The 111,012-nt window shown below is 38.0% G+C and overlaps 1 protein-coding gene, 1 non-coding gene and 1 pseudogene across 11 annotated transcripts; 2 read left to right on the forward strand and 1 right to left on the reverse strand.

Annotated features, from left to right (window-relative positions):
- Positions 1-9,316: 9,316 nt before the first annotated feature.
- On the reverse strand, positions 9,317-105,995 carry CCDC150 (coiled-coil domain containing 150). Of its 10 annotated transcripts, none has more exons than XM_019428325.2 (27): positions 105,804-105,995; positions 98,158-98,321; positions 96,720-96,940; positions 95,653-95,831; positions 93,513-93,581; positions 84,568-84,684; positions 83,804-83,933; positions 81,153-81,196; positions 79,552-79,644; positions 75,891-75,998; positions 71,184-71,308; positions 70,764-70,941; positions 70,143-70,211; positions 56,294-56,407; positions 49,689-49,772; positions 35,919-36,026; positions 29,262-29,390; positions 27,661-27,830; positions 25,236-25,329; positions 24,031-24,200; positions 22,741-22,867; positions 13,828-14,022; positions 13,358-13,426; positions 13,102-13,263; positions 12,342-12,428; positions 10,091-10,210; positions 9,317-9,703 (listed from the first exon to the last, which is right to left on the reverse strand). In XM_019428325.2, the coding sequence occupies exons 1-27, from the start codon at positions 105,993-105,995 to the stop codon at positions 9,572-9,574; spliced, it is 3,450 nt and encodes a 1,149-aa protein (XP_019283870.2). In that variant the 3' UTR covers positions 9,317-9,571. The 10 variants fall into 10 exon arrangements, 9 of the variants coding, with proteins under 9 accessions (XP_019283870.2, XP_019283873.2, XP_019283872.2 ...); XM_019428328.2 differs by having other exon boundaries at positions 105,721-105,909; XM_019428327.2 differs by having other exon boundaries at positions 9,317-9,677; positions 105,804-105,897.
- Positions 16,025-16,078, forward strand: LOC128772757 (small nucleolar RNA SNORD56). The gene has a single exon (XR_008416907.1). It is a non-coding gene; the product is annotated as a small nucleolar RNA SNORD56 (small nucleolar RNA).
- On the forward strand, positions 72,813-73,222 carry LOC109254425 (uncharacterized; annotated as a pseudogene).
- Positions 105,996-111,012: the final 5,017 nt, after the last annotated feature.

Genomic DNA, 111,012 nt, shown 5'->3' on the forward strand with positions numbered 1-111,012 from the left:
GAGAACAGAAAGAGAGGGAGACACAGAATTCGAAGCAGGCTCCAAGCTCCAAGCTGTCAGCACAGAGCCCGATGTGGGGCTCGAACCCACGAACTGTGAGATCATGACTTGAGCCGAAGTCAGACGCTTAACTGACTGAGCCACCTAGGCGCCCCTCACCTGTACTTTTTTTTTTTAAAGCGCTTAGTCCTGTTTACTTATTTAACCATTGACCATCTGGTTTATCAAGATTCCATTATCCTTTAATGCCCTCCTGTGGCCCATACAGCAACTGTAGTCTACTTTTGTATTTCCCTTTCCTTTCTGTCGCTAAAAAATTTTTTTTTTAATTTTTTAAAGGTTTATTTATTTATTTATTTAGAGAGAGAGAGAGAGAGAGAGAGAGAGAGAATCCCAAGCAGACTCTGCACTGTCAGCACAGAGCCCGATGTGGAGCTCTAACTCACGAACCGTGAGATCAGGAACTGAGCTGAAACCAAGAGTTGGGTGCTTAACCCACTGAGCCACCCAGGTGCCCCCCACTCTCTGTCATTTTTGTATCTACTTTATCGTAATATGTGACATTTGTACATCAGTTTTCCACTCTTATCTTGACCTTTGCCTTATACATTGCTATACATAATTATATATTTTTAAAACTTCACCCCATCAATCCTTTGCCTGAAATTTTCTAATTTTTTTTTTTTAACGTTTATTTATTTTTGAGACAGAGAGAGACAGAGCATGAACGGGGGAGGGTCAGAGAGAGGGAGACACAGAATCTGAAACAGGCTCCAGGCTCTGAGCTGTCAGCACAGAGCCCGACATGGGGCTCGAACTCACGGACCTCGAGATCGTGACCTGAGCCGAAGTCGGCCGCTTAACTGAGCCACCCAGGCGCTCCCTTTGCCTGAAATTTTCAATTACTACTTAGTTGGATGAAGCTTCTTCTCTAACACAGGGGTTATGAAGATAAGGCCTGAAGGTCAAATCTGGCTCCTAATCTGGTTTGGTGTGGCTTATGAGCAAAGAATCCCCACCCCCACCTCCATACCACTTTAAAGAATTGTTAAAAACAACAACAACAACAACACGGGGCACCTGTGGCTCAGTTGGTTAAGCTTCTGACTTTGGCTTGGGTTATAATCTTGAGAGTTTTGAAAATTCAAGCCCCACATTGGGCTGTCTGCTGTCAACGCAGATCCCGCTTCAAATCCCCTGTCCCCTTCTATGCCCCTCCCCTGCTTGGTCTCTCTCTCAAAAGTGAATAAACACTCGGGCACCTGAGTGGCTCATTCAGTTAAGCGTTGGACTTCGGCTAGGGTCATGATCTCAGTTTGTGAGTTTGAGCCCCACGTCTGGCTCTGTGCCGACAGATCAGGGCTGGAGACTGCTTCAGATTCTGTATCTTTCTGCCCCTCCTCTGCTTGCACTCTCTCAAAAATGAATAAATGTTAAAAAAAAAAAAAAAGTAAATAAACATTAAAAAAAACCCAGTAATATGGTACATAAACTCTATCTGACCCTCACAGCCTCTAACCTTTACTGTCTCATCCTTACACAAAAAGTTGGCTGATCTCTGCTCTTGTAAATTCGTCAAGAAGGCCTAATGGATGCAGAATTCTCTAAGTTCTTATATGTTTATAACCATTTTTCTGTAGTTTTATTTATTCTATTTACCTTTTTGGGTGAACCTCCCCATTCCCAGGTGGGGGGCCTTGGAGAGGGGGGGCTGGGGATGGTTACACAACCAGGTGGGAGGGGCCCTGGAACAGGGAGGGGCTGGCCCACCCTCTGGCAATGGTAGCCTGGCTTCAAATCCAAGTTTCTGTAGTTTTGATAGTTGAAAACTGAATATAGAATCCTTGGTTCACACACATTCTTTGAGTTTTTAAAAAATGCCAATTGTGCTAATTTTTTGTTATTGCTGCTAGCACACACTTAGGGGCTTAAAATAATGCAAACTTGGGCTCAGTTGGTGGAGAGTGCAACTCTTGATCTTGGGGTTGTGAGTTCAAGCCCCACATTGGTGTAGAGCTTACTTTAAAAAATGAAAAATTAGAAAGTTAAAAAAAAAATACAAACTTACCTAACAGTTTCTGTGGGTTAGGAATCCAGGGCGGGGCTAGAATCTCAGGATTTCGAAGGCTGACACCAAGCTGTTGGCAGCACTGTGCTCCTTTATGGAGGTCTGGGGAAAGAACTACTTTGAAGCTTATTCTGGTTGTTAGCAGAAATCAGTTCTTGGCAGTCTTGGGACTGAAGTCTCCATTTTTCTGCTGGCTTCCAGCCAGGGCTGGGGCTCAGCTTGTAGAATGCACCTGCATTTCTTGCTACGCAGCCTTATTCTTCTAGCCAGCAGGGGCACAAAAAGTCTTCTTGTGCTTCAAATCGCAGACTTCCCCTTTTGCAACCAGTTGGGAGAAAATGGCTCTTAAAGGATTTATCTGATTAGGTCAGCTCTACAGGATAATTTCCTTCAAGTCAACTGTGACCTATAATCTAATCACGAGTGAGCTCCATCATTTTTAAAGTCCAAGAGATGATGCAGTTATGTCTACCTGAAGGTGGGACATCTTGGGCCCTATTTTAGAATTCTGCCAACCACACTGCTCCATTGTTGCCTTGCTTAGTGTGTTGGTTTATAAATGTGAGGCCAGTTTCTTTTGCCTTTGTAAGTTATTTGATCTTTTTGCCTGTACACTTTGAGAATACTTTCTTTGAAATCTATAGTTTTATTAGAATGTGTCTTGAAGTTGTTTTTTTTTTTTTTTTCCAGCTTCCTGGTGAATTATTTCAATATGTAGATTCAGATACACTTTTTTCTATTTTTGGAAAGTGTTTATGGGTTGTAGTTCTAAATATTGCTTCTGATCTACCCTTTTTTCTTCCATAAGGGCTCCAATTAACACAAATACTATTCCTTCTTTGTCCGTATTCCATTCTGTTACCTTTTCTCTGAACTTTTTTACTTTTATTATTTTGTTCAAGTTTATTTTGAGACAGAACAGGAGAGGGACAGGGAGAGAATCCTAAGCAGGTTCCATGCTATCAGTGTGGAGCCCAATGCAGGGCTTGATCCCACAAACCGTGACATCATGACTTGAGCCAAAATCAAGAGTCAGACACTCTAATGACTGAGCCACCATGGTGCCCCAGACTTTTTTAGTCCTTAATGCCATTTTCATTTCCTTGTTTTCCTGCCTTTCTTCAGTGTCTCTTACTTTGATCTGAATTGGTTCTCCCTTGGGCATCTTGTAACTTATTCTTCGTTTCTGAGATAATTTTGTCTTTTTCTTCCACTGTTCTAAGTGCAAACAACACTCTTCATTTCTCTGATTTTTGTCCATTTATGTCCTTAGTTTTTAAATTTGTTTCACAGTGGTTCTCATATCCTGAAAAGTTTGTCTTCAAAGTTGAAACATATTGAAGTTTCTTTTCCTTCATAAGGGTTTATTGGGAGAAATTTTCCTCAGTTGAGATGTAATTTTATTCCCGACTTTCTGCAGTACTCTGTATAGACTTAACTTTCCTCTTATTCACATTTGTGCTATTGGGTTGTTTTGCAATATTTCTAGTTTACTGAGCCCTCACTGGTCAGTATAGCAAAGTCCAGGTGCTTTTTCCAGGGTGTTGTGATTTGGTGGGGAGGTTTTTGTGTTGTGGGGAGGGTTATGAGTCCTTCAATTTTGTGCTTCTCTCTTTTTCTTATTGGTCCTAAAACTTCAATTTCTTTTCCCCTTAACAATCCAATTTCCAATAAGGTCTTTTCCTCTTTACCTTTTTTGTTCCCCTAGCAGATCCACATTTTGAAGAGTGCCCCTTTAAATCATGCCTGCACCTTTAAACCATGTATATTTAGATGGTTTAAATATACCTGTAGTTCATACTCTGATCTGCCTGGACACTTTTTTTTTTTTTTTTTTAGTATTTCCAGGTTTAGGATACATGTAGTCCTTGTGGTAACAGTGTCCAGTGAAACTGAGACCCTTTCACTAGCTTCCTTTTTCCATCTCCGTTTGCCTTTGTCTGTTACAAACCTTGTAGTGAGGTGGGGCAGAAGTGTGAGACAACACACACTGGGATCTGGTGATTTTTCTCATTTTACTTAGTTATTTTTAAAGATTTGACATTGTCTGCCTTCAAGTTACGCTGAGTGTGGTTTTATGTAGAATTCACCTTTCCTTTCTTGTTTCATATTGCTTGTGAAGGAAACATTAGGAGGTAGGTGACTAAGCAGCTGCCTCAAAGTCTCTATATAGGTTATTAAAGAATCCGTTTTAAAAGCTCGGGAAGAACCTGATAGCTTGTGTCTCCTATAAATGCTTTGAAGGAAAAGCAGTGTCAATATGAAAGGAATCTAGCAGCTACTCAGAGCTCTGTGTTAATGAAGTTCAGTAGTGACCGTGTTGGTGTATTTTCTCTGCTTACAATCTTAAGATTGTTGTGATAGACATTTACAGTTTTGACTTGACTTACCTCCGTTTCCCCGTTCTTCTAGGAACATCACTGAGATTTCCTTTGGGGAACTATTCTCAGTTTCAGAGATGGGCACATCTAGGCCTAGCCAATTAGTATATAATCTCTCTCTTAAGTGATAGTGATTAATTGAGGGTGGGCATGTGATCAGCCCATCCAAGGAGACTCAATCCTGGATTTATTAGAGCTCTAAGAAATCTCTGCTGGGTTGGTAAGCAGAAAATATTTCAGTCTGTTCTAGTCTTCTATATATTGTACATTGTTTCTGACCATTTATAAAAAGGCTTGCATTAACAAATGGTGTAGGATCCCTATTGCCCAAAGAAGTCCAAGGTGGAGAACATATGATGATGTAGACCAGTGTGAACATAAAGCCATCTTGCCCAATGAAATGAGATTGATCACGAGATAAGAGCCCAGAATAAATGCTCTTGAGAAGAGAGATGCCAAATACCATCAAAAAGTCAAATTTCTTAAATATTTTGCTCTTCTTTCAAATGGTATCCTGGGGCAGACCCAACAGCTGAAGTAAGGGCCTTGTCTTCTTTTTGTTCATGGGCTCATTATCTAAACTAAGGACTTTAATAAGAAAAACAATTGGAATAATTGAAAAACTAGGGACTTTAATAAGAAAAACAAGCTATTTTGGAAAACCAGTAATCTGTAGCTAGATGTCTCTAGAGAGCCTTAGAAAGTAAACAGGCTCTGGCTGTCTATCTAAAACAACTGGTCCTGAGATAAAAACAAGGCCCAATATCTTCTGTTAAGAACTGGAAGTCTTTGGTAAAGAAACTAGAGAAATTGCAAGCAAAAAGATCACTGAGCTAATAATTGCCCAGTGCTGGCTAAGAAGCTGAAGGACAACCATCTGAAGTCCAATGATGCCACCCTGGGGGAGACATTACTCCACAAGTCCGTGTCTTCCCTCTAAACTCCCAAGTGGAACAGAACAGTACTTGATATTACCGTTACCTACAATTAATCCTACTACTCTGAACATCAGATCCTTCAGACCCAAATTTTACAGTTGTCTAAGAAGCAAACAGATAAGCAAAATGACTTCTAGTGTGAGAGAGTATTATCTTATTAATGACTTTATGACAAAAGATGGTAATAAAAGGTAAAACTGAAAATGTATAGTAATTACAGAAGTTTGAGAGGCAATGAACTTTGCTTTCCTTTACTAAAACCACTCTGAAAAATGAGAACTTGGAACAATTGTGAGTCCTTTCCTAAGTCTCAACCTGTATCTGATTCTTTGGGATCACTGTCAGAGAAACAGTCCTTTTTTCTTTAGGACACAGAGATTTAACAGGTAGGATCTACTTCCAGATAAAATATGCTGTAGCCCATACACGTGATCAGATTAAAGCTGCTATGACATTAGGATATTTATGGTAGTCTCCAGAAATACCTCAAAGAATTGGAGCACCTGGCTGGCTCAGTTGGTACAGCGTGTGACTCTTGGGGTTGTATTGTATATTCGAACCCCATGTTGGGTGCAGAGATTAAAAATAAACTCTTAAAAAAAATTCAAAAAATCACCAAAGACATTTATATGTGGAATCTTAAACAATCAAACTCTTAGAAGCAGGGAGCAGAAAAGTGGTTGGCAATGACTGAAGGGTTGGGGAAATAGAAGTTGTTAAAGGATACTTTCAATTACAGGATGAGTAAGGTTTGAGGATCAAATGTATAATATGATGATTAGAGTTAACACTGTATTATATAATTGATATTTGCTGAGAATAAAAATGAAATGTCCTCATCAAAAATTATGTGAGGTGACAGATGGAATAATTTCACAATGTGTATCGAATCATTATGATGCTCACCCTCAATAACTTACAGTTTTGTCAATTATACCTTAATAAAGCTGCCCAAAACAAACAGCTATAGTGTCAGAATCCCCAAGGGCAAATGACTCCATAGACAGTTTACCTGGACCAAAGTCACAGTCCAGATGGGTTCTTCCTAGATTTTCACAAATCACTTTTTGTACTCACAAGAAAAGGTTAGGTCATGCTCTATGGGTGTTAACAACACAGCACAATTAATAGAACCATTGCTTATCCCTTAATTCAGGAGCCACAGCTCAGTCTCCTTGCTTTAGAACAACTGCAGTCATCAAAAAATTAAAACATCTTCAGATCTTGTATTGGAATCCCCTTTAAATCCAATGTTCCTACATGTAGTCAGTCTCTACTGCTAAAGGAAACCATCAGTTTTCTACTAGTTAATAATTATGAATTCTTTTCAATTTTTCTATTACCACCCATTGTTTTAATACTCTTTGAAAATATAGTTATGGTAACTATTTTCATGTCCTTGTTTGTCGCTTTTTTTTTTTTTTAATGTTTATGAGAGAGAGAGAACGAGAACAGAGAAGGGAGGGGCAGAGACAGAGGGAGACACAGAATCCGAAGCAGGCTCCAGGCTCTGAGATGTCAGCAGACCCCGACGGAGGGCTGGAACTGATGAACGGTGAGATCATGACCTGAGATGAAGTTGAACGCTCGACAGACTGAGCCACCCAGGCGGCCCACTGTCACATTTAACATCTGTTAATCTGGGTTAAATTTTCCTGCTGCTTTGGATTGGTACCACAAATTGTGATTTTTACCTTGATGGGTGCCACATATTTTTGTATTCCTCTAAATATCCTTAAGCTGTTTTGGAATGCAGTTACTTGGAATAGATCATTTGGGGTCTTGCATTTCAGATTCGCTGGGTAGGACTAGAGCAGTGTTCGCTGTAGGGCTACCTATTCTCTACTTCTGAGACAAGTATTCTTTAGTGTTCTCCACCCAATGCCCTGCAAATCATGATGTTTCTCATGCTGGCTGATGGAAGCTGGTATTTTGTGTGTGTGTGTGTGTGTGTGTGTGTGTGTGTGTGTGTGTTGGCCACTGTTAACTTAAACCCTTTTGGATGATTCTTACTCCAGCTTGAGGTGGTTTCCTCACATGCATGTGCTCAGCTAATACTCAAGAGGGCTTTCGGGACATCTCTGAAATTCTCCCTCTGTAGCACTCTCCTCTCCGGTATTCGGTCCTGGAACTCTAGCAGTCCTGGTCTCCCTGGACTCTGGCTCCTTAACTCAGGACCAGGTGCATGAACTGTCTGAAGGCTAGAAGGCGGGGTGATAGTAGGGTTCACCTCATTTGTTCCCTTTCTCTCAGGGAGTACTGTTCTTTGTTGCACAATGTCTGGTGTCTTACAAACCATTGGTTGATATTTTGTCTGTGTTTTGGTAGCTTCAGATGAAAGTACAGACCCACAATAGAACCTAGTATACAGCAGACCATTATAAAAGTACTATAGAAACACTTCAGCAAATTCATCACTCTAAACAGGCTGTTCTAAATATAGGTTTTACTAGAAATGATCACCAACCTAATGCTATAATTCACTTCTCCCAAGCTAAGGTTTAGTATAGCCAACCTAAAAAAATGACATAAGGTTACACTGACTTTATCAATAATGATACTCTTTGAGAACAAAACACAAGTGGAGAAAAATGTCCTTGCTCTGGATGAAGAAGATAAACATATTCTTGGTCAGTAACGGTCAATGTCATGACAACACTCAAGAACGGTGTATTTACAACCCAATAAGGTTGATCATCTCTCCTGCACAGTAATTGGGATCTTTTGTCCTATGAGGAATTCAGGACAAAGGAACTGTTCTGTGGGGTTCTTGCTTAGACTATTTCAAGATTGACTCTCTGGTACCTTAAAATAACTTTATCTTCTTATGAAGAGTCTAAAGGGATAAATTCTGTAGGAGTTAGATAACTTGGGGAGGCTTTTCCCAGCCTGCCAATCAGTGAACCCTCACCTCTGGAAGTCAGACACACAGAAATAGATGCATTCCAACAGGTGCCCCCTGAATGCCAGTTACCAACCTCACCCACATAACTACACTTCTACAGATAGTACCAACCCTCAAGGTCTCTGAAAGTCTTGCGATTCTTGAACTTCGTGTTTCCCCCAAACGTTATATAAGATCAGCAGTCTGCTCCGATCAGGGAGGACTCTGCCTGACCAACAGAGCTCTCCTTCAATTATTATGGCTTAGTTTAGGCTATAAATTCAGCTTTGTCTTTTTTATATCAGAAGAAGAATGGTAGGCTCTTCAACCTCTGAGAGTCTTATTAATGATATTCCCTCCAATTCACAATGCTCACTCAATTTAGGTCCTGATAGCATCATCAGTAGCTACCATTACTTGAACATGAATAAAGCCAGGTGCTATGGTAGCTGTTTATGTTAAGTCTGGATTACCTACTCTACCGCTCCCTATCTAAAATAAAAAATATACATATATATAAAGCTGAATTTATTGCTTACTATAGTAAGGAAGAGCTACATGGGCCAGGCATAGTCCTGGAGCAGAGCAGTCTGCTGTATACAATAATTTGATTTGTAAACATTTGAGGAAGTTATAAATACAATCTCTGAGATATCTAATATAAGAATAGAGCTGTAGGGGCGCCTGGATGGCTCAGTTGGTAGAACACATGACTCTTGATCTCTGGTTTGTGAGTTCAAACCCCACAATGGGTACAGAGCTTACTTAAAACAATTAAAAAAAATAAAGAAGAGAGATCTAATCCTACTAAAGATGTGCTGGTAATTACCCAGCATAAAAGGGTATTTTTTTTTTTTTTATGTGGAAAAGTTTTTACCATTTTCCAGGTGATCCCATTTTCAAGGATTATCTACTGGGTGTTAGACTAGGGGATTTTATCGAAACAAAATATCCTATCATTTAGTGGCTGTACATCTAGTACCTCACTAAATGCTTTTTGATAAAATGTACTTAGAAAAATAGACAAGTATCATACAACAGTAACTTCTATCTTACAACAAATTCATATAAATTTATTGGGTGGAAAATGGGGAAAGAGACAAAAAAGATGGGGTGGTTCTGTACTGATATCAGCAAGTTCCTGAAAGAATAAACTCAAGTCCAAAAATCTTCAGCCCACATCAAAGACTTGATGTTCTGATGACTGTGGAAAAGGCCAGCCCTGATTGCTGGGCTCTGGAAATCATGGTGGTGTAGCTATCGATGAAGAAGTGCCTCTGTCAAGGGCATCAATCTCTCTCTAGTTCAGAATGACATTTCTTGGGTGTAAGTCTAAGACGCTGTTTATTCTCCCACCGATGTAGAACAGACTGGCTGGATGCCACGTCATGCTTGTTACTTTGGTCCTGCTGGAAAGAAAACAGACCCGACACTGCAAAACTAACTGCATAGCTGAGGCCCTGTTTTGTCTTTACGAATATAATTTATTCATCAAGGTGAGTGGTTCTAATCTAGACAGGTTGGGAAATGTAGAACTTTTAAGAAAGAAATTTAATGCATTTGTTTTCTTTGCAGTTTAAAGAAATCTACAGATTAGTGGGGAGAGTAGCTGGATGAAGAGAGAACTTCTGTAATTAGAAATTTGAAGAGGGGCACCTGGGTGGCTCAGTCGGTTAAGTGTCCGACTTGATTTCGGCTCAGGTCATGATCTCACGGTTTGTGAGTATGAGCCCTGAAGTGGGCTCCATGCTGAAGAAAAAGAAATCTGAGAAGGAACAAATCCAAAATTGCTTACGACAGCCATGTCCAAATACCCTACCTCTTCCATCCACCCGTCTTCTCGGGGAAGCCTCTGCAACCGGTTTCTCGTCAGCTCAAGCTGCAGGCCATCGAACCTGCACTTAAACCAGCGATGAGCTTCTTCCAGGTTAGCTGTTATCTGGACATACAAGCGTTATCATTAAACATTACAACAAAGAAATAGTTTTTTGTGTATTGGTTCAAGAGACTTTTTACCTAGATGTTAAAAGACCCAAATTCTGAGTGCAAGGTCCTTGTAACCTATTTGCATAATATCCATTCTACAGATGACAGAGATTTCTGAATGCAGAGCTGAGGGATGCCTGCAAGCCTGTTGCTTTTTCATGCATTTGTTTCTATTTCTTGGGCGTGACCTAAGGTAAGAGAACCCCGGGGAAAAATCAGAATGACGGGATAAGATAGCGCTGCAAGTGAACGTGGTAGTGCAAACCATGGTTGGGACTTGTGAGTTCTGTTCTCCAAGACTAAATACTTCTCCAAAGTCCCTACACTAGATTTTTCTGTTGTGCTTTATGAAAGTAAACTGAATTAGTAAAAGACGGAACCAGCTTAGCGTAAGTTGCATCCTCTTTATTTCCTTTATCATCAAAATATTTTAGACTTCAGCTCCTAAGCACAAACTTCCAAATCACCTTTGTTAGATTGACTTAAATGGTCCCTCTAGTCGTCTGCCTTTGAAGATGATCTGGACTCCGTATTCATTTAATTGACAAATATCTACTGTGTGCCTGGCACTTTTATGTGTGTTTGGGATACTATGGTATTTTAAGGTAGGCCAACAGGCTTTTCTGTGGTATAATGGTTGCTTCAAAACAGCTCCAGAACATATCCTCTAGAATAAAAAGCAAAATGACTGTTTTCTTCCCTTTGATTATTTGTTTCACGGACAGCATTTTCGTTTTTTGATTCTCAAGTCTTGAGAGGTATTTCTGTCTTGCCTGGGAGAAGGCAAGATCTAGGAGAGCAGGGACTTTGTCGGGCTTGTTTCACCCCGTGTCTCCATCACCTAGGACAGCGCCCAACATATGACAGGTCCACAGTAAATACGTGCGACTATGTATTTGTCCTAGCCCAGCCAGTTCACAGTGTGGGCACAAAATAGTGAGGTAAAAAAATAGAGCTCCCCTGGCATTTAACTTTTAGAAAGTTACAAAGTTCAAATATTTTCCAGGTCTGTTTGTATACCCTAATGCCGGTGATACTCACACCCTGCCCCCCACCAAAGGCAGTGTCCAGCACTCTTTACCAGGAGTGGAGGGAAAGATGCTTGAAATGGCCCTGTACATCCATCCTATCTCCTCTTGTTTGGTAAATGAGAAGGGAGGCACTGTTTACTGAAACTTACTCTGAGCCATCTAACAGAACAACGGAAAGGTAAGTCTCAATACCCTGACTTTTCTAGATGTGGTAACTGATGAGTTAAAGGAAGTAAATGTAAATTCCTTAAGGGCACTGTGTCACAGTGTGACAAACTCATGTGACAGTGTTCAAACTCATGTGTGTCTGAGTCCATATTCCCTTTAATATCCCACTATGACAGTCATGTTGTCTTGTAATTTAGTGGCTGTAAAAGGCACACACATCATGACCAACTGACAAAAACATCACTGTGATACCTTAGAAGCTGTTTTCCTTATTTGGAAAATGAGGAATGGTTGTGGCAGACCATGATTTCAAAGACCCTTTCCAGCTCTAAAAAAAGTATAATTTTAAATACCTTCAAATAGGCCAATTTAAGATTAGAGAAAGGAAAATCACAAAGTAAGAGGGCCTACTCAGGGGACCTGACGGGCTCAGTCTGAAGAGTATATGATTCTCAATCTCAGGGACATGAGTTTGAGCCCCACGTTGCATGTAGAAATTACCTAAATTAAAAAAAAAAAAAACCAACTTAAAAAAATAAGGCCTACTTAACATTTTTTATTGACTGAACAAAGAGCTTCCACTTTTATTAGTGATGTTGAGTAATAGTGCATTAAAATCTACACACATGCTGGTCTTCCCTTCTTATATTAAGTGGTAAAGACTTGGACTTAATCAGTATTTTGGCATTCTGTTATCTTTTATCAGGACACAGAGTCTCAACCTAAAAATCATTCTTCATAATGGAGATTATACTTCATAAGTCATAATGGTTCTTGCCTGTTACGCTCCCATGTTAACGAGGCATTTTACTCTGACTTGAGTGTTTCAAAATTGTTGTGTGTGAGGAAACTTGTTAAGTCTTTATGTCCCTAGGTCTGGCTTACCTGTTCTGATTCCACACTGGCTTCTTTGAGTTTATGCTCTGTTGCCTCTTTGCATTTCTTTAGGTGTCTGATGGTTTCTTCCAATTCCTGAAAACGTGATACAAAGATTTTTACAAATTCCCACAGTCCCATATGGAACAAAGAGCTTCCATATTGTTATAAATGGGCAATCAAATTATGAAAGCATGATAGAGTACACTAACTTCAGGTGCTACCAAAATATAAGATGAAAAGTGTTAGTAGTATCCACAGATGTATATGATCACAGATTTTGATTTATGGATTCTCCTGAAGAAAAAGTGATTAATATCTCTTTCCAGAACTGAAGGAATATTTTTTCATTGGAGACAATTTCTGCTAGAAAGCAAGGGCTTAATGATCTCTTGAAGTCCTTTTGCAGTGATAAAATGTTATGCTTTTCCAGAGGCTGGGAAGAGCTAAAAATCCTGTCATAGCAACAGGTGTATCTAAGCTTCAGGGAAGAAGCAAGGGGTGTAAAGTGCCTGAAAGACTATGAAATTCAGTTCAGAAGTCTTATTTAATAACCAGTATTTTGCATATGTGAGCTGTAGCTGTTAAGAATGGATATCTTATTAAGTTGAAAAATGAGAACATGGGCCACATTCAAAGCTATAGGCTTCTTCCTACTTGTAGACTTTTGTTTCTTCTACAGAATCTAGAAAACGTAGATGCTCTGATGTTGGGTTTCGGTACATGTCACTTGCTGATAATCTGAGATGAACCTGAGGGAACTTTTTACCTGGCACCGGTTCTCCAGTTCCTGCCTTACTTTCCGCTCTGCCTCCAGGCGCAGCTCTTGCTGTTTATTCCGTGCTGAGGTCTCGTACTGGCTCTTGGCCAACAGCTGCATCTCTTTCTGTAGGTTAGTCATTTCAGATACAAATTTCTGGATACTCAGTGACTGGGAGGGCACAAAGAGGGAAGCAGTTGGTGAACCTGTCCAAGTGTGAGATTTTAGGTGAATAGTAAACATAGAGTTTGTGGAAATCATCTACCTGTTCATAATTTTTTTTCTGATACTGATCCTTAATTAGCTCCATTTGCCTCAATTCTGTTTCTATTTGCTGAAAGTAAATGTGGAAATAACATAGAAAGATGATCAGTGGAGAATCCCATATGAGACCCACAGTTACCAGCCCCTGCTGGGCTCTCCTTCCCGTCTGGCCCACTGACCCTGACAGAGCAAAATCCTGTACGATCACTGTGGGAGAGGCAGATGGGGGGCCAGAAGGTGACATGGCAGCTGAAGAGAAATCAAACATTTACACAGCAGTGTCTCTCTCTGCTGGAGAAAGACAGTCTGTCCATCCCCCTGCAATCTGCCCACTTCCCAGGTGTAGCTGTAATTCCCGGAGCACACGTGCTGCTGTTAGTACTCTGGAACTATCTTCGCCAGACCCCACAGCCTGCATGGATCCTCATCAGATAACAGGGAGTAAGGGAGACTTAGCATTTTTCATACAACCTTCATCCTCTCTACATTCTGAGTATTATTCGCCTTAGTCGACAAGTGGAGCTTAATTTGGGCCTTTTGATTCTTTATTTTCTCCTTGCTAGTGTTCAGGATCTTCTCCAGCTCCGTGAGTTTCTGCCGCAGCTCTCGGTTGGTCCGCGTTACTTCCACTGATCTGAAGTTGGCTTCGTCAAGGGCTTTCTTCAGCTGTGGAACACAAAGGGAAAATTCAATCATTTTTACCTTTCATTAAGAGAAGCTTATAAGTAGGTCTGTCCCCATACTTAGTTCCTTCTCTTTGGAACTTTCTTTTAACAAGAAGGGAAAGTGAGGCAATAATAATGACGTTTGATTAAGAAGACCTGTGGAGCAACACTCTAAGTGGTTTTCATCTTTTGTTTTCATAGCTATTAACAGTAAAGAACACAACGTATATAACATTCCTCATTCTCTTTTCAAGAGCACGACCTTGGAGCCCAACCCCAGTTCAAATCCCAGCTTTAGCACTTACTAGCCAAGTAATTTTGGATAACCGACTTCCCTAAGCCTCAGGTTCATCATTGGCAAAGTATGCACATAACCTATTTCATAGGGTTCCTAGTTAAATAAGACAAAGTAGAGAAAGAAAGCAGAGCCTGGCATATGGTAATTTCTCAGTGATCATTCAACTTTTCTTTCCTGGCACTGTGACCTCATGTCTGGACAACTGAAAATTATATGGTAATTTCTATAAATACTTGCCAGTTACTACCACTGCATATATTTTTAGAATACTGCTTTTAGTTTTTAAAGATTTTAATAAAATTGTCTAGTGGAAAAACAGCATAGTGCTTACTGTTAACAACCAGACAACAATTTCAAATGGAGTCCCTTATGCTCAGTCCCAAACTGAGACTGAATTACGGTTTTGGCTTTCCCAGAGATGAACTCTTAAACAAGTCCATCAGGAATTACCTGATCAGCAGTAGTTTGGTAATCTGCCTGATCCTGTCATCCCCTAAAAGGGAAGAAACTGCAATAACCAACTCAAGTTTTTGCCTAGTAGAACTTGTTCTTGCTCCCTTTTGCTATAAAAAGGCTTTCATTTTGTACACCTCCTTAGAGCTCTTGATCTGCTAGACTGGATGATGCCCAATTCGAACAAATTTGCGTTCTAATAAACTCTTAAAAGATAAACTGAGGCATATTAAAACTTTTCTGATTCCAGAACTGTTAAACTGAAGGACAGCACTGGTCCCCAGGAGCAGTGAGCTGCCTGGTGTAAGTGCCCACTGAGCTCCCCGCTCCATCACTGCCTCTGGAGGCCACAGGTTACATCTCTCTTGGATCCTGGCTCTGCAGCTTTCGTGTTGGCAGCTTTCAGACTTTAAGCCTTCCATTTTCTGGACTGGGTCGCTCCAGTGTGAGGTCTCAAGTGAATAAAACTTTTAAGGCTGAACAGATATTTTTGAATTACAATGGCTATAGTGGAGAACTTTTAACCTAAATATGCTTATCCATGTATGAGGTGCTCTAGAGAAGGTGCTCTAGAGAAGCAAAGCCAAGCACTCATAAAGGGAAAAGAAAAATTATTTTCCTTTCTCTGTGGTTTCTGGGGACTAGAATGAGATCTGCTGGAACACGAGCCTGCAGATGGGATCTGGGACAACTAGCAGAAGCTAACAAAGAGTGAGAATTCTCAGCAAAGTCAGCTTTCTCAGATGTCTGTGATGTCTGGCTGAGAGAAGAAAGTAAAAAAATTCACACTGTCCTTTCCTTTCCAAATTCAGATTGATAGGCAAAAAACAGCTGTAAGAATTAATCTTTGAATTGTATCTTGTGAATCTGCTTTTGGGTACCCACTGGTTGTTGATCCTTTCTCACCCAGGGACAGCTACTGCCTTCTTGTTTATCTTGCTTTATGTCCTGAGAACCTGGCGAGGCAACCATCGGGTCAGAGGCTGGATAGAAATAGGGATGCCATCCCATTCATGGCTAGGGACCTACTGACCCCCAATACAATTCTCTTTCTTTTGGTTACTTTGGGAGTGGCTCTGATCTTGGGAGGGTAGTATCTTTTGTGCTCTTTGGGGATCTCTCTTGTATTCAGGGGTTTAATACTGCTAGGAATATTTACTGTTTGTCCTGGCTGAAACTTGGCAAGATATCTGAAAGAACTTAAAGGAGTTCTACGGTCAGAAGATGGCCATATTCAGAGCCTGACAGACTTTTAAAAATTCCTTTCAGTTCACCTCCTGCTTGTTGATCCTTTGGGTCTGAGTGAAGATGAGGGGAAAAAAAGTCTTCTCCCCTGAGCTAAGATGAAACTATGTACCCAGAGAGAAAGAGAAACATTCTAAAGCCTCTGTGGAAGGATTTACTAGACATTCCAGACACACAGCTCTGAATCTAGAACCTAAGAATCTTTTGACTTCCACCTTAGTTGAAGATCCTCTCCCTGGTGTAAAGAAGCAAAAACTGTACTTGTCTTATAAATCAAGTGTACAAGAACAGAAATTCAGCTCTAAAAACAATTCAAAGCCCTCTTGTTCTTTTTACTGATCCCCAAACATTCATCTAATGTTTGCAGACAGTGTAAAAGATCTGGACTTAGAATACAAGTTCCACCAAGGGGACTTTTGTTCCCTTTTTCTGTGCCTTTTGAGATAAAAGTGTTCTACTTGGTCTTCTCCATGAATGAAGACCATTCGTACGAGTAGGGGGTAGGGAGAAAAGATATTTGGAAAACTAGGCCCATGAAAATCTTAAGTCACCTTTAAAAATATTAGTTAAAAGCTTTAGCCATCTGAACAAATAACCTTAATTTTATTCCATTTGCCAAGAACACAATTTGGATCTAACTGTTCTTTTATAAACTAGTGAGTTTTGCAGTATTGTACCTGTCTCAAGACTAAAATTATAAAATGAAACCTGTAAGACCTGTTTGTATGTTTATGTCTTTTATACATATTAGAGACTTTTTTCCTACCTTTGAATGGTATTGCCAAAATGACTTTGTAAAGAGCTCTATTTAATTGGTTTAAAGACAAACAAGTATTTATACGTATTCAGTGTTCTCTAAGAAATAGAAAATCTAACCCATATGATTTTCAAGTTCACATGATCTAGGATAATCATCAACAAACCAAACAATGAACTTAAGCTACCTTTTTCCTTCTTTTTTTTTTTTTTTTTTTTTTTGTGAGAGAGAGTGCATGAGCAGGGGAGGGGCAGAGAGAGAATGGGACAAAGGATCTGAAGCAGACTCTGTGCTGACAGCAGACAGCACAATGAGGGGCTTGAACTCACCAACTGTGAGATTAAGACCTGAGCTGAAGTTGGATGCTTAATCGACTAAACCACCCAGGTGCCCCTGAAGCTACCTTTTAATTAAAACATCCATGTCTTAAGAATTATCAACATTAGCTGTAATACTTCCATTCTACCCAGGTTTACTAAAAGTCAAAGAAGCTTATCTATGTCTGTCACAGAATTTGTCGGCAAGAAAGATAATTTAAGATCATGGTTAGCTGATTTCATGTCTCATAAAATTTTCATGAGTAATCTAAATGTAATTGTTAAATGGAGGATAAGTTTCCAAAATCTTTTTGAAAACTTTTAAATCACACTAAAATAAATGAAATGATGGGTACTCACTGAATATCTAGATCAATTCCAAGTAAGATAAAATACCAAAACATAACTAAACACAGGTTTATCCACTTTTGGCTTCCTTTCACAGAGGAACTAAAGGTATTTGGGTCTGTTAGTAAAGCTGTTTTGTGCTACATTAGAAGTTTACTATGAGGAAGAATAGACTTCTAGAAATTAATGGATTTACAGACTGGCCAACCCATAGAATGTTAGTGTAACACACTCCACAACTGCTTACTTCCTGGGTTTTACTAGATATGAGGATTGTAAGGGTTAAGAATTCTAATCAATATATGTAATTATAATTACTTTGAAATAACAAGGGTGAAAGGAACAACTGTGTATTAAAAGTAGTAAGTAAATGATGGACTGTTCTAGAATAAGAAAGAGGAAAAGATACAAAACAAAATCTGAATGGATAAAAGAAAAAATTGAAGATTTGTGGAAAAGGAATCTTAAGAAAGGAATTTTCTGTGTGGTCAAGGTGGCTAAGTTAGAATTGGTTTATTCAAGTTTCTAAGGAATGAATTTGGTGCAAAATTAGAATTTGGTTTTTTTCTTCATTATAAGGACAAAGTTTCCTTGGACTATTGGTCTGTTCTTGATAAGATTTTATGAAAGTGTTTTTTTAACCTTTTGGGTAATCTACCTGAAAGATAAAGATTTTGCAACTGAGCACAATAATTTACCGTGCTTCACGTGGTCTTTTATTAATTCTGTGATTACTTAAGAAAACCTAGTCTTGTCAATATTAAGAGCTAAGTTTTGTTCACAACTATGTAACCTTCTGTATTTGCCTTTAAAATTTTCCATTATCAGTTTAACTAATACTTCGTAATAATTTGTGATCTTATTTAGTCACATGTTCAAATGTTTTGACAACTTCCCCAAATCAAATTCTAAATGGGGTCTTTCTGATCTCAAAGCAACTTGCAGATTTCCCAGATAGTCCTTGGAAAATCTCAAAGGATTTGTGTCTCACCTTGTAAGAGAGAAATGTTAAACTAATCAGGCTTATTTGGTATGCTAAATTACATGGGAAGCATTGTCAAGTGATGATAAACCTTACATAATATTCGTACAATGTGTGTTATTAATATGTGTTCTAGAAAACATAGGAAATTCCTAAAAATCTGATATGTCCTTTTATGAGTCATAATTTCAGTTTTTATCTTCAAATGTTGTATATCATGGATATAACCAAACTTCCTTGTCAATCCTATTATAATGAACTCTCATCAGATCTTTAAACATGAGCATATTAAGGTTTTTTTTATCATTTATAGACAGCTATTGTTATACTCTGATACTTTTGCAAAAGAGACATTTCTGGGAAGGAGCCTACTAGGTACTCTTGACCACTGACATCCCTGCCGTAGTAGGTATCAGTAGATACCGTACAAGGTATCAAACCTTGGGTGCATATTTCACAACTGAAGAAGGCCCCAGCTGACATGTGGTCCTATGTAAAGACGTTGCAGAGGCTTCAAAATCAAACTGACAAGTAGCCGACATTGAGGTAGACTGCTTCCTCCCAAGACGTCAGATCAAAAATTATTTGTTTCTTTCTATTCTTGCTGCTCTGACAATCCTTATCCTAATTCTTATATCCTGAAGGTCTTTATGATTGTTTTGCCCATGTTTTGCCTTGCTCTGGCCTGCAAAGATGATGCCATTGCAAAGGGGGTAATGTAACCTCCAAACAACTGGTGGATTTGCCACGATGCTGGTAATTCTATAGGTCTGCCCATCACACATTTCTCCCTGACTTCCAATGCTTGTTTCTCTGTACCAAACTGCCCCCTCTCCATTGTATCATACTCCCTACTCCTAGGGGTCAATTTCTCTGCCTCTGGCTAAAAACTCCAAACCAGGGGAATCTTGTATCCAAGCTCTGTATAAAGAAACGGACATAGGCAAGGGCAACCAGTCTGTGGTCTACAGACTCGTAAATTTTACTGGCTTTCATGGCTGTCGCCTTTCTAATCCTGAGCCACAGACTGAAATCAGGACTTACAGGAGGCACTCATGATCCAAAATTCGCTTCCTTTGGCAGATCCCTACTGTCTTGGCTAGGAGTAAGTACAGATGGGAATACCATCAGAAACCTCTCCTTAACTCTTGAAGGTACTGCGGAATCTACTGATTAAGTAACAGCTGCCCAACAAAAACCACTAGACTGTCTGAAGTTGTTCTGGATAACAGGACAGCCCTATCATCTTTTAGTTGAACACAGAGGTGTTTGTTCTGTGTACAACACCACATGCTGTACTCAGACAGACACTTCTGGGGAGGCTGAGACTCGGCTATGTAAGATCACTGAACAAGCTAAGCTAGTTGGCTTGAGAAAGGGACTCCTTCAACAGAATCCTTCACTTATTTGACTTTTTGATTGATTTGGGTCTTGGGGACCAAGGCTCCAAAGGACACTCTAGATGTTGGGAATTATCATGCTTATAATAAACTTAGTAGTCTCCCTAAGTGTGCTGTATTCTCTCAAAACCTTGAAACACATGTTCACAGTTGCTAACCACCAAGCAAATGATCTAAGACTAGAACGTCAGAACAGAAATGAAGAGAATGACTGACTTAAAAAATGTGAATCTAAAATGTCATGGCCTGTGAATGCCACGAAGAATATCAACAAAAAGCATGACCTATGAATACCACACAGAAATTCAGCAAAAAAACTTCAAGAACTCCCGAGTAGTAGCTGGGAGTAGATAATGCCTTAAACTTTAATGACCTCTCTCAGGCTGAGAGTCTGATCAAAAGGGGGAATTGGCGGGGTGCCTGGGTGACTCAGTCGGTTAAGTGTCTCTTTGTTTTGGGTCAGGTCATGATCTCACGGTTCGTGAGATTGAGCCTCACATTGGGCTCTATGCTGACAGTACAGAGCCTGCTTGCGATTCTCTCTCTCCCTTTCTCTCAAAATAAAAAAATAAACTTTAAAAAGGGGAGGGGAAATTGTTAAAAAAAAAAAAAAAAAAAAAAAAAAACAGGCCCAAAATGGAGTCAGCTCTCTGTCACCAAACTGAGACTTAATGCTTCAGCGATTCCAGAAATGGACTCTTAAACCAGTCCATCAGGAATTGTTTGATCAGTACCAGTTAGGTCATCTGCCTGGTAAGACCTGCCATCCCCTAGAGGAAAGTAGTTTGCAGTAACCAACCTGCTTTTATACCTAATGTAAGTTGTTCCTGTTCCCTTCCACAAATGAAAGGCTTTCATTTTGTACAGCTCCTTGAAGCTTTTTATCTGCTAGATTGGACACTCCTGATTCGAATTGAGTTTTGCTCAAACTCTTAAAATGTTTAATATGCCTCAGTTTATCTTTTAACATTACTTAAATCATTTTACAGAGCTCCCTTCCTCCTCCAGTGCCCTTAAATTAGTGCTGCTTGATTTTTAGGAAAAGGTGGCAGCAGAGAAGGGAGAAGATAAGAACACAGTATTCTGAATGGGTGATAGTGTTTAACGTGCAAAGTTGTTTGTATCTTTTCTTTCTACACCAACTCATTGTTTCTGATACTAACTTCATGACACAGTGCTGGTCTTTTATTACTACTCAACTAACTTCTTGTTAGCTATTCTCCCATTATTTTAATCATATCTTTGTCAAAATTGGGTAAGCCCTAACAACTATCACTTACTTTGTATTTAATATGTTTGGGCACTGTGACAATGACTTTACATATATTTTCCAACTTAAAAACAAAAAGTAGTTATGATGATTTCCATTTTATGACTGAGGAAATAGACTCAGGAATTATTGTAGACAGTAAATGTACACATTGTTAGTAAGAGGCAGAACTGGGACTCTTAAGTGGTGTGCCTTGAGCCTACCCCTGATATCACACACTCACTCTGCCCTTGGTCTCCTCACAAGGTCACAATCTCCAGTGATCCTTGTTAAAAGGATCTACATTTTATAGGTACTCTGACAACTATCTCTGATTAAAGGTGCCTTTAATTTCAGGGCACGTTTTTGTTTCCCACAGAATTTTGTTTCTAACCTTTAAAAAATTAAAAAAAAAAATACTCATTTTTTGAGAGAGAGATGGAGACAGAATGTGAGCAGGGGAGGGGCAGAAAGAGGAGACACAGAATCTGAAGCAGGCTCCAGGCTCTGAGCTCTCAGCACAGAGCCTGACGTAGAGTTTGAACCCACAAACTGCGAGATTATGACCTGAGCTAAAGTTGGACGCCTAACCAACTGAGCCACCCAGGCGCCCCTCTTTCTAACTTTTTAATATTTACATAGTGTTTTGTAATTTGCAATTCTTCCCTCCCCTTTGTTGATGATACAACATTTAGTGTCTGTTTAATGATTTTTCTATTAAAGTTGCCTTTCGATTTGTTTTCTATTTTCACCTGAGCCATGTTGCTTGGCCCTAGTCTTCTAAAGCCCAAAGTAACTGTTCTAGTTTCGAGTCTTCATATCTCCTGTTTCTCCTTCATTCTTGCCTATTCTCCACTACCACCAGACTAACCTTCCTAAAATTGTGCTTACAGTGCACTATCCCTTTCTCAGAAACCCACAGGGCTCCACTTTGACTGGAAAGTTCACCTCTACCATTCTGTCAAGGTCAGCTGGTACCATCTCAGCTAACCACTCTTTCTCAGACACTTCCCAAAGTCTGCTCTGATCAAGAGAGAAATCCTATCCATTTGGTCACACATCCTGTTCATTTCTCTAAGCTTTGGTCATCCCCTTATACTGGGTGTCCCAGCCCTGCTGGTTCTGTCTCAATTGTGTACTTTCATTTCTCTTCTTCTATCACCCAACTTTCCCTTGCTTTGAATTCCTTCAAGATCGTACCTAGCCTCTAGTTACTCAACAGAAGTCCTCAGCTGTTTACCTTATTTGTCTCCTTTTGTAAAGAGGAGATCATAATGAAATAAAGGTCATGTAGCACGCACCAGAGCATGGACCATACATGCCTCTCAGGAGAAGGTAGATGAGTGATGGGTGCTGGTGAAGTGAACTGAGGGGACAGATGATTGGATGTCTCCCAATGGCCACTTCCTTCCTCTAGCCCTCAGTTATCACTGTCCAATGCAAAAGCTGTCATTGAGACATTCCTTCGCTGGGCAGAGAACTGTCTATCAGAAACTTTTTGTGTTTCGATTTACAAAGAGCACAGAGATGGTTTGATCACTTTGGGCTTATTGGTCAAAGAGGAATGAAAAGGGCCAAAGAACAGCTGCAGTCATTCTTGGAAATCCTGCGACTGGTTCTCCTCTTAAAAGATTCACATCTAGAAACCTTTTTGTCACTCGACTGCATACCTCAGTCATTTCCCGTTGCGCTGCCTTCTTTGCCGTTTCTCTCTCAGTTTGAAACTGCTTTCTTAGGGCTTCTATGCGTTCAGCATGCATTTCTGCTTCCACTTTGGATTCCTCAGTCATCCGTTCTCTGTTTAAAAAAAAGATAAGTCACTCTTAGAAATCATCTTAGCAGGTAAGGAAGGCCTGGACGATCATGGGCAGCTGTCCAGAAGGTATGATTTACACATGAGAAGCACATCAGGCACCAGGTGAAACTCACTGGTCTGGAGCCCATTAACACGAAGGGAAGAAAAGCATTTACCTGTAGCATTAAAAGCCAAAAAGTCTTTCAACATCAAGAGAACCAACCAAGAGTGAAACACACACTCTTGTTTTAACCAGCAACCAGTCTTGAGCCAGCAACATTTCACTAGATAAAATTTGCACAGCTCATGGACAGGAAAAAATGCCTTCTCTGCTTTAGCTTATACCTTCCTCATATCCGTATGTTCATGACCTGAAAGGCATAAAGGTCTATGTGCACACTGAATTTCCCTTGGGTAAAAGTTTTCATGGAACGTTATTTATATCTAAATCCTATTTACCAAGGTGCAGTTTACAAAAAACTCTGGTGGCCTGACTTGAACTTGATGCGTTTGACCTAATCTTAGGCCCAAAAGGAAAACAATGGTTAAAGATCTGCCTGGGTGGAGTCATCCCACTCCTCCATGGGTTCTTCCCATCTAGGCTGAGGCTATTCCTTTTCCAAATCATGCTTCTAAAGGACACATTAGCTTTTGATAGAAAAGGCTTGGCAGAAACATGCAACATTCTTTAAATGTTGGCTTTACCTTCATGTGGAGCAGCAGCTTGACACCAGATGAAGGGAGAGCTGAAAAGGAGATTCACATGAGCATTCCCCAGCCTGCTGGCGGCTGCCGCTGCTCAAGATGCCTGGTTCCTAACACAGTTCTGCTGGAGTATTAGTTCCACGCAGAAGATGAGCATTTTTAAAAAAAAATTTTTTTTAATGTTTTTATTTATTTTTAAGACAGAGAGACAGAGCATGAGTGGGGAGGGGCAGAGAGAGAGGGAGACACAGAATCTGAAGCAGGCTCCAGGCTCTGAGCTGTCAGCACAGAGCCCAACACGGGGCTCCAACTCACGAACTTTGAGATCACGACCTGAGCTGAAGTTGGACGCCCAACCAGCTGAGCCACCCAGGCGCCCCTAAACAGTTTAGGTAAGTGAGCCGGACGTAACTCTCCCAGAGGCTCTTCCCTAATTTCACTGTGACTCTACTGCCCTTACTTGAAGGTTTCCAAATTTTGTCGCTCAAGTTCTTTGTTTTCCAATTTCTCCTGCACATGATCAAGCTTTGTTTGTAGATGATTATTTGTCTGGAGAGCTTGCTCCAGGCTCATAGCCAGTTTCCTGTTGTCTTCTCTAGCTACATCTAGAGCTTTCTGTAGAGGCTCCATCTGAAAGAGAGAAGACTCTCTTTAATTCTACTGTCACAGATAGATTCAAGAAGTCGGTAACACTATATACTCACTCCTTACACTTTATCATCAAATGCCAGTGAGACAATAACTGGATGGAACCAGAACTAAAGATTCCAGATGCCTGGGATATAGATGTGAGAATTTACTGCAGACACTGCTTAGGAGACTCTTACACAGCAATGGGAAAAGCAAGCTCTGCTGATTACTATGAGCTTTGAAAAATGGAACCAACTTATTTATTTTAAAAATTTTAAAGTAAATTCCCCTTTCCAATCTTATAACTTCTGGTGTCACTACCTAAAGAGAGAAGAACTGGAAATTGTTCCTTTATGTCCTTCCAGAAAAAGCTTATTTATATGAAATATCAAAGACTTTTTAATATATGTGCATATATACTTATAAATTCATGTGTGCATATATCCATGAGCACACACATGTAAGTGTGTCTCCTTATTTATTTTTTTTTAATTTTTTTTTAGCTTTTATTTATTTTTGAGACAGAGACAGAGCATGAACAGGGGAGGGTCAGAGAGAGAGGGAGACACAGAATCTGAAACAGGCTCCAGGCTCTGAGCTGTCAGCACAGAGCCCGATGCGGGGCTCAAACTCACGGACCGCGAGATCATGACCTGAGCTGAAGTCAGACGCTTAGCCGACTGAGCCACCCAGGTGCCCCATAAGTGTGTCTCCTTATTAATAGTGGGGTCACTCCAGCTACTTCTGACTTAAATTACAAATTATTCCGTAAGCCCTTTAACTTCTGCAATCATTTATGCATTAATAAGTAAAAAGAAGTAAACTATATCAGAGAGAGAATTAGGCATAACTGTGGTCCTGGTTTGCCAATAAATGACTCACTGTAAGGTTGCAGGCCCACTTCCCATTTGTAAACATAACTCAGACTTGAATGAAAAAGAGATTTACCTGATTACTTACCCCATTTTCCTAAAAGAGCAATGTCCCAATAAAACCAAAAATATCAATATTCTCATCTATAATAATGGCCTTTACCTCACTGTTGTGCTGGGCATCCACAACAAGCATTCTCGCCTGCCACTGGTCCACTTCTGCCTCCAGCTTTTGCACCCTCTGTTGATTTAGAGCCCTGAAAATGGGAGACACAGAAAGAGTGACTATAGAAAAGAACCATCTAGGAAGGATACCACTGGGAGCTACAGGGCACTCTTCTTCCAAGAAGCTCAAATAGCATATGTGATAAACTACAGATGCTCAGAATACCTTAGAGTTGGCAGGTGACAATTAGTAGCCTCAGCTTCAGGTTAAGAAACTAAGACTCCCAAGGATTAAAAAGTTGTCCCATCTACACCTGGGTGGCTCAGTCAGTTGAACGTCTGACTTCCTCTCAGGTCATGATCTCGTGGTTTGTGATTTTGAGCTCCACGTCGGGCTCTGTGCTGACAGCTCAGAGCCTGGAGCCTGCTTGGGATTTTGTGTCTCCCTCTCTCTCTGCCCCACCCCCACTCATGCTGTCTCTCTCTCTCTCTCTCTTAAAAATAAACATCAAAAAAAAATTTTTTTTGTCCCATCTATGATTCAATTTGTATTGATACATTAGCTATCGATACTTGTCAATGACTAACTTATGAGCTGGTAATTTTATACTATATACATATATCACCAGTACAAAAATATATTGCTTCTAGATGGATGGGCCTGCTGTTGAGATTTTGCTTCTAAATACAATAGCTACCCAGAATCTTATTGTGAATGGTGAACAATTTTCAGTACCATCCCCTTGACTTTTTTATGTTCAGAGGCAATACACGTTTATAATATGCAAAAAACAAAGATAAGCACAATGGAGAATATAAAACTGGCACTTGTTCTCCCATAGCAGAGAGACAATAATAAGCACTAATACACCCATCACAATATATTTCAGAGGACCCGTTAAACTGAAACCATTTGCTCATTAACCTCAAGGGGAAACTTTTATGCAACTTGAAACTTTCAAAGAAGGAGTTTACTTCTTTTTTAAAAAAAATTTTTTTTAACGTTTATTTATTTTTGAGACAGAGAGAGAGCATGAACGGGGGAGGGTCAGAGAGAGGGAGACACAGAATCTGAAACAGGCTCCAGGCTCTGAGCTGTCAGCACAGAGCCCGACGCGGGGCTTGAACCCACAGAATGCGAGATCATGACCTGAGCCAAAGTTAGCTGCTTAACCGACTGAGCCACCCAGGCGCCCCGGAGTTTACTTCTAAAACATGGCTAGAAGTAGGTCTCAGAATGATTCATCTAAAAATATTAATCTTTAAATAGGATACTAATAAATAGATAATTCAAACTCAACTAGGCATGGAGCTTCAATTATCTAGATAATTACTAGTCTGCAGACCCAAGGACAGGTTTAAAGGGTAGCAGTAATATAGCACATGAATTTCTAGAATACATACTCCTTTACATCATTACAAAATACGGGAATTTTGAATTTTTGAAAGTCATGTTTATTTCTACTTCCAGATACTCCCTAATTTTCTAGATCTTTATTTTTTTTATAATACCATGTTTTACTGAATAGGTCTACATTTCACCACTTCTGAAATGTCAAGCTAAAATAGAGGACTTTTAGAGAGCAACAGAGTAAAGGGGGTGAACTGTCAGATTCATACATTTAGTGAGTAGTAAAATAGGGAGAGGGAAATATGTAAAACTTTGGATTGGAATTGGAGGAAAAACCTGTTCAGGACTGAAGGGAGGTCCTTGATTTCAAACAAAAATCTCCCCTTGAATAAAGACTATACAAATAAGAACTTGGATTTACAAAGAACATCGAATAGCACAAAACCCCATTAGGCGGAAGAAATGGCCAGGACAGAGGGGTGTGGGCTGTGGGGGCAGCCAGTCTGCAGCAGGGATGGCTGGGCTACAGGCTGGGAACCCCGCTGGAGGCCGCAGCTCAGGTACAGGATCTACAGGGAAGAGCAGATTGGGAAGTCTAGAGGCAGAGGTTAGTGCATTCACCAAAATCCCTTGCTTTCCAGTCAAGTTCCTAAGATGTTTCCCCAAACAGGGGCTAGATCTTTATTTTAAAGTGACTTTGTTTCTCGCCGTGCCTGGGTGGCTCAGTTAAGCATCTGACTCTTGAATTTAGCTCAGGTCATGATCTCACAGTTCATGGGTTTAAGCCTCACGTCGGGCTCTGCACTGACAGCACAGAGCCTGCTTGGGATTCTCTCTCTCTCTCTCTCTCTCTCTCTCTCTCTCTCTCTGCACCCCCCCCCCCGTCTCTACTCACATGCTTTTGCTGTCTCAAAATAAATAAACAAACATTAATAAATAAACTTAAAAAATGAAGTGACTTTGTTTCTTGACTGCATGCCACTCCTTACTATAATGGAGCAGACATGCTCCATTACATGCACAAAGACAAAAAAAAAAAAAAAAAAAAAAAAAAAAAAAAAATCTCCAGTACCTTTCTTTCTTGAGGCCTGCAATCTCTGAATCCCTCCGCCCAAGCTCTATTTGTACTTTTTCCAGAGCACCTTGCATCTTACTGTGAGAAGCCAGCACATTTTCCAACATAATCGTAACTTTGCAGTTGTCTTCTTTAGCCTCTGCCAGTTGTCTCTGAAAGTTTCCCACCTAACAGAAAATGAAACAATACAAAGATATTTGATCCTTTCTCCTTATTCCACTGCTGCTGAGTCCCATTACTTCTAGGCAAGAATATGGAAACCAAGCATGGCAAAATGCTAAGAGGAATAATTGAAGCATATTTTATTTTATTGTTAAGATCTTAAGTTATTGTGACTTTGAGAAAAGAAAACTAGCCCCCGCCCCCCACCGCCAGCCACCCTATGGAGAACTCTGCAGCACTTCCCAACTTTTGTCATGTCATAACATCTGTATGAACTGCAGACAATGGGATCAACAACTTCCTGGTTCTAGATGTGGTCCCAGGCTGGTCTGCTCTGGCCCTGATCAGTTATCTTGGGACAGAAGAGAACACACCTGAAGCCCATCAGAATCAGGAACATGTTAGTTACACATAGTAGGAAGGTTACTGTTACCAAGGTCAGATGATTTTCATTAGAAAACATTAGGACTTTCAAGACTGGAAGTTAAAAAAACACTGGGGGGTGCCTGAGTAGCTCAGTTGGTTAAGCGTCTGGGACTTTGGCTCAGGTCATGATCTCATAGTTTCTGAGTGTGAGCCCCGCACTGGGCTCCCTGCTGTCAAGGCAGAGCACATTTCAGATACTTTCTCTCCCTTTCACTCTGGCTCTCCCCAGCCTGTGCTCTTTTCTTTTCTTTTCCTTTTTTTTCTTTTCTTTTCTTTTCCTTTCTTTTCTCTTCTCTTCTTTTCTTTCTTTTCTTTCTTTCATAAGTAAAATAAAATAAAATAAAATAAAATAAAATAAAATAAAATAAAATAAAATAAAAACCAAAACCAACAGCAGTTAGCAGCGCCTGGGTGGCTCAGTCAGTTGAATGTCTGACTCTTGATTTCGGCTCAGGTAATGAACCCACTGTTGTGGGATCAAGCCTTGCATCAGGCTCTACTGACTGTGGAGCCTGCTTAAGATTCTCCTGCTCTCTTCCTCTGCCCCTCTCTCCTGCTTGTGCGCACATGCTCTCTCTCTCTAAAACAAGAACAGGAGCACCTGGGTGGTTCAGTTTGTTAAGCGTCCAACTGTGGTTCACGTCATGGTCTCACAGTTCATGCATCAGAGCCCCAAGTGGGGCTGTCTGCTGTCAGGGTGGAGCCTGCTTTGGATCCTGTCTCCCTTTCTCTCTGCCCCTCCCCTGCTCTTGTGTGTGCTCTCTCAAAAATAAATGTTTAAAAAAATAATAAAAAACAAAAACAAAAACAATTGGGAATTAAATCATGTATTTTTAAGGAAAATATTTTACAGCTCTTCTAAAGTTATCTTAAAAAAAAAAAAAAAAAAGCTCCTCTGATCAATCCTCGTTCTTACCAAAGGTAACAAGAAATGAAGGAATACGACTTGCGCAAGATTTCTTAAGCACCTCATTTCAATAACAAACTTTCAAAAAGGATTGATGCCTTGCCTTCTTGCTCTCTCTGTCCTCCAAAGCCTCAAGGTCCCCTTTCAACTTCTGACTCTCTTTTAGGGCTGCATCACGACACTTCACTACTCGGGAGAGCTCCTCTTCATTCTTTTCAAGAATGGATTTCACCTTAGTAGATAACAAGGAATGATAAATAATTTGTCCAAAGCACTATAAATCAGCAATTAGAATAAGAAAAAGCAATTTGGACACCAAACTTAAAATGTTTAATTAAATATGCTCATCCACTATAATAAAAAAACCAACTTTATTAGCTACTTTTCCCTTTAAAGAAAACTACAAAGCAAAAAAAAAAAAATCTGTGTGAATAAACATGAGCAAACCTAATATATGTCAATCTCCATGAAAATACAGGGTAAGTGATAAAGGAGATAAGACTATAAAGGTTAGATGTAAAATGGTGGGGGTGGTGGACTGATTATCCTGGAATTTAAAAATACAGTAAAACCTTGGTTTGAGAGCATAATTCATTCCGGAAACATGTTTGTAATCCAAAGCACTTGTGTATCAAAGCAAATTTAAAAAAAAAAAATTTTTTTTAACGTTTATTTTTGAGACAGAGAGAGACAGAGCATGAACGGGGGAGGGGCAGAGAGAGAGGGAGACACAGAATCGGAAGCAGGCTCCAGGCTCTGAGCCATCAGCCCAGGGCCCGATGTGGGGCTCGAACTCACGGACCGCGAGATCGTGACCTGAGCTGAAGTCGGCCGCTTAACCGACTGACCACCCAGGCGCCCCTCAAAGCAAATTTCAAGAACCATCAGCTCAGTTGTGATCATGTGATGTCTGGCATCACACACTACTCATATTGCAAGACATCGCTCTTTTATCAAGTTAAAATTTTTAGAAATGTTTGCTTGTCTTGCAGAGCACTCGCAGAACAATCCAAGGTTTTACTGTATAACAACTGAAAGAATATAACAAAAGCCAAGATGAATAAGTAGTGTCAAGAAAATACTGTTATAGAAGAATGCATCCTAATTAGAAGTATGAGAATTTTATATCCTTGAAATACTTTTTTTCTTTTTTCTACACATTCAAATGATCACAGTATTTTAAATATTATTTTTAAAATATTTTGAAATAATTAGATTCACAGGATGTTGCAAAAGTAGTGAAAAGAATCCCATGTATTCTTCACCCTGCTCCTAATGGTGTGGTGACATCTGACACTACTGTAGTTCAACATCAAAATTAGGAAACTGACTTTGGTACATTACTGTTCACTAGATTAACTGGCCCACAGAACTTACATAGTTTTCACCACTTTTTTAAAAACCTGCATTCATCTCTGAGCGCGCACATAGCTGTATGTAATCTGATCTCGTGCACATTATTCACGAACCATCACAATCACAATCAGAACCGTTCCATCACCACAAAAGAATTCACATGTGCTACTTCTTTGTGTATATACACACTCTCCCAAACTCATCCCCGGTCCTGCGGCAACCAATAATTTGTTCTAAATCTCTATAGTTCTGTCATTTTAAAAATGTTAAACGTTTTAATATAATTAACTTTTGTATAGGTAATACATTCACACTATTCTTTTTTATCAGCATTACCGAGGTAAAAATGACCTGCAAGAAGCTGTGTATATTTAAAGTATAGTTCTGACGTGTATAAGCTCTTGAAGCCATAATCAAGATAAGCACCTCCATCATCTCAAAAGTTCCTTCATGGGGGCGCCTGAGTGGCTCAGTCCGTTGAGAATCTGACTTCAGCTCAGGTCCTGATCTCAAGTTTGGTGGGTTAGAGCCCGCAGTGGACTCTGTGCTGACAGCTCAGAGCCTGGAGCCTGCTTCAGATTCTGTGTCTCTCGCTCTGCTTCTCCCTCATACTCTCTCTCAAAAATAAATAAACATTAAAAAAAAAAAAAGTTCCCTCATGCCTTTTTGTAATCTCTCCTTTCTGTCTCTCCTTGTTCCCACACCTCCACACAACTAATCTGTTTTCTGTCACAATAGTTTTTTTTTCTAGAATTTTATATAAATGGAATCATATTGTATGTACTCTTTTTTTTGTATGGCTTCTTTCATTCAGCATAATTATTTTGAGATTAATTTTGATGTAGCAGTAGTTCAATCCTTTCTGTTGCTGAAGAGTGTTTTATTGTAGAACATACCACAGTTTACTTATCCATTCACCTTCTGAACACTTGAGTTGCTTCCGGCTTTAAGATATAAGCTGCTGTGAAGAGCTGTGTACAAGTCTTTGGGTAGACATATGCTTTCATTTATCTTTGCTTAGAAGTGGAATGGCTGGGTTATACGTAGTGTTTTATTTTTAAAGAAACTACCAAAGCATTTTTCAGAGCGGTTATACCATCTGACATTCCCTTCAGCAGTGTTAGGAGAGTTCCAGTTGTTCTACATCCTCACTAATACTTGCTATGAACAGTTTTTCAGTTTCATACATTCTAATAGATGTGTATCTCACTGCAGTTTTAATTTGCATTTCCCTAATGACTGATGTTTAACATCTTTTCAACTACTTATTTATCATCCATATATCTTTTTTTTTTTGAGTTTTCTTTTTTGTAACCTTATTTTTTTTTAATGTTTATTTATTTTTGAGAGAGCACACGCGTAAGCAGGGGAGGGGTGGCAAGAAAGACAGAGAATCCAAAGCAGGCTCCAGGCTCCCAGCTATCAGCTCAGAGCTCAACTTGGGGCTTGAACTCACAAATCATGAGGCCATGACCTGAGATGAAGTCAGACGCTTAACCAACGGAGCCCCTCACGTGCTCCATGGAGTTGTTTTCTTCTTAATGAGTTTTAAGAGTTTAATACATTCTGGAGACAATGCCTTTATCAGATATGTGATTTGCAAATATTTTCTCCCAGTCTATAGCTTGTGTCTTCATTCTCTTAACACTTTAAAGAGCATAAGGTGTCAGTGCATCCATTTTTTCCCCCCTTTAGGGATCATGCTTTTGATGTCAAATCTAAGATATCTCTGAGTAATCCAAGATAACAAAGATTTCCTCCTACATTTTCTTCTATAAGTTTTACAGTTTAAGATTTTACATTTAGGACTCTGATGCATTTTAATTTTTATATATAGCGTGAGGTATGGATCAAAGGTTTTTTGGTTTTGCATATGGATATCCAACTGCTCCAGTGCCATTTGTTGAAAAGATCATCCTTTCTCTACCTTCACTTTTGTTGAAAATGAAATGTTCATTAAATGATTTTGAATTGGTAGCACATTCACATTATTCTTTATTTTTAATGTTTATTTTTATGTTTGAGAGACAGAGCGCAAGTGGGAGAGGGGCAGAGAGAGAGGGTGACACGAAATCCAAACCAGGCTCCAGGCTCTGAGCTGTCAGCACAGCTGACACACCCCAATGTGGTGCTCGAACTTACAAACCATGAGATCATGACATGAGCCCAAGCAGGCTGCCCAACTGACTAAGCCACCAGGTGTCCCACATTCACATTACTCTTAAGATACAAAAGGGTAAAGTGGAAAATTTCCCAGTCACCTGGTTTCCCTCCTCAAAAATAATGTTGCCAATTATTATTATTATTATTATTATTATTATTATTATATTATTATTATCCATGATAGAGATATTCTATGCATTAAAAGTGAAAATATCTATATGTACTCACATATGGATATATTTTTTATTCTCCTACCCCTTCTACAAATAATAAAATATTATGTATACTCTTCTGAGCCTTGGTTGTTTTAACCTAATAATACATACATACATATGTATGTATATACTATATACATATGTTCGAGCAGTATTCCAAACCATGAATACACCATGATATACTTAGCTAGTGTCTTATTGATGAAATTTTGCTTACTTCCAGTCTTTTGCTATTAACAAGCAATACTTCAATAAGTAATCTTGTAAACATGTCATATGTATAAGCTAGTATATCTGAAGGAGAAAGTCCTAGAAGTACAACTGTGGGGTGAAATGATAGGTATTAAACTGTCTTCCACAGGAAGTTGTACCATTTTATACTTCCAACAGCAACAACAAAGAATATTTTTTCCCCACATCTTCCTCAACATTACACTTCCTTAAAACTTTCTACCTGTAACATTTGAAATACTTTTTCTTTAAGGATCTAAGAATATTACAAAGGATGCCAATTCATAGGCTCTGAAAACCTACAGAATTTTGTTCTAGAAATGGACACAAGGAAGGATATATACTTTTACCAGGGTTTTTAAGATACATATGAAAATGTCACTAGCAAAAATGTTTAGAGAAAAGATCTAAATAGCTACCAACTCTTGAAGACAAGATACAGAACTTTCTATTTTTAACATCAAGCAAAGATGTATGCTCTCAAAGGTTTTCTTTCAAAAATAATTTCCATGGGCACCTGGGTGGCTCAGTCAGTTGAGCCTCTGACTCTTCATTTTGGCCAAGGGTCATGGGTTCAAGCCCCACATTGGGCTCTGCCCTGAGCCTATTTAAGATTCTCCCTCTCTCTCCCTCTGCTCTTCTTCCCCGCTCACATGCTCTCTCATAAATAAAGAAAAGCCTGAGACATGATAGGCTCTCAATAAATGTTGGTTCATGCTTTTCTTATTAAGCAGTTGTTGTTTTCAATTTTATTATAATTTTCACCAATAACTTGGGTAAGGCATTCAGACTATACTGTAAGGTTCACATCTAAAAACAACCTAAAACTAAGATAATACTCAAAAAAAATTTTCTCCAATGTTCAAGTTCTTAGGGCATTGATTAATGTATTTCTATTTTAAAATCAGGCTTGAAACATTTTACCATGAATATTAAGATTAGGTGGAGGGGAGCCTAGGTGGCTCAGTCGGTTAAGCGGCCGACTTCGGGTCAGGTCATGATCTCGCAGTCCGTGAGTTCGAGCCCCAAGTCAGGCTCTGTGCTGACAGCTCAGAGCCTGGAGCCTGTTTCAGACTCTGTGTCTCCCTCTCTCTGACCCTCCCCCGTTCATGCTCTGTCTCTCTCTGTCTCAAAAATAAATAAACGTTTAAAAAAAAAAAAAAAGAGATTATTAAAAAAAAAAAATTAGGTGGATGTTTTGAATTTGTAAAAACTCAAAATCATATTAAAAAAACTCAATGGCTACTGTTAATCAAAATCTTTCTATGTCTAAAAATTAACCGTGTGATAACCAAAATAATGGTTTCAATCCACATTGTCAATTTTTCTTATCTGTGAAGAACCTAACTTTCTTGTTACTCATACCTCCATATATTATCTTTCTGAATTGTTACTACTTTTCTTCATTGTTGTATAAATCTGAAATTTCCTTATGATTTAGTTTGTGGTCTCCACTTACCGAATCCTGTTTAAGAAAATTTGGTGACTCATTTATTAATGGTCTTGAAGCAAGAATGTCTATTTTACCTTCCAGTCTTCCCTCCATGGTTTTAATAGCATTCAAAAGAGTCTTTAGAGAGATTCTAGAGTCTCCAATCTCCTGAGAAGCTCTCAAAGAAGTGAGGTTAGATGCAAAGGTCACACGGCGTGCAGAGTTTGGAATAACACTGGGTAAACCAACTGATGAAGTTCTTTCCTTTATATTGTTTACATGGGGCCTATAGCTTTCAAAGAATTTCGAAGATGCAGGCCTCTCCGGAGATTTCCTTTTTCTTGGAGGCATCACCAATCAAAAACAGTAAAACAACTAAACCTAGAGTTATTTTTCAATGAGCGCTCCTTTTATGAAGAGGAACAACACAAAGTTCTAATGAAGCTGTGATAGAAAATATACTTGAAAATGTGTTCCTTTGCTTTCAGAACGAAGAAATCACACTGTAAAGTTGTCCTGGTGAAGAAACAAGCCTTCCTTAAATCAAATTCCCTGTAGGAGAGTGTATCTAATGAGGCCCTCTTTTCCAGTAGTCAGATGGTTAGAACCCTAACAGTATTCTATTTGAAGACACATTCTAGCTCCTTGGTTACCAAGGGTATAGAAACAGAAATATTATAGCTAATAGAAGTCAAACATATTTGAGTAAAAAAAAAAAAATGTACACATGGTAAATTTGTAAATCACTGAAATGAATCACTTTCTTTTGGTTACACATTCTTGGATTATTTTCTTCACTAAATGTTTTGTATCTTGTTTGTCTAACTTTCTCTATTCATTTGTTAAAATGTTATGTGACTTACAAAAGGATTGTAGCCTCAGCAGTCACCCTGATGACAAGTAAGCATTTATACCACTAACCTCTTTCAAGTGAGCTGTCTCCTGCAGTCCTATCTTGTTGCCACTGAGTTCTAAGTTTGCCTATAATTAAAAAACCATTTCCTCTATGAAAGTGTTTCTCAATGCTTTCATTATAATGATGCTCCCTATGAACGGCTCACTCTATTTTGCTTCTGAAAGACTTAACTTCTAAATCTATAATAAAGTTTATGAGTATATTCCTAAGCCTCCAATTAGAACATAAGTTGACTATCCCAATCCTGCTTCAGGTATGTTTATTTCTCTACAGTTTGGCAAAACCTTGTACATTGCGGGTGTTTAAAAAATGTTTGTTGAATTGAGTCAAGTGAAAGAATATTCATCTTTCTGGGACTGTATGGTAAGGTGGAGAGAAAGGCATCAATTTCTTAAAACCTAATTAAAACAATATAACAGCAATTTGTTTTATAGCTATTAATCACACCTGCATATAGCTGCCCTCTAGAGCCTTGTTCAACTTGCGTAGATGGTCATTCTGTGAACTGGTTTCAGTAAAAGAATGTAGTTGTTCTTCTAACTGTTTAACTTTTATCTAGGATAAAACAGAAGAATAATAAAATAAAGAGTAATTATATATATATTTACATATTTTAAAAGGAAAAAGATGTCATGAGTTTGGAAAAATCACAGAGAATCCTTAAAACTTGTAGAAGCAATCCTAAGTTTTTCTAATCATGTAAAGATTGCTATTTCAACTCTCAGAGCTTATTTCAATAGCTAAAAGTAGGCTATAGCCATTTATACGTACTGAGATAACTCATTTGGTTTCTATTGCTTATGAAAACTCCAGCGGCACCTGGGTAGCTCAGTTGGTTAAGCATTCAACTTCCCGTTCAGGTCATGATCTCCCAGCTTGTGAGTTTGAGCCCTACCTCGGGCTCTGTGCTGACAGCTCAGAGCCTGGAGTCTGCTTCAGATTCTGTGTCTCCCTCTCTCTCTGCCCCTTTCCTGTTAACATTCAGTCTCTCTCTTTCTAGCTCAAAAATAAACATTCAAGAATTTTTTTAGAAACTCCAAATTAACATGACTTATGAATGTAACAGTGAGACTTTGGGGGTAATAATTTCAACTTAAAAAAAAATTGTGATACCTAACATTCAAAAACCATTTTGGCTATGGATAATGAGAATTGTCAACGTGCAAGTAGATGACACAGACTCTTGTGTTTTACTGACAGAATTATAAAATCTGAGTAAATTAAATTCTTATATGATGAATTATACTTTAACTGAGAAAGATAATTACGGCTTTCTCTTTAAAGAAAATGATCATTTGGGGGAATGAAATCATTAATATTTACTCACTAATCTCCAAATTGTGTTTTCCCACATTTTCTTCCCTTTATATCCAACCCTTTCATACAAATCAGTAATGAATCCCTGAATCAGACAAAATGTCATCCAAAATTTTTTACTTAAATCGACTTTTTCCTTTCTCTGTGTCTTGTTTCCTACCTGTGGAGGGAAAACACTTCTTGGCTGGAGTTACTGCACACTTTCAGGAACTGTTAAATTTTGGTTGCTAATATTAGTATTTTTATTTGAAGGACTGCATAAAAATACATTTTGTCTCAGGAAATCTCTCTTGTTCTATCAAGCAGAATCCTTCTTTTATCTCTGCCTGTTTCTATTGCTCTTTTCCACAGTGTACATTATAAAATATGTGCTATGGCTCCCTAAAACCATCAGTAAAAGTTAATCATGACTTTCACTTAAGGTTCAGAATTAAAATGACTGCCTCTAAAGTGAAGTATTCATGCAACAATTATTCTCATTTTAAACAAGCAAGCTGCTGTTAACCCATAGAATCTAATGGAAAATGGGCTGAATAACTCTGAAGACTTTGAGATTTGCTTTTCTTCAAGCAAACAGAATATCCTTATTCTACAATATTCCTCAGATAATTTGCCCTAACTCAGCCTCTGGGCACACAGTAAAATGCCCTGAAACTTTTTAGATGGGATGTTCTCATCTACAAGCACTTTAAATTTTGTATTGAGTGTCTTATTTGGCATGATTTCTAATTCAGGACATTCACATGGGAAAGAACACAGAAGCAAATAAATTGTGCTGCCGCTCAGAGATCTGGTTTTTCTGTGTCATTAAAAGTCAAGCAACTTCCATTATTAGCTTATCAGCCAGTCTCAGGAACTGCAGTAACTTAGGTCAAGGTCCTTTGTTCATCATTTTTAATCCTTTTTAACAATTTTACCATAAATGTATCCCTAAACAGTGTACAGTATTATTTTATAAGATTGATCTATGTTAGGGGCGCCTGGGTAGCTCAGTTGGTTAGGTAGCTGACTTTGGCTCAGGTCATGATCTCATGGTTTGTGGGTTCAGGCCCAACATCAGGTTCTGTGCTGACAGCTCAGAGCCTGGAGCCTGCTTTGGATTCTGTGTCTCCCTCTCTCTCCGCCCCTCCCCTACTTGTACTCTGCCTCTCTTTCTCTCTCTCAAAAATGAATAAACGTTAAAAAAAAAATTGATGTATGTTAGCACATGTAACTCTATACTCAAAGATTGCTTTTGGGGCACCTGGGTGTCACAGTTGGTTAAGCGTCCAACTTCAGCTCAGGTCATGATCTCACAGTTTGTGAGTTCGAGCCCTGCATCGGGCTCTATGTTGATAGCTCAGAGCCTGGAGCCTGCTTTGGATTCTGTGTCTCCCTCTGTCTCTGCCCTTCCCCCACTCACACTCTGTCTCTCTCTCTCTCTCTTTCAAAGTAAATAAACATAATAATTTAAAAAAAATTTTTTTTAAAGACTGCTTTCAAGACTGATAGAACTACTTTCAGGAGAAATTTAATAAACTCCAGTAAAATTCAAGATCTGTAAATCCTACAACCTAGTAATTCTTCTTCTGAGAATTATACTAGCTAGAGAATTTTTTACATGAATACAAGGGGACCTGTACAACAGTTCATCATTTTAGTGTTGTTTGTAAGAAACTGGAAACTACCTAAATATCCATCAACAGAAGAAAGGATAAATCTATTTTGGTATATTTATAAAATGGAATAGAATATAGCACTGAAAATGTAATTCATACCATGTTTGAATAGGGAAAGCAGTTTCTGACACAGTCTACATTAACACCTGAAACCAAGTGTTTATACCAATCATGAAGTCAATTCTAAAATGTAATCTTTTATCAAATGATTCATAGGTAATATTTTTAATCAATTATTCAATTTAGAGAGAACACAGCAGACTATTTTGATTATGCTTAGTATGCAGCTCTTCCTTTAAACTATTGCAAGGGTATTATGCTTTAAGAGCACTTTCCCTTGGGTTGATGAAGTCAGTCTGGAATGTGCCAACCCAAGGTATGACATAAAAACACCAGTGAGTCAATAGTTTCAAGTGTTTCAGCTTTCAAAGACTATCAAAAATTTTAAGCCCTTGTTGTAGAAATAGGAGTAGAAAGTAATATTTTCCTTAAGATTCTGAGGATAACTTCTAAGGATATAACTGAGGTCTAAAAGGTTACATAGATATCAGCTCATTAATTAATTTTAAAATGTATCCTATTCCCAGCCAAAATTTGGCTTTAAGTTGGCTATGAACATTTGTTTTTTTTCTTATATACTTAACAATACATTTAATTTCTCTTGGGAAAGATGAAAGAAGGTCAAAATCATTGGTCATAGTTTTTATGAGATCATTAGTTTCACAAAGGAGAAGGCTCTTCTGTGCCTGTAACAATCTATATACCTAGTCTGTAATGTTGACTAGCTTTCCTAGTGAAAAGTAGATGAGAGGTATGCTTTCCCTTCCTCAGTTTATAGGTGATAAGATGAACCTCAAACAAAAACAATCAGAAAACAATGAACAAAGTGCCAATAAGTACCTATCAGTAATTATTTTAAATGTAAATGGACCAAATGCTCTAATCAAATGACACATGATGCAACACAAGCACTTCTAAGAGGGAAGTGTACAACAATACAGGCCTACCTCAAGGAAAAAGAAAAATCTCATATTAACAACATAACCTTACACCTAAAGGAGCTAGAAAATGAAAAACAAAGCCCAAAGCCAGCAGAAGGAAGGAAATAATGAACATTAAAGTAGAAATAAACAAAATAGAGACTGAAAGAATAGAAAAGATCAATGAAACCAAGAGCTGGTTCTTTGAAAAGACACACAAAACTGATAAACCTTTAGCCAAACTCATCAAGAAAAAGAAGATTCAAATAAAATCAGAAGTGAAGAAGAAATAACTACCATATCACAGAAATACAAATGATTATAAGACACCATTATGAAAAATTAAATGCCAGCAAATTGGACAACCTAGAAAAAAGCAGATCAATTCCTAGAAACATACAATCTCCCTCAACTGAATCAGAGATAGAAAATTTGAACAGACTGATTACTAGTAATAAAACGGAATCTGTAATAAAAAAGAAAACAAAAAAACTCCCAATACATAAAAGTCAAGGATCAGATGGCTTCACAGATGACTTGTAAACATTTAAAGTAACAGGTTCTGCTAATACTACTGTGGTTTCATTAACTACATTAAAAAAAAACTTTTCTAAATGTTTATTCACTTCTGAGAGAGAGAGAGAGACAGAGAGAGAGAGAGAAAGAGACAGTGTGTGAGCAGGGGAGGGGCAGGGATGGAGGGTGACACAGGATCTGAAGTAGGCTTCAGGCTCTGAGCTGTCAGCACAGAGCCTGATGAGGGGCTCAAACTCACAAACCGTGAGATCATGACCTGAGCTGAAGTCACACACTTAAATGGCTAAGCCACACAGGCGCCCCTACATTTAAAAAAATTTTTTAATTGAAGCATAGTTTACATACAATACTATATAATTTTAGATGTATAACACAGTGAATCAATAATTATATATATTACAAAGCGCTTACTATAAGTGTAGATACTATATGTCACAATACAAAGTTATTATAACATTATTCCCTATGCTGTACTTTTCATCCCTGTCACTTATTTATTTCATAACCGGAAGTTTATATCTCTTAATCCCCCCTTCACCTATTTCACCCATTCCTCCACCCTTCTCCCCTCTGTCAACCACCAGTTTTCTGTATTTATGAATCTGTTTCCAGTTTTTTGTTCTTTTGTTTTGCCTTTAATTCCACATAGAAGTGAAATCCTGTGGTATTTGTTTTTCTCTGACGTATTTCACTTAGCTTAATACCCTCTAGGTCCATCCATGTCATTGCAAATGGCAAGATTTCATTCTTTTTTTACGGCTCTTCTTCCTTCCCAAATTATCCCCAAAATATAGAAGAGGAAGAAAAACTTCCAAATTTATTCCACAAGGCCAGCATTACCCTGATACCAACACCAAAGACTCTACTAAAAAGAAAACTCTAGGCCATTATCTCTGATGAACACAGATGCCAAAATCATCAACAAAATACTAGCAAACTGAATCCAACAACACATTAAAAATATCATCAATACATTGAGTAAGGATAAAAACCATACGATAATCTCAATAGATGCAGAAAAAAGCATTAAGCAAAATACAACATCCATTCATGATAAAAATTCTACAAAGTAGGGTTGGAGGAAACATATGTCAACATAATAAAGGCCATATATGAAAAACCAACAGTGAACATCATACTCAATGGTGAAAAACTAAAAGCTTTCCAAGATCAGGAACAAGACAAGGACATCCAATCTCATCACCTTTATTCAACATAGTAATAGAAGTCATACCCCACAGCAATCAGACAAAAAAAAAAAAAAAAAGGCAGTCAAATTGGTAAGGAAGAAGTAAACTGCCATTATTTGCATATGACACTAAACTGCCATTATTTGCATATTATATAATGTGATATATAGAAAACCCCCAAGACCCCCAAAACACAGAGAAAACTCTGTGCTGATGATGTGAAGCCTGCTTGGGATTCTGTCTCTCCTTCTCTTTGCACCACCTTCCCCCAGATTGTGAGTGCATGCTCTCTCTCTCTCAAAATAAACTTAAAAATTCTTTTTAAATGTCCATTTTACCCAATGTACAGATTAAATGCAATACCTATCAAAATACCGATAGTATTTTTCACAGAATTCTTAATAAATAATCCTAAAGTTCGTATGAAACCACAAAAGACCCCAAATAGCCAAAGCAATCTTGAGAAACAAGAACAAAGCTGGAGGTATCACAAGGCCAGATCTTATTTTATTTTATTTATTTTATTTTATCTTATTTTAATTTATTTTTTAATGTTTTTATTTACTTTTGAAGGAGAGAGAGACAGAGCATGAGCAGGGGAGGAGCACAGAGAGAGGGAGACATAGAATTTAAAGCAGGCTCCAGGCTCTAAGCTGTCTCACAGAGCCCAATGTGGGGCTTGAACTCACAACTGTGAGATCATAACCTGAGCTGAAGTCGGACGCTTAACTGAGTCACCCAGGCGCCCCACAAGGCCAGGTTTTAAACAATACCACACAGCTATATTAATAAAAATAGTATGGTACTGGCACAAAAACAGACACATAGATCAATGGAATGGAATGAGAGCCACATTTATATGGTCAATTAATCTATAACTGAGGAGGCAAGAATACACAATGGGGAAAAGACAGTCTTTTCACTAAATGGTACTGGGGAAAACTGAACAGCTACATGCAACAGAATGAAACTGGACCACTTTCTTACAGCATACACTAAAATAAAGTCAGAATGGTTTAGAGACCTAAATGTAAGACTTGAAACCATAAAACTCCCAAAAGAAAAAACAGGGAGTAAACTCTTAGATATTGGTCTTAGCAGTATTTTTTTGGATCTGTACCTGCAGACAAGGGAAGCAAAAGCAAAAATAAACAATTGGGACTATATCAAGTAAAAAGTTTATGCATGAAGGAAACTATCAGCAAAATGAAAAGGTAACCTACTGAATGGTAGAAAATATTTACAAATGCTATATCTGATAAGAGGTTAAATGTCCAAAATATATAAAGAAGGCACAAATGTGTACACACATACAGGAATATCATTCACCCATAAAAAAGAATGAAATCTTGCCATTTGCAATGACATGGACAGACCTAGAGGGTATTATGCTAAGTGAAGTAAGTCAGAGAAAAACAAATACCATTCACTTCTATGTGGAATCTGAAAGGCAAAACAAAAGAACAAAAAACTGTTAAGACCTAAAGACACCTTCAGATTGAAAGTAAGGAGATGGAGAACCATCTATCAAGCTAATGGTCAGCAAAAGAAAGCCAGGGTAGCCATACTTAGATCAGACAATCTAGGCTTTAAAACAAAGACTGTAACAAGAGATGAAGAAGGGCATTATACATAATTAAGGGGTCTATCCACCAAAAAGATCTAACAATTGTAAACATTTATTCTCCAAATGTGGAAGCACCCATATATATAAATCAGTTAAGCACAAACATAAAGAAACTCATTGATAATAATACCATAACAGTAGGGGACTTCAACACCCCACTTACAGCAATGGACAGATCATCTAATCAGAAAATCAACAAGGAAACAATGGCTTTGAATGACACACTGAACCGGACGGACTTAACAGATATATTTAGAACATTTCTTCCTAAAGCAGTGGAATATGCATCCTTCTCCAGTGCACATGGAATGTTCTCCAGAACAGATCACATATTGGGACACAAATCAGCCCTCAACAAGTACAAAAAGATTGAGATCATACCGTGCATATTTTCAGACCACAATGCTATGAAACTCAAAATCAACCACAAGAAAAAATGTGGAAAGATAAATACTTGGAGACTAAAGATCATCCTACTAAAGAATGAATGGGCTAACCAAGAAGTTACAGAGGAAATTAAAAAGTACATAGAAGCCAATGAAAATGGTAACACCACAGCCCAAAACCTCTGGGATAGAGCAAAGGCGGTCATAAGAGGGAAGTATATAGCAATCCAGGCCTTCCTAAAGAATGAAGAATGGTCACAGATACTCAACCTAACCTTACACCTTAAAGAGCTGGAAAAAGAACAGCAAGTAAAACCCCAAACCAGCAGAAGACAGGAAATAACAAAGATTAGAGCAGAAATCAATGCTATGGAAACCAAAAAACACAGTAGAACAGAACAATGAAACCAGAAGCTGGTTCTTTGAAAGAATTAACAAAATAGATAACCCCCTAGCCAGTTAGATCAAAAAGAAAAAGGAAAGGACCCAAATAAATAAAATCAAGAATGAAAGAGGAGAGACCACAACCAACGCCACAGAAATACAAACAATAATAAGAGAATATTATGAGCAATTGTATGCCAATAAAATGGGCAATTTGGAAGAAATGGACAAATTCCAAAAAACATATAAACTACCAAAACTGAAACAGGAAGAAATAGAAAATTTGAACAGACCCATAACCAGTAAGGAAATTGAATCGGTAATCAAAAATCTCCCAAAAACAAGAGTCCAGGGCCAGAGGGCTTTCTGGGGGAATTCTACCAAACATTTAAAGAAGAGTTAACACCTATTTTCTTGAAGGTGTTCCAAAAAACAGAAATGGAAGGAAAACTTCCAACTCTTTTTTTTTTTTAATTTTTTTTTTTTAACGTTTATTTATTTTTGAGACAGAGAGAGACAGAGCATGAACAGGGGAGGGGCAGAGAGAGAGGGAGACACAGAATCTGAAACGGGCTCCAGGCTCTGAGCTGTCAGCACAGAGCCCGACGCGGGGCTCGAACTCACGGACCGTGAGATCATGACCTGAGCCGAAGTCGGACGCTTAACCGACCAAGCCACCCAGGCGCCCCACTTCCAACTCTTTCTATGAAGCCAGCAAGCCAGCATTACCTTGATTCCAAAACCAGACAGAGACTTCACTAAAAAGGAGAACTATAGACCAATTTCCCTGATGAACATGGATGCAAAAATCCTCAAGAAGATACCAGCCAACCAGATCCAACAATACATTAAAAAAATTATTCACCATGACCAAGCGGGATTTTACCTGGGATGCAGGGCTGGTTCAATATCCACAAATCAATGTGATACATCACATCAATAAAAGAAAGGGCAAGAACATGATCCTCTCAATAGATGCAGAGAAAACATTTGACAAAACACAGCATCCTCTCTTGATAAAAACCCTCAAGAAAGTATGGATAGAAGGATCATACCTCAAGATCATAAAAGCTATATATGAAAGACCCACTGTTAGTATCATCCTCAATGGGGAAAAACAGAGCTTTCCCCCTAAGGTCAGGAACAAGACAGGGTGTCCACTCTCGCCACTATTATTCAACATAGTATTGGAAGGCTTAGTCTCAGCAATCAGACAACACAAAGAAATAAAAGGCATCCAAATCAGCCAGGAGGAGGTCAAACTTTCACTCTTCGTAGATGGCATGATACTCTATATGGAAAACCCAAAAGATTCCACCCCAAAACTGCTAAAACTGATCCATGAATTCAGCAAAGTCAAAACTATAAAATCAATGCAAAGAAATCGGTTGCATTCCTATACACCAACAACGAAGCAGCAGAGAGAGAAATCAAGGTTCAATCCCATTTACAATTGCACCAAAAACCATACAATACCTAGGAATAAATCTAACCAAAGAGGTGAAAAATCTATACACTGAATACTATAGAAAGCTTATAAAAAAATTGAAGACCCAAAAAAATGGAAAAAGATTCCATGCTCCTGGATAGGAAGAACAAATATTGTTAAAATGTCAATACTACCCAAAGCAATCTACATATTCAGTGCAATACCTATCAAAATAACAACAGTATTCTTCACAGAGCTAAAACAAAAACAAAAACAAAAACAAAAACAAAAACAAAAAACCCTAAAACTTGTATGGAACCAGAAAAGACTCCAAATAGCCAAAGAAATCTTGAAAAAGAAAACCAAAGGTGGAGACATCACAATCCCAACTTCAAGCTGTATTACAAAGCTATAATCATCAAGACAGTATGGTACTGGCACAAAAACAGACACTCAGTGGAACAGAATAGAGAACCCAGAAATGGACCCACAAACATATAGCTGACTAATCTTTGACCACGCAGGAAAGAATATCCATATCCATGGAAAGAATATCCATGGAATACAGTCTCATCAGCAAATGGGGCTCGGAAAACTGGACAGTGACATGCTGAAAAATGAACCTGAACCACTTTCTTACACCATACATAAAAATACACTCAAAATGGACGAAAGACCTAAACAAGATAGGAAGCTATCAAAATCCTAGAGGAGAAAGCAGGAAAAAACTCTTTCAACTCAGCCGCAGCAACCTCTTACTCAACAGATCTCTGGAGGCCAGGGAAACAAAAGCAAAAATGAACTATTGGGACCTCATCAAAATAAAAAGCTTCTGCACAGGGAAGGAAGGAATCAGCAAAACTATAAGGCAACCAACAGAATGGGAGAAGATATTTGCAAATGATGTTATCAGATGAAGGATTAGTATCCAAAATCTACAGAGAACTTATCAAACTCAACACCTAAAAACCAAATAATCCAGTGAAGAAATGGGCAAAAGACATGAATAGACACTTCTCCAAAGACATCCAGATGGCCAACTGACACATGAAAAAATGCTCAACATCACTCATCATCAGGGAAATACAAATCAAAACCACACTGAGATAACACCTCACACCTGTCATAATGGCTAACATGAACAACTAAGGCAACAACAGATGTTGGCGATGATGCAAAGAAAAAGGATCTCTTTTGCATTGTTGGTGGGAATGCAAGCTGGTGCAGCCACTCTGGAAAACAGTATGGGGGTTCCTCAAAAAATTAAAAATAGAACTACCCTACGACCCAGCAATTGCACTCCTAGGTATTTAGTACAGGTATGCTGTTTCGAAGGGACACATGCACTCCAATGTTTATAGCAGCACTATCCACAATAGCCAAAGTATGGAAAGAACCCAAATGTCCATTGAAGGATGAATGGATAAAGAAGATGTGGTATATATATATACAATGGAGTATTACTCAGCAATCAAAAAGAATGAAATCTTGCCATTTGCAACTACGTGGATAGAACTAGAGGGTATTAGGCTAAACAAAATCAATCAGAGAAAGACAAACATCATATGACTTCACTCATATGAGGAATTTAAGATACAAAACAGATGAACATAGGGAAGGGAAGCAAAAATAATATAAAAACAGGGAGGGAGACAAAACATAAGAGACTCTTAAATATGGAGAACAAACAGAGGGTTGCTGGAGGGATTGTGGAGGGGGGATGGGCTAAATGGGTAAGGGGCTTAAGATATCGACTCCTGAAATCATTGTTGCACCATGTGCTAACTAACTTGGATGTAAATGATAAAAAATAAATAAATTATAGAAAATTTAAAAAAATAGTAGAATGAGATAAAAGCAAATCTAGTTAATAATATCATCATGGATGCAAAGATTAAACAAGGATTTATAAGTTTTTTAATTAAAAAACGTAAACATCCAACAATATGAGAGCAGTTTAATCATGGTTACATAGTGTAATTGTTTGGTGTTTAGGGGCTGCAATCTGACCGCTTAGATTAAATCCTGGCTGTGCAACACAAGAACTGTGAGACCTTTCGAAAATTACTTAAATTCCTTATGCTTCCATTTCCTTGCCTATAAATGGGCATAATTACAGTACCTGCCTCCTTGTACTGTCACTTGGCACAGTGCTTGATATATTCTTAGATAACTGTACAGCAAGAAATGGTTCAGAAGATGCATTCATAAGATAGCCTACTCTTGAGCCATTAAAAATAGTATATAGAAATAAGAAAAAAAAACAGATTCATAAATACAGAGAACTGGTGATTGTCAGAGGGGAGGAGGGTGAAATAGGTCAAGGGGATTAAGACGTGCAAATAAGTGACAGGGATTAAAAGTACAGCATTGGGAATATTGCCAATAATGTTATAGTAACTTTGTATGGTGACATATGGTAACTACACTTAGGGTAAGCATTTTGTAATGTATATAATTACCAATTCATTATGTTAAACATCTAAAATGATATAGTATTGAATGTCAACTATACTTCAATTAAAATTTTTTTTAAAAAATTTTTAATGTTTATTTATTTTTGAGAGAGAGAGAGAGAGAGAGAGAGCGCGCAAGTGGGGTAAGAGCAGAGAGAGCGACACACACAGAATCCGAAGCAGGTTCCAGGGTCTCAGCTGTCAGCACAGAGCCCAATGCAGCACTTAAACTCACAAACCATGAGATCATGACCTGAGCCAAAGTCGGACGCTCAACTGACTGAGCCACCCAGGTGCCCCTAAAAAATTTTTAAATGTAGGCAATAAACCACAGTAGTATTAGTCTAACCTGTTACTTTGTCTCCAATAGACATCACAGATATTTTCATATTATAGAATAGTTATTGCAAATATCTTGAAAAGCTGTTTGTGCTTATCACCAGTTTGAAATTAATAGTTTATAAGAACACCATTAGATCTTGTTATTGAATGCACCAGTAAAGAAACAACTGTTAAATTATCACAATTACTATTGAACTTTTTAATTTTTTTTTGGAGAGAGAGAGAAAGAGAGAGAGAGAGAGCGTGCAAGCAGGGGAGAAGGACAGAGGGAGAGAGAGAGAGGAATTTTCAGCAGGCCTCACACTCAGTGCGGAGCCTGATGTGGGGGCTTGATCCCATGACCCGGAGATCATGACATGAGCCAATATCAAGAGTTGGACACTCAATCAACTGAGCCACCCAGGTACCCCTGATAAAAACATTTTAAAGGAACTGAATTTTTTTAAAAAAAGATGAAACTCAAGAAAATTATGACTCGTCCAAGGTTACACAAGTATAAATGTATATTATACTTAAATGTATCATTGGCTCTAGAAAATATTAATTAAAAGCACACAAATTGTGGCCAAATAGCCTTATGTTTTTAGTGGCCAACATACGGTTTCACAACCATGGTTTATCATCTTTCACATAGCCTGCCATAAGGGCCAATCTCATCTCCTAACCCTATAAGCTCCTTGAGCAGATGAGATGAGATTAACATTGACACGTTTTACATGTCTCTAGTGAGATCACTTAATTAAATCAGCTCTTTGGTTGCCAAGCCTAACTGGACTTCGTACCATTGAATCCAGTGGTCCTCATGTATGGTTGCATACTGGAATCACTGGGGAACTTAAAAGTATTGAAGCCTAGGACCTACTCCCTGAGATTCTGATCTAATTGCTCTGGGGTGCAAGCCTTGTCATGGGGAATTTTCCCCTTGCATTTTATAAATATACAGTAAAATTCATTTTACTGTGAATATGCATACCCTCACCATCCAAATTCCACAATTAATTTAAAAAAAAATTTTTTTTTTTTAATGTTTATTTATTTTTGAGACAGAGAGACACAGAGCATGAACGGGGGAGGGTCAGAGAGAGAGGGAGACACAGAATCTGAAACAGGCTCCAGGCTCTGAGCGGTCAGCACAGAGCCCGACGCGGGGCTCGAACCCATGGACTGTGAGATCATGACCTGAGCCGAAGTCAGACGCCCAACCAACTGAGCCACCCAGGCGCCCCACAATTAATTTTTTTAAACTTGCTCATCACATATCAATCCATCTATCAACTTCCTCTATCCATCAAAGTGTTTTTTCTTTTTCTGATTCATTTCCAAGTAAATGGCGACTATCATATACTGCCCTGCATGAGGTATTTAAAAAATTCCTCAATTTGTGATGTGTAGCTAAGGCTGTGAACCACTGATTTAGATTTCATTTAGCATTTCCACTGGAGTTGGGTATCAGTGGCCAGCTTCCTGCTCTGTAGGTACTATAGAGATAAAACACACAGGAACCAAAATAATAGTATCATCCCAGTCACTCAAGTCTATTGCCTTTGAGTCCCAATATCCAGGGTTATTTCTTTTTAAGAATGCTATAAAAATTCAGCAAAAAAGAGAGCATGAGCTCTCTAACATTCTTAGTGAGTGGCCATGCACAAAACAATCATAATACAACTTTCAATAGCTACAGAATGGGATCTGGTTTCACAATTTTAGTTTCAGTATTATATTACAGATATGTGAACAGCAATCACCTGATTTTACTTAATGAGGCAACAGACTTAGGAGGGTTCAAAAACTTGTCCAAAGTTAGAGAATTAGTAGAGCTAGGTCCTCTCAAAATCCATCATTTATTATATTTAGCTTGATAATTGGCATTAAAAAATTAGACAACACAAATCAGAAAATAAAATCTCATACCTGGAGTTTTCCCTTTTCATAGGCCAGTTTATTTTTACTCTCAGTAATTCTTCCCAAGACCTTTTCCACCTGCTGTTGAGCCAGCTGGGAAAGCAAACACAGGTATCAGTACCTTGGCAGAGAAAGGAACAACCATTTTCTGAACAAGCATTTATACTCTTATCATTTCTACAGTGATGAAACCAGGATTCATATTTATTTGTCTTTGCTGCCTCTTAGTTTTTCCCTACATAGTTGATCATAGTGGTAATATGCAACATTAAAGGATTGCTAGTGAAAGTATGAGTGCCTTAAATGTCCCAGAGTTTGTAGTTTTTTGCTTACTTATTCTAAGTTTACTTATTTATTTTGAGAGAGAGAGAGAGAGAGAGAGACAGCGCGTGCACATGAGCAGGCATGATCGGGGGAGAGGCAGAAAGAGAGGAAGAGAGAGAATCCCAAGCAGGGATGCGGGGCTTAGTTCCATGAACTGTGAGATCATGATGCCAGCCAAAACCAAGAGTTGGACGCTTAACAGACTGAGCCACACAGGCGCCCCTGTAGTTGCAATCCAACCCAGATGTGGGGTGGTTGTATCAGCGGTTGCAGATATGCAGTTTAAAGATTACACATTTCTTTAAGAAAACAGGAGCTGCAAATCATTACAACTGTGTAGACAGAAGACACTTCAGTTACCATGCAAGAGGGAGTAAAAAAAAATCTCTGAACAAAAGAAACATTTATTGGAAATTCCAATATTGTCTGATCAAGCACTCTACACAGTGTTATCCTGGAGAAACACTACTGAAGCCTCTATATTTCAAGAAATTACATATTTTATCATTCAAACAGCCTTTAATAATGACAGTTATTTTTTATATGTCTTTTTCCTCAGACTTTTTCAGAAAAAATAAGTATAAAATACAGTTTCATTTTGATTAAATTTTGGTCCTTGTTGGTACTCCAGTGATTGAATTTGGAGTGATTACATATTAGTGATTGAATATGGAAATTTTCACCTTCCATGATCTATTTCAGTGTTATATCTTAACAGCAGGACATACTGATATTTGCCTTATGTCAAAATCATCTTCACAAATAAACTGCAAGAATAATACACACAAAAGCAAATGTAACTGAGAACGCAAATTCTTTTTTTTTTTTTTTTTTTTTTAATGTTTATTTACTGTTGAAAGAGACAGAGACAGAATGGGAGTGGGTTAGGGGCAGAAAGAGAGGGAGACAGAGATCTGAAGCAGGATCCAGGCTCCAAGCTGTCAGCACAGAGCCTGACGCAGGGCTCGAACTCACGAGCTGTGAGATCATGACCTGAGCTGAAGTTGGACACTCAACCAACTGAGCCACCCAGGTGCCCCAAGAGAACGCAAATTCTTAATCACATTGGCCAATAAGCTGCACTATGGATCATTTGCAGTAACTCTTTAGTGGGAAGTGTTATTAACGCTGGTAAATATCCTACATTGACATAATTACTATAGACCAGTAGGCCTTTTCAGCATTTAAATCCAAAGAATTTAGACTTGTTTTATGTTCAACTTTAGGCAAGTTAATAAAGATGTCAACATATGTAGAGATATGAATTTATACAAGAGATAATTCTCACCATCTCCAACACTGTTATAGCTATTCCTTAGTTACCACTTTGTAGTGCACTTTATTTCAAGTGTTATGAATATTTTCCAAATAAAAGCAAAAACACATTCCAAACTAGATTACTATGTAATAACATGTAACTCATTTCTTCTTGGGTTCAAAATACTTTCATGATAGCATATGTTCTACAAGAGGGTACACTAGTCTGGAGCATTGTTTTCCCTTTGGTAGTTGCCTTGGCCAGAAGAATTAGGCCATTTTAGACATTCTAGGCTTGATAAAAACCTATGGAAAAGCCATAAAGAGTGATTAGTTCTTCTATACAACCCACCCCCAATTATGCACATTCAATATAAAAATTTATATCCAATTTTTGGCATCAGTGGGTTAACCATTATGGCCCATCTAAGTGTTTGTCCTATCAGACCAGTATTTATTTCATACATAATTATACATATTCATACATTGTTTCTTAAACTTTCAATTTTAATCACTATATGTGGTTCCCACTAAGGCAAAGGAAATTATTTTTTTAAAGCATTCAGGTCAATAAAGTATTGGTTTCAAAATAAACTAAGGGTGGGGCTCCTGGGTGGCTCAGCAGACTAAGTGTCTGACATCGGCTCAGGTCATGATCTCACTGTTCGTGGGCTGGAGCCCTGCATCAGGCTCTGTGCTGATAAGGCGGAGCCTGGAGCCTGTTTCAAATTCTGTGTCCCCCCTCGCTCTTTGCCCCTCCCCCACTCACACTCTACCTCTCTCTCTCAAAAATAAATAAACATTAAAAAAATTAAAAAGCCAATTTGACAATAAGTTATATTTAATAAAAAAAATTTTTAATTAAAAAAAATTTTTAAAAAACCACACAAAATAACCTAACGGAAATATAGACTGTTATCAATAAATAGGAGGTTAGAACATATTACCATAAAATTAATCATCAATTAATTTTCTGTCAGTGTAACACATACAGTCCCCCTTTCCCACAATACTTTCTATTTTGGAAACTATGAGGTAAAAACATTCCATGAACACAACATTTGGGATAATGTTCTGACCAAGTCTTCAGCAAAATAAACAAGGATGGCCAATGATATTACAAAAACAAAACTATACCATAACCACAAAAGCATAGGTATTTAAAATTCAGTTCTAAGTTCTATAAATTGAGGTGCCCCATGTGCTATAAAGTGCAATATAAAATACCAAGAGCTAGATTTAAACCTAAAATATGCTAGCTATAACAAACACTCAAAGATAACTTTGCTTGTCTTCTTGGAATATGAAGTCTTTTTTTTTTTCGCAGTAACTTAAATGATCTGGGTCTCTTATAAAAGATGTCCAGGAATTTTTTAAATAATGGCGCTTTTTACCTCAACAAAGTTCCCTCTTTTAGGCAAAGGCATAAAGAAATTCCATTAATCTTTTAAATATACTTTAAAAATGATTTCCTCTTTGTTGATCACCTAAGAGAATGTTAACGCAGTGATAGTGTAAACTGTCTAAGCAAAATCAAAATGTGATATTTGACACAAGGTCACTTATTTAAATTCACAACAAACAGAAAAGAAATTGTTCCAGTTGTTCCAGTTGCTAAGGGAAAGCAGATGTTAAAGCAGTAGTTTAAATTATTGTGTCCAGATTATTTAAATAGGGCTTATATTTAAGAGAATCAACGGAAGACCAGAAATTAGGGAGCACTTAAATGAGTGAATATCTCAGATTCCAAGTTGTGGAAGGCCAGAGATTAACCTTTGCATAAAAAATCTTGGCAATATACTAAAAAGACCATTAATATGCAAGCAAAAGAGAAATTGGAGAATCACTTGAGAATTAGAATACCAAGAAAAATGCTAATTGTTAGAATATGCATTTTAACTGATATACAAAGATATCACTCCTTGGAAAAGCAGGAAGCAAACATAAAATTATCTTAAGAAATAAAAGGTAGGTTGACAAGGATCAATTGTAAGCCACAAAATGATTTCTAAAATCATTTTTAAAATTAAGATGAGCTGTGAAAGTTAGAAGGCTATTAGAGGAATACATGAAACCAAAAGATACTAGCATCTTGATAAAGCTATTTTATGAGCAGATTGTAAGCAGGGAGTTTTCTGAAGATTTTATTTTTAAGTAATCTCCACACCCAAAGTGAGGGTTCAAACTCACAACCTTGAGATTGAGTTGCATGCTCTACTAAGACAGGCACCCCTGTATGCAGGGATTTTATTCAAAATATTTAACAACTGGTTTGCATGGGCCACAGCAAACTGAGCCAACTTGGACACCTACATGAGTGTGCACTGAATGTCATCCTAGTTGTAAGAAATACTACATTTAATTCACGGTTTAATTTCAAATCATTGAAGTCCTGGTTGCATAGGGAACTATACTTCTGTCTAGTGCTACTGTTTGAAAATGTATGTTTCAAATCCAAAAGAAGGGGCACCCGGGTGGCTCCATCAGACTCTTGCTTTCAAATCAGGTCATGATCTCACAGTTCGTGGGATTGAGCCCCATGTCGGGCTATGCACTCAGCTTAAAAAAAAAAATCCATTTGGATCATTTCTCACTGTGGTTCCCTGCATAACTGACTATAGTAATAGACTTAAATTATACCATCATTAAGGCTGAAATAATAAAAATAAGCCCAAAATTGGTGTGAAGAAGAAAAGAGAATAATGTTTATACATGTATTAAGTATGCTAGGCACTGTGATGGGTACTTTACGCACAATATGATATTTAATCCTCATGCACTGGTAAGACAGACGTGACCCTCCTTGTGTTCTACTAAATCTTTCTAAAATACCTATTATGGGAGTGCCTGGGTGGTTCAGTCGGTTGGGCGACTGACTTCACTCAAGTCATGATCTCACAGATTGTTCTGACAGCTCAGAGCCTGGAGCCTGCTTAGAATTCTGTGTCTCCTCTCTCTCTGCTCCTCCCCCACTCTCATTCTGTCTCTCTCCTTCAAGAATAAATAAACATTAAAAAACTAAAAAAAAATTTTTAAATACCTATTATGTATTAGGTGCTATGCTAGGCAAGGGAGTGTAAAGATGAGTAACTATGGCTCTTGCATTAGAAGACAGTGAAGGCAGATGCATCAACAGGTCAATTTCTAATTCACAAAGCTACCATTTTGATATGTGCAGACACAGTGTGCTGTGATTAAGGGAGATCTCCTTAGCCCCAAGGGCCATAGGGTTTAAGCCCTGCCCAGGCCACACAGTAAATGGAACCTTGAGGGTCGAAACCAGGTCTAACTTCAAATCTGTGGTGTGGCCTACACAACATACACTCATAAGCATATCTCCAAAAACCAGTAACAGATTATACTAGAAAGGTAACTCGTATTGAGAATTTCAAGTGTGAATTCCCAAAGAACAAACATACACTGCCAGCACTGAACGGTGATAAGTTTAATGATATTGCTGAGATTAAAAACCAAACAAATACTGACATCTCAACCTCATTTCTCAAGACTCATACAGCCAACTGGAGGACTTCCAGGCAGGCCTGGTCAGAGAAAATTCTATGTGGAGACAGAACTACAAGCTGGACCTGAGGTGTGGTTTATCATTGGGAGACCTTAAGAGGTGTGGTGAGAAAGCAAGAATCAACACTGACAAAATCATTAGCAGGATCTGTCAAAGTCACTAATAGGGTAAGGCCACAGGCCTACTCACTGGCAGGGGGGCACTGAAAGAATCAGAGAGACTGAGATGTAGTCTTCCAGAAAGACCAGGAGCCAGTAGGCTGATAAGTCTAGCTGATACATGGCCAACAAGCAGAGGACATGGATAAATCTTTAATCTTGGGAAGGGAGGGTTGGTCTGAGATAGTACCAGGAGCTAGAGCTAATGCACCTTGTTGCTATAAGAGGAACTTAAAAGCCTTTTTTCTGGGACAGTTCAAATACTAAAAATTCAATAAATGTTAGTTATCTGCTACATGCTTTAATGTTAACTTACTAAATCCTCCAACAACCTCCTAATAATGGTATTACTTCCCCCACTTTGACAGATTAAGAAACTGAGGCTCAGAGAGGTTAAGGCTCATACTCGAGGTCATAGCCAAAATTGAAATGCCGGCCGTCTGGCTCTAAGGCCATGAAAATGTATTAGATTATTCTCTAGGATTTCACAATTGAAGTAATGTGCAGCTTATGACAGAGTCTGAAAGAATTTAACTCAGATCAAGACAGACTCACACCAGGGTCTTCTATGCAGTTTTCAAAGGTGATTTGCATGTTATAGAAGCAGTAACTAATTCTTTTTCAAGTACTCAAAAGCACACAGGAAACTTACTAGCTGCTTAACAGAATGAGAATCTCTTTAAATATCCTCCACTTAGAGATGGTCTAAACTCTACCATTTATTTGTATTGCACTGACTGTGTCAAACAGCTTTTAGAAATCGTACTTATTACTGATTGCCTAATGGAAATGTCAAAAAAGCAAAAGAAAAATACAGCCTTCTGCCTCATAATTTATGGAATAGGAAGTATTTTAAAACATTAGAAATATTCATGCTTTTCAGTATTATAGATCATCTGTGGAGGCAGATGTTTATTAGCAGCCTTAAATTCTTGTTTTATTAATCTTTTACTGTTTGAGCACTTGTAGGGCTCTCTGCCATAGTCAGCCCAAGTTATTCAGGACTAAATGATAATTATTAAAACACAAATGAAGAAAATCCATCTCCTAACTTCTGATTTTTTATTTTAAATTTTTTTTTTTAACGTTTTATTTATTTTTGAGACAGGGAGAGACAGAGCAAGAACAGGGGAGGGTCAGAGAGAGGGAGGCACAGAATCTGAAACAGGCTCCAGGCTCTGAGCTGTCAGCACAGAGCCCGATGCGGGGCTCAAACTCACAGACCGCGAGATCATGACCTGAGCCGAAGTCGGCCGCTTAACCGACTGAGCCACCCAGGCGCCCCTAACTTCTGATTTTTTAAAACACACTAGTCATTAATTCCTAATTTAGACTGACCTTTATATACCCACCTCATTGTAATCAGAAGGGACTTGCTGAAGTTCTAGGGAAGCCATTTGTTCTGACAGGTGCTTATTCTTTTCCTCTAGAGTCTGTAGGTTGTGGGTCAATGTATTTATGTCTACCTTTGAAACACAAAAGGAGAAAAGAAATCTATTTATGCCAGATCCAAAAGCATTATCTTGCTTTTAAAATGACATTTGTGGGGAGCCTGGGTGGCTCAGTTGGTTGGGTGTCTGACATCGGCTCAGGTCATGATCTCACGGTCCGTGGGTTTGAGCCCCGCGTCAGGCTCTTTGCTGACAGCTCAGAGCCTGGTGCCTGCTTTGGATTCTGTGTCTCCCTCTCTCTCTGCCCCTCCCCTGCTCAAGCTCTGTCTCTCTCAAAAATAAGCAAACATTAAAAAAATTTTTTTAAATGACATTTGTAATTGTAAGATAGCAGTTATTGTATGAACATGTTACCCTGTGTCTAAATGCAGGGATTTGTAGTCTGACAGCTCTGAGAGTTCTTTTAAACTTTTTTTCCTTTTCTTTTACATTTTTTCAGCTTTTCTAGTCTTCAGAAGGAGGATTGTGACAAATTACCTAATTCACATATACTAGAAGTAGAAGTCCTTCTGGTACTTGATATTTACTTAAATATTAATTTAAGCTAATGAATACAGATGCAGAAGGCCTCCTCAAAAATACTAGTAAAATGAATCCTACAATATATAAAAAGGATAACAAACCAGGACCAAGTTTATCCCAGTAATACAAACCTTGTTGAACACCCGAAATTAATTAGTAGACTATAATATATAGAAGAAAAACTATAATGGCAATTTATATAGATGCAGAAAAAGCATTTCACAAAATTCAACATTTATGATAAAAACTCAGCAATCTGGAAAGGGAACCATCTCTACCTGATCAAGTGTATCTATAAAACACCTACAATTAATATCATTTATTAAAATTTTTTTAATGTTTATTTAATTTTTGAAGGGGAGAGAGAGAGAGACCGAGAGAGAGAGACAAAGTGTGAGCATGGGAGGGGCAGAAAAGAGGGAGACACAGAATCCAAAGCAGGCGCCAAGCCGCCAGCACAGAGCTGGACACGGGGCTTGAGCTCACGAGCTGTAAGATCATGACCTGAGCCAAAGTCAGATGCCCATCTGACTGAGCCACCCAGGAGCCCCTACAATTAATATCTTAAAAGTGAAAGACCTGAATGTTTCTCTGTAACACTGGGAAAAAAGCAAGGATATCTGCACCTTATCAGCAATAAGGTAAGAAAAAGTATAGAAGGCATAGAGATTGGAAATGGAGAAATAAAAATCTCTACTTATAACAAATATGATTGCCTACATAGGAAATCCCAAAAAATTTACAAAAAAGATACTAGAATAAGTGACTTCAGTAAGGTTGAAGGATATGAGGATGCAACTCTATTGTATTTTTATATACTAGCAACAAACAATTGGAAATTGATATTTCTTAAAAGTGTACCATTTGTAATAGTACCAAAACCCATGAAATTATTTGGTACAAATCTAAAATATGTCCAATGTTTAATATGCTCAAAACAAAATACTGATAAGAGAAATTAAAAACCTAAATAAAATGGAGAGATATGTCATGTTCATGTATGAGATTCAATATTGCTAAAATGTCAATTCTTTTTTCTTGTAATTCATTTGTTTTTTAATTTATATCCAAGTTAGTTAGCATATAGTGCAACAATGATTTCAGAAGTAGATTCTTTAATGCCCCTTACCCATTTAGCCCAACTCCCCTCCCAAACCTCTCGAGCAACCCTGTTTGTTCTCTATAATTAAGAGTCTTTTATGTTTTGTCTCCCTCCCTGTTTTTATATTATTTTTGCTTCCCTTCCCTTATGTTCATTGGCTTTGTATCTTAAATTCCTCATATGAGTGATATCGTATGTTTGTCTTTCTCTAATTTCGCTTAGCATAGTTTCATCCACGTAGTTGCAAGTGGCAAGATTTCATTCTTTTTGATTGCTGAGTAATACTCCATTGTGTACACATAGCACATCTTCTTTATCCATTCATCCATCGATGGACATCTGGGTTCTTTCCATACTTTGGCTATTGTCGATACCACTGCTATAAACATCAGGTGCATGTGCCCCTTCAAAACAGCACACCTGTACCCTTGGTTAAATATCTAGTAGTGCAATTGCTGGGTTGCAGGGTAGTTCTATTTTTTTTTAATTTTATTTTTTATTTTTTAATATTTACATCCAAATTAGTTAGCATATGGTACAACGATTTCAGGATTAGATTCCTTAGTGCCCCTTACCCATTTAGCCCATCCTCCCTCTCACAATCCCTCCAGTAACCCTCAGTTTGTTCTCCATATTTATGAGTCTCTTCTGTTTTGTCCTCCTCCCTGTTTTTATATTATTTTTGTTTCCCTTCCCTTATGTTCATCTGTTTTGTCTCTTAAAGTCCTCATATGAGTGAAGTCATATGATTTTTGTCTTTCTCTGGCTAATTTCACTTAGCATAATACCCTCCAGTTCAATCCATGTAGTTGCAAATGGCAAGATTTCGTTCTTTTTGATTGCCAAGTAATACTCCATTGTATATATATACACCACATCTTCTTTATCCATTTATCCATCGATGGACATTTGGGCTCTTTCCATACTTTCGCTATTGTTGATAGTGCTGCTATAAACATGGGGGTGCATGTGTCCCTCTGAAACAGCACAACTGTATCCCATGGATAAATACCTAGTAGTGCAACTGCTGGGTCGTAGGGTAGTTCTATTTTTAATTTTTTGAGGGACCCCCATACTATGTTCCAGAGTGGCTGCACCAGTTTACATTCCCACCAGCAGTGCAAAAGAGATCCTCTTTCTTTGCATCTTTGCCAACATCTGTTGTTGCCTGAGTTGTTAATGTTAGTTACTCTGACAGGTATGAGGTGGTATCTCAGTGTGGTTTTGATTTGTACTTCCCTGATGATGAGTGATGTTGAGCATTTTTTCAGGTGTCGGTTGGCCATTTGGATGTCTTCTTTGGAGAAGTGTCTATTCATGTCTTTTGCCCATTTCTTCACTGGATTATTTGTTTTTGAGGTGTTGAATTTGGTAAGTTCTCTATAGATTTTGGATACTAACCCTTTATCTGATAAGTCACTTGCAAATATATTCTCCCATTCCATCAGTTGCCTTTTAGTTTTGCTGATTGTTTCCTTCACTGTGCAGAAACTTTTATTTTGATGAAGCCCCAATAGTTCATTTTTGCTTTTGTTTCCCTGGCCTCCAGAGATCTGTTAAGTAAGAGGTTGCTGCAGCCAAGTTCAAAGAGGTTTTTGCCTGCTTTCTCCTCTAAGATTTTCATGGCTTCCTGTCTTATGTTCAGGTCTTTCAACCATTTTGAGTGTATTTTTGTGTATGGTATAAGAAAGTGGTCCAGGTTCATTTTTTGGCATGTCACTGTCCATTTTCCCAGTACCATTTTCTGAAGATATTCTTTCCTGCGTGGTCAAAGATTAGTCAGCTATATGTTTGTGGGCACATTTCTAGGTTCTCTATTCTGTTCCACTGAGTGTCTGTTTTTGTGCCAGTACCATACTGTCTTGATGATTATAGCTTTGTAATACAGCTTGAAGTCCGGGATTGTGATGCCTCCAGCTTTGGTTTTCTTTTTCAAGATTTACTTTGGCCATTTGGGGTCTTTTCTGGTTCCGTACACACTTTAGGATTGTTTTTTTCTAGCTCTGTGAACAATGCTGGTGTTATTTTGATAGAGATTGCTCAATTCTCTTTAATCTCAATGAAAACTGTGTAGGTCTGGACCAGGGTCCACTCTCTGGTGGGCTATGGGGCTAGAAAAAAATGTCCTAGAAGAAACACGAGAGAGAGTTCTTCAAGTTGAAATAAAAAGGGATTAGATAATAACTGAAATTCACATAAAGAAATAAATCGTACAGCTGCTACAATAAAGGTAGCAATATAGGTATATATAAAAGAGTGTTTTCTTGTTTTGGTTTTTAAATGTTTATTTATTTTGAGAGAGAAAGGGAGAGAGAGAATCCCAAGTAGACTCTGCGCTGTCAGTGCAGAGCCTGACACAGGGCTTGATCTCATGAACCGTGACATCATGACCTGGGCTGAAATCAAGTTAGGCGCTTAACTGACTGAGCCACCCAGACACCCCTAAAAGGTGTTTGTATACGTATTTTTTTGTTTGTAACTTTCTTGGTTACCCATAATGCAAAAATATACAGTAAAAGAAAGAATAAGAGAATTAAAATAGTGCACCAGAAATATCTACTTAACACAGAAAAAGACAGTAATGGAGACAGGAACAAAAAGCATATAAGACATAAAAAACAAAGAGTAAAGTAGCAAATGTAAATCCTATCTTATCAGTAATTATGTTAAATATAAAAAGATTAAACACTCCACCAAAAAAAGCAGAGATAGGCAGAATGCATTTTTTAAAAGATCCAACTGTATGCTATTTATAAGAGACACACTTTAGATTCAAAGACACAAATGGGTTGAAAGTAAAACAATGGAAAAAGGTATATCATGTAAACAATAACCTGAAAAGAGCTGAAGGAGCTATATTAACATCAGACAAAACTACGTTAAGACAAAAAATGTGTGAGACAAAGAAGACTAGTATAATATAATGGTTTATAAGAAATATGTTTGAAAAAAATTAAAAAAATTAAAAAAAAGAAATATGTTTGGTCTTTCAGGTGACCAAAATACATTTCTCAGATATATGTGGTCTTCATCCACAGTTCCCTGAAAACATTTCAGAGCCATAATGGTGAAATGGGTGTCCTGTTAATAAAGAAGGAAACTTTTGAACCCCACCCAAGGGTGGGGGCTGATTGCCAGGAGGACCAACCAAGTGATTAGGGGGTTGGACCTTTCCAGTCCTCGTCCCTAACCTCCAGGGAGGAAAGAGGGCTGAAGAATGAATCATCCAATGGCCAATGACCTAGTCAATCATAACTGTGCAGTGAAGCCTCTATGAAACCCCCAAAGGACTGGGTTCCAAGAGCTCCTGAGTTGGTGAATACATGGAAATTGGAGAGAGTGGTATGCCTAGAGAGGGCATAGAAACTTGTTGTCCTTTTTCCATACCTCACCCTATGTATTTCTTCATCTGGCTGTTGATTTGTATCATTTATCATATCCTTTAATAAACTAGTAAGCACGTTTCCCCGAATACTGTAAGCCACTCTTGCAAATTAAAAGAATCTAAGGAGAAGGTTGTTGGAACTTCCAATCTATAGTCAATAGGTCCGAAGCACAAGAGCCTGGAGCTCATGAGTGGCATCTGAAGTGGGAGGTCAGGGGTGGGAGAAGTCTTGTAGGACTGAACCCATAATCTGTGAAATCTAATGCTATCTCTGGGTAGACACTGTAAGAATTGAGTTGAATTCTCAGACACCCTGCTGGTATCCAAAAACTGCTCAGTGTTGTGGGGTGGGGGGGCACCCCTGCTGTGTTAGAATTGGGTCTAAGAGCCTAAGAGAGATATTATATATTGAAAAAACGGTCAGTCCATCAAGATATAACATTTATAAATATATATGCCTCTAACAACAACAGAGTCCCAATACAAATGAAGCAAAAACTAATAGAAGTGAAGAGAGAAATAAATGATTCAACATAGCTGGCGACTTCAATATCCCACTTTCAATAATGAACAGAACAATTAGAAGATCATAGAGGAGACAGATGACTTTAACAACACTATAAAGCAACTGGACATCTATAGAACACTCTTCCCAACAATAGCAGAATACTCAATTTTTGAGTATTTTTCTCAATTGCAATTGCAACATTCTCCACAATGTACCATGTTAGGCCACAGGACAACTCTCAATAAATCTGAAAGGACTGGAATTATATAAAGTGTGTTCTCCAACCATAATGAAATAAAATTAGAGATTAATAGAAGAAGGAAATTTGGGAAAGTCACATATATGAGAAAATTAAACAAAAAACTTGTAAATAACCAATTAGCCAAAAATCAAATCACAAAAGTAGTTAATACTTTGGGATGAATGAAAATGAAAACACGACAAAATGTACGGTATGCAGCTAAAGCAGCGCTTAAAGGGAAATTTATAGCTGTAGAAAACTATGTTAAAAAAGAAAAAAATAAACCAACAACCTAAGCTGCTATCTTATTTTTTTTTTAATTTTTTTTTTAACGTTTATTTATTTTTGAGACAGAGAGAGACAGAGCATGAACAGGGGAGGGTCAGAGAGAGAGGGAGACACAGAATCTGAAACAGGCTCCAGGCTCTGAGTGGTCAGCACAGAGCCCGACGCGGGGCTCGAACTCACGGACCGCGAGATCATGACCTGAGCCAAAGTCGGACGCTTAACTGACTAAGCCACCCAGGCGCCCCCTAAGCTGCTATCTTAAAAAAACTAGAAAGAGCAAATTAAACCCAAGCAACCAGAAGGAAGAAAATAATGAGGATTAAAGCAGAAACAAGAGAATAGAAAAATAAGAGACAGTCAGTAAAACCAAAAGTTGGTTCTTTGAAAAGATGAACAAAATTGACAAACCTTAAACTGTATTAACAAAAAAAAAAAAAGAAAGAAAGCAAAAAGGAGAGAGAAAGAAAGATCCAAATTACTAAAGTTAGGAATGAAAGAAGGAACATTATATTGAACTGAAAGAAATGAAGAAAAGGAGCTACTATGAACAATTGTATGCCAATATATTAGACAGCCTAGATAAATGGTAAAATTCTTAGAAAGGCCAAAACTATTGAAATTAACTAAAAAAATAAGCGGGAATTGTGAATAGATCTCTAACAAGTCATTGAATCAATAATAATAATAATTAAAAACAAATAAAACAAAAAATTCCCCACAAAGAAAAACCTAGAACCAGATGGCTTCTGGTGAATTTTATAAAACATTTAAAGATGAATTAGCACCAGTGCCTCAAAAACTCTTCCCAAAAATAGAAGGGGTGGGAACACTTACCAAATCATTTTAAGAGACCAGTATTGCCTGGATACTAAACCCAAAGTCATCACAAGAAAACTAGAGAACAATATCCCTTGTTTATAACAATTCAAAAATCCTCAACAAGCAAGCCAAATGAAACAACATAAAAGGATTATACATCATGAGCAAGTAAAATTCATCCCCCAAATGAGAACTTGGTTCAATATTTGAAATCAACCAATGTAATATACCATAGTAATAAAGGACAAAATCTACAAGATTATCTTGATAGACATAGAATATGCAATTGACAAAATTCAACATACTTTCATGATAAAAACTCTCCAAACCAGGAATAGAAGGAAATTTCCTCATCCTGATAAAGGGTGTTTAGAAAAAGCCCACAGCTAATATCATACTTCATGGTGACAGACTGAAAGCTTTCCCAAGATGAGGAACAAGACAAGGATGTCTGTCTGCTCTCACCATTTCTATTCAGTGTTGTATTGGAGATTCTATCCAAGGCAATTACACAAGGGGGAAAAAAAAAAGAAGAAAGAAAGAAAAGACAGGAAAATATGAAAGGGAGAAATAAAACTATCTCTATTTGCAGATGACACATTCTTATATAGAAAAAATATATTGAGGGGCGCCTGGGTGGCTCAGTCGGTTAAGCGTCCGACTTCAACTCAGGTCACGATCTCACACTCCGTGGGTTCGAGCCCCGCATTGGGCTCTGGGCTGATGGCTCAGAGCCTGGAGCCTGCTTCCGATTCTATGTCTCCCTCTCTCTGCCCCTCCCCCGTTCATGCTCTGTCTCTCTCTGTCTCAAAAATAAATAAACGTTACAAACATATGGCCAACTCATCTTTGACAAAGCAGGAAAGAACATCCAATGGAAAAAAGACAGTCTCTTTAACAAATGGTGCTGGGAGAACTGGACAGCAACATGCAGAAGGTTGAAACTAGACCACTTTCTCACACCATTCACAAAAACAAACTCAAAATGGATAAAGGACCTGAATGTGAGACAGGAAACCATCAAAACCTTAGAGGAGAAAGCAGGAAAAGACCTCTCTGACCTCAGCCATAGCAATCTCTTACTCGACACGTCCCCAAAGGCAAGGGAAGTAAAAGCAAAAGTGAATTGCTGGGACCTTATGAAGATAAAAAGCTTCTGCACAGCAAAGGAAACAACCAACAAAACTAAAAGGCAACCAACGGAATGGGAAAAGATATTTGCAAATGACATATCGGACAAAGGGCTAGTATCCAAAATCTATAAAGAGCTCACAAAACTCCACACCCGAAAAACAAATAACCCAGTGAAGAAATGGGTAGAAAACATGAATGGACACTTCTCTAAAGAAGACATCCAGATGGCCAACAGGCACATGAAAAGATGTTCAACGTCGCTCCTTATCAGGGAAATACAAATCAAAACCACACTCAGATATCACCTCACGCCAGTCAGAGTGGCCAAAATGAACAAATCAGGAGACTATAGATGCTGGAGAGGATGTGGAGAAACGGGAACCCTCTTGCACTGTTGGTGGGAATGCAAACTGGTGTAGCCGCTCTGGAAAGCAGTGTGGAGGTTCCTCAGAAAATTAAAAATAGACCTACCCTATGGCCCAGCAATAGCACTGCTAGGAATTTACCCAAGGGATACAGGAGTACTGATGCATAGGGGCACTTGTACCCCAATGTTTATAGCAGCACTCTCAACAATAGCCAAATTATGGAAAGAGCCTAAATGTTCATCAACTGATGAATGGATAAAGAAATTGTGGTTTATATACACAATGGAATACTATGTGGCAATGAGAAAAAATGAAATATGGCCTTTTGTAGCAACGTGGATGGAACTGGAGAGTGTGATGCTAAGTGAAATAAGCCATACAGAGAAAGACAGATACCATATGGTTTCACTCTTATGTGGATCCTGAGAAACTTAACAGAAACCCATGGGGGAGGGGAAGAAAAAAAAAAAAAAAGAGGTTAGAGTGGGAGAGAGCCAAAGCATAAGAGACTGTTAAAAACTGAGAACAAACTGAGGGTTGATGGGGGGTGGGAGGGAGGGGAGGGTGGGTGATGGGTATTGAGGAGGGCACCTTTTGGGATGAGCACTGGGTGTTGTATGGAAACCAATTTGACAATAAATTTCATATATTAAAAAAATAAAATAAAATTAAATTAAATTAAATAAAATTTAAAAAAAAGAAAAAAAAAGAAAAAAATATATTGATTGCAATACTCCCTTAATTGAGATACAGATTCAATACAAACTCTATCAAAATTTCAGCTGCCCTTTTTTTGCAGAAAATTAAAAGCTGATCCTAAAACTCATATAGAAATATAAGTATCCAGAATTGTCACAATAATCTTAACAACAACAAAAAAAGGCTCTTGCATCTTGATTTCAACACTTACTACAAAACTACAGTAATCAACACTGTGTGGTTTGGGCATAAGGAAAGACATAGAAACCAGTGTAACAGAATTGAAAGTCCAGAAATAAATTCATACATCTATGGTAAATTGGGTTTTGACTAAGGAGCCAACACTATTCAAGAGAAAGAACAGCTCTGCAACAAATAGTGCTGGGACAATTGGATATCCACAGATAAAATAATGAAGTTGAACCTCTACCTCAACCCATATATAAAATTAACTCAAAATGGATCAAAGACCTAAATGTAATATGAAAAACTGTAAAATTCTTAGAATAAAAAAATGTTAATCTTTGTGATCTTGGATTAGGCAACAGTTTCCCAGTTTCTTTGATTTTGTAACATCAAAGCACAGACAACCAAAAAAATAAATAAGTAAACTGAATGTCAAAAAATCTAAAAATTTAAAAACAGAACCCATAGTGGGTGCCTGAGTGGCTCAGTCAGTTGAACATCCAACTCTTGATTCTGGCTCAGGTTATGATCCTAGGGTCATGGGATTGGGCCCTGCATCAGGCTCCGGGCTGAGCATGGAGCCTGCTTAAGATTCTCTTTCTTTCCCTCCCTCCTTCCCTCTCTCTCTTTCTCTCTCTCTCTGTCCCTCTGCCCTTCTCCCCTGCTTGCGCTCTTTCTTAAAAAAAATAAAAAATAAAAAACAGAACTCATAGAATGGGAGAAAAATATCTGCAAATCACAAATCTGATAAGGAGCTACCATCCAGAATGTATAAAGAACTCCTACAACTGAACAATTAAAAAACAACCCAGTTTACAATGGGCAACTGATCTAAATAGACATTTCTCCAAAGAAGATATACAAATGGCCAATAAGCACATAAAAAGAGGCTCAACATCTTTAGTTGTTAGTCATTAGGGAAATGCAAATCAAAATCACAACAAGGTACCATTTTCACAACTACTAGGATGGCTATTATTAAAAAACAAAAAAATAAAAAAGTTGGTAAGGATGTGGAGAAATTGGAATCTTTGTACATTGCTGGTGGGAATGTAAAATAGTTTGGCACTGTGGACAACAGTCTGGTGGTTCCTCAGAAACTTAAAACAAAATTACCATATGGCCCAGCAATTCCATTCCTTGCTATGTATCTCAAACAAATACATGCACAACACATATGTACATTTATAGCAGCACTAATCACAACAGCTCAAAGGTGCAAACAATGCAAGTGTCTATCAACAGATGAACAGATCAACAAAACAAATTGTGGTATGTGTATATATACATCATACACACACACTGCGAATATTACTCAACTGTAAAAGGGAGTAAAAGGGTATGGATTACTGAAATGTACAAAAACATGAATTAACCTCAAAAATATTATGCTAAGAAGCCAGACACAAAAGATCACTTATCGTATGATTACATTTACATGAAATATCCAGATAGGCAGATCCATACAGACAGAATGCAGATTGGTTGCTGTCAGGGGCGAGAAGAAAGAGGGAAATGATTACCTACTGGGTATGGGGTTTCCTTCTGGGTGATGAAAATGTTTTGGAACTAGACAGAGGTGGTGGTTACATAACATTGCAAATATATATAAAGCTACTGAATTGTTCCCTTTAAAGTGTTTGATTTTTTATTATGTGAATTTCAGCTTAATTAAAAAAACACCGTGAGATACTTCATACCCACTTGGATGGGTATATTAATTTTTTAAAAAGCAGACAATAACAAACGTAGGTGAAAATGTGAAAATATATGAATCTTCATACACTGCTGGTGAGATTGCAAAATGGTGCAGCCACTTTGTAAAACACTTTGGTAGCTTCTCAAAATGATAGTTATCATATGACCCAGTTTTACTCCTAAAGATATGCTTACACACACAAAAATTGTATGCAAATGTTCACTGCATTATTCTTCACAGCCAGAAATTGGGAACAACCAAATCTCTATCAACTGATGAATGGCTGAGTCAAGTTTGGTGCAGTCACACAATGTAATATTATTCCGTCATTAAAAGGAATGAAATATTGACATTTACTACTATTTCAAGGACATACCTTGAAAACATCATACCTAGTAAAGAGGCAAGACCCAAAAGGCCACATACTATTTTATGTTATTTATATGAAATGGGAGAATAAACACATTCATAGAGACAGAAAGTACAATAGTTGCCAGGGGTTGGGGGCAGGGCAGAATGGAGAGTGAATGCTAATGGGTACCAGGTTTTGTTTTGGTGATAAAAAGGTTCTAGAATTAGATAATGATGATGTTTGCACAGACTTGTGAATATACTAAGAAATCACTCAATTGTATATTTTAAGAAGGTGAATTTATCATATACTAATTATCTCAATACAAAGGATTAGAACAATCAATCCATCTGAAAATAAAATGACCTTGAACTATACCTTTTATGATATCCAAAATTAACTAGAAATGGGTCATAGCCCTGATCTAAAACCCAAAACTATAAACGTCTAGAGAGCAAAAAAGAAAATCTTTGTGACCTTAGGTCAGGCAAAAACTTCTTAGATATGATCCAAAATTAAAAGTATGACACAAAAAATATGATCCAAAAATTTAAAAATTCATAAGTTGGATTTCATCAAAATGTAAAACTTCTGTTCTTTGAAAGAGCACGAAAAAATAAGGCATAAAGTGGAAGAAAAATATGTAAAGCACATATAAGATTTGTACATATACAAAGAATAAGAAATTTTTTTTTTTTAACATTTATTTATTTTTGAGACAGAGAGAGACAGAGAATGAACGGGGGAGGGTCAGAGAGAGGGAGACACAGAATCTGAAACAGGCTCCAGGCTCTGAGCTGTAAGCACAGAGCCCGACGTGGGGCTTGAACTCACGGACCACGAGATCATGACCTGAACCGAAGTCGGCCGCTTAACTGACTGCGCCACCCAGGCGCCCCAAGAATAAGAATTTTTTACATAAGAATCATACAAGACTGTTTTACAATCTCTAGAAAAAAAACAACAGTAAGAAAATAATAAGAAAAACTGAATTAAAAGTGGTTAAAAGATTTGAAGAGACACTTCAAGTTGTGGATGACAAGCAGAGGAAAAGATGCTCAATATTATTAATCACTAGAGAAATGCAAATTACAGCCACAATAATACACCCCCCTATGCCAGTCAGAATGGCTAAAACTAAAAGGACAAACAATACCAAGAGCTGGTGAGAATGCAGAGAAAATGATGGGAAGGCAAGATAGTACAGATTCTTTGGAAAACAGTCAAATGGTTTATTATTATGTCAAACATATATTTACCATAGGATCTAGAATTCCAAATTCTGTTAAGTAGCCAAGAGAAATAAAAATACATGTTCATATTTGAATATTTATACAGGCTTTATTCATAACTGCCAAAATTTACCATCTCAAATGTCCTTCAAATGGGTATAGAAATTGTGGTATATCCATATAATGGAACACAAACAACTGATACATATGACAGCATGGATGAACTTCAGATACCTTATGCTAAATAAAAGAAGCCAGACTTAAAATGCTGCATGTTGTATGATTCCATTTATGATATTCCGGGAAAGGCATAACCAAAGGAACAGAAAAGCAGATCCATGGTTGTCAAGGGATGGAAGTGGAAGAAGAGGTTGATTACAAAGAGGCACGAGGGGCCTCCCTGAGGTGATAGAAGTGTTCTGTATTTTCATTGTGATGATAGTTATATAATTGTATGTGTTTGTCAAAACTCACAGAACTGTACACTAAAAAAAAAGTGAATTTCACTATGCATATTATAACTTAATAGGTCTGACTTTAGAAAAACATAGCTTTACAATGAATACACATTTGAAAAATATCAAATTAGGCAAAAAAAAAAAAAAAAAAAAGGACCCTGTATAAGCATGATCACTTGGCCTAATATAATTTCCCTAATGAACAAATATCTTTTAGCCCCATGAACTTACATTTAGGTTATGCTCAGACAAATGAAATCAGACAAGCAAAATGATGCTATGTTTTTGTTTTATTTTAACAAGAATTATATTGTGTCTCTGGCCATTCTATCTTATTAGAACACAGAAAAGAGTATCTCACAGATGAAGTGACAGGTGCTAATAGGTACTTAGGAAGCCCAATTGGCTTTAGGAAACAAAAAACCCAGCTCTGTCAGCAATTATCTCTTTGCCTCCCACAGGACCATTAGCTCACTCTCAAGGGACTTCCTGGCTAAAATACTCAGTAACACTAGGGCCAGAGGTGGTCATGACTCACTGGCAAACGCCAGATCTCAACAAGTGCTCCCTGGAAGCAGCCTTGTGCCACAGTGCCTGGAGTGCTGAGTCGCATCCAGCCCAGGGGCTTCTTTGTCCTTCCACATCTTGGTATTCAACAAAATAACCCATCTCCTCAGTAAGATAAGCTGATACAGGAGGCAGAGGTACAGAAGGAAATAAAATACAGTGAAATGTCAACAAATAAAATGTGGAGTACCTTGTTTTTAGCTAATTCCTTTTCCAAATTGCATTTTTCTTGAGCTATTTCTTTCTCTGTTTTATTAACCTGCCCAAGGAGGGGAAAAAAAGAAATGGGTCAATTTTAAAGCAGGTGACAGTCTCTACTATAGCAGACACACCCTGCATGTTAATTAATACCTACACTGCAGAGATAGAACATCCTCTCAGAAAAGGGGCCACTCAGGGAGTCTCTGAGGCAGAGCAGACTTCACAAATAGCCCTGAAATTAGAAAGACACGTCTGCATGTCAGACTCTGATGGTACCTTCCTAAATAGGAAGACAGGGCTGTTCCCCCTTAACCTCCATTGTCCACTCCTTCAGGGGAAATCAATTTTTTAAATCTGACCCCTTCACTAACATGAGGATGTGTGAACTATGAGTTGACATTCACTAACGCTGTATAAGGGCATGCTGTTTGGCACAGACTACTCCACATGCTAAAAAACATAGATCAGCTACCTAAAGACTTCTTTAATGGGCAACTCAGACAAACTGCATCTAAGTGGGCTGTATTTCTTTTCTTATCTTGCACTCAAAATAGTTTTAGAACAAGATCACCACCCCAACCAGGAGGTAATATAAATCTGCTTCTTCTACCTCTTCCTGAAGTCTTTCTTTCTCCTCTAGAAGGGACTTCTTCTCTTGCATCGATGCTTCCAATTCACCTCGCAATCTTGCAATAGTTGATTCCAGCAGCTCTTTCTGCAAGGCTGCCCTCTTCTCAGCATCCTGTGCTTTCTGGATACACTGATTATGCTCAAGGATTAAATGGTCCCTGTAGGAAGAGAACAAGGAGACATGAGCACTCAATGAGAGTTCTTTAATAGAGTCATTTCTTGGAGAGCATACTGCCTGACAGCAGTTACCAAAATGTTCTAACAGAACTAGTTCCTTGAGGGCAAAGTCTTTACCTTTGTGTCTGGCCCAAGAAATGCAGAATTAAATGTTCTCATTAAAGATAAGAAATACAAAGGCAAGAATAAAAGATACAGAAGAAGTTGTCTATAATTTACTTACACATGTTCCTGGAGCTGGGTCTTCTGATTCTGAACACTCTGTAGCTCAGTAGTGATACTGGCATGGGCTGCATCCAGCAAGAAGTTTTGTTCTTGAAATGTCTGTGTCATCATTTTCTGCTCTATCTGAATTTTAAGTCATATTAAAAGCTGAGATGCCAGACAGTCATTTGATGGGGTATCATCCAATCATACTGAATTAACTTACAAAAGACAAATTTTTATATAAATAAAACCTTTTTAAAAAAGAACTTAATGCTCAGCTCTCTCTGTCGCCACTCTGACCTGACCACAGTTCTATCATTCTATGGCTCTACCAGCCAAGAGTGAAGATGCATTGTCTACCCAGCCTGCTGCAAAATCTGTAAAACTCAACATGAACATATTTTTAGATAAAAAATTCTATTAAGAATATTTTGGTACTTTAAAATTTCAATTATTTTGAAAAGTAAAATATCAATGCAGATAAAGTGAAAAGATCTCTTCACCTATATCTCCCGCCACCCCAATCAAATAATCCCCCTTTCCAGGGACAATCATGTTAATAATATGGTGTGAATTCTTTGGAAAATATTTAAAATTGCACCCAGATACCGTGATAGCAAAAGTACTATATAGGAATACCTAGGAGATATTATGGGCTCAGTTCCAGACCACGACAATAAAGCAAATATTACAATAAAGCTAGTCAAATGATTTTGTTTCCCAATGCATACACAAGTTATGTTTACACCATACTGTAGTCTATTAAGTGTGCAGTAGCATTATGTCTTAAAAAACAATGTACATAATTTAAAAACACTTTATTGCTAAAAAAATGTTAACCATCATCTGAGCTCTGTGTGAGGCTGAAATCCATTTTTCCAAATTCCTGTGAATGTTGATGCTTTGGCCTCTTTCCACAAATCACGAATGTTTTTAAAGGAATCTAGAATGGTGAATTCTTTCCAAAGGTTTTCAATTTCCTTTGCCCAGATCCATCAGAGTAATCACTATCTATGGCAGCTATAGCCTTATGAAATAGATTTCTTAAATAATAAAACTTGAAAATTAAAATTACTGCTTGGTTCATGAATTGCAGAATAGATATGTTAGCAGGCATGAAAACAATGACCTCGTCCAACTCCATTGGAGTTCTTGGGTGACCAAGTGCATTGTCAATGAGCAGTAATATTTTGAAAGCAATCTTTTTTCTGAGCCACAACAATGGGCTTAAAATATTCAGTAAATTGGAGCACCTGGGTGGCTCAATTAGTTAAGTGTCTGACTCTTAATTTTGGCTCAATTTTGGCTCACAGATGTGAAATTAAGCCCCTTGCCCTTGGGCTCTGCGCTGGGCATTGGAGCCTGCTTAAGATTCTCTTTCTCCCTCTTTTCCTGTCCTGCTCACACACATGCACACTCTAAAACATAAATAAATAAAATAAAAATAAAAATATTCAGTAATCATGTTGTAATCAGATGTCATCCAGGCTCTCTTGTTCCATCTATAGAACACAGGCAGAGTCGATTTAGCATAATTCTTAACGGTCCTAGGATTTTTCGGAATGGTCAACAAACACTGGCTTCAACTTAGAGTCACTCGTTGCATTAGCCCCAAACAAGAGTCAGCTTGGCTCTTTCTCTTCAACAAGGTGGCTGAGCAACAAATGTAGAGATGCAGATTTTTGTGAAGACCCCGACTCTCACTCTGACCCTTTAGAATGGGTCCAGTGACAGCATTTGGAATGTCAATGTCAAAATCCAAGACAAGGAGAGCATCCCCTGTAACCAGCAGTGTCTGATTTTTGCAGACCAACAGCTAGAGGATGGCTGCACTCTCTGACACTACAATATTCAGAAAGAGTTCACCCTGCACTTGGTGCTTTGTCTGTGGGCTGCAGCATTGAGCCTTCTTTCCCTCTTCTAGCTCGTTCAGAAATAAACTGTGACAAAATTATCTGCTTTAAGGGTTATGCTCACCTGCACCCCTGAGCAGTCAACTGCTGCAAGAAATGCAGCCACACCAACAACCTGTGCCCCAAGGGGAAGGTCAAATAAGGCCCCTCCCTTAGCTCTTCCTTTGCCTGCAGGGCAGACTCCTGCCTGAGTCCTATGGCCCTGGAGCTTCCATAAAGTTTCCCTTACACTGAGTGGGGGAAAAAAGGGGAGTCAGGCTGTGTTTTGAAGCCAGGCATGGACTTCTCCTTTCTAGCTACGTAAGTCCTAAATGGCCTCTTCCAATGGCAGGTTTTGTCTACATTGAAAATCTGTCATTTAGTGTGGCCACATTCATTAATCATCTTCTAGATCTCAGAGAACTTGCTGCAGCTTCTATGTTAGCACTTGCTTCCACTTTCATGTTATGGAGATGGCTTCTTGCCTTAAATCTCATGAACCAACTTCTCTTAGCTTCCAACTTTTCTTCTGCAGCCTCCCCACCTCTCTCAGCCTTCATAGAATTGAAGAGAGTTACTAGTGCCTTGCTCCGGATTAGGCTTTGGTTTAAGGAAGTGTTGTAAATGGTTTGATCTTCTATCCAGACCACTAAAACTTTGTCCATACCAGCAATAAGGCTGTTTCACTTTCTTTTTTAATTTTTATTTTTTAAAATTTTATTTAAATCTAAGTCAGTTAACATATAGTGTAAAAATGGTTTCAGGAATAGAATTTAGTAATTCACCATTTACATATAATACCCAGTGCTCATCCCAACAAGTGCCCTCCTTAATGTCCACTACCCATTTAGCCCATACCCCCACTCAACAGCCCTCCAGCAACCCTCAGTTTGTTCTCTGTATTTAAGAGTCTCTTATGGTTTGTCTTCTTCTCTGTTTTTACCACTTTCTATCATTCATGTGTTCACTGTAGTACTTTTAATTTCCTTCAAGAACTTTTCCTTTGCATTCACAAGTTGGCTAAATGTTTGGTACCCAGAGGCCTACCTTTTGGCCTTTCTTGGCTTCTGACATGGCTTTCTCACTAAGCTTAATCATTTCTAGCTTTTGAATTATAGTGAGAGATGTACAACTCTTCCTTTCACATGAACACTTAAGAGACCATTGTAGGATTATTAACTGGCCTAATTTCAATATTGTTGGATCTCAGGAAATAGGAGGTCTGAGAAGAGGGAGAGATATGGGGGAATAGCTGATCAAAGAAGCCAGAACACACACAACATTTATAAAGTTTCCCATTTTATAGGGGCATGGTTTGTGCTGCCCCAAAAGAATTACAATACATCAAAGACCAAATTATCACAGATCACCAGAACAAAAATAATGAAAAAGTCTGAAATGCTGTGAGATGTTCCAAAATATGACACAGAGCACAAAAGAGGGCACAATATGAGAAAATTGCTACTGAAAAATGGCACGGACTTGCTAGATGCAGGATTACCACAAACCTTCAATTTGTAAAAAATGTGATTACTTGAGAAGCACAATGAATATATATCTGTAACTGTTTTGTAGAATTTATTTTCTCTGGCTCATCATGTTGGACTTATCAAAACATAACATTTTTACACATATGCCCTCTACCTACAATATACAAAACTTTTGCAAGTATAGTACATATTAATAATTACTTTTGTAAACATATTTTAAAACACTTTTATCTTAACAATATTTGACTGCAAAGCAAACCTTCACACTTTGGAAAATAAAATGTGTAACATTCCAAAGTTTAAAAATGCTTATGACAGTGTTGCTTGCATATGTCACATTAATTATTCTACTAAATTGTTAGTCCACAAAAGTAGAGATTTTTGTCTTGTTCACCACTATAATCCCATCTAGACCTAGCATCATACCTGCACTGAATAAACACTAAGTGCTTGTTGAATTAATGACAAATATTTATTGAGTATCTTTCTGTGCAGTGGTTAGCACTCTGGGAAATAGCAAAGATATATAAGACAATGTCCTTGGTTCTAGGAAGCTCACAAAGTTATACAGGAAATGAGCCATACATATAAACTGCTCTAGAATGCACAGAGAGGCAGCATAATGTAACAATTAAAAACAGTGACTCTGGAGTGAGACCTAGGTTTCAATCCAGCTCTACCCCTTACTAGCTAGGTGACTTCCGTCAAGTTGTACATTTCTCTAAACCTCATTTTCCTTATTTATAAAATGAAGATAATATTCCTTTACATAATGGCTGCTAGAATCAAAGGACATAATACATGTAAAATCCTTAGCACAATGCTTGGCATACAGTAAGTATGCTCCCAAAAGAGTGAGAGCTATTATTACGATGTTTAGTGTCCCAGGAGTAGAAGGTAACAGAAAAATTGATCCCTTCTGCTTAGAATGAGCAAGCTTCCTGATAAAGGTGAGTCTTAAAGAACGAACAGAATTTCAAATAGCTGAAGAAGTAAAGACCATTCTCAGCAGATGGAATACGGCATAAGCAAAATGGGAAAGTACTGGTGTTTAAGGAAAAAGTATTTTAGGGTCATAGTGTTTTCTATGATTTTATAAACAATAGGACAGGCAATTACTTTTCCTAAAGTAATAGTATTTGAGAAGAAACCATTAAGAAAGTATTGAGTATAAGGCTAAATGACCACTCTTGATTAAAACTGAAAACTGCCAATCAAAAACATTTCTTGGAATTGTTAAAATATTTTATTTATTCAGTTGGTCATGCTTATTTCCTTATCTCTTAGCCAAGGAGTTTTATTGTTGACTCTATCAGAGATGGACTAGTATTAAATGAATACCTGCAGAATGGCTTGATGGTCAGAAATAATTCTGGCATTTTCCATACTAACAGTCTCAAGCATGCTGTGCAGCTCTGAACACCTTCTAGTCAGTTGGTCATTCGAAACCTAAGGTGATATGTACAGCATGTCAGGTTTCTCCAGGTTTCTCCATTATTTTTAATGGTGGCATAGTATTTCACTCTGTATGTGAACCTAATTTATTTAACCTACCTCCAATTGATATTTCATTAGATAACGCTTTCAGAATTTGGAGTCAACACCCCACATAATTCTAAATCAAAAGGAGAAATTTGTTCATCTGGTGGAGCAAGTGAAGCATTCAATAGTTTCTTCACAATTCTGGACACTGGTCAGACACAGCACGATATCTACAGAATGGACTTTACAATGTTGATGCCAAGATTATAGAAATTCATTCCCCAATTTAGATGAGCATTCTGAATTGTTTAGCTAATAACACAAAATGTTTTAAGTTATTTCGCTACCAATTACAGTATTCATAAAAGCAAAATATAGATAATTGTACCATTTCACAAGACAGATCATCCAAAATAAAACAAAATTCTTTTGTACAACAGATCTTTCATACAATTCTGTTGTCTTTTGATATGTAAAATTTGTATTCCTGTGGAAACCATTTATCCTAATTATCAGTTATTTTTGCAAACTGTATTTGCCACGGATCTTATGTTTTTTTTTTTTAACATGCTGTGGTTTATCTTTATTTATTTTTTTAATTTTATTTTTTATTTTTTAAAGGATCTTATCTTTTAATGAACAAGTTCTTCAAGGATGGGGACAAATAACTCTATAGGATCAATTAAAAAAAATTCAAAAAATGGTAACAAAAAAGAAATGAAAACTTATCTGGGAAGCCTAAGTGGTATGTATAGTACACAAGTTAGGAACATGTTCAGGAGCACTTTAAAGTTCTAAGTTATACACCAAAAAATACGTGGGATAAGACAGAGGTGAATTCCTGAACCTTGAAAAGAACAAGCTAATTTTCTTTGGAGCCAGATTGCTTGAGCTCAAATTATAACTCTGTCACTGATTAGCTATGTTATTAAACCTCTCTGTATATCAACTTCCTTATCTTTAAAATGAGAATAATAAGTTTCTATAGTAGCACTATTGTGAGGATTACAATTTGTTAGTAACATAAGGTGCTTACAATTGTGCCTGGAATGTAGAATGGGTTTGGTAAATGTTAATTACTACTACTACAGCAAAAGTAGCAGTAATAATTTTTATTATTATTTTATAAAAGAACACATTTATTTTGCATTTTCTTTATCACAAAGACAGCACAGCAACATTATGATCCCAACATTGAAGTAACCAAATTGTACTAGCAACAGTTATTTTAAGTGATTAATACTATTCCTTGGCTCTATGAGAAATAACCTGTTTGCCTACACACACACACACACACACACACACACACACACACACAAATAACATCAGCTAAATTTGGCAATAACCATCCCACAGAAAATAAGTACACATAACTCTACAATCCAGTAAGCATTTATTAGGTTCCTACTGTGCTACTTGTTATAAAAGATACAAGGAAAGTTTAAGACATTGGCCCTGGCACTCAAGTGCTTAGAAGTTCATAGGTCGAGATGAGAACTATATATATTCAATGGGTAAATTATAAAGCAAACAAAGGCAAAGTGTAAATTAGTGCATTATTTAGCAGTATACCTCATATACTGATGTATCATAGAGCTTTGGTAATGGGAGATGTAGTTAATGTGATCATGTTTCATAGATGAAATAGATTTCATGAAAATAAAAAATCTGGATGATGGCAATGGTATGAATTTATATAATCAGGATCAATCGTGGTTCTTTGTTTTTTAATTGAACAAAATTAAATAACATGTGAAAACCAGAGAAATGCGAACATTTACCTGTGCTTTTTCTGATGGGGAAAAGACAGTTTCTTCAATAAATGGTGTTGGGAAAACTGGATAGGCACATGCAAAAGAATGGGAAACTAGACCATTATTTTGTACCACACATAAAAATTAACTCAAAATGGATCAAAGACTTGAATGTAAGACTTGAAACCAAAAAACTACTGGAAGTAAACATAGATAAGCTTCTGGATATTGGTCTTGGCAAGATTTTTTGGATCTGACATTAAAAGCAAAAGCAACCAAAGCAAAAATAAACAAGTGGGAGCATATCAAACTAAAAAGCACAACAAAGGAAACCATCAACAAAATGAAAAGGCAACCTATTGAACGTGAGAAGATATTTGCAATCATATATTAATATATCTGATAAGGGGTTAATATCCAAAATATAAAGAAATTATACAACTCAATAGCACCCCCCAAAAAAATCTGATTAAAAAATGGGTCCAAGATCTGAATAGACATTTTTAAAAAATGTTTATTTTGGGAGAAAGAGAGCATGGAAGAGGCAGAGAGAGGGGCACAGAGAGAACCCCAAGCAGGCTCCATTCTGTCTGCACAGAGCCCGATGAGGGGCTTTATCTCACAAACACTGAAATCATGACCTGAGCTGAAATCAAGAGTTGGATGCTTAACCAACTGAGCCACACAGGCACCCCTGAATAGACATTTTTCAAAGACATACGGATAGCCAACAGGTACACGAAAAGATGTTAACATCACTAATCATCAGGGAAACTCAAATCAAAGCCACAATAAGATATCACTTCACATCTGTTAGAAGGTCTATTACCAAAACGACAAGAAATAACAAGTATTGGAGAGGATGTGGAGAAAAGGAACCCTTGTGCACTGTTGGTGGCAATGTAAATTGATACTACCACTGTGCATTACAGTACCAAATTTTCTTAAAAAATTAAATATCAAACTACCATATGATCCAGCAATTACACTCTGGGTATTTATCTCAAGAAAACAAAAACACTAACTCAAAAAGATATATGAACCCCTATGTTCACTGCAGCCTTATTTACAATAGACAAGATCAGGAAACAACCTAAATGTCCATCGACAGATAAATGGATAAAGAAAATGTGGTATACATATCTATATTTATTTAGCCACAAAAAAAAGAATTTACTCTTGCTATTTGCAAAAACATGGTGAGACCTTGAATGCATTATACTAAGTGAAATATGTCAGCCAGAGAAAGAAAATACCATATAATCTCATTTACAATATATGTGGAATCTTCAAAAAGCAAAACACCAAAAAACAATACCAAGCTCACAGATACAAAGAGGTAAGTGGCTGCCAGAGACAAGGGAGAGTAAGAGATGGGAGAGAGGTAATAGAGATCAAAAGGCATAAACTTCTAGTTATATAATAAGTGAGTCATAGGGATGTACTGTATAGCATGGTGACTATCGTTAATACTGTACTACATATTTGAAAGTTAAGAGAGTGAATCTTAAAAGTCCTCATCACAAGCAAAAAATTTTTGTGACTACACGTGGTGATGTATGTTAACTAGAATTATCGTGGTGATGATTTTTCAATGTACACAAACACTGAATCATTATGTTGTATACCAGAAATACAAAGTTATATGTCAATTATACCTACGGTGTTGGTATGAATTTATATAATTAGGGTTAATCTTGGTTCTCGATTCCTTAATTGAACAAAATTAAATAACCTCTAGAAGTTAGAGATACGATAAGATCTACCTGTGCTTTTTCTGATGTTTCACGAAGGGATAGTATTTCAGTCCTCAAATATGCATTTTCTTCATGTTCCTTGTTGAAAGACATCTGCATATTCTGAGAAAAAACAGTAATCTCTCCTTTTTTACACATAAGAACTATTACATATATCTCTACCAAAATACATGTTCTGTATTTTAGTATGAGTTCAGGTTCTAGTGCTTCCTTCAGCAGCACATATACCAGTGCAAATTCTAATGATCAATATAGACAAGTGTCTTACAAAGAATTTTTAAAAATCTTGGTATCTTCAACTCCCAAACTTCTTTTTAAACAAATTATAAAAGCTGTTTACAAAATGTTCTCATACTGAGTTTCAAACTAGAAAGAATTTGCCTAAAACCGTAATGTAAATGTTTACTTAGCATCCTTAAGAAAATTCTGCTAAGGTGAATATTTTTCCCTAAGCAGTAAGATCTTGTGATTTTCTTTATTTTCCATTAAAAAAAATTTTAAATATTTTTTTGAGAGAGACAGAGTGCGAGCAGGGGAGGGGCAGAGAGAGAGGGAGACACAGAATCGGAAGCAGGCTTGACTCTGAGCTATCAGCACAGACCCTGACATGGGTTCTCTGGCCCTCTCCTGCTCGCTCGCTCTCTCTTTCAAAAATAATAAACATTAGAAATTTTTTTCCATTAAAAAAACAAATAAATAAAATAAAATAAAATAAAATAAAAGATGGGAGAAAGGTGGCAGGGATGGGCGTTGTGGGTTGGGCTTTCCCTAACAGGTAGTAACTGAAATGGGGAAGGATAAGTCCTCCCCCTACAAAGAGAGAATCACTCCCTTTTGAGAAGCATCTCAATATTTAAACATCACATAATACAGGATGAGACAGAACCCAGAAAAAATTACTCCAAACAGGATTAAGATTTATTTAGAAATGAATTAAGATATAAAAGTTACAATATTTCCTATTTTTCATTTTTTATTGTGGTAAAATATAAATAACAAATTTTACCATTTTAATCATTTTTAAGTGTACAGTTCACTTAAAAATATTTAAGTGTTAAGTTCAGTGGCATTAAGTATATTCACATTGTTGTGCAGCCATCACTATCACTAGTATTTCTTACATTTTATAAAAAAACTTTCCTTTTAACAATTAGTTTCCAATAAGATGATGCAGATAAGTCTCACTATTTTTGCTAATTCATCTTTTTTCAAACCATATTAACCTGCCTGAAATGATTTCTTAATACCCAGTTTGCAACAGGACTGAATATACAACTTATTTACACTGCAACTTTTTTTTAATAAAAATATTAGGAGAATCAGAAGAACTGTAAACCAGGGGTACTTGGGTGGCTCAGCTGGTTAAGCCTCTGGCTCTCGATTTCCACCCAGGTCATGATCTCACGGTTTGTCAGGCTCCGTGCTGACAGTGTGGAGCCTGTTGGGGTTCTCTCTCTCCCTCTCTCTCTGCAACACCCCCCCACACAATATAAATAAATAAAAAAACTTAAAAAAAAAAAAAAGGGAACTGTAAACCAACACGAGTAAGGAGATACTCCTTAGTGAAGAGAGGAAAGATCACCTCTGAACTCTACAACCTCAAAACTTACCTTATTTTCTTCAGCCAACTTGGAAATGAGGTCATCTCTAGAAACTAAAAACAAAGAGTCCACATAACTACGATAATAACTTACTACAACTAAACTGAGATCAACACATTACCTTTTCCCTGAGCTTTCCTTTTTTTTTAGTATGTTGTGGAAATGAGGAGAATGCAAGTATTTCTATTATATTTTAATAGAGTGGAAAATAAATAATGAAATTATCAAGAAAATAGTCCACAGTCACGTGCTATAGTAAATGAGGTCATATTTTACTCCATGATGCGTCTGAGGGATTTTAAGCTGGAGAGGCACAGGATCCAAAGCTTTGTGTTAGAATATTCTAACAGAGGCTCCATAAGGAAAAGAGGAGTTTAGTAGCTGTTGTAGTACTCAAAGTATAAAACAATGAAAGCTGGCTCTAAGGGATTGGCAATGGAGATGCAGAGGGAAAACACACTCATGAAATAACAAGCAGGGAGAACTGTCAGGACTCAGTGGCTGCCTGGTGGGTAAAGGCAATAGATAAGTCAAGGAGAGTATCTAGTGTCCACATGTCAGCAATGGGGTGGGAGGCAGACTCTTCAACAAAATAGGGAACACAGGGTAAGGGCAAGTTCAGGGGACAGAATGAGTAAGAATGACTGCAATAGTTAAGTATTCACATGTGTTTTGAGATATGTTGAGTTGACAGTAAGATACTATCTGGAGAAGGAAGATGATTTGTGTGGAAAAGAAAGATGTGAAACCACCCAGAGAGAATACAGTGATAATAAAACCAAAGAGAAATAGGAACAGTTTGGCATTATATATTGGTAGCCCAAAGTAAACTTCCCTGAGAGTAACGTTTTGGTTTCATGAACAATTCACAAAGATCAGTTTTGTTTCACTTAAATATTCTAAACCCGGAAAATTACAAAACATATAACTCACATTTTATGTAGAATATACTCAGAGAAACTATGCTTTTTGAATGAATAAGTCCGGACTCATTTCAAATAGAGTAAATGCTAATTTAAAATATGTGAAGAATAAAAAGGATACCCATAAGAGCTCTTCTAATAATTCTTCGATCAAGTTAAGAATGAAAGGAGAATGTTTATCTTACTTGGAAGAATAATTTAAGCACTTTAATTAGTGGGTGTGTATATAAATGTTTATTGCTAATAAACAATTACATTCAACAATTAAATTCATTACAGCAAATATCCAAAGGCATTCCGTTTACTCATCTAGTTAGTTTAACTATTTTCCCTTATAGTAATCAAATTGCATGCACGTAAGGAGTCTACTATTCAATAAGAAGCACATGGTTGGTACTCAGGCAGGCTTCTTTTCCTCGTGTTACTTTTAATTACTGTTGTATAATTGTTATATTTTAATGGTCTTTCATATATTCTTTACGAAATTCAAAACTACAGCATTAATCCAAAGAGATAACATTAAAAAATTACTGACAGAAAGATCTGTGTTTTAGTTCCAGCTATACTATTTGCAGTGGATCCTTGGATACAGATCTTTTTATTCTTCTACAGAATGGAGTATATTTTCTTATCTTCTCACAAGGTTGTAAGGTTCAAATGAGATAATGTGGCAGCACCATAAAATATAATATGTATTTTTGTAGTCCCAGTCACAGGAAGACAAAAAATTAGCTTGGGGCCTTATCAGTGAGAGCTCCCCAGAGTAATTCACTACTTAACAACTATTAGGAAAAAGAGTACTTTCTGTTAAAAGCAGTAGGTCAAAACATTGAATGATTACTCTTTGCTGTATGCTTTTTATAATTTTCATTTCCCTTTTGGTATTCCCTACCCTCATTACAGCCAGATACAGAAGGCACACTGGCAGGAACACTGCGTTTGGAGTTAGAAGACACAGGTTCAGGCCTCACTTCACCATTTATTCGCTTTAACTTTGGGAAGTATGGATAGTTTTGCACGTTGCATGAGATCATTTATGTGAAAGCTTTTGGTAAACCATGAAGTGTTACTCATGTGGGGCCATGCACCATAATTCTTTGTGATCTATTTGATACTGTATGAAAATTGCTTTACAACTATATATTAACAACAGTAAATATGGTAAGGGTTCATGCGCTGGAAGAACTTTGATTCTGAACAACATGGGACCAAATCTAGACTCATCCATTTCCTAGCTCAATCACCTGTAAGGACTCTGTTAACTCATCTGTAAAATGAGGACTTTAAGCTCTAAGGTAACTTACAACCATCCATTGCTACAAATACAGGACAATAGACTAGTAACCTGAAAAATGGAGAGTCTGACATGATAAATGGCTAGAATCAGTAGGTTAGCAAATATCAAAGGCCTTAATTCTTTATTAATATTCTAGTATCCAATAGTCAATCTAGATTTCTAGAAACCCAGTGTTCCTAAGTCCACAAACACTTAAATAGACCTGAAAAAAAAAATCTAAATAGAGAATAGTTCACAGTTAAGAGGACCAAATTCTATTTTATTACCAGCACTCTTTTTTTTCCCCCGTGCCACAGACAGAAAGGAAATCAGCAATTTTTTATATTCAGTCTTGTGGTAAATATCGGTAATGGTCACTTCAAAAATTTGGGATCTTAAGAGTTTTTGCATGAAATCTCAGAAAAACTAACCAATGTAATTTCTAGCACCTATTTTCATACTTAGATTAGACTTGAGCTGTGAGATAGTAGTCTCCAACTCTCTTTTTTTCTGTTGCTCCTGTGCCAGTAGTTCTTGGGTGGTCTGTATATGACTGCGTAGAGCAATGCAGTTTTGCTGCAAAATTTGCACCTGGAATGTAGAAGAAAAACTCCTTTCTTTAAGGTACAAATTTCTACCCAACTACCTTACAGTAAGGAACATTTTCAAATCTTAACATCACTAGAGGGAAAAGTTTCTAGGTCACGGTTAAAAATCCCAACAGGATGCAGTGTTTCACAGTAGGGCCATCCAGCACAACTTTCTATGCACTCTCCCACCACAGCAGTCACCAGTGACAAATGACTGCTGAAAACTTGAAATGTGGCCAGAGTGAGTGAGGAATTGAATTAATTTTAACTAATTTAAATTTAAATAGCCATACGTGGCTAGTGGCTACTATACTGGTAGTGTAAGTAATAAATTATCATTTACAAATTTTTTAAGTAGGATCTTTTTCATAATTAATTCTGTTATGAAGGACAGCCACTGGTTAAAATAGTAAAGATTATGTAATACAATTACAGGTATTAGAATTTGGAACTACTAATTAATTTCCTTCAATACTTAGAATTGAATAGTCTAAATTACATGTAGGTATGTTGAATAATACAGGCAAAAATTCAGTAAATCTAGAGAAAATTAGCAAAACCATACGGTTCAAGGTATGTCAGCTTTCTCTTTTGGTTTCACTTCCTTGACACAAATAAGGAGAGAAAAAATCTACCTGTTTCCGTTCCACCTCCACTGTTGATTCCATTTCTTGTATTTTGAATAGCATAGCTGATCCAGATTTCTCAAGAGATTCCCTGAGGTTCTTCTCCTGAGACAGCTGTCTCCTTAGCTACAGAGCAAGTTGCAGTTAGGCAAGACCAAGGGAACATGACAGCAGTTTGCCAAAGATCAAAGTCACCAAGAAAAGTTTACCAGACACTTTGCCATCTTACTCCCATTCTTCACTCATTTATGACTACTCAGGAACATGCTTTTGTTTCCCCCTAAGGGATAAACTACTAAGAAATGAGGCGTCAAATCTGTTGCCCTTGTCTTCCCATTGTATAAGTCTTTTTTCCAAATTGTGGGTCAAGACGCATTAGTAAGTTGCAAGCAGCACTTGAAAAAGGGAAAAAAATATCAGAGCACACAGCATGTAATAAGGAAGGGTAAGTAATGCTTCATGAAATGTCTGTATTATTTATGTATGGTGCTATGGTATAAAATATACATCTTACAATGGACTATTACCAAAAAGAAGATTGAAAAACACTATTATCATACGTTAGTACATGTACTTTCTGTATTTCCTGGCTTTCATTTTTAAGTCTCATTTTTCTGTATTTCATTACTTCATCTATACATTTTTTTATCCAATAGTATTATAAACATACTTCTAAAAGCTGTTCCAATTCTGTTTTGGAATTTAAAGGTCTAAACAAATAATGAAGTAACTTAAGTAGCAGATAAACCACCACTCAAGAATTGGGGTACACTGACTTTGTTTCTCTCAATAAATGATGAGTCAGATAAAGATACAAAAGAATCTCTTTTATCATGAGGTAAAGAGAACCTTTTTTTAAAAATATAATTTATTGTTAAATTGGCTTCCATACGACAGCCAGTGCTCATCCCAACAAGTGCCCTCCTCAATGCCCATCACCCACCTTTCCCTGTCCCCCACCCCCTCATGAACCCTCAGTTTTCTCTCTGTATTTAAGAGTCTCTTATGGTTTGCCCCCCTCCCTCTCTGTAACTTTTTTTTTTCCTCTTCCCTTTCCCCATGGTCTTCTGTTAAGTTTCTCAAGATCCACATGAGTGAAAACATATGGTATCTGTCTTTCTCTGACTTATTTCACTTAGCATAATACCCTCCAGTCCCATCCACATTGCTGCAAATGGCAGGATTTCATTCTTTCTCATTGCCAAGTAGTATTCCATTGTATATATAAACCACATCTTCTTTATCCATTCATCAGTTGATGGACATTTAGGCTTTCCATAATTTGGCTACTGTTGAAATCACTGCTATAAACATTGGGGTACATGTGCCCCTATGCATCAGCAGTCCTGTATTCCTTGGGTAAATTCCTAGCAGTGCTATTGGTAGGTCATAGGGTAGTTCTATTTTTAGTTTTTTGAGGAACCTCCACACTGTTTTCCAAAGCGGCTAAACCAGTTTGCATTCCCACCAACAGGGCAAGAGGGTTCCTGTTTCTCCACAGCCCTGCCAGCATCTATAGTCTCCTGATTTGTTCATTTTTAGCCACTCTGATTGGTGTGAGGTGGTACCTCAGTGTGGCTTTGATTTGTATTTCCCTGATGATGAGTGACGTTGAGCATCAATCGTTTCATGTGTCTGTTGGCCATCAGGATGAACTTTTTTTTTTTTTTAATGCTTATTTATTTTTGAGACAGAGAGAGACAGAGTGCAAGCGAGGGATGGGCAGAGTGACAGAAAGGGAGACATGGAATCTGAAGCAGGCCCCAGGCTCTGAGTTGTCAGCACAGAGACCAACATGGGGCTTGATCCCATGAGCCATGAGATCATGATCTGAGCCGAAGTCAGACTTAACTGACTGAGCCAACCAGGCACCCCTGCAAAGAGACCCTTTTAAACTTAAATGGGATTTGCAAAATGCTATTCCTTTTGCGAAGTGATGTTAAGTTAAAAGAAATTCTATTTTTAAGCCCCAGTGAAGATGACTTAAAAGAAATTCTATTTTAAGCCCCAGTAAAGAGGACTTTATAGCCCTTCCCAAAACTGTACATATTTTATATGTGTTTTCTCTATGAATGACATATTTTATAATGTTTAAAAAGTTTCTAAAAACAGTTGAAAGACATGAAAAGTGTGTTGGCTATCTGTTATAAGATAGCCCATTTTGGAGATGTTCTATTAATATGCTTAATCATACCCCTAATAAACATTTAGGTTTTTCCAGTTTTTCACTATTCTAAATATTGTTCTGCTAAACATGCTTGTGAATAAATCTTTCACTGCATTTCTATTTCCTCTGGATAAATTCCTACAAGAGGAATCACTAGATTAAAGGTATAAATAATTTTTAGACCTTTGATATATTTGATATATAATTTTCCTTCAGATTTTAGCCACCTATCAATAGCATTAATAATAAATCCCATCAGTAGTATGTATTATTATTTTCTTAAATCTTTGCTAATTTAATAAATGAAAAATAACATCTTGACAGTTTTTCATTTCTCTGGTTACTACTGAGGTTAAATATGTTCTAATACGGTTATAAGCTCTGTACATGTTCTGACCTGTTAGTTGACCACTGTTTTTGTTTTTTCATATTGTTTATCTTTTTTTAGCCAATTTTAAGTTCTTTAAAAGGTAAGATTATTAACTCTATCTAGTTTTGCTGGGTTTTATTAGTTTTGCTTTTTGCTCTTTTTAAATGTAGAATTTTTAATTCTTATGTGGTCAAATCTATCGAACTTTTTATAATTCTGTCCCTTAAAGTTTAGAAATTCCTTCTATATCAGTTAAGTATTACAATCTTATGTAAGAATGAGCCATAGTTTTTGGTTTTGGCTATATTAATAATCTGATACTAATTATACTGTCAGATTATAATTATTTTGTTACATTCAGGAGATTGCTGCATTTTTCTAAGTTCTGGATCAAATTATATAGTATAATATACTCAAGATCTAATTTAAGTCCTTTGTAGAGCAAATTTTTTTCTTAATGTTTGCTTATTTATTTCTGAGAGAGAGAGGGAAAGAAAACGAGTTAGGGAGAGAGGGAGAGAATCCCAAGCAGACTCAGTGCTGTCAGCGCAAAGCCCAACACGGCTCAGTCTCGTGAACTGTGAGATCATGACCTGAGCTGAAATTAAGAGTTGGACGCTTAACCAACTAAGCCACACAAGGGCCCCTAGAGGAAATCTTTATTTGATAATTATACTACTGAGGTATTTCTGAAGCATTATTAAAAGCTATTAGCTTTATGTTTATCAGAACTAGATTTTATATATTTTATCTCTTAGGAAGATATATACCACATTTATTCTGTCTTTATACAGCCCTCTGATCTGGGCTAACCTGTATTCCTCCAAATTACTCCAATGAAGCTCTAACAGTAGTATCTCAAATGTTACTCTATTTAAAGACAGGGCCTTTAAAGAGGTGATAAACTATAATGACACTGTTAGGGTGGGCCCTAATCCAACCTGAAGGGTGTCCTTCTAAGACAAGGAAATTGGGACACATAAACAGATATCAGGGATGTATATGCACAAAGAAAAGACCATGTGAGGACACAGTAAGAAGGCAGCCATCTGCAAGTCAAGTAGAGAAGCCTCAGGAGAAACCAAAAACCTACTGACATCTTGCTCTTGGACTTCAAATCTCCAGAAATATTTTAAGAAATTTCTGTTGTTAAGCGACCCAGTCCGTGGTACTACTTTGTTACTGCAGCACTAGCAAGCTATTACACCCATTCTGCTCGAATACGAAAATGCATTTTGACTAGGACAGTCCTATGGGTTCTTGACAGGGTTCAATAAAAATTCAAGATTTTATCTTGAAATAAGATTGTCTTATACCAGAAATAGCAGAAATAAGACTGTCTTAATAAAAACTAATAATATATGGTAATCACTGATAATCTTAAACAAATGGTGCTGGAACAACTGGACATACACACACTAAGAATCTAGATACAAACTTCACATCATTAATTCAAAATGTATTGATGAGGGACCATAAAGCAAGCTGAGGGCCAAGCACAAGTTAGCACAATCAACTCCCCCTCTCCCCCCACCTCAGGGTGTGTGACATTCCTCAGGCACTCCTGGCTGCCCAATAACAAAGGAAAGGACAGAAAACAAAAGGTTAAACTGATAATCTCCACCAGTTTACAAATATCTCATCAATAGCCTCATCAGGAACTTCCTACTATCTTAATGATAATGCTTTGCTACAGGGAAAAATAACCTTAGCTTGACAATAAATAGGTAGGCCTCCAGTAATCTGTAAATCCTCTTCAGCATATGGAAATCCCTTTAAGAAACTTCCTCTTGACTTTACCTTCCTCCAGACTCCACAGTATATAAATCAGTCACTCTGCACAACCCCAGTGCAGCTCTTTCTGCCCACAGGTCCTGTCCCTGTGCTTTGATAAAATCACCTTTTTGCACCAAAGACGTCTTCAAGAATTCTTCTTGGCCATTGGCTCTGAATCCCCAACACCCTAAAATCCCATCATTTGGTGCCTGAACACAGGGCTGATTCTTTTCATCTGGATTCTGAGTTTCAGTGCAAAGTTGCTGAGTACTTTCTCTTTTCCTCCTTTACTTTAATTTCAGAGGCTTTTCAAGGAGTATCATCTTACTGGAACACTTTGCTGTTGATTGCTCAGGCTGCAATCCTCTAGCCCATGACTACAGGGAGGAGAAAGCCTGCCTTTTGGCTGGAAGTTAGTACCCTGGCTGGGATGGTAATGAGACCCAGAAACTTGATGCCCTCTCTTATTCCTGTCCTTATACAAAGTTGTCTGTATTGAGCACAGGACAGCCACCTAGATGGCTGCCAACCTTAAGACTCCCATGTGAGGTTTCCTCCTCATTGGTCTAATGTGATCCCCTCCACGTCTCTGGTCTAGCCAGTTCTGGCCATGTGACCTCCACTGGGAGGTGGCCAAAATCAGTACCTGAATGAATTAAAACCCAACAGGGACTATTTTCTAGGGAAGTTGGCTGTGAAGACTGTATGTGTTTGAATGTCACTTAAAGCATGACGGATTTCCATCTTTACTGATTTTAGTCAATGTCCTCTACTAACTACCTAAATTACATAATTGGGTCATTGCCTCTTGTAAAACTTTTCTAGTGTTTTCCATGGGTTAAAAACAGCAGTTTTCCTCAAGAAACTAAAACATAGCTTCTGTGGCATGCTCTTCAAAGATCAGGTAAACCAAGGCATGACGATCAGGGCATGTTCTTCAAGGCACGGCCTTTTAGGGCACAGCCTTCAGGGTATGGTATTTCGGTCCATACACCGGGCACCCATTTGTAACCTAGGATGCAACAGGGAAGTGGAAGGATGCTGGCATCCCTTCCACTGGGGGCCCTTTATGGGGCCTTCCAGGGGAGTATTGCCCTCAGTGGCAAGGTAATATTGTGGCCATAGTGATTTCCTTCGAGGGATGCCTCAGGTCGCTTTGACACCTCAGGAACCTCTGACATATCCTATGCGTGGGACGCCACCCAGGTGTCAGGGGATTTTTAGTAATGGTCCTTCCCTACTTGTCTGGGAACATGGGAACTTCTACAGTCCTCAAGGACTCTTCCTTGGGATGCCCTTTTAACCCACTGGAAATAATTCGGATTGCAAAATTTAAGAAAGGACTGATCTCCTGTAATATTGCATGGCCTTAGTAGGATTTAACAGATCTCTCCTGCAGGAAATAGGGCAAATGAATGGAGTTACCCTAGGTCCAGGCCTTCATGGCTCTAAATCAGGACCTGGAGCTAAAGGTCTCTTGCAGAATGTGTTTGGGCCAAACGTGTTTGACTAGGAAACTCCCTCCTGACAAACTGCATGTCTAAACAGGCCTCCTCCTGATAGAACTCAGGTTTCTGAAGGAAAGACAGGCCATCCCTAACAAAAGAGACATTGACTTTTTCCTACTGTTCTTCCTCCTAATAGATGTGAGGGCTTCTCCCTCATTTATTTCCTGGGTTAATGGCTATGATAACTAGAGCCCCTCCAACACTCCAAAACCCCATCAGTAACACAGATCTAAATGTAAAATGCAAAATTATAAGGTTTCTGTGGGGTGCCTCAGTGGCTCAGTCAGTTAAGTGTGCAATTCTTGGTTTTAGCTCAGGTCACGATCTTGCAGTTTGTGAGTTTGAGCCCCATATCAGGCTCGGTGCTGACAGCAAGGAGCCTATGTGGGATTCTGCGTCTCCTTCTCTCTGCCCCGCCCCCCACCCCACCACTTGCTCTCTAAATACACACATACATACATACATACATACATACATAAACAAACAAGCATTTAAAAGCTATACAGCTTCCAAAAATTACACAGGAGAAAAATCTTGGTGATGTTGGGTTCAGTGATGACTTAGTAGATATAACACCAGAGTATAATCTCCAAAAGAAAAAAAGTTAAGTTGGACTTCATTAAAATTAAAAGCTTCTGGGGCGCCTGGGTGGCTCAGTCGGTTAAGCGATCGACTTCGGCTCAGGTCATGATCTTGTGGTCCATGAGTTCGAGTCCCGCGTCAGGCTCTGTGCTGACAGCTCAGAGCCTGGAGCCTGTTTCAGATTCTGTGTCTCCCTCTCTCTGACCCTCCCCCATTCATGCTCTGTCTCTCTCTGTCTCAAAAATAAATAAATGTTAAAAAAAAAAATTAAAAAAAAAAAATAAAAGCTTCTGCTCTGCAAAAGATAAGCTACAGAAGGAGAGAAAAATTGCAAAAACGTATTTGATACAGGACTAATACCCAAAATATACAAAGAACTCTTGAAATTCAACATAAGAAAACAAACAGCCCAACTACAAAATAAGCAAAAGATCTAACAGATACCTCACCAAATAAGATATACGGTGGCAAACAGGCATATAAAAAGATACTCAATATCATATTTCATTAGAGAATTATAATTAAAACAAGACACCAATACCACCACATACATATTACAATGGCAAAAATTCAAAACACTGACAACCTGCTGATGAGAATGTGGAGCAACAGGCACTCATTCCTAGTTGGTGTGAATGCAAAATGGTACAGTAATTTTTTAAGACATGTGGCAGTTTCTTACAAAGGTAAACAAAAGCTTACCATATAATCCAGCCATTGTGTTCTAGGTATTTATCCAAATGAGTAGATAACATGTCCACACAAAAACCTGCATATGAATGTTTCAAGTAGCTTTATTCACAATTGCCAAAACTTAGAAGCAACGAAGGTGTACTTCAATAGATGAATGTATAAACTAACTGTGGTACATCCATACAACGGAATATTGTTAAGCAATAAAATGAGTTATCACACCATGACAAGACTTGGAGGTACTTTAAAGGCATGTGCTAAGTGATAGAAGCCAGTCCAAAATAACCACGCACGGAATCATTTCAACTATAGCAAAACTACAGACAGTGAGAAGATCAGTGGTTGCTAGGGGCTCAGGAAGAGAGGGGGGCCATTTTTAATCCTCTGTAATCAACAAAGGGTGAATTTAAAATAAATTGTGGACTTAGCTAATTATGATTTATCAATATTTGTTCATCAAATGTAACAAATGTACCACACTAATGTGAAACGTTAATAAGGGAGGAAACTGTGGAGATAGGAAGAACAGGTTTATGAGAACCGTTTTCTGTGTGATTTTTCTATAAATGTGAAACTTCTCTTAAAAAAAAAAAAAAAAAGTCTACTGGGGCACCTGGGTGGCTCTGTCGGTTGAGTGTCTGACTCTTGAGTTTGGCTCAGGTCATGATCCCAGGGGTGGTGGGATCGAGCCCTGCATCGGGCTCCACACTCAGTAAGGAGCTGGCTTAAGATTCAAGATTCTTCCTCTCTCCCCCTCTGCCCATCTCCCCCACTTGCACATACTCTCTCCCTCTCTAAAATTAAAAAAAAAAAAAAAATCACATTAAAAAATAGTCTACTAAAATATCTGAAAGCTAAAAATATGCTAAACATAACACATTAGAACTATGAACAATCATGCTTTTATCAATAATTAGTAGCAAATAAAATATATATAAGAGAATTTTTCAGAGAGCTATACTTCTCACTGTAAGCACTAAAATCCATAACTTAAAAATTAACTTTAGGGGTGCCTGGATGGCTCAGTAGGTTGAGCGTCTGACTTTTGGTTTCAGCTCAGGTCATGATCTTGTGGGTTCTTACGATTGAGCCCCACGTCGCGCTTGCACAGAGCCTGCTTGGGATTCTCTTTCTCTCTCTCTGCCCCTCCCCTACTCATTCATTCTCTCTCTCTCTCTCTCTCTCTCTCTCAAAATAAACATTAAAAAAAATAAAAAACTTTTCTTGAAATTTTTCCTAAAAAGTGTATCTACTTCTCTGTTTTATATAATAGAATATTTTAAATATAATTTGACCCTCTTGATTTGCATTAACATAAATGATTATTCTGTCAGGGAATATTGAGGTTTTTAGGCCAGGGTATGTTGGATTACTAATTCTCCTGACTCTTCTACTGTTTTCAGCTGCCAATTTTTAGTCCAGCAACTTTTAGCAGCCACCTACTTCACAATTCCCAATCTGTTATCCACTAAAACTTAGGTTGAAATGGAGGTTTCAAGGTAAAATTAGATGAACAGGCTTCTTAAAAGCTTTTTGTTTTAAATACTTTAGTTTAAAAGGTCTTTGTATGAAGGTGTTCACTTAGCTCTAGCATATGAATATGTGGTAACTAATTTCCTTTGTAGTTCACAGAGCACTTATTGTATTTCTGGTTGTATGACCATATTGAGGCAAAAAGAATTCTTAGTGTCAAATAAGGGCAGCCACTTTCACTTGAATTTCACGTGGTATATTTTAAAAGTCTTCCTACTACATAGTAACATTTTCTTTTTCAAAGTTTTTCATTTTTTCTACTTTCTTGACGTCCTCTTAGTAATTCCAACACCCCCTCCACCTGCTAGCATCTTTTCTATCTTACCTCTTGAATTCTCAGGTTCATTTTACGTTTTGTAGTCTTCAGTTCCTCTTCAATAATGGCTGCATTCTTCTAAAAGTACAAGGAGAAAAGGTTCTAAACAATCTGAAATGATAGAAAGAAACTGTCTATAGGCACATCAGTTTAAATCTAGACTCCTTCTAACAACCTATAAATGCTATTCTGGGGGCGCCTGGGTGGCGCAGTCGGTTAAGTGTCCGACTTCAGCCAGGTCACGATCTCGCGGTCCGTGAGTTCGAGCCCCGCATCAGGCTCTGGGCTGATGGCTCGGAGCCTGGAGCCTGTTTCCAATTCTGTGTCTCCCTCTCTCTCTCTGCCCCTCCCCCATTCATGCTCTGTCTCTCTCTGTCCCAAAAATAAATAAAAAACGTTGGAAAAAAAAAAAAAAAAAGATATAAAAAAAAAAAAAAATGCTATTCTGAATATGGTTATAAATACCTATTTTGTGTCTGAAGTAATTATGGTGAGATATCTAAAAAGAAGGTTATTTGATTACTTTGATTCATGACTTCTTTCATTTTCCCTTTTAGACCAAAGAAGTGATTAACTTCTTCAAGTGAACTTCGCATTCACTTTACACATAACACTCAATAATGAGAGAACCTGGTATAATTGATAGAACTCTTCCTTACAGGGTATATTCCTTTTGCTTTTTTTTCAAGTATTCTATTTCTTCTAGCCTCAAATATTATCCATGCTTAGGAACTGAGAATCAAAAACACAGCTTTCAGGGGTGCCTGGGTGGCTCAGTTGGTTTAGCATCTGCCTTCAGCTCAGGTCATGATTTCACAATTCATGAGTTCAAGCCCCATATTGGGTTCTCTGCTGTCCACGCAGAGCCTGCTTCAGATCCTTTGCCCCCACTCTCTGCTCCTCCCCTGCTTGCACACATGTGTTCTCTCTCTCTCAAAAATAAATAAGACAACAACAAAAACAAACACAGCTTTCACTATTTATTCTCTTTTACGTCACTATTAATGGCACCACAATCCAAGATGTAAAACCTCAGTCATCTTTGCCTTCTTTCCTACTCTCCGCTCCTGTCCAGCACCATATTCTAGCGTTATCTTTCTTCACAGTATCTTTCTTTTCAAAATGCCACAACCCTAAGTCAGACCTAATAAGGCTTATGCCCCAAATCATACAACTCCTAACTGGTTTCCCAAAACTCTACACTACTGGCCAGATTAGTTTGCCTGTTTTTGATATGTTTCTTCCTTATCAAAAATGTTAATCACCCTCCATAGGATCAAGCCCAACTATTGATTATTCTTGATTTTGAAATCCTCTATGTGATCTCTAACTAAGTTCCAATTTATTTGCCCCAAACAAATCCTCACTGCTGTCAGCCTAGTTTGTGCATTTCCTCTAACTGTACCAGTGGAAAGATCTAAGTTCAAACCTGGGTTAACAGTAAGAAGACAAGGAAGTGTGATCTTAGAGAAAATGAATTCTCTCTGGGCCCCAATACTTTTATTACTAAAATGGGGACAATAATATCCTATGTCATGTGTGTGTTTTTTTTTAATTAAACACAATAACATATTTACCATCTATGATACTGCACAGCCCTAGGAGGTTAAACAAAATTGTTAGTTTATTATCCTACTCTATACGCTTTCCTGCCTCAGTATGTACTCTTTGAAATGTCATCACCTCTCTATCTTAGCTTCTAAAGGTTCAGCTCATGTCTTATCTCTTTCTTGAAGTTTCCCCTTCTCTAGATAGGGCACACTCACCCTCTCAAACCCCCTGAACGTGAAACACTTACTCTTCAATATCCACTGATTGTCCCACACTGCCCTTTATCATTTCCTATGCCCTTATTCTTTCTCTATTTAGTACTTCACATTATTCCTTGTTCTCCCACCTAGCATGTAAGCTCTTTGAAGAGCAGAGACACTACTTCTATCTCTGGACTTTCACTTTCATGTGTATAGGGTAAGGGCTCTATAAATATTACATTACTGATGGCACACAATGGTTTATGTTATCAATGTAGATAACTTTGAAATGTCAAGAATCCTCACATCACCTATTTTTAACTCAATTTTATGGATCTGTTGCCTCCTCCAGTTAACAGATAATAGTGAATCTGTATTTCAGAAATCTGGATTCAAACCTTGGTCTCTGAGGCAACCTCCAGGGTAGCAGTCAACCTTTGTACTTCTTCTTGTGCCTTGTCTTCTTCCTCTTTTACATCTCTTAGTTGCTGGCGCAAATTCATCACCTCAAGATGCAACAGCTTCAGGTCCTTGGTATGCTTCTCCTGTATTGCATTCAGTTGATCCTTCAGAAGAGCTACCCAACAGCAGAGAAAGGTCATTGTGGGGTATAAGCTTAGGAATTCCCTGAGCTTGCACGAAGGGTTAACAAGGCATAAAGAATTAGAAAGCCATAGGATGTACACACCCAAGTTTGGGTAAACAAGATTAGGTAAATAAGGTTAGGTAATTGGGGCAAAGGCCCCCAGTATAGGACAAAGGTATAGGAATGAGGAAATCTCAGGAGGAAAACATCCAAGATGAGGTAAACAAGATTAGGTATTCAGGCGGAAATGCCCAATTTAGTACAATAGCAGAAAGCTGCTTTCACCTGAAGGAAGGACCAAATTAGGTAAAAAGGTAAATAGGGCTATAGGCCACAGCAGGGCAAAATTGCCCAGAGCGCGGCTAATTAGCAAAAGAAAGGTGCCTTGTGGACCCTGAGGTAGCATGCTCTGCACTTCTTGTCCCCCAGGCCACTTTAGGCAAACAGAGGTGGGGCCTCATGTCTGCCCCACAAACTTTCCACCCAGCACCAGGATTTTGTTTTGTATTGACCCAAACCCCTAACACCACAAATCTCCAAAATTCCCTTCTCCCGTTGTATGTTCACAGTTTCATCATGAACCGTTGTATGTTCACGGTTTCATCGTCTCTCTGCACGCCCGTGAAGCTTGTAAGCCTTCTGATCCTAATAAAAACTGAAAAAGGACCCTTACTCGGGGCTCTTGTTCCCTCCTGAACATTAGCCTCTCTTGCATTTTTAATCCTGCATATCGCTTTCTTGCTGAACAAGAGAGAACTCCAGACCCAGAGTCTACAAGCATTTGAAAGCATTTGAAAGAAGATCAGGAAAAGAAAAGAATCAAAAACTCATTAAACACCCATATAGGATCAAAATTTGATGATGCTCTCCTCTCTGTACCTGTTTTCTGTGGATTCAAATCCTTTTCAGTTTGCAGACGAAAGATGTTCATCTTCAAAGACTGGATAAGGCTTTCCAGACGGCACATTCGATTTACCAGAAACTCACAGTTGTTCCACAGAATATCCGTTTTTCCTGAACAAATTACTTCTTTTTGGATAGGACTAATGATGTTCTGGCTCAAAGCCTCTTCTAAACATTTTGGAGCTTCCAATTGGCCTCTGGACAAAGATCCCAATTTAACAATATTATGTAATGCAATGTACTATGATAATCCCAACCATCAGGTCAGTGTAACATTCTACCAAGAATGAAAATTAGATCCTTAGTTAACAAGCATCCATTAGCTTCTCCAAATTTAAATATAGAAGGCACCATTAGGTATTGAGGATGAGACTATTATCAGATGGATAAAGACCACTGATTTTATAATGGTTGTTTCTTTTAATGTAATTTTTTGTAAACTTTTATGTGATACCTAAAACATGATAAATGCTGAATCTATAAACTAAGAATTAATGTTTATTTTTGAGAGACAGAGAGTGCGAGCAGGGAAGGGGAAGAGGAGAGGGAGACACAATCTGAAGCAGGCTCCAGGCTCTGCGCTGTCAGCACAGAGCCCACACAGGGCTCGAACCCACAAACTGTGAGATCATGACCTGAGCCAAAATCAAGAGTTAGACACTTAACTGACTGAATCACCCAGGTGCCCCTAAACATTCCTACTTTATTCTAACATACTCAACATCTGTACAGATTTAATCTTTAAGTGAAGAATTATTCATTTTTTGGTTGCTGTAATACCAATTATAATTATTTCAGGTTTTCAAGAGAAACACAAAGGAAATATGTACGCAATCTTAAAGAAAATCACACCAGTAAATTTGATATTGGCTGCTAAGTCACCCAGATTCTTCAGGCCATTGATAATCCAACTTCTAATGGCAATATCTTCTTTAGCCATTGGGGAAAAATGGTTTTTAAAGACTTAAAGCCTTTCTTTTAATTTACAATAAGTCTGGGGAAAGAAAATGAAAACTATTTCAATGGCATGAATCAAGTTTAAATGTTCACCTTAACTAATATCAAAGACTATTTCTGATTTAAAAAATAAGAACCAAGTTTTTTCTCATTATACAAAAAATTCCATGTTTGTTTTCAATCAAGATTTGAAGGTGAACAGGATATCAAAGTTTGTGTACCTCATTAGCACAATTTAAATATCTATTTAGGGTAGTAGTGGTAGTACCTCTTACACGATAACAATTATCTTGCAAATATTTTCTAATTAATGTTCAAATGGAAACTGTTTTTTTCTCAATTCTTTCATAAACACCTATTTCATCAGCCAAACCATCTGTAATTCGACTCCTTATTAATAACCAGTGAAGCAAAATTCTTCAACTTACAAAGATCTAGTTCATTTTCCACGTGTTACCTTTTTTCACCAAAGTCCAACATTATTAGGTCATCCCTCAGAGAACTGGTCTGTTCCTCAGCTATTCTCATCCTTTGTTGAAGTACCGTGAACGTTTCAGAAGCTGTAGCATTGATGTGGGTTGGAGAGAGGACCTGTCTAGACATTGCAGTTTCCATATGCACCTGAGATTAAAATCACATTATTAGTATAGTAGGTTCTACTATGGTTCAAAACAGTCACTGCCCCTTCTTATGGGAGAATTATACATCCCTGTCCTGTTGAGCTCAGGAACAGCCATGTGTTTTGCTTTGGTCAATTTAATGCAGGTGGAAGCTTTAAGACCCAACTTGTCTTTCATCATCTCCTTCTTTCTCCCCCTCCATGAGATGGGCAACACCCAGACAGGGCCTGCCTCCTGTGCCAAGATGAAGAAGACATGAAGCAGAGCTATGACCCGTCCATGACATCCATGGTGAATGGGCAATAAACTTAATGCTGTTATCATCCACTGAGATTGCTGAGTATTTTGTAACAAACTACTAGTCCGATCATCATAATCTAGTCTATCCTATCTGCTACTTTTAGACACACACTAGGACCTATGACTTGGCTGAGGGAATTATCACTCTTTCATTACCAGCCACTGTCATTTTAACACATTCCCACCTGGGGCACCTGGGTGGCTCAGTCAGTTAAGCAGCTGACCCTTGGGTTTTGGCTCAGGTCATGATCTCACAGTTCATGAGATCAGGCCCTGAGTCTGGCTACACACTGAAGCACAGAGCCTGCTTGGGATTCTCTTTTCTCTCCTTCTCTCTCTACCCCTTCCCATGGCCTCTCTCTCTCTCTCTCTCTCAAAATAAATAAACTTAACAAAGGAATAAAACATATTCCAACCAACCTATCAGAAAAAAAATCCTATACTGAGACTTCTGAGTTATTTATTTATCTCTCTCTTGAGAGAGCGTGCACGCGCAAAAGAGAGAATCCCAAGCAGGCTCTGCACTGCTAGTGCAGAGCCCACCGTGGGACTCAAACTCCCAGAACTGTGAGATCATGACCTGAGCCAAAACCAAGAATTGGACACTTAACCAACTGAGCCACCCAGGCGCCCTCTGAGCAGTTATTATAAAATAAATGTACTAACTACAGCAAAGCAGCAATTTTAAAAAATAATTTGCAAACTTAACTTCATAGCCTAGCAAAGACTCTTCTATAGCTATTGACATAAAATTTCCAGATTTCTCTCCCCAAATTGTCTAAGAGTAAATGGGAGTAGTGAGACTACTTTTTGAAATATTAGTGACAAATGAGACAGAATTAACAAAGAAGAAGCAGTCTTAACATATAAGTGAATCATGGACCCAAAGTTCATGACAAGATCATTGATAGAAAGAAACTTTAAGGACATTTTCCTGCAACTCCATCCTGTATAGACATTTCTATACTAACCAGCCTGTAAACCTTAACCATTACTAGCAATGGTATCCCTATGGAAACATGTTCATAAAGATCCCATTCAGATATTAGGAACACATGTTTTCTCCCCTATTTACTGTATAATCAGATCTCTCCCCCTCACCTCCCAGGCAGTCGAAGTGTCCCAGTCACTGAAGGTCGTCTCCATCACTCAAGGCAAGAATTAAAGAAGTGGGAAAACTGATGGCAAGATTTAAGGGGGCAAGAATTATGGTGAGGAGCTATGAAAAGGATGAGCTTCTTGCCAATATAACAGTGCTACAGCCATCAACGACATATCTTCATCCTGAAATAGCTCTCCAATCACCTTTTATCTTCCTCCCAAAGGTCCCAGAGAATGGCCTATTGTCTTTTCCATCTTCTTTTTTTTAAACTTTACTGAGGAATAATAGAATATAATTGAATATATTTAAAGTGGACAATGTGATGATTTGATATACATATACACTGTAGAATGGTTACCAAGATCAAGATGATTAACACATCACCCCACATAGATAATATAGTTAACTTTGTGTGTTTGTGGGGTAACAATGCTTAAGACCCACTCACAACTTTCAACTATACAACAGATCACTATGTTACCATACTGTACATTAGATCCTCAGAACTTCTTATTTTAAAGGTTACCTACAGAATGGTAGAAAATAATTACATACCACTGATCTGATCAGGCATTAATGTCCAAAATATAACTCAATAGCAAAAAAGCAAAGAATCCAAGTAAAAAATGGGCAGAGGACCTAAATAGACATTTCCCCCAAAGACAATGTACAGAGGGCCAATAGATAAATGAAAAGGTGCTCAATATCACTAACCACCAGGGAAGTGCAAATCAAAACCACAATGAGTATCACCTCACACCTATTAGGGTAGCTATTATCAAAAAGACAGACAGCAAATGTTGGTGAAGATTTGGAGAAACGAGAAGCCTTATACACTGTTGGTGGGGATATAAAATAGTACAGTCATTATGGAAAACAGTATGGAAGTTCCTCAAAAAATTTAAAAATAGAACTACCATATGGTCCAGCAATCCCACTCCTTGGTATATATCCAAAGGAATCAAAGACATCATTTTGAAGAAGTGGCTGCTCACTCATGTTCACAGCAGCATTATTCAGAATAGTCAAGATAGAGAAACAACCTACATACCCTTATCTTTCAACAGGTAAGTGGATAAAAAAAAAATGTGATATATATACATATATATGTGGATGTGTGTGGATGTGTATACTTAATAAAATATTATTTGGCTGTAAAAAGAAAGGAAACTCTGCCATTCACAACAACATGGATTAATCTAGAGGGCATTATGCTAAGCTGAGATAAACAAGACAGAGAAAGAAAGATACTGTCTGATATTACTTATATGTGGAATTAAAAAAAAAAAGGCTGAAACAGAAGAGAATGGTCTGGAGGGGGGGATAAGGAATGATAAAGGTCAAAGGGTACAAATTTTCTTTTTACTCTTATTTTAGTGCTTCTGACCAGGATTTCTCTCTTTTATCCTCCTCTATGAAGTAGAAAGCATTTCTGACACATATAATTTCAATTTTTAAAAAACATTTTCTGTTAACAATCAGTTTAAGGATATGCAGGTAGAGAAGCTCATTATTAACTTCCTTCCATGCTTTCAATTTTTCCTGAAGGGAAAGACAAAGGTACATATAGGTAGTAAAGGGGTCTATGTATATACAAAGATTTGAAGTAAGGTTCATCTATGTTTCTGAAAAAAGCCAGATTTGGAGACTCCTGCTCATGTTACCACAGGAACCAGGATAGTATTTCTCTGGTAACAGAATGAAGAGCCTCCATGAAACTAGGGCTAGGGTTGGGAAAACCACCACTAGTGTGGGGTAGGGAGAAAATGGAACGGTAACAATGGAGAAACACCACATGGATTTACCCTCCATTGCATTTTCTGTCACCTGCTGTCTCTTTACTGTCCACCTAGAAATAAACTAGGCCTGAAGTGAGGAGAAAATGTAGAAGGTGTTTAATAAGGTTTGGGGTAGACATAGTTGGCTCCTTTGTTCTCTCCCTAACAGAAGCTGAAAAGTTCATGTCCCCAGCCTCCCTTGCAACTGGCACACCCATATGACACATTCTGGCCAATGAGGCTTTGGGCACAAAGTTTGCAAGGAGCTTCTGGGAAGGGTTTTGTTTTTGCCATTAAAAAAACTGAAATGATGGCACCTGTCCTTTCTTTCCCCATATGAAGCCCACAGTTTTGAGAGCTCTCTTTGAGTTAGTCATGTAGTACCTCACTTTTAGATATAAACAGCCAGAGATCACCAGCATCTGAGAAACACAAGGAAAAGGTAAGGGAAACTCAGATTAGCCTTTTTTTTTTTCAAAACTTGTAACATCCAAACTTCTTATTTAAGAAAAATAAACTTTTTCTTTTGTTTTAAACACTTTTTTCTGTTGCTTGCAACAAGATTCCTAACTAATACACAGTAGTCCCAGGCAATAGCTGGTGGAGAAAGAAGTAGAAGGAGGCCATAAAAGAAAAGACAAGCAGTGCTGGGAAGTGGGGGGAGGACAACTTCCTTAACAACTTGTTAGGCTGAAGTATCTGGTTATAATACAAAGGATGATCTCTATTTATTTATACCAGAAGCCAAGCACAAAATACTAATACAAACATTAGTCCATTTAGGGGAAAAAATACAGGAAATGGAATACAAGCTTCCCACATATTTTGAATGGGATATAGGTTGCCACCTAAAATTTTTGCATGTAACTGTTGAAAAAAATCACGGTTATGCCGACATGTCCCTAAGGTACCTATATGTATAAAATGTTCACATTTACTTTACAGTATGTAGGCTCTTTCAGACATAAAAACAAAATGGAAAACAATTCAAATTAAATTGCTTCATTTTTTAAAAAAAGAGGAAGTCCATATATGTTTGAGTAAGAATTTGATTTGCATCATCACTCACACCCACTTGATCTACACTGGAGCTACTCAGGCTTCCAGAGATGAAAAAAAATAAACAAAAAGGAAGAAATAAACTTGGCCCCTAGACTCTGAGGGGGAAGAGATTTACAGAAAATTCACCCTAAGGAAGGGAAGACTGAGGTGCCTGGGACAGACTGATGGCGGGCAGGGATAAAGCTTCTTAGTGAACATGGCAGCGTTCTTGAAATATTCTTAGTGAATCACTCATGAACATGATCAAGTCATCCAAGAAGTTGACTAGAAAAGCAAACAAGCCAATCTACCCTTTGGAGGTTAAAAACAGGTGCCAGGATTAGCTGAAAACCATCCCTCCACAAACCTTCCCTACAATAGGAAAGAGAAAAAAAAAATGTCAAGGTCAGGAAAGGCCAAGGAAGCAATGGTAGATGAATAGCAAGAGGGAGACAGCCTTAATATCCACGAGGGAGAGTCCCTGAGTACCTGGGAGCCTGTTAAAGAAAGAGTGAGGTAACTACCTGGGATCCAGTAAATCTGTTGAGTTGGGAGAGACTCTCATTTCACTACAGTTACTCATACCCGTCTGTCTTCCCTTATTTGGCAGGCTCCCACACACAATCCACTGGCCACTTGGCAGATCTTCTGAAGTCATAGCTCAAAAGCTCATAGTCTAAGAACAGTCTTACAAGAAAAGAATATAGCTCCAATTGCTACTATTCTAGCAAAGAGGCTATGGCTTGACTTATGTTGCTTTGCTGCTTTTGAAAAGGTGAAAATATCACTGTAGTCTTGAACCTAAGTCCTGATACTTGATCGTAACAGTAATAAAATCACTGAGATATAAACTTCTAGTTTTTAAAAAAGTTCATTCATAGCTACTTTTAAAAATGTATTATCATCAACTTAATTTAGGGAGAGTATTTCTTTTTTTAATATATATTTTTTTATTTATTTTATTTTTATAACTGTAAATAAGCATATTTTTATGTTTTATATTAAATATAATTTATTGTCAAATTGGTTTCCATACAACACCCAGTGCTCATCCCAAAAGGTGCCCTCCTCAATGCCCATCACCCATTTTCCACTCTAGGGAGAGTATTTCTAAGGAGCTTCTAAGTAGGTTACCTCACTGAAAGGATGGCATGAATAAGACTAATATTATAAGTAATATCCTAGTATAAGCCAGGTAACTGTAAAGGGAATACTTGGGGCTCCTGACTGGCTCACTTGGTGGTGAATGCAACTCTTGATCTTGGGGTTGTTAGAGCCCACATTGGGTATAGAGAGAACTGAAAAATAAATTCTAAAAAAAAAAAAAAAAATAGGGACACTTGCTTCAGTGGACATAGGCTCCATTCCTACACCTGGCAATAGGTACAACTATATGCTGTCAGTTCTAAAATAACAGGCTAGGGACTTGATGTTATCACAACCATTGGAAAATAATGTGTTCAGTAATACTGTCTTCATTCGCTCATAAAGCCAACAAATATTTCCTGAATGCTACCATGAGTTGGAAACTGTTATAGGCACTGGGAAATACAGTAGTGAACAGACAAAATTCCTTGCCCTCATGAAGCTTATATTCCAACTAAGGAGCACAGACATTAAGTAAAATACATAGTTTGTTTATTGCTGATAGTGCAATGGAGAAAAAGTAGGAAAGAGGATAGGATAAGAGCTGTGGTGCTGGCTTTCATTTTAAACAGACTGATCAAAGAAAGCCTCACTGAGATGATATTTCAGCAAAGACCTGTGAAGGAGGTGGAGGCGTGAGTCATGTAAACATCTAGGGGACAGAGAAGTCCAGAAAGAGTGAACGATGAGTACAAAGATCTTCACAAACAGTAAGGAGGTCAGTCTGGCTGGAGAGGAGTAAGGGAAGTAGAGAACTACAGGAGGTGAGGTCAGAGGGTAATAAAGGGACCAGATCATATTAGGCCTGAAAGGCTATTGGAAAGATTTGGTCTTTACTCTCAGTGACTCTCAGAGCCATTGGAGGGTACAGAGCTGAGGCGTGCTGTGATCTAACTTACTTTAACTGGATCACTCTGGATACCCTCCCACGATGGTAGGAGGACAACCACAGAAGTAGGAAGACCAGTTGGGAAGCTGCTACAATAATCCAGGCAGGTGGTGCCACTGGATAGGACCAGGGTGATAGATAGCAACACAATAGTAAGAAGTGGTCAGAGTCCAACCATATTTTAAAAATTGGTTTTGCTAATGAATTAGATATAAAACATGAGAGCAAGGAAGCAATTGGAAGATGGTGCTGCCATTTATTTAGACAATAGAAGCCCTTCAGAAGAATTAGCTTTAGTCGGAAGATTGAGTTGTTTTGGAAATGTAAAATTTAAAACCGGAAAGACGACCAACACGACTGAACTTGTAGATACAGAGTTCAAGGGAGAGTTGTGGACTGGAGATATAAATTCTTAAATTCTCAACACACATGTAGCGTGTAAAGGCACAAGACTGCCTAACAGAGAACAGAAAGGATTAAGGGATCTAGTCCTGGGTGCTCCAAGACTCACAAGTCAGGGACATGAGGAGCGGGTGGGTGTTCAAGCCAGACTGTGAGCTTCTCCCCAGTAGGGTCAGATTAATCCCTATCTTCAGAGCCTAGCACAGTGCATGGGACACTGTAGGTGGCAAACAAACAGGAGGAAATTTCGGAAAAATTTAACGAACGTGTATTCTGTCCAGGCACTGAGGAAATTTCAATGAACGAAAGCCAATTCCTGACACCTGCATTCTAATAAACAGATCAGGGAATATAACCGGTGTTATAATTAATTAATTGTAATTAAAAACAAACAAACAAAAACGTCAAAATGGCTTTTCTAGGAACCGATAACCTCCAGCCAAACAAAAAGAAAAGGTGGTGTTGGGGCTCATCTGGAGGCCCTCTCTGGTAGCTATCCTCCTTCCCTCAGCTAGAGCCAGGCCAATGCAAACTTTGCTCCTAAACGGTTTTCACTCGCATCAAGCACAGAAGCGCCGTAAATCAGGGTCCCGACGTCCAGAGGACGAGACTAAACTCTGCCAGGGAGGACAAAAGGCAAAAGGGACAGGTGATGGTGGTCTTATGTGAGCTGCCAGCTCTCCCCCGCGGGCCCAGCACCTCCGTTCCCGGATTAACCGGTCCACGGCACGGTCGCCCTTACCCCACAGTCCATCCGTCCGCCTGTAACTCTGTCCCGCAGCAGGTAGGCGGGTTTCCATGGAACTAAACGCGCTTTAAACCAACCCGCTCCGGCGCGGTAGCTCCTGTACGCAGGCGCATCCGTGGCAGCGCATGCCGGGAATTGCAGTTTTCCCGGCCCAGGAGGGCCCTCCGCCCGGGGCGGGACCCAGGCCGGAATCCGGCCGTGCGTAAGGAACGCTCAGCCCCGTGACCCCGGATGACGACAGGGCTCCATTGTGCTCGCGAGCGAGGCATGCCGGGATATGTAGTTTCCTCCCACTCAACCTCACGGATTGTCCTGTCTACTTTGCAGAATTACTGGTTCTACCCGGGTGAACCGGCGGCACTTAGGTAATTTGGCAAACATACCCTGTAACAGGAGAAATCCATGATTAGAAAATGATTTTAGTTTTAGGAGGACTAAAGTAACAAGTAACTTCTGAACGATAAGAAAATACAACAGCCTTTGTTAATGAGCATTAAAAAAATATTAAAAATACAAACTCAAACATTCTTCTCTCGAAGGAAAAGCCAAGGGCCTCTTTATCCTCGTCCATGGCCAGACGGAGAGTAAAAGTCATGTTTTCTGTTCGCTTGTCTTTTGTTTCATCAGCATAATCTATTTCTTGCCTTGTCAACCGGGAAGTGAATAGGTATTTCTAAATAGGGCTATAAATAGCTAAGAAAGAAGAAAGATTTGAAAATAATACTGCAGCCGTTTTAAAGTTGTTTTGCTGTAAGGCTGGGAACTCACACTTGATGAGAAGCCTCCAGTGAAAAGACAACATGGCTTTGCATTTAGGTAGCTGAAGAGAACACCTGTTACCATCATCAGGGCAATTAAGGCGTTTCTCTTAATCTCCTTGGGGGCGCAGCTGAGAATAACTTTAGCCCTCAAATGAATGCAGTCAAATTCCAGATGAGTCCTCATTTGCTAAGCAAGTGCCTGACTGAAATGATCTGGCTATTTTGATAATTCTGATAGCCAAGCTTCAACATGAGATAGAAAGAATGTCTATCAAACCACAGCTGTAAGATGTATTCATTAAACTGTGAGCCCGTCTGGTAAAAGAGAAATGAGCCCTGCATACATTATTCAGGTGGAGGGACCAAATAAAGCTTTTTTTTTTTTTTTTTTTTTTAACGTTTATTTATTTTTGAGACAGAGAAAGAGAGACAGAGCATGAACGGGGGAGGGGCAGAGAGAGAGGGAGACACAGAATCGGAAGCAGGCTCCAGGCTCTCAGCTATCAGCCCAGAGCCCAACGTGGGGCTCGAACTCACTGACCGCAAGATCGTGACCTGAGCTGAAGTCGGATGCTTAACCGACTGAGCCACCCAGGCGCCCCCCAAATAAAGCTTTTAATAGGAAAAGTGGGAGAGTACTTTAGAGCATCAACACAAAGAGCCAGTTATTCTCTCAGTATGTACATTTTCAATGATGTCTGATTTATCTGCGGAGATGAGCTATATGTGTATGCCCTCCACAGATAGCCACACACTTCAATGTAATGAGCATTTTCACCTTCCTGAATCCGCATGTTAAGCAACAGTCAGGGAGCCAATTGATTAAGTTTACTGTTTTTCATTTCTTTTCCTTTCTACCACCTGGAAAACCATATAAGAACTTAAGCAATTACAAAGTTAGAGAACAGAATCTGAATTCTTCAATAAACGAATTCATCTGCTAGAGAATCAGTCTTGGATACCTGAGAATTCATTATATAAAAAGTCTGTTTTTATTTTTTTAAGTGCCTAAGAATATTGATTTTTTGTCTGATTTCACTCTTGATTTTCAAGTGATAAATGGCTTTTATATGTCTTGACCCATTGATAAAAGTCTTTTCAGTCATCGAAAGCTTGAGATTCCATGAAAACCATATATTCTCTCACTAAAATACCACATTAGACTTCTAATTGGTTTTCTGATCACCCTTCCCAATGCAACCTTTATATATCTGCTAAAGTGATCTTAAAAATCACAGTTGACCCAACAACAACATGGGGGTTACTGGCCCTGAAACACCATGTGTTCAAAACTTCATGTATAACTTTTGATACCCCAGAATCCTTAATAGTCCACTGTTGAAGTCTTACAAATAAAATAGATTTGATTAACATATTTTCTGTTTTTACAATAATGTAAACTAAAGAAAAAAATGTTAAGAAAATCGTAAGGATGAGAAAATACATTTAGAGTATTATGCTGTATTTATTTAAAATATCCATATATAAGTGGACCCATGCAGTTCAAACCCATGTTGTTTGAAAGTCAACTGTAAATCCAATTATTTCTGTCTCTTGCTTAAAGACATATAATAGGGGCACCTGGGTGGCTCAGTCTTTTTGCGTTGGACTTGAGCTCAGGTCATGATCTCCTGGTTTGTGAGTTCAAGTCCCGCATTGGGCTCTCTGCTGTCAGCACAGAACCCACTTTGGATATTCTCTCTCCCTCTCTCTCTTTGCCCCTCCCCTGCATGTGTGTTTGCGCTGGTCTCTCTTTCTCTCAAAGCTAAATAAAAACATTAAAAAAAAAAAAAAGAACCATTTAATAGTTCTCCCTTTGAACTAGTAGCTTTCCACTGAACAGGAAGAAATAGAAACTGCTTATGACCTCAGCCTAATCCACCAGCCATATCTGCACCTGGTCACTCCAAAAAAGCTTGAATTCAAGCATACCAGCATGTTTCTGTGCGTGCAGGCTGTGTATCCTCTGCCAGGCATGCCCTTCCTCTAGTCTGCCTGGTGAACCCAACAGAAATGTAACCTCTTCTGTGAAGCCATTCTATTTGCTCCCATAGTTTACTGCACTGCATTATAACTGTCAGTGTGTCTTATCTACCCTTAATTAGGCTGTAAGTAAGTTAAAGATGGGAGTTTTGTTCTTATTTTGAGCTTATTATTTTCAACACCAAGCACAATGCCCGGCACACAGCCAGGTTTACAATGCTTGGTAAGTCCTCCTTATTAAGTGAGTGAACTAATGAATGCTTCTACAGACAGAGGCTATTTCTCAGTCTCTTGACTATATATGCATATATAATATATATATATTTTCAGATTGTTCTAGTGACCGAATTTCAGAACAATCAAGATTATGGTGATATTGCTGCAGCTCTATTTTACATTTCCCAAGATTGGAATACTCTTTTTGTCTTAATAAGATGATACATAAGGGGCGCCTGGGTGGCTCAGTCGGTTAAGCGTCTGACTTCGGCTCAGGTCATGATCTCACGGTCCGTGAATTCGAGCCCCGCATTGGGCTCTGTGCTGACAGCTCAAAGCCTGGAGCCTTCAGATTCTGTGTCTCCCTCTCTCTCTAACCCTCCCCCATTCATGCTGTAACCTTAAGATGCAGTTGTGTTCCCATAGGAGATAGCCATGCAGCCAGTAAGTGACAGAATGGTTATTGGGACTTGGGTCTGTCTTCAAAGTCCTGCTTTTGAATCTGATTCCATCTCCTGCACATTTTGACAACAGTGGGTCAAGACAGAAATTTCAGCATCTAACTATAAGATAAGAAATACATTGAAAAGAAAATGAGGGAAATCTATGTATTTATGGAAAGTTTCTAGGATACATTTTAAATGAAAAAAGCAAGGTACATGGAAACAGGAGAAATAAGAATATTGTATTTATACAAATAAGTACTGAGAGGATACACAAGAAACCAGCAACATTAATACCTTTTATTACCTCTGCAGGTAAGGCAACCATATAATTTTTCATCTTACCCAAAATGATTTTTACCAATTTTGTGTTATGAAATAATTTTAAATTTACAGAAGAGCTGCAAAAACAGCACAGAGAGTTCCCGTACACCGTTCGCCCAGCTTTTGCCAATGTTAACCTCTTACATAGTCATGCTACAATGATCAAAGCAAAGAAATTAATATTGGTGTTAAACAATTAACTAAATGACAAACTTCATTTGAATTTCATCAGTTTGCCCACTAATGTCCTTTTTCTGTTCCAGGATACAATCCAGGATTTTACATGGCATTTACTTATCCTGACTCCTTCCTCAGCTTTTGTCTTTCATGACCCTGGGATTTTTTGAAGACTGCTGGTCAGTTATTTTTTAAAATGCCCCTCATTTTGGGTTTGTCATGATTTCTCATGATTAGATCAAGATTCTTCATTTTGAGACGAATACCATAGAAGTGACGTTGTGCACTTCTTGGGTGTATCAGGTCTGGGGGTGCACACAATGTGTGTGTCTTATAACTGTTAAAGTTAAGGTCCATCACCTGTTTAGGTGATGTCTACTAGATTTCTCCAGTAAAATATTTCTGTGTTCCTCTCTGTACTACTATTAAATATTGGGGGGGAGATACTTTGAGGCTTTGCAAGTATCCTGTTTCTCCTTCAACTTTCACTCACTAATTTTAGCTAGTTTGTCTCACCAGCAGCAGTTATTAATTGCGGTGTGCTTAACGGTGACTTTCCATATTCCTCATTTATTAATTAGAATTCTTTGGTAGGGAAGAATTTATGGTTTTTCCCATTTATTTATTTGGATTTGTTCATTTGTGTATTTATATCAGTGTGGGCTTATGGATATTTGTTCTATCCTTTGGGTTATAATTCAATACTGTTGTCATTTTATGGCTCGAGCAATAAAATTGTTCTAGCTTTGGCCATTCAGAGATCATGAAGGAGCTGCTGTGTCCCTTCTTCCTTTTTTTTTTTTTTTTTTAGCACTGCCTTACTTTTTGTCACTGCAAGATTTCCAAGTTCATCTTGTATTTTCCCTGCCTCACCACAGATTTAACCCCTTTTCCAAGGAGTCCTGTTCCTTTTTATGAAAGAATGGTATTTAAAATCAAATGTTAGGGTATCGCTGCTGATAGCTCCTCTCAAAAGGTAGAGCTAGAAAATACATGTTTATATACCAATCCATGCATATACATACATGTCTATATTTCTTTATCTATCTGTATATATATTTGCATATACATAAATAAACAAAACATGAGTTCCTACTGATACTGCCACTCAAATTAGCACCACAGCTTATTCCACCCTTTGTCCTTTCTTGACTTTTAACTTCTTTCTCTGACTGTTGGAGCCCTGACTTTCATTATCTACAATATATCTATTTGTTTGTTCAACCCTAGTACACGCATAAAGTCATTTTAAAACTTGCTAACCCATGCCCAAAAAGAAACACAATTTAAAACTAGAGCATATTGCTTGAGTACTGTTCTTTATGCCTTCGCCTTACAGTACCCAGTCAAAACACTATTTTCCAAAGTTACTTAGATCAGCC

Source organism: Panthera pardus, unplaced genomic scaffold (assembly GCF_024362965.1).
Source record: "Panthera pardus isolate Hobbes unplaced genomic scaffold, ASM2436296v1 HiC_scaffold_10, whole genome shotgun sequence".
Lineage (NCBI taxonomy): Eukaryota > Metazoa > Chordata > Mammalia > Carnivora > Felidae > Panthera > Panthera pardus.

Coding starts and splice junctions, on each gene's coding strand:
- CCDC150 (XM_019428325.2), bottom strand. CDS start 105,995: ATGCCTCGCTCGCGAGCACAATGGAGCCCTGTCGTCATCCGGGGTCAC. Junction 13,427..13,827: donor AGAATGTAGAGAGGATGAAG/GTTGTATGAAAA, acceptor ATTTACTTTCAG/CAAATAGAAACAGAATTGAG. Junction 10,211..12,341: donor CCAGTGTGGAATCAGAACAG/GTAAGCCAGACC, acceptor TTGTATGTCCAG/ATAACAGCTAACCTGGAAGA.